The sequence below is a fragment of the Myodes glareolus genome, chromosome 6 (genome assembly GCF_982192425.1).
Source record: "Myodes glareolus chromosome 6, mMyoGla1.1, whole genome shotgun sequence".
Taxonomy (NCBI): Eukaryota; Metazoa; Chordata; class Mammalia; order Rodentia; family Cricetidae; genus Myodes; species Myodes glareolus.
In genome coordinates, this window is record NC_142031.1 from 103,095,722 (window position 1) to 103,239,900 (window position 144,179).

The 144,179-nt window shown below is 41.5% G+C and overlaps 3 protein-coding genes across 3 annotated transcripts in view; 1 reads left to right on the forward strand and 2 right to left on the reverse strand.

The window, feature by feature from the left end:
- Positions 1-24,411: 24,411 nt before the first annotated feature.
- On the reverse strand, positions 24,412-28,035 carry Pyurf (PIGY upstream open reading frame). Its single transcript, XM_048436684.3, has 2 exons — positions 27,769-28,035; positions 24,412-26,050 (listed from the first exon to the last, which is right to left on the reverse strand). The coding sequence occupies exons 1-2, from the start codon at positions 27,963-27,965 to the stop codon at positions 25,909-25,911; spliced, it is 339 nt and encodes a 112-aa protein (XP_048292641.1). The 5' UTR covers positions 27,966-28,035; the 3' UTR covers positions 24,412-25,908.
- A 9,252-nt stretch (positions 28,036-37,287) lies between these two features.
- Lancl2 (LanC like glutathione S-transferase 2) lies at positions 37,288-88,804 on the forward strand. Its single transcript, XM_085691182.2, has 9 exons — positions 37,288-38,073; positions 56,945-57,062; positions 70,142-70,349; positions 71,346-71,493; positions 72,430-72,576; positions 75,880-76,062; positions 80,883-81,059; positions 84,108-84,180; positions 86,542-88,804. The coding sequence occupies exons 1-9, from the start codon at positions 37,870-37,872 to the stop codon at positions 86,634-86,636; spliced, it is 1,353 nt and encodes a 450-aa protein (XP_085547308.1). The 5' UTR covers positions 37,288-37,869; the 3' UTR covers positions 86,637-88,804.
- A 9,030-nt stretch (positions 88,805-97,834) lies between these two features.
- Positions 97,835-144,179, reverse strand: part of Vopp1 (VOPP1 WW domain binding protein) — a 75,234-nt gene continuing 28,889 nt past the window's right edge. The window contains exons 2-5 of the mRNA XM_048436687.3: positions 138,916-138,974; positions 122,131-122,208; positions 109,480-109,616; positions 97,835-100,266 (exon numbers count right to left, since the gene is read on the reverse strand). Coding sequence (XP_048292644.2) covers positions 100,076-100,266; positions 109,480-109,616; positions 122,131-122,208; positions 138,916-138,974 — 465 coding nt within the window. The 3' untranslated portion in view covers positions 97,835-100,075. The remainder of the gene's footprint in view (positions 100,267-109,479; positions 109,617-122,130; positions 122,209-138,915; positions 138,975-144,179) is intronic.

The following is a 144,179-nucleotide window of genomic DNA, read 5'->3' on the forward strand; positions in this document are numbered from 1 at the left end:
TCATAATTCTTTTTACAAGGTCACAATTATCCTGACACCAGACCCACAGTAACTCACACACACAAAAAGGAAATTATATGTAGATAGAAGTTTCTGTCCCACCTGGTCGCATAGTCATTCAGTCCCAAAGGAACACATAGAGGCTTATATTATTTATAAACTGCTTGGTCTATTAGCTCAGGCTTATTGTTAACTAACTCTTACAACTTAAGTTAACCCATAATTCTTGTCTATGTTTAGCCACATGGCTTGGTACCTTTTATCAGTAAAGTATTCTCATCTTGCTTCCTCTGCATCTGGTTGGTAATGACTCTTTGCCTTTCTTCTTCCCAGAATTCTCTTAGTCTGGTTTTCCTGCCTATATTTCCTGCCTGGCTACTGGCCAATATGAGTGACAAATATTTCCAGTGTACAAAAGCATTATTCCCTAGCAATTATGGGCCTATATTGGTTCTCTAGAGAAACAGAAAATCTCTCACAGGCATGCCCAGTCATTCAGGTTTTAGTAAATACCAGATGTTGTCAAGTTTACAACCAATAATAGCTTTATGAATACCATGCTTTATGAATATCCATGGAAAGTTTCTTAACAAAATACTTGTAAACCAAATCCAAGAACACATCAAAAAGATCATCAACCACAATCAAGTAGGCTTCATGTAAGAGATTCAGGGATGGTTCAACAACTCAAATAAATAAACTAACGCATCACATATAAGGACTGAAAGATAAAAACCCACATGGTTATTTTGTTAGATGGAAAAAAGACTTTAGATGAAATTCTATCTTTTATCCTTTCATGATAAATGTTTTGGAGAGACTAGGGATATGAAGAACATACTTCAACATAATAAAGGCAATTTACAGCAATTCCACACCAACCTATAAGAGAAGAAACTCAAAGCATTTTCACTAAACTCAAGAACAAAACAAGAATGCCCAATCTCTCCATATCTAACCAATATAATACTTGAAGTCTTTTAGAACAATTGTTGGGGTCCAGCACACTGGTTCATATGTTCCAGGGTAGGTCCATGTGGATTAGAACATTAGACAGAACAGAGATACAAAGGAAATAGACAGAGGTTCAGAGAGTCAGGAGGGCAGCACAATGGATACTGAATTTGCACAAACTTATTTTTTATATGCTTATATAGCACAATCCAAAAGGGGGAAAGAAGGTAAAAGATTGATTTACTATGATACAAAGAACACACAGAACAATTATCTCTTCAATATCTGAAACATCAAGTAACTATATCCTGCGTTAACTATTCTGATGTTTAGTCAGGATGTGCAGTAACCACACATTTGGTGGAGCATCTTGTAATCAGTCACACCCTGGGTCAAACCTCTAGTCAACACTTGAAAGAGCAAGAATGGGCCTGAATTCTCCAATCTTTGGTCAAGATGGAATGGATCCACATCCATGGGACCTGAAAAAATAATAAAACAAATGAATGACATTGAGGAGATACAAATAGGGAAGGAAGAAGTCAAAGTATCTTTATTTACAAATGATATAATTTTATACATAAAAGACCCTAAAACCTCCATCAGGAAACTTGTATGGTTGATAAACACTTTTAACAAAGTAGTAGGATACAAAAATCAACACACAAAAATCAGTAACCTATCTATATACAAATGACAAATTCACAAAGAAATCAGGGAAACAATACATTTCGCTATGGCATCAAAATAAAATAAAATATCTTGGAATGACTCTTACAAAGAAAATAAAAGACACATATAATAAAAACATTAAGATCCCAGCTTCTATCCAGAGGGCCTTCGGAGTGGTGAGTTGATTCGGGTCCCCGCGGGCCCAGCGAGGGGGAGCTAGGACTCTCCCCGACCCCATAGACTCCCAGGTCAGCCTGCTCTGCTGGCTCCACCCTGCTAGCTTCCCCGCCAGCCATCCCAGCTTCCATCCAGAGGGCCTTCGGAGTGGTGAGTTGATTCGGGCCCACGACAGGGGCCCGGCGAGGGGGAGCTAGGACTCTCCCCGACCCCATAGACTCCCAGGTCAGCCTGCAGTGCTGTTTCCACCCTGCTAGGCTCTCCCACCTGCCATCCCAGCTTCCATCCAGGTACAAATTTCTATATTTCTCCCCTCCCACTGAGCCCATAAAATTTCCCCAGCTCAGCTGCCTTGCACACTGGGCCTGCTCTATAGGGGCATCCTGGAAAGAGGCAGTGCCTGTGGTTCAATACCCTGCTTGGGGAAAGGTAGGCATTCTATCAGTGAACTCCCTGCCCAACAAGGGAACCTGACCCGATACCAGAAGTTCCAATAGAGAGCATTTGATCGAAGAGATGGGCAGACGCCAAGGCAAGACCTCCTCCAACAATCTGAAAAACAACATGAAAATATCAGATCCCAATGACCCTACAACAGAAGGATTTGAACACTCTAACCCAGATGAAGTGGGAAAAAGTGCCATTATGAAAGCAATAGAGTCCCTTAAACAGGATATGAATAACTCCCTTAAGGAACTGGTCGAGAAGTATAACAAAAAGTTTGAAGAAATGAGTATAGAAATGGATGAGAAATATAACAAAAAGTTTGAAGAAATAAGTAAATCCATGAGTGATACCCTGAGAAACCAAGAAAAAACAATCAAACAAGTAAAGGAAACAGTCCAAGAATTGAAAACTGAATTGGAGGCAATGAAGAAAACACAAAACGAGAACCGGCTGGATATGCAAAACCTAGGTAAACGAGCGGAGACTACAGAATCAAGCATAACCAATAGAATACAAGAGATAGAAGAACGAATCTCAGATTCTGAAGATACCATAGAGAAAATAAATGCTCTGGTCAGAGAAAACGGCAAATCCAACAAATTCTCTTCACAAAACATTCAGGAAATCTGGGACACAATAAAAAAACCAAATCTAAGAATAATAGGGATTGAAGAAGGAGAAGAACTGCAGATCGAAGGCCCAGAAAATATATTCAACAAAATTATAGAAGAAAACTTTCCCAACCTAAAGAACGATATTCCTATGAAGGTTCAAGAAGCATACAGAACACCGAATAGATTGGATCAGAAAAAAACATCCCCGCGCCATATAATAATCAAAACACAAAACATAAATATTAAAGAAAAAATTTTAAGAGCTGCAAAGGAAAAAGGTCAAGTAACTTATAAAGGTAAACCTATCAGGCTTACACCGGATTTCTCTATGGAAACCATGAAAGCCAGAAGATCCTGGATAGAGGTACTGCAGAAACTAAGAGACCATGGATGCAAACCCAGACTACTATACCCAGCCAAGCTATTGTTCACTATCAACGGAGAAAACAAAATATTCCAGGATAAAAACAAATTTAAACAATACGTAGCTACTAATCCAGCCTTACAGAGAATATTAGAAGGAAAATCACTACCGAAGGAATCCAACATTCCCAACACGATCTACAATAACTCGAACATCTAGCGACCATTCACAAGCACAAATCAAAGAAGAAAAACACATACACTCTACTACTTAAAAAAAAAATGACCGGAGTCAACAACCACTGGTCATTAATATCACTTAATATCAATGGACTCAATTCACCTATAAAGAGGCACAGACTTAGAGATTGGATACGAAAACAGGATCCAACATTCTGCTGTTTACAAGAAACACACCTCAACCACAAAGACAGACACTTACTCAGAGTAAAGGGTTGGGAAAAGGTTTTCCAAGCAAATGGACCTAAGAAACAAGCGGGCGTGGCCATTCTAATATCTAACAAAATCGACTTCAAACTAAAATCAATCAGAAGAAATGGAGATGGACATTTCATACTCATAACTGGAACAATTCATCAGGAGGAAGTCTCAATCCTGAATATCTATGCTCCTAATATAAAGGCACCCACATATGTAAAAGAAACTCTTCTAGAACTCAAGGCGGTCATCAAACCACACACACTAATAGTAGGAGACTTCAACACTCCTCTCTCACCAATGGACAGGTCAATCAGACAGAAACCAAACAGAGAATTGAGAGACCTATTGGAGGTATTGAATCAAATGGACTTAACAGACATCTATAGAACACTCCACCCAAATAGGAAAGAATATACCTTTTTCTCTGCAGCTCATGGAACCTTCTCGAAAATTGACCACATACTCGGTAACAAAGCAAACTTCCACAGATACAGAAAAATATTAGTAACTACCTGTGTCTTGTCAGATCACCATGGACTAAAATTAGAATTCAACAACAATGCTCCCCCCAGGAAGCCAACAAACTCATGGAAACTGAACAGTCAACTACTAAATCACCCCTGGGTCAAGGAAGAAATAAAGAAAGAAATTAATCTCTTCCTTGAATTTAATGAAAACAAAGACACAACATACTCAAACCTATGGGACACTATGAAAGCAGTGCTAAGAGGAAAGTTCATAGCACTAAGTGCCCAATTAAAGAAAACGGAGAAAGCACACATTGGAGACTTAACAGCACACTTGAAAGATCTAGAAAAAAAAGAAGCTGATTCACCCAGGAGGTCTAGAAGACTGGAAATAATCAAACTGAGGGCTGAAATCAACAAAATAGAAACAGAGAAAACAATCCAAAGAATCAATGAATCAAAAAGCTGGTTCTTGGAGAAAATCAACAAGATTGACAAACCTCTATCCAAGTTAATCAAACGGCAGAGAGAGAACATGCAAATTAATAAGATCAGAAATGAAAAGGGGGACATAACCACAGACACAGAGGAAATTCAGAGAATCATTAGATCTTACTATGAAAGTTTATATGCCACAAAGTTGGAAAATGTAAAAGAAATGGACATTTTTTTAGATAAATACCATATACCAAAGTTGAACCAAGAACAGGTGAACAATCTAAATAGACCTGTTAGTCGCGAAGAGTTAGAAGCTGTTATCAAAAATCTCCCTACCAAAAAAAGCCCAGGACCAGATGGTTTCAATGCAGAATTCTACCAGAACTTCCAGGAAGAGCTAATACCTATACTCCTTAACGTATTCCACAATATAGAAACAGAAGAGTCACTGCCTAACTCCTTTTATGAAGCTACAGTTACCCTAATACCAAAACCACACAAAGACACAACCAAGAAAGAGAATTACAGGCCAATCTCACTCATGAACATCGACGCGAAAATTCTCAATAAAATACTGGCAAACCGAATCCAAGAGCACATTAGAAAAATTATCCATTATGATCAAGTCGGCTTCATTCCAGAGATGCAGGGCTGGTTCAACATACGCAAATCTATCAATGTAATCCATCATATAAATAAACTGAAAGAAAAAAACCATATGATCATCTCACTAGATGCTGAAAAAGCATTTGACAAAATTCAACACCCATTTATGATAAAGGTGTTGGAGAGACTGGGGATACAAGGATCATACCTAAATATAATAAAAGCAATATACACCAAGCCGACAGCTAACATCAAACTGAATGGAGAGAAACTCAAAGCCTTTCCACTAAAATCAGGAACGCGACAAGGCTGTCCACTCTCTCCATACCTCTTCAATATAGTGCTTGAAGTTCTAGCAATAGCAATAAGACAACATAAGGGGATCACGGGGATTCGAATTGGAAAGGATGAAGTTAAACTTTCGTTATTTGCTGACGATAGTGTACATAAGCGACCCCAAAAACTCTACCAAAGAACTCCTACAGCTGATAAACACCTTTAGTAACGTGGCAGGATACAAGATCAACTCCAAAAAATCAGTGGCCCTCCTATACACAAAGGATAAAGAAGCAGAGAGGGAAATCAGAGAAGCATCACCTTTCATGATAGCCACAAATAGCATAAAATATCTTGGGGTTACTCTAACCAAGGAAGTGAAAGACCTATTTGACAAAACTTTAAGTCTTTGAAGAAAGAAATTGAGGAGGATACCAGAAAATGGAAAGACCTCCCCTGCTCTTGGATTGGGAGAATCAACATAGTAAAAATGGCAATTCTACCAAAAGCAATCTATAGATTCAATGCAATTCCCATCAAAATCCCATCAAACTTCTTCACAGACCTTGAGAGAACAATAATCAAGTTTATATGGCAAAACAAAAAACCCAGGATAGCCAAAACAATCTTATACAATAAAAGAACTTCTGGAGGCATTACCATCCCTGACTTCAAACTCTATTATAGAGCTACAGTATTGAAAACAGCTTGGTATTGGCATAAGAACAGAGAAGTCGACCTATGGAATCGAATAGAAGACCCAGATATTAACCCACAAACTTATGAACACCTAATTTTCGACAAGGGAGCTAAAGGTATACAATGGAAGAAGGAAAGCATCTTTAACAAATGGTGCTGGCATAACTGGATGTCAACCTGTAAAAAAATGAAAGTAGATCCATATCTATCACCATGCACAAAAATCAAGTCCAAATGGATTAAAGACATCCACATTAATCCGTCCACTTTGAACCTGATAGAAGAGAAAGTGGGAAGTAGTCTACAAGATTTAGGCACAGGAGGCCTCTTCCTAAGTAGGACCCCAGCAGCACAGACAATAAGAGAAACAATGAATAAATGGGATCTACTGAAACTGGGAAGCTTCTGTAAAGCAAAGGACACTGTCAGTAAGACAAAAAGGCTGCCTTCTGACTGGGAGAAGATCTTCACCAACCCCTCATCAGACAAAGGTCTGATCTCCAAAATATACAAAGAACTCAAGAAACTAGACACTAAAACTCTAATTAACCCAATTAAAAAATGGGGTACTGAACTTAACAGAGAATTCACAACAGATGAACTTCGAATGGCCAGAAGACACTTAAGGTCATGCTCAACCTCCTTAGCGATCAGGGAAATGCAAATCAAAACCACTTTGAGATACCATCTTACACCTGTCAGAATAGCTAAAGTCAAAAACACCAACGATAGCCTATGCTGGAGAGGATGTGGGGTGAGGGGAACACTCATCCATTGTTGGTGGGAATGCAAACTCGTGCAGCCACTGTGGAAATCAGTGTGGCGGTTTCTCAGGAAACTGGGAGTCAACCTCCCTCAGGACCCAGCAATACCACTCTTGGGAATATACCCTAAAGATTCCCTAACATACTACAAAAGCATTTGTTCAACTATGTTCATAGCTGCACTATTTGTAATAGCCAGAACATGGAAACAACCTAGGTGCCCCTCAATAGAAGAATGGTTAAAAAAGGTGTGGAACATATATACATTAGAGTTTTACTCGGCGGTTAAAAACAATGACATCTTGAATTTTGCATGCAAATGGATGGAAATAGAAAACGTTTTACTGAGTGAGATAAGCCAGACCCAAAAAGAGGAACACGGTATGTATTCACTCATAAGTGGATTCTAACCTTAATTAAAGGTCTTTGAGCCTATTATTCGTGATCCTAGAGAAGCTAAATAAGAAGATGAACCTGATGAAGATTATTTAGCTATCCACCAGGAGGTAGGAAATAGACAAGAGACCCAGGTAACCTCGGGTGCATGGGGGGGTGGGAGGGTCGATGGAGGGGGAGAGGGCTAGAGAGAAGGGAGTAGGGGAGGAATGGGGAAAGCTTGGTGGCCGGGGATGGGGGGGGGGAGGGAGGTAGGATGAATATGGGATCAGGGAACAATATATTTCAACTAAGGGAGCCATTTTAGGGTTTACAGGAGACTTGATTATATATGGGATCCCAGGTCCAAGGAGAAATCCCCCAGATTGCTCTCTGGACAGAGGAGAGGGTGCCTGAATCGGCCGTGGCCCATGACCATACTGATGTATATTTTGCTTATCACCATAGATCCTTCGTCTGGCGAAGGACGGCTATGCAGTCGGAGGCCCACATTGGAGCAACGGATTGAGCCCCCCGAGGTCCGGAGGGGGAGCGGAAGGAGGAGGAACATGAAAGACGAAATCAGTACTGCGAGGGATGCTATCACCCACTGATACAAGGGAACGGATCTGATGAGAATTTACCAGGGCCAGTCGGACTGGGACTGAACAAGGACGTGATCTAGCCAGATTCTCGGAATTTGGCCGGATTCTCTGACTGTGGCTGACCCGGGGTCTTTCTGAAAAGCCATTGACTATGACACTGGGACCTGTTTCCTCTGCATATGCTGGATTTTGGGGATCCAGTCTGTTTGGATGCTCGCCTTCCTGGACCTGGAGGGAGGGGGAGGGAGCTGGAGCTTCCCACAGGGCAGGAAACCCTGACTGCCCTGGGGGACGGAGGGGAAGGAGGGGGGGGAGTGGGGGGAGTGGGAGGGTGTTGGGAGGGGGGGCGGAAATGGAAACTTTTATAATTTAATAAAATTTACTAAAAAAAAAAAGAAAAAAAAGAATAAACGCGGGTAGATCTTTAGGAATCCTGAGATGTCCTTCCAAAAAAAAAAAAAAAAAAAACATTAAGACATTGAAGAAAGAATGGTGTGTATTGACTCAGGCATTTAATGTAAGTACTCTGGAGGCAGAGGCAAGTGGGTATCTGTGAACTTAAGGCCATTCTTCTCTATATGGTAAGTTCCAGAACAACCAGAGCTATATAGTGAGACCTTGTCTCAAAGTAAAGAAAAGACACTGAAGAAAGAAATGGAAGGCAATAATACAACAAATTGGTGTGCCAACACAGCCAACTAAATCCACTTAAAACCTGAGAGAACTTGAAAAGGAGTTCTAGACACACAAAAACCAGAGTTTAACACAGTTTTTTGCTGTTTGCTGGTGGCATGCCACACCTCCTTTAAGAGAGGTCTTCCTTATTCAGTGATAGCAGGAAAAAAAATGTATATTTTTGAAACTGCGGCTTCCTGGGTTGTGCTGCTAGCACAAACTCTGACTCTTTTCAGAGACCCGTCTATGGAACATTTAAATGGGTTTCATGAGCATAGTGCTAAAATTTGTTAATGGTAACACAGACCTATTGCAACCTGTCTCTGGATCTGGGGTGAATAGAATGGCTCTCAGGGGCAACTCATGGACCTCCTTCAACATGTTGAACTGGGCAGAGTCAAAAGGCAAAGCATCCTTAGTCATAGTAATGTTCCTTAGCATTTTAAGAAGTCATCCTGGCCTGAAAAGAATTACAGATGCACAATAAGGACATATTCAGACATAAAAGACTTCTAAATGAGATACAATGCATTTTAAAAATTTATGTAGGCTTGGGAGAGAGAAGAATAATAATGAGACAATAAATGTAATATAAAAGAGTACAGAGAGTCATAGATTAAAGGAGTAAAGATAATAATTTAAAATAAATATTAAACTTGTAGGAAAAGTAATAGAGTAAAAAAATAAAACCTGTAAAGATGGAAAATACATAGAGAGTCTGGATTATGTATATTATTGTGTTTTCTTCGAATTTTTTCACTGTGAAGGAGCTAAATACAGAGAGACATTTCATTGTACTCGCTGATAAAATAAACCAACATAAAGGTCTTTTGACTTTAAAATTTGAGTCTAAGGATATGTTGCTTTGAAAAAGAGGTTCTTTTGTTTCAACAGAAGATGAGAACCTATGGATTTCTTCCAGAATAATGTGGTTTGATGGACCAAGACTCCTTGAAAGATCTTTGTGAACACCCCAAAAATTACTTCACCCAAAGTACAGTTTAGAAGAGTTTAGAGAGAACTACACCCAAATTCCCAAATATTGTCTATAAGTGTTTGCTTATATTTAAAGGGGGATATGATATAGAGATGAATACTTTGCATTGGTTTATTGATACAAATTTAAGGTCAATTTTTGTTATATGTCTATTTTGGCTCTCGATAAGGTATTGTATCTCATTTAAAATGCAATGTATAATTAAGAAATATAGGTTAATAGATAGTCATCTATAGTAGTCAAGCTTGTAGTCATGTTAGTTAGGTTTTCTAGATATATAGAGATATATTTCAGTTAGATAATTTCAAACCTTTCAAAGACCTATGGAATATAGCATTTAAAATGTTTTACGAACTTAGGACTTTTCATGACATGAGACACATATGCTCCTGGCAGCACCAATTACTTCAAGAGGAAGAAGGACATCAAAGAGGCTCCGTATGGAGTTCGTTAACCATTTGCACAAGAAACTGCCCTTGCCTGGACTTCTTGATGGTATGCTGTATGAACTGGGCATAAAGAACCCACAGAACCCATACAGAACTTGCCTAAAGGTGAGATGGTCCTTTGGTGTTTCTGTTTCATGAAAGAGTCTGCCAGATATTCTGCAGGACACAGAAAAAAGTTATTGACAAACAGCCAATATAGGTGGAACTGTCTTTGAAATTTCTTGCTTTGTGGAAAAGTCTGCTAGATACTACGGGCATATATGCTGAAGATGAACTCTCCAATGATACAGAAGAACTTTGGGTGACTGTTCAGGTAGCTAGATATCTCAGTAATTTCTAGAGCTTTTTTGCAGTTGCTTACAATGCACTTCCTGTTTACTTAGGTACTATTGTATCCTTCTGGATTCTTTGATGGAGTTGAAGAATATAAAGTTATAATTATAGCTTTCCTTAGATATGATAAAAGATAGAGTAGATATAAATATTTTAACTGTAATTATTGCTTGATACCTATTTTGTTACATGCAATTTTACTATGTTAAAGTTAAAACCTTCCTTTTTATTTAAATAGAAAAGGGGAAGTGATGTGGGATTCCCCTCTGTATTCTGTGAATACCATTGGTTAATAATGAAACCTGCCTTGACCTGTGATAGGGTAGAGTAGAGCTAGGTGGGGAAAACCAAGCATGAATGCTGGGAGAAGGAAGGTGGAGTAAGAGAGAAGCCTTGTAGCCCCACTGGAGACAGATGCTCAGTAAGCCACAGTCTCATAGAGATACACAGATTAATAGAAATAGGTTAAATTAAGATGTAAGATTTAGCCAATGGAAACTAGAGCTAGTGGGCCAAGCAGTGATTTAATTAATCTAGTTTCTGTGGTTATTTCAGGAATCTGAGCAGCCAGGAAAAAAAATCAGCCTCCTATAACATCCTACCAGAAGCAATCGACTAATTCAGTGTAATCCCCATAAAAATCCCAAAATAATTCTTCACAGAAATTGGAAACACAATTTTCAACTTCATATATAAATACAAAAACTCTATGATAACCCAAACAATCCTTAATAATGAAAGAATTGCTGGAAATATTACTCAGTTATACTAAAGAACTGGAATAATAAAAAAACACTATGGTATTGGCATAAAAATAGACACATTGATCAATGGAATCTATTTGAAGACACAGACATAAATCTACACATCTATTGATACTTTAACTTTGACAACAAAGTCAAAAATACACATTGGAGTAAAGACAGAATCAAATGGGCTGTCAAACTGGATATCTGTATATAGAAGAATTTAATTAGATACATATTTATCACACACACATAATTCAACTCCAAATGGATCAATGACCTCAGCATAAGACCAAATACCCTAAATCTGATAGAGGAGAAGTGGTAGATAGTGTTGAACTCATTGGAACAGGAAAGGAGTCTGAACAAAATACCAATAGAACAGCCACCAAGAACAACAATTAATAAATGGGACCTCATGAAACTGCAAAGTTCTTGACAAAGGACAGCGTCAGTCAGGCAAAATGGGAGCCTATAGACTGAGGAAAGATTGTTTATCTAATAGAGGGTTAGTTTTCAAAACATATAAAATATGTAAAGAACTCAAAATTCTGAACATCAAGGAAACAATCTAATTTCAAAAAATGGTACAGAACTAAGCTGAGTATAAAAAAAGAAACACAGAGGCTGAAAAACACTTAAAGAAACATTCAAAATTCTTATCCATCAGGAAATGAAAGTTAAAAACTATTTTGAGATTGTATCTGTCAGAATGACCAAATCAATAAGACAAATGATAGCACATACTTGTGAGAATTTTGGATAAGGGGAATATTTATTCATTGTTGGTGACAGTGTGAACTTGTATGGCCACTATGGAAATCAGTGTGGTGGTTACTCAGGAACCGGGAAATAGGTCTGGCTAAAGATCCAGTTATGCCACTCTTAGGCATATACCCAAAGGACTCTATATCCTGCTACAGAGACACTTGCTCTCTGTTCATTGCTTCTCTATTCATAAGAGCCAGAAATTGAAAACAGCCTAGATAGTCATCAACTGTTGAATAATTAATGAAAATGTGGTATGTTTACACAATGGAATTTTTAAAAATTCAAATCATGTAAAAAAGAAAAGAAACAACAGATCCTGAAATTTTTAGGTAAATGTATGGAGCTAGAAAAAAATTATACTTAGTGAGATAACTCAGATCCAAAAGATAAATGTTGTATGTTTTCTCTTATACATGGGTGTTAGCTTTTAAGCTTTCAATATATGTGCTACAATTTGAATACCCATAGAGGTTAGGAACCATGTAAGGGATTAGGGGGAAGGAGATGATCTTCTAAAGGAGAGTAAGTAGAATATATTGTTATGGAGAGAGAAAAAAGGGAAACAGAAATAGCAGGATTAAATTGGTAGAGAGATGGGAAAGATGCATAAAAGAGGGAATATGGGGAGGGACAACTAACACTAAAGGCCAATTTAAAAACCATATGGAAACCTGTTCCTAGAGAAGCATCGTAAAGTATATACATATTAGAAATATAAACGGAGTCACCAAATAATAGGAAGACAATGCCACAATTAAACATCTTATGGCACCAAGTAAAATCTCCAGTGCCAGGAATAGGTTATATCTTGCTGAGTCATTGGTTAAAACAAACATATTTGGAACCACTCCACACGGTAGTTTGAGTGAGAACAGCCCCCATAGACTCACATATTTGAATACTGAGGTCCTATTTAGTGGAACTCCCCATTCTTTGGGAAGGATTAGGAAGTATGGCCTTGTTAGAGATGGTATGGCCTTATTGGATTGTGTCCCTGGAAGTAGGCTTTGAGGTTTCAAAATTTGTGCCAGATCCAGTCTCACTCTCACTCTGTTGGTATGGGAGAATTGTCTGTATTCTGTCAATCATGTTTTAAATAAATGCTGATTGGCCAGGCAGGAAGTATAGGTGGGAAAACCAGTCAGGAAGTAGAGGTGGAGCAAAGAGAACAGGAGTATTCTGGGAAGCAAGAAGCTTCCTCCACCAGTCCTGCCCAAATCACTGAAGAAGCAACATGTGACCTGCCCCGCTGTGAAAGGTCATGTGGCTAACATAGATAAGAATAATGGGTTAATATAAGTTATAAGAGCTAATAAGTAGCCTGAGCTAATAGGCCAATCAGTTTATAATCTATGGAGATCTCTGTGTGATTTTCTTTAGGGTTTGCCAGCTGTGGGGCACTGGGCGGGACATAAACCCCAACAAGCCGGCCCTCATGTTACATTCTTCCTTCAACTTATAGATCAGATGTGAGCTCCTGGCTACTGCCCCAGTGCCATGCCTGCCTGTCACCACACTCCCCACCATGATGATCATGGACTTACCTCTGAAACTATAAACAAGTCCCCAATTAAATGGTTCCTTTAATAAGTTGCTTTGGTCATAGTCTCTCCTCACAGCAACAGAACAGTAACCAAGACACCCTCATACATCACAGGCTCTTGGTTGCTGTCTATAATTGATGGTAAGGTCCTGTTTATGAAAATACATCACTAAACACAGAGACGTTGAGCTGGTATCTAACTAGAAGCTTCATCCTTAGTGACTAATGTTTATGACATTGGAAGGTACTCTGTGCACCTGGAATAATCGTGGACAGCTCTCCACTACAACCCCTGTAATCTACAACTACCTGCCTGCAAGATATGCTGGTGCAATAGTGGCACAAATGTCATGGGAGAGACCAACTGCTTTCTGATTAGATTTAGGACCCACTCCATAAGTTGGAATCCATACCTGACACTACTACAATGGCTGAAAACCTGAGACTAGACAGGACATGGGCTTATGGGAAAGCTTAATACTATTATTCTGCTAAAGGAACATAGCCATTAAAAAAACTCCTAATGACATACTGCTATACCCATAGATCAGTGCCTCATTCTGGTCACATCAGAGAAGCTTCTTCTTTCAGAAGATAAGAACTAATATAGAAACTCTAGTCTGGACAGTGTGCAGTGAGTCAGATACTTTGGAGTACTTGGTCCTAAATGGGATACCTTCATCAAAGTACTCCTTCAGGGCTCAGGGATCTATGTAGAAAATGAGAGAATTGATTTATACAAACCAGTGGTGATGAACGACTCCAAGGAAACAGTGACTTTCAGGTGCGACAGGTCTAATACACATATGAACTCACAGAGACTGTGGCAACACACATAGTACCTGCACAAGTTCATGCCAGAAAGGGTCCCAGCGCTGACTGGAAAGTGGGCACAGGCTGCTTCCACAACCCAGAAGCTATCTGTATTGATACCAGTAGCAAAGGACAAGTCAGGCTTTCTTTCCAAGCAAGTCTCACTGGGTATATTAACCAAACTTTAGGGCAAGCCCCATACCCAGCAGTAGACAGTCAGCACAAAATTAATTCAGTGGTATTTTTGTAGAGTTTTTGTTTTGCCTTCTTTGTACATTTATCTATCTATCTATCTATCTATCTATCTATCTATCTATCTATCTATCATCTATCTTTCTATTGATTTGTTTGTTTGTTTATTTTCTTATCGTTCCTTTGCTTGTTTGTTTAGATTTACCCTTTGGTGTTTTTTAATTTTTTTTAAAATCAAGTGTGTTTATAGAATTGAATACATTAATGCTATGGTTTCAATTCTCTTCTGCGCCACTGTGTACACAAGTTACCATCTGTTATCATTTGCTTGATCTAATTACAGCTTTATTCACACCTACTTCCCACATGGTTAATAGCAGGACTGCTATGTTATAGCCTCCCAAAAGAGTTATGTATAATTTTCATAAATTTATTTATTTATTTTACATCTCAACTGCAGTCCCCCCACTCCTTTCAGCACCCTCCCCTCCCCCACTCTGTTCCCACTCCCTAATCCATTCCTCTGTTTCTGTTAAGGAGAGGGCAGGTATCCCATGGATGACAACAAAACATGGCATATCAAGTTGCAGGAAGACTAAGCACCTCCCTCTATAATAAGGCTGGGCAAGGTGCCCTGTAAAGAGGAGTAGGGTCCCAAAAACAGTAAAAGAGCTGGAGACAGCCCCTGCTCCCACTGTTAGGAGTTCCACTTGAGGACCAAGCTGCACAACTGTAACATATATGCAGAGTGCCTGGGTCAGTCCCTTACAGACTCCCTCGTTGTCAGTTTAGTCTCTGTGAGCCCCTATGAGCTCAGACTAGATACAATCCTTCCTCCCTCTCTTCTGCAGGATTTGCCAAGCTCCCCCTAATGTCTGACTGTGAGACTCTGCATCTGTTTCCATCAGTTGCTAGATGAAGCCTCTCTGATGATAATTGGGCTAGGCACCAATCTATGAGTACAGCAGAATATTGTTAGGCATCATTACATTGGTTTGGTTCTATAGTAGTTCTCTGGGTCATTCAGCCTGTGGGCATTGGTGATCCAGGCACTGTGTATATGTGGCGGGGAGTACTATTCTCCTGGCATAGGTTTTAGGTTAGACCAATCTGGCCAATCCCTCAATCTCTAGGCATCTCTTATCCCAGCATATTCCATAGGCAGGACAGACTGTAAGTTGAAGGTGATGTGGCTGGCTTGGTTTCCCAATTCCTTCACTTAAAGTCTTGCTTAGTCAGAGGAGATGGCCAGTTCAGGCTACGTACCCACTATTGTTAGGGGTCTTATCTGGGGTCGTCCTTGCAGATTCCTGGGAGGTTTCCTTGCACCAGGTTTTTCCCTGACGCCAAAATGCCCTCCCCACTTTCCAGTAGTCTTTTAGTACTCTACTTCTTCATCCCCCCCTACAACTTGATCCCTCATATTCCTATACTCATCCTCCCCCAGTCCACTCAGGAAATCTCTTCTATTTCCCCTTCCCAGGGCAATCCGGTGTCCCTCTTGAGCCCTTTTTGTTACCTAGTCTCTCTGGGTCTGTGGATTGCAGCACAGTCATCCCGTATTTTACAGCTAATATCCACTTATGCGTGAGTACATAGGACGTTTGTCTGTCTGGGTCTGGGTTGTCTCCCTCACTTTCTAATTCCATCCATTTGCCTTCATATTTTTTGATGTCATTGTTTTTAAAAGCCCAGTGATACTCCATTGTGCAAATGAATCACAGTTTCTTTATCCATTCTTTGGTTGGGGCAACTTTCACATATGAATCTCAAGCTGTTCTTCAGAATTTTTAAGAATTTTTTTTGGTGTATGTCATGTACGTATTTGTGTGTGGACACCCAGGTGTGCTTGGGTACATCTACATGGAGGCTGACGCCAGTATATGGCCTATTCTATCACTGTCTCAGTCCATCGAGACAGTCTCCTCCGAATCTGGAGTTAGGTTACCAGGCAGTAAGGGCCAGCTAATCTCCTGCCTCTGCACTCTGAAGTGCTGGCGCTATAGAGGGGTAGGTAACTATACCCGGGTTTTAAATGTGGACTTTAAGTATTTGAAATAAGGTCCTCATGCTTGAGAAAGTACTTTACCCACAATTCACCCCCCAACCCCATAACTTTATATAAGCAGAAGGTTTTCTAGCTCTTAAAGTGAGCGTGAAATGTTAGCTGGGCTGAAACGATAAGACACGCTGGTAAGTTCCCCATGCTTTTTCATCAGTAGTAATTGAATTCAGTGGATTGTTAAAAAAGGATGTGAAGATAGGAGGGCCCTGCATTGGGGAGAAAAAGGGGGTGAATATGATTGAGGTAATATATATATATGTATATATATATGTGTGTGTGTGTGTGTGTGTGTATGAAATTGTCTAAGAATAAATAAAAACACTAAAAATTAGTAAGACTTGTCTGAGTCACGTACTTGCTCAGGAAGTAACTGCCTGCTTTATACTAAGTTATTTTAGCAATGTCGTGACAGCCAGGCGTGATGGCTCATGTCTTCAATCCCAGCACCCAGGAGGCAGGAGAAGTTAGAGGAGCTTCAGCCTGAGCTTCTACACCCTGCCTTAAGCAAACAAGAGGGTAGGAGAGATGTCTCAGGAGTTAAGAGCACTTACGGCACTGTCTTTGATCAGAGATCACAATATCCACACATTTGGTGGTTCACACATACTTGAAACTCCAGGTCCAAGAGATCCATTGTACCTTTAGAGCCTCCATGTCACCTGTACATACATACATGTGAGTACATACACACAGACACACATAAATCTTTAAAAAATAAACAAATAAAAATGCTGTAATGATAATCTACCATACACAAGGCACTGGAGTTCATTTGAAACACTCAAAGGAAAGCAAAATTTTGGAACCAGAGTTTACTGTCTAGACCAGTAGTTCTCAATCTGTGGGTCACGACCCCTTTGGGAGATAGGACAACCCTTTAACAGGGGTCACCTAAGACCTTCGGAAAACCCAGATGGTTATATTATGATTCATAATAGTAGTAAAATTACTGTCACAGAGTAGGAACAAAAATAATTTTATGGTTGGGGGGTCACCACAACATGAGAAACTTATATTCAAAGGTCACAACATTAGGAGTGTTGAGAATCACTGGTCTAGACTAAAAACAGAAAACAGGCAATCATAATACAACGTACAATACTAAAATACAGAGTGCCTTTTAAATTGACACGAAATTACACATACTTATGGGCATGATTATGTATACACTGTGTGACGATCAAATAAGGAAACTAATTTCTCTCTCCGTGAACATTTTGTTGTTAGAAATATTCCTTGTACTTTATAAAATGCCACGAAGTTTAGTCACCTTATTGTGTTACAGAACATTATTATTTATAGATCATAACTGAACATATGGTACTTCAAAGAGTAAGAACTCTCATCCTAAGGAATTAGAATTTTATGCATTTTGGTTCCTGCTTTTTGTTTGTTTTGTAAACAGATATTTGGTCAAAATGAAGAGGCATGTTAGACATTAATAAAGGAAACTAAGGCCAACTTTCTGGATTGCTGCGTTTTAGTCTAATGAGTAGATGCTATTAAATTATTTTATTTCCAATTAAAAAAATTTAGTGGTACAAAAAATAGTATCTTTAACTATGGCTAGAATCCACTTATGCCCTAGAGAAGCTAAATAAGAAGGTGAACCTGAAGAAAATCATATAGTTATCCTTTTGGATATTGGAAGTAGACAAGATTGCCAGGCAAACTTGGGTGCACGGGGGGTGGGGGTGGAAGTAAGGGGAGATGGTTAGAGAGAAGGGAGAAGGGGAGGATGGAGGATAGCTTGGGGAAATGGGATGGGGGAGGGAGGAAAGATGGATATGGGAGCAGGGAAGTATATAACTCAACTAAGGGAGCCATTTTAGGGTTTGCAAGAGACTTGATTCTAGAGGGATTCCCAGGTCCAAGGAGAGGTCCCCAGATTGTTCCCTGGGCAGCAGAGGAGTGGGTGCCTGAACTGGCCTTGGCCCATAACCATACTGATGAATATTTTGCATGTCACCATAGAACCTTCATCTGGCGATGGATGGGGACAGAGACAGAGACCCACATTGGAACACAGGACTTAACTCCCTAGGTCCAAATGAGAAGCAGAAGGAGGGAGAACGTGAGCAAGGAAGTCAGGATCAGAGGGAACCTTCATCCGACGATAGATGGAGATTGAGACAGAGACCCACATTGAAGCACTGGACTGAGCCCTCAAGGTCCAAATGAGGAGCAGAAGGAGGGAGAACATGAACAAGAAAGGCAGGACCGCGAGGAGGGCAATCACCCTCTGATACAAGGGGACTGATCTAATGAGAGCTCACCAAGGCCAACTGGACTGGGACTGAACGAGCATGTGATCAAGCCGGATTCTCTGAATGTGGCTGACATGGGGACTGTCTGAGAAGCCATTGATAATGGCACTGGGACTGCTTTCATCTGCACGTAGTGACTTTTTGGGATCCCAGTCTGATTGGATGCTCACCTTCCTAGACCTGGAGGGAGGGGGGAGGAACTTGAACTTCCCACAGGGCAGGAAACCCTGACTGCTCTTAGGACTGGAGAGGGAGGAGGAGAGGGAGTGGGGGGGAGAGGGAGGGTATTGGGAGGAGGGGAGGAAGTGGAAATTTTTATAAATTATTAATAAAAAAATTAAAAAAATAGTATCTTGATACAAGGAAAGAAGGCAAGCAATATTTTTTGGATATCCAGTTTTAGTCATGTATCCATGCTATTTGAAATCATTCACGTTTCTTCCCTTGAGAGCAAGCCGTAGAAACACCCAGAAACCTGAGTGAAGCACCTTCGTGTGCTCCTTGTCATGAAATGTAAGAGGGATCCTGAACTTTGAACCAGACTGGAAGGTAGAAAAGACAGGACAAATTAGAGTTCCATGTTAATGTTGATACCAACCTCCTGGTATTTACAGATAAGAACAGTGGTTCCCAGCCTTCCTAATGCTGCAACCCTTTAATACAGTGCTTCAGGCTGTGGTGACCCCAAGCGTAAAACTACTTCATTGCTACTTTATAACTGTTATTGTTGGTGCTAATATGAATCGTAATGTAAATATCTGATATGGAGGATATCTGATCTTCGATCCCCAAAAGGTTGAGGCCCACAGGAAAAGAATGAACAGTGAGCATATTAGCTTCCATATGGCAACACGGGCACTTAAGCAGACACAACCCTGTGCTGTCCTGATGACTGTCATTCTGCAAAAGGTTATTTTCCCACACTAAATCCCCTGCGGATATATGCAGAATGTTTGTGAGAATGTAAATATATCTCTTACACTGAGAATTGTGAAGCAGTAAGACTTTCATTAAACACACAAGAATGACCATTAACGAGACAGCAGCCACACTTTCTAGAGTTAACTTGGAGAATGTTCTCCCCAATGTATGCATGTAGAACTCCAAGTACTTTTGAAGGCTGTGAGGGCAGAAATCCATCTCCCCTGTTTATCACTTCATCATGTCTTTTGTTCTACAGGGGGCTCATTATTTGAGATTATCCGCAAAGACTCTCACATCCCGCCCAGAGCAACGACGAGAAATGCCCTCTCCCTTTCCAGTGGGTGTGTGTACTTGCATTAGATTTTAATTCTAGTGATACTTTTGTTTTAGCAATACTTCTAAAGTATTGTCTAAAATGGTGAAAAATAAAACCTTTCATGACCATCAAGAAACAAAATCACATGCTCACACATGGCATATGTTTGATGTATTCTTTAGCCTACTATTGTTGCTCCTTTATAACTTCTGAGCCAGGAGTCATTGATGTCATGTCAAACAACGACCTTGGGCGGGTACCCTAGGTTTCCAACAATCCTAGATGTCTCCCTATAGAGGAGCTTGAATATTGTTGATGAGAAGAGCTAGTTTCAGTTTGGAGATTTGGTTAGGAAGCCCCAACTATCTCCTTGTAGATTCAGAGAACATGAAAGAAGAGAATACTCAGGATTTCTAGTTCATTGGTTACATTGTTTATCACTTACCTCTTCTTAGTCATCTTTTACAACTTTTGAATAGAATATTAAAAATAATTTTAAACCACTTACAGTAGGGGCAATAAAACCATTTAAAAATCATCTTAGTATTATTTAGGAAATTTATTGAGTTGAATCCTGATGTCAACGGTGTAAAATATTTTTGTCACTTGAACATTAAAGATAACATGCTACTCTGTGGCTATTAATGGCCTAGTCATTACCTTAATTAGGTTAGCTTGAATTTTTTTTTTCTTGGAGAAGAGTCTTGCTTTCTTATGAGTGTAACATGAAGGGGCCTGCTTGTTGGGGTTTCTGTCCTGCCCGGCACCCCACAACCGGCATACCCCAAAGAAAATCACACAAAGGACTCCATAAGATTATAAACTGATTGACCCATTAGGTCAGGATTCTTATTAGTCCTTGTAACTTATATTAATCCATTATTATTATCTATGTTAGCCATATGGCTTGGTACCTTTTTCAGCTGTCAGCTCACATGTTGCTTCTTCGGTGATCTGGGCAGGAAGGGAGGAGGGAGCTTCCTGTTTCCTGGAATACTCCTGTTCTCATCGCCCCGCCTCTACTTCCTGTCTGGTTGACCAGCCTATACTTCCTGCCTGGCCAATCAGCGTTTTATTACAATACATGATTGACAGAATACAGATAATTCTCCCGCACCATATGAGTTTAATCAGATACACAGAAAACAATAAAAGGTAGGTAGATTTCTATGTCTGGTATTACCCTGTGCTTGATAGTTTTGTTAACTTGACACAAACTAAAGTTATCTGAGAGGAGGGAACTTCAATTAAGAAAATGTCTATATAAGATTGGGCTGTAGGCAAGTCCATAAGACATTTTCTTCATTAGTGATTGATGGGGGAGGGCTCAGCCCATTGTGACTAATTCCATCCCTGGACTGGTGGTCCTGGTTCTGTAAGAAAGCAAGCTGAAGAAGCCATAAGAACAACCCAGTAGCATGGAGTCAACACCCCTCCATGACCTCTGCATCAGCTCCTGCCTTCAGATTCCTACCCTGTTAGAGTTCCTGTCCTGGCTTCCTTTGATGATAAACAGTGATACGGAAGTGCAAGTTAGATAACCCCTTTCCTCCCCATCTTAGTCAATGTTCTGTCACAGTGACAAGACACCATGTCTGCGACAACACTTATGAAAGAGCACATTTAAGAGAGGCTTGCTTACAGTTTCAGAGTTTAATCCACTATCCTCACGGCAGATAAGCATGATGGCATGTAGGCAGACACGGGAGCTGACAATTCGACGTCTGGATAGAAGGCAGAGGAGCCTGGGACTGGCTTGGCCTTTTGACACCTTAAAGCCCACCCCCAGCGACACACTTCCTCCAACAAGGCCATACCTCCCAATCCTTTCAAATAGTGACACTTTCTGGTGACCAAGAATTCAAATCTATGAGCCAAAGGGGCCATTCTTACCCAAACCACCACACTCCCAACTTGCTTTTTGGTCAGGGTATTTCATCATAGCAATAGAGCCCTAATTTGGAACCAGAATTGTGGGGTACTACTGTAACAGATGTGACTATGTTGTTTTGGGGCATGGGGGGATTGTAGAAAGACTCTGGGACTTGGCTAAGAAGAGCCATTGAGTATTTATTCAACACTTAGTGAGCTATTTTGTAGCTTGGAAGATAAAAATGTTGAGGGCAATGCAGATGATAGAGGCTTGACTTACAAAGTTTCAGGGGGAAGTCTAAAGACCCTATCAGGGCCATTTGTTATTTTGAATTAAGGTCCTGTGGTTCTGGTTAGCTGGGGCTGAAGAATCAGTTGTGATTAACAAGAAACCAGAACTACTGAAGTGAAATCTTTGCTTTGCTGGGATGCTTGATGCTGGTTGGTTGGAGCTAAGAAATTAGCAGTGATTAGGAAGAGACCAGCATGACTGAGGCAAAATCTTTGGGGAAGTGTTTCCTGAGAGAGTCAGCACACAGAAGCTGTTCCAGAGGTAGCAAAGACTGTACCTCACAGTGGCAGCTGAAATTAGTACTGTGAGAATCACCCAGGTGGTACTGGTCCTGAAGGTATGAAGGAGTCATGGGAAGTAACTGAGGTTTGGCACTCCGAAAGGCCAGGAGAGGTCACTGGTGAAGGTGTAGCTTCAGTTGAAGGTCTAGGATTGAAAGGACGATGCAGTGAAACTGAGGCTTGGTACTATGAAGACAACTTATGAGAGGCTATTGGTGAGACAGCAGCCCAGTTGCAGCAGAAGACCCCAGAGTTTTGGAGATGCAAGTACCATGGGACAACCACCAAGAACAGCAACAGTTGTGGAGTGGAGCCAACTGGAGCCTAGAAGACAAGCTATGGGTGGTGCAGAGTAGAGTCAGAGGTGACCCAAGACCTCTGGAGGGGTCCAAGACTGTGCATGAATCCTAGACACTGAACACTGGGTTTTCACTTTGATTTGATTGTAACTGTGTCCTGGCTCTTCCCTCTTGAAGAAAGCATTTACTTTATATTTTACAGCAGTCCGCAGCTGAGACTTTGAATTTTAAAAGATGTTGGTTTTAAGAGACTGACCATTTTAAAGAGGCTGAACTTTTAAATGTTTAAACTTGAAAAGAGTGGGGATTTTTAGTTGTTTATATTTTTAATGTGAGATTTTGTCGATGAATGAGAAAAGAAGGGTTGTGGCTTAACTGTGATGTGTTTGCGAGTCAAGTTGGCAAGGGGTCAATTGTACTGGATAGTTTTATGTCACTTGACACAAGCTGAAGTCATCTGGAAGGCTGGAGCCTCAATAGAGAAAATGCCTCCATAAGATTGTGCTGTAGGGAAGTATGAAGGACGTTTTCTTAATTAGTGATTGATGAAGGGCCCAGCCTGTGGTGGATGGTGCTAGCCCTTGCTGGTCCTAGGTTCTACATGCAGGCTGAGCAAGTCTTGAAAGCAAGCCAGTAATTAGCACCCCTCCAGGGCCTCTGCATCTGCTCCTGCCTCCAGGTTCCTGCCTTGCTTGAGTTCCTATTCTGATTTACTCTGCTAATGAACAGTGATACGGAAGTGTAAGCCAAATAAACCCCTTCTTCCCCAAATTGCTTTTGGTCATGGTGTTTCATGGCAGCAATAGAAACCCCAACCTAGACACACCTACCAATTATTTTCTGAGTACTTAGTAGTACATATTAGTTATGCAAAATGAATTTATTTTCATCCATGTATAAAACGTATTTTGATCACGGTTATGCCAGTGCCCTCTTAATCCCCTCCCACTGACCCACTTCCTCTTCCCCATTCTCTTCTAGTTACTTGTCTTCTTTGGTGTCCCATGAGCTTAATTAGGGTTTTGATAAAGCGTGTTCTAGTTCAAGTTGTTGTTGATTGAATTCCTGACCCTACCTGCACTTCTCAAGTGCTGGGTTTCAAAAGGACTCCCTGACTCGGGTCAGTATTGATATTCTTGTTGGCACATCCGTAAAATGGTGCTATTAACACCTCTCTAGGTTCTGAGATGAAAGACTGTGTACTATGCCAATAATCACACCTGGTGATTTGTACAAGCAGATTCTATAGTGAGAGATAGGAGGTAAACACTAGCTCCCTCAGAGACAACTTGTCAGCTTCCTAACATGATTAAGTCCAACAGCTGCACCTGACTTGTGAGATTAACATTAGCTTCACCAGCAAAACTGTTCATTGGCCAGTTTCCAGTTGGTTAAATGTGAAACTCAGGGTTAAAAACTCCACTTCAGGGACTGAGAAGCTATACAGCCTTCTAGTTCAGTTCTGTGTTGCCACTGGATAATTTAAGAATGTGACTTATAAACCAGATGGTAATGGCCCACACCTTTAATACTAATACTTGGGAGGCAGAGGCAGACAGATCTCTGCGAGTTCGAGACTAGCCTGGTCTACAAGAGCTAGTTCCAGGACAGGCTCTAAAGCTACAGTGAAACCCTGTCTCAAAAAACAAAAACAAACAAAAAAACCCAACCAAAAAAGTAATATAACTTCTACGTCATTATATTGACAATACAATAGGAAACAAATTCGACAGTTTGAAATTTTCTCTTGACAGGCAGAATCATTGTAAATCTTTTATCACACTACTTCAGGATGCTGGTTCATAAGAACCAATTTCGGGGCCAGTGAAATGATTCAGATAAAAGTATCCTCCAAGCTTGACTACCTGAGTTGAAGCCCCAGCATCCACATGGTGCAAGGAAAGAATCAACTCCACAAAGCTGTCCTGTGACTACCCCCATTCTATGCCTCTACCCCACATAAACAGAAAGTAGATTCATAAGTTAGGCGTGGACTATTTCTGTGGCTGCACCCTTGCCTAGCATGCACAGGGCCCTGGGCTGGGGTGTGTGTGTAACTAATTACATTTATAAGCAATTCTTAAGTTTCCTTAAAGTAAGGATCGAAGCATCCTATACTTCTCAAGCAGATACTGCCTTGCTTGCCTCAATTCTGTTGTAATTCTAAAAAACCAAAGCTCAAGCCTTTAGGGCTTACCAAATTTCCCAGGGTAGAAATAACTGAGTGTACCTTGAAAGGTATCTCTAAACTTAAACAGACATCATTGGCTTCCCATTCCTGACCTTACTTACTTGCTTCTCTGAGAAATTCAACTACTTTGAATATCAAGTGCCTCCAAAAATAAAATGTAGTTACATAAGATATTTCAACATTTTCTCTTACGACCAGACTCTTGAGACAAAAACATTCATTCAGACAGACACCCTCCCACCCCAGCAAACTGAGTTTTGTGGTAAACTGGCAACATCTTACTTTATTATTGATGTAAGCATGTGATGTCAAAGTAATGGAGGCAATTTTACACACTCAGAATTTTCTAAGTACTTAAGCTGACCACTGACCTTGAAATAAACAAACATTTCGAATGACTAATCTTTAAATGAATGGGATGAGAAGCAGGCCTCAATTGATGACTGCGGTTGTTAATCTACTGAGATATTTTGCTGAAATTCTGATACAGCAGTTATAAATGTGAATCCAAAACACTGAGGACAGTACATGCATGAAAAGCTTCCCCAGCTTGTCTCATGGACCTAGCCTGACAGAAACAAGCCAAGTCCTTTTATAAACTACATGTAAACATGTAGATGGGTTTACATGTACTTTCCAGAGATGCTGCCCTAGACCTCTTACTAATATATACATCATCCTGACTCTGGTTGCATGTACTGTGCTTTAGAGCCGGCAAGGTCCGCAGGTGGAAGAACACACGCACACATACTGGCACGGCAGTTGGAAAGAGCAGACTGTAAAAGCAAAGCCCGGCTGTGCTGGTGCAGCCCTGTGGGAAATTCTCCTCCAGAAAGCAGATCAGAAAAGACCTGCTAAGGAGAGCAGTGGAAGAAGAGTCAAGCAGGCAGAAATGAACCACTGTTCTTCCCCGGCTGCCCTTCCTTGTTTTAAAGGTATACAGTATTACGAGAACTCAGTAGTCACGCTTTTAACAACAATGGTCTAATGTTGCTCAGCTTCTTCTTGCTTCTTATTTTGACGTATTGTCCTTGCTGCCTGTGGTATCATGTTAGGGATCCCATCAATGATTGGATATGCTATTCCCAACTCTTCATTAATCAATTCATTTGTCGATGCTTCATATCTGAGGGAGAAAAAGAACACAATGAACTGTGAGAAATCAAAGGTCAGAAGAGCTTGAAAGTCAATAAATAGACCATCTGTCCAGTTCTTGATAGCTACTCCTCCAGGAGTTTTCGTCTTACATGCACTAAGCCAACCATTTCTCTTAGAAAACCATGTTACAATCTGTAGTTATTACCACTAGAATCAGTATTTCTCCTATTATCTTTTATAAACTTCATTCCCAAGTTATGCCTTAACATTTTCATACTACTTAGAAAAGATGTCTACATTTTATGCCAGTATTCCTTCCTTGCTCTGGTCAACCCCAAATCACTCCAAAAGCGAAGAAACAAAACTTCCTCTATTGATGTAAATACTTGAGAGACTTTTAAGAGACAACAGAAGGAAGTCACTGAGAATCAATACATGCAAATAAAAACCTGGACAACGACGAGAGGGCACACAAGAAGAAAGTCTGGAAAGCAGCAAGTCCGCGGTGAGCTAGCTACACAGGTAGACAGTAAATCAAATGGAGATTTCAAGATTTAAGGAAACCGAACAAGTTCTTCACTACAGAGGGACCAATCTAGAAGGTGAAAATGATGACAAAAATCTCTAGTAACATGCAACCTGAAGATAACCACGTTTTATCATCTATGCATTTTGTTAATGTTGTCCATTATTCTGTTTCTGGAGTCTGGAACTGTGGGTGTATTTTCTCCCCAAACCAGCTGGAGGTTAAACTTTAATGAAAACTAGCTAGGCCACAACTAAAACCATGGGTCAATGCACAGTCAGATCAAGAGAGCCAGGCATCAGGTGTACAGGTACAGCACTTCACAAGACTCTAGAAGCTACTATAATTCTTTTTTGTATTAAATAGTGAATAGTTCTGGATTTGTCCCGAGTCTCTATGGTTCATATGCGAGGCAGAACACTGGAAACAAGAGATGGGGAGGGGCGTTCACTCCTGTAGTCTCCTGCTCTCCAGGGAGCTGAGGCAGGAGGAGTACCACATCTTGCTAGCCTGGGCTACATAAAGAGTTTCAGGAAGGGACAGACAAAATATCCAAACCTGTCTCAAAACAAACAAACAAAACAAACAACAACAAAAAGCAAAGATGAAGAAAAAGGCTGGGAAGATGTAGGTAAGTCAATAAAGTATTTGCCCTGTAAACGCAAGGAACTAAGTTCTGATCCTCAGTAAGTATGTAAGCTTATTCCTGCGCGGTGATGTGAAGCCCCAGCTCAATTCGCCGCAGGTTCTGAGATTCCTTCCTAAAATAAATTGGGGAGAGACTGAAGACAACGAATGCACGGTGACCTTTGGCTTCTGATGCAGTGCGTGAACTCTCACACACAGCAAAAAAGGAGACAGAAGGAAGGGAGAGAGACGCGGCGGGGACGGGGGGGGGGGGAGAAAAGGAGAGAAGAGAGTGAGAGAGAAAGAAAGGAAGAAAGGTCCAGACGCTGGCCCTGATACTCTGCTTCAACAGGCTCTGAAGACGCCAGTCTGAGAAACCCTGTCTTCCTTGAAGACCCTGTGGGTCCAGGACTGACGGTAAGGAGCAGCCACAGCAGAACCCGAGAAACGCCCGGCTCCCGTCATGGGCGGGACTGACCCCAGCAAAAGGGGCAGCCCGGCGACCCGCATCCAGGGAGTGGGCTCTGGACCTGCTGGCTGTGGCCGCTGGGCCACCATCCTTCCCCGGGGGACAGGCGGCCGGCGACTCTCACCTAAGCGGCTTCTTGGAGAGCGGACACACGAGGAACTGCAGCAGTGCGGGGTGGAAGGTGCGGGGCTCCTCCGCTTTGTCGCTCCGGTCAGCGAAGGACCTGACCCCAGGCGCCAGCAGATACCTCCCGGCGACCACAGACGGTGCGCGTGGCCCCCGCAGCGCCGGGGTGAGCCTGCAGCACGCAGTGATCAGCATGACCGCGCAGAACGCCTACGCCGCTCGCTTGCCCCGCACCGACCCTCGGGGTCACCCTGGCCAGGCCCCGCCCGCTCTGCGCTCTGCCGAAAGCAGTCCCAGCACAGCCAACGCTGCCGCTATGGTTCCGGAAGCAGGACTGACGTTCCGGGGTCAGTGGCTGAGCCTTCGCTTTTACTAAACTATGAACCAAACCACTGCTCATTCGGGTGTCCAACTTTTCTGTAAGGCTAATCACAGATGCCAAGGGCCCGACTCCGGTCACAGAGTACTAGGCTTCGACTCGCGTGGTTATCTTCAGAGTCTTCAAGCACAGGCGTACTGTGTTAGAAGCAACAGCTTGTTTAATGTTTATCCTTTTTCGGTTTGCGTCCCCATTCAAAAATTTAAGAACCTGAAAAGAATGGCTTTGTTCTCTTACTGTGTAAGCCGTGAAGGCTTTCAAAACCTAGGTTTGTTAACCGTGATAAAGCACAACTAATTCATTCTTGTAAGCCGACTAGCTGTTCTCAACTTGTGAGTGGAGACCCTGTGGTCCAGGGACTTTTTCTCAGGGGTTGCCCAAGACCGTCGGAAAATACATATTTACATGACGATTCATAGAAAAGTTACAGTTTTGAAATATAAATGAAAATAATTTAATGGTTACGGGGGGGGGGGCGTTCACCACAACATAAAGAACTGTGTTAAAAGGTCACAGCATTAGGAAAATTGAGACCCACTGCTGCAAGAAGGCTGTCTAGGAAAGGAAGCAGACATACGTTCTTAGTCAAAGGGTCCACTAGCTTGGGTTTTGACTCCAACTTTGCATGGGCGAGATGCCTGTTTGATTTTCCTTATACAGTTGTGAGGCTGGCAAGAACTTGGGTCCAGACAGTTCCACATTTCTAAGCCAGACAACTCAATTTCCTTATTGGTATAATAAAATAATTCAGTTTCCTTATAGATATAGTAAGATCAATAACTGTCCTGACTATGAACTGAAGTTGGAGTGAGTATGGGGGGAAACCTTCTCTATTTAAGATTCTATAAGCCTGCTGCGGTGGTACACACATTTAATCCCAGAACTCAGGAAGCAGAGGCTGGCAGGTCTCTGAGTTTGAGAGTGTGAGGCTAGCCTAAGCAGCACAGAGAAACCCCATCTCCAAAGAAAAGAAAAAGATTCTACAAAGCTGGTGGACAGATTAGAACCCTCCATGATTGTGGAGAATTGGAATGTTCCAGGCCCTGAGCCAGATTCTCTTCAGCTGTCTTTAGATGCCTTATTAGCCACTCACTGCCTACCTCTGCGTCTGACCTAACATCCCTTTGGGAATGTCTACCAGCTTACTGTCAGCTAATGTGAAAGAGAATCCCCGGAGGGAAGCAGTGCCTGCACAGACTGGCTGACTGGTTAGAGCTTCCGTGATGGGAAGAAGCTGGAAGGCCTCAAGTCCAGAGCCAGTGTATATTGGAAGCATCTTTAACCCTCCTTAGGAGCCACTTATTACTCTCTGTACATGACCTGACACCTTTGTGGCCAAAAGAATACATGAACAGAGCCCTAGTTTCCACCCATCAGAAGGATCTGTCAGACAACAGCTAGGGTCTATCACAGTTTTCCTTACTTGACTGTAGCCCACCTGCTGGATGCATCCACTAATATATTTTATGTGTTATTTTATGACCTTTTAAAAAACTAATAATAAAAGTTCATAAAATTGCTACTGAGAGAGAATTAGAGGGACATAGGTAGGCAGGAAAAGTGAAAATGGCTTCCTAAGATGGCAGCTTCTTCCCAGACAAAAGTGGACCAGGCGGAAGTGGCACACATCTTTAATACCAGCACTTGGGAGGCAGAGCCAGGTGGATCTCTGTGAGTTTGAAGCTGGTCTGGTCTACAAGAGCTAGTTCCAGGACAGGCTCCAAAAACTACAGAGAAATACTGTCTCAAAAAAATCAAAAAAGGACAGCATAAAGGTATGTATTTAAACAGGACCAGTAGAGGAAAGGGGAGAACCCAAGGGCCTTATAAAATACCCAACTGAGGGTTTAGCACATTCCCAGCTTCCAGGCTTCTCCATCCCAAAGGGAGCTCTTTGGTCACTTTTGCTTTCTCCACAGCTCTGTCTTGTCTTTCCTTGACATTCAACTCCTTGTCATCCCATAGAATGAACTCAGAGACTGCCTAAATGACTACCAGCACCCCATTACATCTCTTGGAGGTTCGTCTGTGATTTGAGAAGACCTCTACTCAAGATAACTATACCTTACTAAAAATTACAATGAACTCAAAAGTGGTCATGATCTTCTGGCACTCCAAGGGCCTCTTTGGAGTGAGGGAACCCTGTGGCCATGATTGACATGGTTTGAACCCCAGGTCAACCCCCACCTCTACTGGGAGTAAGGAGAGTAGGGGGATCTGGCTCTGATACAACAGCATGCTTTGATCTCAGGTGACTAAATGGAGTCTTCTCCTTCAAAAACTAGGGTGGGACTTTCAGAACTCAAGAGACATTGCAAACTGGACCCCGAGAAACAAACATGTTTCCAGAGAGGGAAGAGGGCAGATTTCTCACTTGATACACCTGGAAAGGTCCATGGGGAAAGTCATTTCTCGATTGATCCCCTGGCTTTTGAGCCCCCGAGAATGAATGGACGAGTGTAGGCCCCTGGGGATAGGCTGTCTGGGGGAAGGAGCGACTCACTCAGTTCTCTGTTTCTCGAGCCGCTCTAGCACATAAGCGAGTCCTGAAGATTTCTGATGTACTGAAAAGAAAGTGATGGCAAGCATGCCTTGGAGGTGGGTTGTGCTTGGAATCCAAGTGGGGGCGGCTAAGAGTGAGCTACTGTGTAGGAAATCTTTTCTGGCTGCTGGCACTCCTGAGGGACCTTAGCTGCTGTGGCGAACCCATATGGCTACTGAAAACTTGTCTTTGCTCTTCCTTAGATCTCTCAAAAAGTACAAATGTTTCCACTTAAAGCTTTGTTACTATATGTGACACATGAAGGAAAGGACATGGGTGTCAGGACGAGGGTCTCCCTTAGCTGGACTGTCTGGCAAATGACAACTTTGACCTTACAAATAGCCCCCCCCCCCCCCGCGCACACACCCTTTCTTCAGCCCGGACTCCCCTGTGTCCCTGAGTGTGTGCAAAACTCTCTGCTGTCTTTGCAAAAGACACTGGGCTCTGGAGGTCCCCCAGCTGATGTGGGAATGCGGAAGAAAATGGGAAGGAGTGTTAACAGTAAGGCTGTGGGTGGGATGCAGCAGAAGGCTTGCTCAACGTGTGCTAAGGCCTGAGTTCTAGTCCCAGCACTGAATAAAACAAGTTGCAGCTAAAGTCTTCACAGTCTGGGTGTAGACTATGTGCCAGCTGAACTGACTTCTTGCTCGGTTAAGTTTGCATGGATGCTGCGGGTCCCTATGTTTCCTAACCATTGTCAATAAGGGAAGCAATTTCAGAGCATCCTCCAGAAGCAATGGGCACGGGGTGCACAAGTTGTAGCAGAAACCACTCATTGGGGTTAGGCTGGATGTGGTGGCATGTACCTTTAATCGCACCACTTGGGAGGCAGACACAGACAGATTTCTGTAAATTTGAGGCCAATCTAGACTACAGAGCAAGTTCTAGGACAGCAAGGGCTATACAGAGAAACCCAGTCTTGAAAAACTAATACCCCAAACCCCAAAACAAAACAAAAGCACCGGGGTAAGCAGTCTAATGTCAGATTTCTGGGTTCAGAGCATTTGGGGTGGTTCTCCTTGCACATGCTCACTTTCCATGGCTAATGAGGGGGTTGGTGGTATCCAGTTTCACTAACTAAATTCACTACTCTGCCCCCAGTGCAACCTTCCCATCACAAACCCCACTCCTTAGTCTTTCCAGCCTGGTTGCTATGGCAAGGAGAAGTTGGAGGATACTGTTATCCTAGTGGCCAAGAGTGCCCTTGCAGTTACCCACTGGCTGAACCATGGGCCCTTCTATTCTGATGATCCTTAAGACTCTGGCCACTGTCCTCCCAATTAGATACTCCCTACTTTACAGGTCTTTCCCTGTTGAGGATCCAACCTCTCTGTGACTGATATGCTTCTTACAAGAAATTAAATGTCAAATCAAGAGCTTTGAGGGTTGGTAGCATCAAAATTATCTTGGATGTAGAGGTATAGGGGACCTAAACTTGAATCAGGGACAAGAGAGTAATATGCCCTGAAGAAAAACAAAAGAAAAGAAAAAAGAAAACTGGGATGCGACAGGAGACTGAGCCATGAGTCGTTGTGGAAATCCCACTACCTGCTCTGGCCTCTACCCTGGACAGGCTACATTGCACCCATTGTCCCCTGTTAGCAGGTGCTCTAGGTAGAGAAAGAGCAACCTTGAACCAAGACCTTTCTATGTTTCCTCCTCCATCTCCTTGCAGATGGGACAGACTGGTTCCAAGATTCCTCCAGTGTCTCCACTCAGCACCCTTGTCCAACAAAACTCAGAATTAGACCCTCAAACCAAAATCTCTGTCTTTCCTCTGTCAGAAGACATTGCTCCTAGCTGATGACAAATAAATAAATAGATAAATAAATAAAATGGTCACCTCAATGGACCCTCAGTTATAATACTATCCTTCAAATGGATCAATAATGCAAGAGAGAGAGAAAGAAAATAGGCCCAGATCCCCTTTGTTCAACTTTTCTTTTCTCTTCAAGACTATCCAAAGGTGGGTCACAATTATCAGCTAGATTCCACTATTTTTATGGTCTATGTGTCTACTTCTCTACCTGAAATAAGACGATCACATTCATACCCATATCTCTGCCACCTGAGTCCTCTCTCCCTGGCTCCTACAAAAGTCATATATGACCATCTGACCCACCCTGCCTCTCCTGGAGTCCTATCCACCTTACACTGACGGTCCTAGAAGAGTTCAACCCAAAGATACCAAACCTCACTTCCAAAGGTCCCTGGAATGCTTCCTTTGAAGGAATTGATGGGAAAATTCACATCCTCTTTAGCAGAGCTTAAATAACAAAAGAATGCACTTACCAAGCCCCCCCTCTCTGATTTTCCCTCTACATCACCAAGAGAAAGGAACTTCCCTGAGAATTCTGATCTAGCTGATAGGACTCATGCCACAAGCAGTGAGATACCTTAGCAAGAATGTGAACTAGCGGCTAAGGGATAACCCGGATGCCTAATGGAAATCAAAGTCACAGTGTTCCTGGCCCCTGGAGCACATAAATTAACCCTAGGAAGTCAACTCATTGCATATACCCCCCCCCCCAACATTGGGAAAATACTTAAAAGAACAGCAGAATAGTGAAATAACAAACTTGTGTACCGGAAGCACCAGAGATGCCATTTAAGGTCTCTCCCTCCCTCTATCCTGCTATTTACCTTCCTGATGGGGAAAATTTTGAGCATGTAAGTCAGGAGGTCTTGCCATAAATCAGTTCTAGACATGACCTTAAAGACGAATCTATAGAAAACTCCATCCTCTCACTGTTTGCTGATAAATCACCATAATTTATGGGAGGGGAATTTTGTGGGGCTTACAGTTCCAGGGGGATAAGGTTCCTTATGGCAGGGCAGCAAGCTAATAAGCAGTTTTCCTCTGTGGTTTCTGTTTCTGCGCTCTGATTTCCCTTTATGGTGGACTGTGATCAGGATGTGTAGCCAAATGAACCCTTTCCTCTCCAGGTTGGTTTTGGTCGTGATGTTTATCACAGAAATGGTAAACAAACTGATATGTACTGATATGTATGCTTATCTGGAACTGTACACTCATACAACTATCTGAAAGGAAACAGATATTATTAACAATCCTTACAAACCCCATAAAATATTCCACGAAAATCCTAAATCTAATACAAGCAGCTCTGCTGCAGGCTTCTAGCCAAAAATATGGGCCCCCCAAGACTTCTCTTACCAGAAAGCAGTTTATGATGTTGTCAGACTTCTAGCAGATTATTATCCAGATGCCAGAGCTGGGATAATTACAGGCATGAGGTTTTCACACATTTTTACTTCTCTGTCTTCTGTGGATGGCTGCATACATTCTTACTGAACATTTTATAATCCTTGGCAGTAATGGCTAGAGTGATGGTGAAAAGGAAGAGAACCACAGGAATGCTGTGACCAGTTCACTTAGAGAAACTGACCAACCTGAGCATGGACACTGACCAGCTTACAGGGCTGTCTCCTGTTTCCACTTAGTCCTCAACATCCTCTGTTCCCCCTACCACATTCCCCCTCTTTTGATGTTTAATCTTCGTATCAATAGCATCACTTTAGTTTGAATTTTAATAGCATCATAATAGGTGACCACCCTCCCGCCATGACCTCTATAAGGCTGGAGGGAAATCTGTGTCTAAGGAGACAATGTAAGGTAAAACCAAGCATCCTTCCAGAATTGAAAGCATCACAGAAAGATCTTAAATCCCTCAAAAGTTGAAAATCATTTTCTAAATAAACTGTATGGGTTTTAGCCATTTTAGCTTTGGACTGCTATGTGGACCACTCTCCCTTAGCTTGTGATCTCTTCTATGATCTTTTAATCATTTATTTGGACAAGTAGTTGTTTAGATGTTATTTATAGCTCTGCATCCATCAAAAGATAATATCGGTTGTCTTAATTAACAATTTGAGTTGAGGGTATGACCTTCCTTCTTCCTATGTGCCCTCTAGACTGTTTGATATTTATTTGAGGAGGTATTGTGGGTCAAAACATATGCACTTTTATCCTTTGGTGTTGATACAGAATACATGATTTTATTATGCCTACTAATTTTAGAACTCTTTCCTCATAAGACAAAAGAGTACGGTAATATCCTGTCCTGGCAGAGTGATGGAATGTGTGAATAATAGAATTACAGAAGGAAAACTTGTTGTCTACAAGCCACCATTGCTGGATAAGTTACCTCCTCCTTTCCCCATACTTTCCAGCTCACAGCCAATAGCATACTCACAAGCCTAGCTACAGCCCCCAGGCCTTAGAGCCTTCTTGGATCATGAGTCACCTTTTCCGGGCAAATCACTTCTTCTCTCTCCTATAGTCGCTATCATGTGGCTATTTCCACACCCACAGGCTCAACTCCAGGCCCACAGCCCACAAACCACGTTTGTTCACAAGCTGCCTTTGCTTGGCAAGTCGTTTCTTCCCTTCTTCCTCCATCACTTCACCTGCTGCCATCTCCAGACCCACAAACTTAGTTCAAGATTATTGTATCACCTCATTAAAACAGACAATTATATTCCTTTGGGGGAATGGTATGTCCCGCGAGGCTTCGGTGTTCTGGAACACAAAACAATGACTTATCTTTATGCTTCCAGTCTTTGAGTGGGGTGAGCTAGGCTAGACAGGGGCAACAGCAGGATACCTGAGAGGATTTTTGGTGAGGGTCCAGTGATGATGGTGCACCAGAGGCCTTGTATCAGACCAGCGAATCACTGCAATGAGAACTTTGTGGGTGGAACTTATTGGACAAAAGGGTACACTGTGTGACACACTGCCGCCCCCGGTGCCACTAGGATGAATGAATAGGTGTTGGAAAGACGGACAGGTGAGGTGGTTTTGGTGTTTGTTTTGAACTGAATTTTTTTGTGGTGTGGTTTCTTTTGGGGGCATGCTTTGGAGGATATAAACGGACAGGGAGGTGAGTGGGACTGGGGCGCATGTTGTGAAATTCCCAAGGAATCAATAAAGAATTATGTTGTAAAAAAAAAGGAAAAAATATAAAACAACAACAACAACAACAAAAACTCCACATGAATTAAGGAGGGAAAGTTGTAGGGGAGGGACTAGAGAAGAGAAAGGGGGGATATGCTACCTTCATGCTGAAGGACAAACTATCCATTTGTGAGACTCCCACGGGGATAGTCTAATGATGACATATTTAATCCTGTTCTCCCAAATTAATCAAATTGTGATTCTTTAATCATATCCTATATACATGTTATAAGTAATGATAAAAATTAAACATAATTAACAGTAAAGCATGAAAACCGGGAGTAGGCAATAACAAGGAAAAAGACCCCATGCCACACCTGTAAGCTCTGGGGTGTGACATGGTCATCAGATACCCAGACAGTGGTAGACAAAATAATGACAATTAGGGATATTTATATCTAAAGGGCAACCACAAAAGCTAATGGGATCTTTTAAACATTGAAACAAAGCCAAGCTTTACTTCAATATTATTTGGAAAACAAACCCCAGATGTAATCACCGTGTAAACTACATGCAGCCTGAAGGCTTTCCCCATGAGTCACAAAATAGAAGGCCAAAACCTGGTGCCAGGCAGAAGAACTGTCTCCCAGTGATTCCATAGTTGCGAGGACTTGCCAGACCACCTCTGAAGACAGAGAAATAGGCACTATGGTGGGCCGGACCACACCCGGACCTGGGCTGCTTACCGAAGTATACAAATTTCTAGTCTACCTCTTAAACCTAAGCCTGGGTCAGGATCTGAATAGTTGGGTGTGTGTGCGCGCGCGTGCGTGCACGCGCCTGTTTGAATTTGTCACTGGTTCTCTTTGCCCCTCTTTCCCACTTTTCACTGTTGTCTCTTAATTGGATATTGAGGCTGGTGGCAGAGCCTAGCTAGTTGGGGCTGCCGGGGTACAGGGGCTAACTCCTACAACTCTGATCTAAACTTTCACGACAATAGAGGGGAGGATCACATATATGACAAAGGACGGACATGAAAACCTAAACCCTTCACTTTACTCCATTCTGAGGCCAAAGGTGCGAGTGACTGAAAGTGACTGAAATCTTTGCTCTTCGTAGTTTTCCATCATGTCACCTTGGCATTACATTAATATGTACCTTGCTTGGACTCGGGGAATTACACAATTAGGCTGCTCAATGATTCTTGTGTGTGTGTGTGTGTGTGTGTGTATGTTTTTTGTCTACTATCTTGATTTCGCCAGGGGGCAGAAACATTTTGACACCAAGTACTAATGTTTATTACATGAAAGAAATCTGAAATAAGATATTTCCTTAAACAGATTTGGTTCTAGGTAAACAGTGCAAAAAAACACAGAACCAATAAAGGCTGTGGTTCTGTATTATACATTGTGATTATAGAAATGCAAAGATCTATTTGCTTGGGACCTCTTTGACACCCATGTTATTCTGTGGTCAATTATGTTAATTACGTGATCACGGAATTCTCTGGTCTATAAAATATTTAGATGATTAATAAGCATTCTTCCATATTAATTCTCATTACCAAAGATGTGTATTTACTCAAAACAAAGAGCATGAAAATAAAACATAACAAAACAAAACCAAGGCCTGTGGCTCCTCCTCCAAGCAACCCCCCTCCCGGTGGTGATGAATGGGAGGGACTGTATGCCCCCTCCCTCGGGAGGCTATCCTTTCACTGTTTTAGGCCGTTTTGAAATTCTTTCTTTAGAAGAGATATTTTTTAAAAATTAAACTAAGCAGCTGCTGTTCCTGTGAGTGGCACACCACAAGGAGCCGAGGACACGGACGGGCGGCAAGGCTGGGCTGGTGAAAATGCAGTCCGTTTGATGGAGTGTCTGAAGATGCGCTTTTCCCCGGTCAGAGAACCGCTCACATTTTGAATGAACCCATCCATCTTTACAGGCTTTCCCTACCGGAACGGGAGCTTCGCGGGAGAGCGCTTTTTCTCTACAACCTCTCGGAAGGACATAGCCACCGGAGAGCCGACGGTAACTGGGAGACTTTGCGGGTCTGCGGGGCGGTCGGGCAGGCTGCGAGCGGCTGCTGGGAGGGCGTGACGGGCGAAGGCTGGAGGTTCGCGCCGGCTGCCCGCATCCAGATGTGCAAGCCCGCCGCTGCCAGGGAGGCTTCGCCGCGCAGCCCCGGCCTAAACGCCTTGCAGGAGGTTTGTCCCTGCTTGCGCGCCGTGCCCTGAGCTCTTAAGCAGGGAAAGCGCGCGGACATGGGCGAGACCATGTCAAAGAGACTCAAGTTGCACCTCGGAGAGGCGGAGATGGAGGAGCGGGCGTTCCCTAATCCCTTCCCAGACTATGAAGCCGCCGTCTCCGCAGCGGGGCTCGCCGCTGGAGCTGCGGAGGAAACGGGCCGTGCTTGCCCTCTCCCCACCACAGACGACCCGGGCCTGCCTTTCCACCCCAACGGGAAGGTGAGTTTGTTGCCAGGGCCCTCACCAGCGGTTGGGAGGGTGAGACCACCTCTGTCAATGGTAGCGTCCGGCGGCCACGCCCTGGGGTGCGATGACGTCATCGGCGTGCGTCCCGTCTGGTGTCTGTCCAGCAGAAGAGGCTGGGAAAAGGCGGCTGGGCAGTGGGTTCGAGATCTGATAGACATTACTTGGGTCTTTTTGCCACTGAAACACTCTGATGGAGCACTTTGTTGTTCCTTGGGACTAAAAAGTGAATTTATTGTTGGTGTTAGTAGATTTTAATCACACCTGTCTGTGGTCACACCCTTACTTGGAGAAGGGCTAAAGTCACACCTTATTCAATCTTTCTAATTAATTTTTTCTTTTTTTTGGTTTTTCGAGACAGGGTTACTCTGTAACAGCCCAATCTGTCTTGCAACTAGTTCTTGTAGACCACGCTCGCCTCGAACTCACAGAGATTCGCCTGTCTCTGCCTCCCGAGTGCTGGGATTAAAGGCGTGCGCCACCACCTTCCAGCCTTAATTTTGTTCTTTTAACAATTTCATACATGTACGTAATCCATTCTGGTTGCCCCACCCCACTTTCGGCTCCTTACCCTCTCTAAAGCTACCTCCCCTACTAATCACTTCCTTCATGTTTACATATTGTTTATTTGTTTGAGTCTCCAGTCAGCCTGGGCTTGACCATCTGTGTGAATTATCCGTTGGAACCCGGTGGATTCTCTAGGGTACACAACTGAAGACAATGGCTACTCCTCTTCCAGAGTCAGCCTGATAGTTCAACATTATGGGTTAGGGTCCCATGAGCTCCTTCCCATCCATGACTGGTTGTTGGGCGGGCCCTTCTTGTGCACATCCAGTGCAAATAATTAGCAATTCAGAGCTCACGGTTACATTGATTGTGTCCTGTCTTAGAGGCTAGCATTTTCCGCTTCTTCCCTATCTTCTGGCTCTTGCATTTTTTTCTGACCATTCTTCTCCAATGTTTCCACATCTTAGAGGGTGTAGTACAAATGGCTTGTTTAGGGCCAAATTTTCATCTGTTACTTGTAGTACCCAAAACTGCTATGACTATCTTAAAGCATTATTTATTTATTTTTTTATTTTTGAAACAGAATCTCTCTGTGTAGCTCCTGGGTGGCCTGGAACTCTCAGATATCCACTGCCTCTGCCTCCCGAGTGCTGGGATTAAAGATGGGCTCCATCGTGCTCAGCACATTAGGTTGTTTTTTTATTTCTAACTTTTGAGGAATCTCTAGGTTGGTTTCCAAATTTGTTGCACCAGATTACACTCTCCCCAACATTGTAAAAGGATTCCCCATTTCTCCACAACCATGCTAGCACTTGTTATTTGTATTGGTGATAGGCATTCTGACTGGGGTAAAATGGAATTCTAAGGTAATTTTAATCTGCATGTCACTCTGCATTGCTGAGGCTGTTGAACCCTTTTTAAAATGTTTGCTATTTGTAGTACTTGTTTTGAGACTCTTTTTTTAGAAGTTGCATAGGCACCTCTACCTTTTAAAAGAGTCAGTTTGTGGAAGTGTTTTTCCTGCATGTGTACCATGTGCAAGCCTAGTACTGAGGAGGTCAGATGAGGGCGCCAGTTCCTCTGCAAATGCAGTTTTTGACACTTGTGAGCAAATATGTGGGTGCTTGGACCAAACCTGGATCCTCTGCAAGAGCAGCACATGCTCTTCCAATCCTACGTAGCCCTTAAAAATTTTTTTTTTGTTGTTGTGTGTTTTCTTGGCACTTAGGGTAATTTTTTTTTTAGTTTGTTTTACTTTTTAGGTCTTTGTATGTTCCAAACACTAGACACTAATCTTTTTGAATGTATAGCTGGAAAAGATTTTCTCCTATCCCATGGGCTGTCATTGAGATCCATCCCGTTTGTTGATTGTGATCATAATGCCTGTGTTGCTGGAGTCCTATTTGAAAAGTCCTTACCCATGCCTGCACATTGAAATATACTCCCTACGTTTTCCTCTGATAGTTTTAGAGTGTCAAGCATTATGTTGAGGTGGTTTTGTGCAGGAGACAGGTAAAGATCTAGTTTCTTTCTTTTGAAATTTGATACCCAAGATTCCCAGCACTGCCATGACCTGCACAGCTTTGGGACTGATTTTGTGGAGCAATGGGGGAATGAAGAAACAGCAGACATATTACAGAAAAGGTGAGACCTGGAGAACTGATCTCATCAGCCCAGACTTGGTTCATGTATTATGTAGAGCTTAGTGTGGAGGTGATGTTAGGTCTCAAACCTGGGACAAAGGCTGAGATGCCTGTTTAACATATCAAAGTGGACACTGGCCACCAGATTCTCCCTGTAGCGCTCAGTCCTTATCTGTTACAGGGCCATCCTGTAACATATCCTGGCTGGCATACTCCACCCTCTACCGCAAACTTCTCTAGCCCAGGGACTGGGCTGCCCTTCCTTATATAATCCAACCATTTTGGTTACCCAGCCTTTTTCAGCTACTCCCTTTTGGACCTCCTGGCTGCTGCACCTGGCTCCCCCCTCTCCCCTCTCTATTCCCCTCCCCTTCAACCCATATGGTCCAGTTTAGGGTCATGGCCACTCTGGGACTCTCCCAGGTGTCCCTGGCTCTGACTATGCTCTCCCATGTATCTGTAATAAAAATTTCCCTCCACCATACCTAGGAGCAGTCATGGCCTTTCCTTTCTTTCTTTAGTGGGTTTGTTATATAGAGCTGAGTGAGGAGGTGGGTTTAGTATATGCCTCTGGATGAGGAGGTGGCTGGCTAGTCTTTGTTGGGATTCCCTGCAAGGAATGGCTTTGAGGTTACAGCCATTCAGGGAGGAAGATGTTGATCTTTGCAAATGCTGTCAACATCCATTCTTGGAACTGGGAAAGCTTTGCCAGTTCCCTGATTCTGTTGTGGGGAAGGGTATGGAGTCCTTGATATGGCCCTGGTCATGTCAATACTACATACCCCCTGTGAACTTAATCTGCTTCCCACATGACCCCATTTGTTTAAGACGCCCCTTTTTCCAGTGAGATTTTGGCATTTTTTTTTTGTCAAAAAAAAAAAAAAAGAATCCTAAAACTAAAAAACCCAAACAACAATAAGAAGCCCAGGTAGAGGAAGTAGCATGGTTTTCTCCCTGAGTTCTCTGTTACACTCCACTGGTCTACATGTCTGTTTTGTCCCAGCACCATGACATCTCTATTAATATGGCTCTGCAGTAAAATTGAAATCAAGTGTGGTGTTGCCTCCAGTAGGCCTCTTTTTGTTCAGTATCGGGTTGACTGTCCTGTCTTGTTTGTTTCTATATGTGCTTTAGCATTATGTTTTTTTTTTATTACTGTAAAGTATTGCTTGACATTTTGATGAGGATTGCATTGAATCTGTAGATTGCTTTTGGTAAGATGGGCATTTTCACAATGTTTATTTTCCCAATCCATATGCATGGGGCGGGTAGTCCCATTTTCTAGTATCTTCTTTAGTTTCTTTCTTTGGGACCTTATTAAAATACTGTAGAGGTATTTAGTGTGCTTGTCTAGATTTATTCCTGGGTACATGCATGCCTGGCCTGTGTGTTTATGCGTGTGTGTGTGTGTGTGTGTGTGTGTGTGTGTTTTGTGACTGGGTTTAATTACTTGGTTTCCTTTTCAGTATGTTTGTCGTTGGTATATAGGGAGGCTACTGATTTTGTGTGATAGATTTGTATACTGCTACTTTGCTGGAAGTGCTTATCAGCTCAAGAGTTTTTTGGTGGAGTCTCTATCGGTCTCTTTTGTATAGGGTTTCATCATCTGCTAACAGAGGCACATTTGGCTTTTCTTATTGGTGTCCCTTTATTTCCTTCTCTGTCATATTAATCCTAACTAAGAATTTAAGCACTGTGTTGAAGAGGACTGTAGGGCACAGGGGTCTTTGTCTTGTTCATGGTTTTTGTGGGAATGCTTTGAGCTTTTCTCATTTAGTTAGATGTTGGATATATATAGCTTTGAGGCTTCAAAAGCCCAGGTCAGACACAGTCTCCTTGTTTTTCTACCTTCTGCCTGTGGATAGAGTGTGAGGTCTCAGCTACTGCTCCAGCACCATGCCTGCCTGCCAAGATCTCTGCTGTAATGAAAAACATACTAACCTTTCAAAGTGTCACCAACCCCCAGTTAAATGCTCTTGTAACTAGCCTTAGTCATGATGTCTTTTCGCAGCAGTAGAACAATAATGAAGACAGTGTCATACTAGCGTTGTGATTGATTATGAGCTAGAGAAGAAGCGAAACAGAAGTTATGTTGCCCTTGAAAATGAAAAGGAGACATTAGAAGGGGAAGGGTCAGATACTGTGAAAACAGTGCCTGGCGTAGTAGTTTCTCTCTGTAACACTTTTAGTACTTGACAGCTCTTTACCTGAAATCACTGTGTCCATCTGGTTCAGAGCTACTGAGCTCCAGGAACTGGTTATGGTAAGTAATCCAGTAGCTGTGAAGTGTAGATGGCTTTCTAGCTAGCAGCGTCAGTTTTATGTGATATTTTGTGGTATCAGGGGAGGAAGACTGCACCAAGTTTGATGGAGGAAATTAATGTAAAGGATTGCTATTAACTATAATGAGATTGGTGTAATGAGAAATGTCTCATAAGGAGTAAAGAGAACTCTGGAGAATATAGGAATAGCAGACATGAGGAACAGCCTGTACTGCAAGGACTGGGAGAGCACATAAGGCTTTGGGTAGCAGTTATCTGATGCTGGACTATAAATTACCCTGAATTTAGCAACTTTTAAAACACTTATCTCACACAGTGTCTGAAGGTGAGGAATCCAGATGCTCATAATATTGCAATTAGCTGTGTGGTTCTGACTCAGGGCTTGTCACGAAAGTGCAGTCATTCCAGAGCTCAGTAAGGTAAAGATAATCTTACCTCCTTCAAATAGTTGTTGGAAGGTCTTACTAGCTACTGGCTGATGGCTTCAGTTAACTACGTTTTTTCCCCCTTTTATATATTTCTCTGTCTCTGTCTCTGTCTCTCTCTCTCTCTGTCTGTCTGTCTGTGTGTGTGTGTGCACACTTACACACACACACATACACGCCGTGGTTCTTTCCTTCCACCATGTGGTTTCTGGGAATTAAATTCAGGTTGCTGGGCTTGGCAGCAAGTGCCTGTACCAACTTACCCCTCTCACCATCCCCAAGGGCTCAGTTTCTCACCACACAGGTCTTGCTAAGAGCTGCCTTCATGACAGAGCAGCTAGCCTCTCCTGACAGCGAGTGGTCAAGGGGAAACAAAACGCTGAAGCATGTTCTCACAGAATGTGAGACTGAAGAGTAAATAGGGCCGTTTTTGAAAGACTGGATTAATCTGAAGAAAAGAATGAAATTAGAGAAACTTTTACTTTGTATTTGTAATTTGATTGTCTTGAACTATTGGAAATGATTTATTTATGGCTACTTAATTTTCCATACCTTAAAAAATTAATGAATTCTCTTCCATTTTAAAATGTATTTGATGTCTTAATTATAAAAATATAAGAAAGCTGGTCAGTGGTGGTGCAGGCCTTTAATCCTAGCACTCGGGTGTCAGAGGCGGGCGGATCTCTGTAAGTTCAAGGCCAACCTGGTCTACAAGAGCTAGTTCCAGGACAGGCTCCAAAGCTACAGAGAAACCCTGTGTCGAAAAAAACCAAACCAAACCAAACCAAAATATAAGGAAATCAGTACTTCTCAATTGCCAAGAGAATGTAATTTAGCCCAAATGAACAGTTGGATATGTGAGCCTCTAGCTACCCAAGTGGCTGAAAGCAGAAAGATGGCTTGAGCTCAGGAGTTAGAATCCAAGCATGAGAAACTTAAATGAGATTCTATATCTTAAAGCCAGAGAAATTGAAGTACAGAGTGAACAAGAGTAGTGTGTGGGTGCGGGGTTGTGGATGGAAGGGTATTATCTATAATCCTTGACAGAGTGCGGGTTGTGTCAAGTGCATCAGCACTAACTGGATATTTGTTAGGAATGCAGCTCTCACCCCAAACCTAAGAAACTATAATCTCCTTATTCTTGTGAGGCACATAGGAAAAAATATTTATCTTGAATATTTTTCAAGACCATGACTGGGGTGACTTGTATGCTTAAGAACCACCCAAGTCTATATGCCCTTCCCACCTCTGTCCTTTTGATACCATCGTTGTGTTGTTGAATAGGGTTGCAACTGATTCAGCCACAATATGACTGACACTTCCGGGTTCCAGGGCCATGCACCTGCCGACAAGTCCTCAGGCAGAAGTGCCTAGGCTGCCCTTAAAAGCTAGAGGCACCATCTTCAGCACCCCCCATCTCTCTCTCATCTGTCTCATTTCTAACCATGTGCCCCTCATACGGTCCTTTGCCCCGAGACACTGAGTTGGGGAACCTGTGCCCTCTGAATGCAGATCCACAGCTCTGCACTTGACACCATGGTGTGAAGCTTCCAGAAGGGGAAAAAAGGAAAAGAAATGTGTATTTGGTGCTGGAGGGGGCAAACTAACTGCACCAATGTTAAAGATTCTATCAGACCGAATGAAATGATTGAATTTCAAGATTTTGAAGAATTAAGATGGTGCAGACAGGAGACAAATTGTCTTGGCCTATTTTCACTCCCTGTGAAAACTACTTACAGTTCCCATCTGTATCTGACCTAATAATAACCAGTGACTATCAAAACCTTACAATAATTTTCACCAGTTCAAAAGCTGAGAATGTCAACAGCATCTGAACTTGATTTGGTTTTCCCTGTTTTTGCCCTAACCTGCCCACCTATGGCTCCCACTAATGCATTTGTAACTGCTTTGATTTATAACTTCCTTCATTGTATACCCAATAAAATTCTCATGTAACTATTTTCACAGTGGGACATGGTGTTTGGGGGGACCTGAATCCATGTTCCTGGTCACTCACATTTGGCAGCAGAATAAATGCTCTCCTATTCCCTTTGAGGTGAGAACTTTGGTTTTGAATCAGTAGTTATGATTCCCAAATGTGGGATCCCAAGGACAATCTATTTTCAGTGGGGGATTTACTGGGCTTGGTATCAGGGACCAATATCTGGCATGCCTCCTCAGTTGAGTACTGGTGAGTTCTGCATGGGGCTCAGCACTCCCTTGTTTGGTTGGTGGTCCATGTGCTAATTGTGAGGTAACATAGGATCTCATTGGTTCGCCTTCAAAATGTTCCATTGAAGGAATTCATTTTGTTTGCTTTCTTTGAAAGCCTTTTAGTGTCTGACCATTCCATTTTCTCCTCCAGCCTTCTGAAATCATTCTTGTTTGATAATTTGCTAGCAGTCTATTTTTTTCCTCTGGACACGCCTCCCATATCTAATCTGAAGAAAGGGGAGACAGGTCCTGAAAAACAGATTGTTATACTAGTTGAATTTGATAAATGCTTTAATTCAACTCACAATTATTTTTAAAGGGAAAATCTAATTAAAGATAACTTGAATTTGTGTTTCCCTTAATGAGTATTTACTATTGACTTATTTTGCTCATTTTAACATGCTGTTCTAGGCAATACAATTTTTAGAAATATCATAAATGGGAAGACTGATTTAATTGGAATTTAAAATCATCTAAAGTAATTAAACTTGGTCATTTACAAAAATTAATAGGACTTATGTAAGTACATCTAAGTTAAAAGATGTTAAATACAGAAGTAATTAAAAATTTTAGAGGTTACGTCAGAATTAAAACATTCTAAGAAATCTGTTGTCAGATTCCACTTCTACCCTTCTCTGATCTTGTCCCTTGCTTGTTTATCTCTAAACAAGAAAATTCTGTGTCAAAGAGAAGGGTTTTTCTGGCTTGTTCTTGATAAAACCTAGAAGGAATCCCTTTCTACGTGAAAACATTCCCGTTTGTAATGACAACGCAGGTGATTAACTATTAAACAGGGATGATGATCTAATTTAAATAGCAGGTGTTCTGGTTTGCTTTCATGATAAAACACTCTGATTAAAACAGTTTGGGGAGGAAAGAGTTTGTTTAGCCGGCATTTGCAGGTCACAGTCCATCATTGAAAGAGTTAAGGCTCCAGCAGGAACTTGAAGCAGTAACTATAATGAACAAGCTGCTTGCTAGCTTGTTCCCAGGCTCATGTTTGGCCAACTTTAATACCTGCCCAGGGAATGGTGCTGCTCACAATAGGCTAGGCACTTCTGCATCTGTTAACTGTCAAGATAACCCTCTGCAGACATGATCTGAGTACTCTTTCAAGTGAGAGACTCCCTTCTCTGCTGATGCTAGACTGGGTCAAGTGGCCAGTTAAAGCTAAGTATGACAACACGCTTCAGCTCTGATCCCTTTTCCCCTACAAGCTTTCTTATGTTTTAGAAATAAGATAATATGAAATTTCTACTTTGTTTTACTTTATTCTGATGAGAAGGTCTCACTGTGTAGTCTTGACTGACCTGGAACTCACAGAACTCTACTTGCCCCCTGAATATTGTTAGCGCTATGATTAAAGGCATGTGCCACCACATCCAGATGCTTTGTTTTATTAAAAAGTACATTCTAGGGCTGGAGAGATGGCTCAGTGGTGAAGAGCACTGACTGTTCTTCCAAAGGTCCTGAGTTCAATTCCCAGCAACCACATGGTGGCTCACATGTAATTACAGCCATCTGTAATGAGATCTGGCACCCTCCTCTGGCATGTGCGCATACATGGAGGCAGAATGTTGTATACATAATAAACAAATAAATCTTTAAAAAAAATTAAAAAAAAATAAAAAGTACATTCTAAGTGTGTTGAGAGTCCCATGCACTACCAATTGAGCTAGCTGGGTACCTTCATGGTAATTGTCTTTGTCATCTTGTATCCTAAGAAAGAACCGAGTAACAAAATCATTTTTTGATAATTACAAATTTTAAAGGCTCTTGAGCACTATGCATTAAGGTATGTATATATATGTCTATATATTTGTGTTTTCATATGTATGTGAATTATAAACATTTTAGTGAAATTTTTACTGTTGCTTCCTCTTTTGAAGAATAAGTTTTATAAGATCCTTGTATTTGGCAAGCTGCACTAGATACAATTCTAAAACATTAAAGAGAAAAAGGTGATTTTACACCTGTTTGAAATCTTATAAAGCTCGTCCTAATGTGCTTCATTACATAAAAATATTACTTTTCTATTGCATATATTTGGGATGGCAGCTTACATAAACAGAAAACCCAAAAGTAAGTAAGATACACATATGCATGACTTTGGTTCTGCTTTTTAGTCAAAATATGGACTCAAATAAAAGGCAATTGTGTTGGCGGAGGCTGCTCGTTCATTCCCTGCCGCCCAGATCTGAAATGATCGCACAGGAAACTGTATAAACTAAAACACTGTTTGACCTATTAGCTTAGGCTTCTTATGAACTAACTCTTACATCTTAAATTAGCCCATTCCTATTACTTTTTATTTTATCACAAGGCTCATGGTTTACCGATAAGGTTCTGACTGGCTGCCAGTGTTTTTCCCTTTTGGCAGCTACATGGTGTCTCCTTGTCTCTGCCTACTCTCTCTCTCTCTCTATATATATATCTATTTGGATTTCCCACCTGCTTTACTCTGTTAAGTCATTGGCCAGAAGCAGTTTCTTTATTAACCAGTGGCAATAAAGCATATTCACAGCATGCATCACCTTCCACATCATCATTGAATTTGAAAACAAGAACAATTTCTAATTGGCTATTATAATATGACTTAACTCTTTAGCATATAATTTAAATTTACTTTAAAAAATCCACACCTCTGCCAACAAATTGTATCTACATTTTAAAACTGTTGGATATTTAAGAGGTTATTATAAACTTCCTTAGTTTTTGTTTAAATATAATTATTAAGAAAAATGTTTTATAACGGTTCTAAAGAACAATAATGAAGAAAAGGAATCATCAAGTAAGAAAAAGATAAAAAAAAAGTTCTAAAAATATTTTTGGTAAAGTCCTGGAGAGACTATGGATACAAGGGATATACCCTTGTATAATAAAGACAATTTACAGAAGGCACACATCTATAGCCAACATTAAAATAAATGGAGAGAAATTCTAAGCATTTCCATTAAAATCAGGAACAAGACTAGGCTGTCCACTCTCTCCATCTCTATTCAGTGTAGTACTTGATGTCTTGGCTAGAGCAATAAAACAACTGAAGGAGATAAAGGGGATACAGATAGGGAAGGAGTCAAAGTATCTGTTTTGCAGATGGTACGTTAGTATACATAGTGACCCTAAATCTTCCACCAGGAAACTTCGGCAGCTGATAAACACATTCAGCAAAGTAGCAGGATAGAAAATTAATACACAAAAATCAGTAGCCTTCCTCTATACCAAGGACAAATGAACTAATAAGGAAATCAGGGAAGCCACCTTTTACAAAAGCTTCAAAAATGTGTTTCTTGGGGTAACTCTAACAAAACAAGTGAAAAACTGGTATTTATAAACCTTAAGACATTGAATACAGAAATTGAAGAAAATATCAGAAGATGGAAAGATCTCTCACGCCTATAGAATGATAGGATTAATATAGTAAAAATGGTCATACTACTGTGTACTCAGTGCAGTCCCCAGCAAAATTCCAACACAATTCTTCACAGAACTTGAAAGGATAATTTTCAGCTTCATATGTAAATATAGAAACAAAACAACAAAAAAACCCTCAAAATCAACAACAGCAAACAAATAGGGCAGCTTGAACAATCCCGAATAATAAAAGAACTGCTGGAGGTGTTGTCATCTCTGATCTCAAGTTGTACTGTGGAGCTGTTGTAAAAACAACAGCAGCAACAACAACAACAACAACAACAACCAACCAACCAACCAGCACAGTATTGCCATAAAAACAGACAATGTAGATCACTGGAATTAAAGTCCACATACCCATGGACACCTGAGGTCTAATAAAAGAGCCAGAATACACACTAGAAAAAACACAGACTATTCAGCAAATGGTGCTTGTCAAACTGGATGGCAGCATGTAGAAGAATACAGATAGATCCACACTTATCACCCCGTACAGAACTCAAGTCCAGATAGATCAAAGATCTCAACATAAAGCCTACTATACTGAATCTGATAAAAGAGAAAGTAGTGAATAGTCTTGAACTCACTGGCACAGGAAAGGACTTTCTGAACAGAAGGACATCAATAGTACAGACACTAAGAATAGCAATTAATAGACAGCATCTCATGAAATTGAAAAGCTACTTTATAATAAAGGACATCATATTTTAGACAAAGCAGCAAGCTACAAAATGGGAAAAGATTTTCTAAATACACATTAAATAGTATGTGCTAAGTATCTAAAAATGTATAAAGAGATTTAAAAAATGGACATCAAGAAGACAAATAATGACATTCTGCCATACTCATAGATCTGTTTCTTGCTTAGCCATTAGAGAATCCTCCTCCTGCAGCAGATGGAACAAATACAGAAACCCACAGACAGACAACATGCAGAGAGTGAGAGATGTTTTAGGGCTCTCCCCCATCAAATCCCACCCCTTGGGACTCATGGGAATGTCACGGAAGAGGAAATGGAAAGAGTGTAAGAGCCAGAAGGGTTGGAGGACACCAGGAAATCAAGGCCTTTTAGATACGTGGGTAGCACACATGTAAACTCATGGAAGCTGAGGCAGCATGAACAGCCCCCTTGGGTCTGCACCATATAGGGTCCTAGAAATGAAAGGAGAAGTGGACACACGTAGTTGGTTGTTTTATTCTTTTTACTTTTTACTCTTTTCTCTTTTCTCTTTACTCTCGGGGCCTGCCACCAAGCTCCCAAATGAATCACACATAGTCTTATTCTTTCTTATGAATGTCTGGCCTTAGCTTGGCTTGTTTCTAGCCAGCTTTTCTTAATATATCCCATCGTTGCTCTGGGCTTTTTCCTTTTCTTCTGTATATCTTATTCTCTCTCTTACTCTGTGACTGGCTGGGTGGTGGCCCCTGATGCGCCCTCCCCTTGTTCTCTTGTTTCTCCTTCTTCCAGATTTCTCCTATTTATACTCTATACCTGCCAGCCCCACCTATCCTTTCTTCTGCTTCACTACTGGCCCCTCAGTGCTTTATTAGACCATCAGGTGTTTTAGACAGGTAGAGAGTCATAGCTTCACAGAGTTAAACAAATAAAGCATAAAAAAAGCAACACACCTTAAAATAATACTCTACAGCATTTCACCTTTTTATCTAAATAAAAATAAAATGAAAGGTTTTAACTTTAACATAGTAAAACTATTTACAACAAAGCAGTTATGTAAGAATTAATTTATAATAGTCAGTGTGTTTGCATTTAGCAAATTTAGAGAAAAGACTACATTACCTATCTTATCCTAGTGAACCCAAAGTTTTACACCTTTCTTTTATAATTAAAAAATTGCAAATATAACTATCTAGTCTTCGACTCCATCCAATACCCCAGAAGAAATTAATATTACCTAAGTAAACAGGAAGTGCATTGCAAGCAACTTCCAAGACTCCTGAAATGACAGAGATATCTGACTGCCTGGACAGCCACCCAAAATTTCTCTGCAACGTTGGGGTATCAATCTTCAGCCTACAGACTGAGAGTATCTGGCAGACTTTTCAGTGAAGCAGGAAATTTGAAGGCCTACTTTGCCTTGAATTGGCAAAGTTCAGCTGCCCCTTTCCTGTGTGTTATGCAGATTATCTGGCACACTTCTCTGTGAAGCAGAAATTTTGAAAGACTGTCCTGCCTAGCTTTTGGAAAAGTTCAGTAGTCTTTTTTCCCATGTGTCCTGCATGTCCAGTCTGCACAGCACATTGTCAGCAGTTAACGACAAGAGCAGTTTCTTTGCCAAATGGCTAATCTTGCTACAATGAAAGCAAACTCATAATGGAGTTTCTTCAATGCCCATTATTCTTTTATAAAGTAAATTTGTTCTGCCAGGAGCAGATGTGTCTCATTGTCATGGAAAACCATAGTGAGGTTAACAAAACAAAACATTTTAAATGCCATATTCCGTAGGTCTTTGAAGTATTTGTAAACCTTTTATCTTTCTAAAATATACCTATTTAACCATGAAAACATACCAAATATGACTACAAGCACAATACCCCAAACAAGAGTAGAAACATATACAGTGTAACAAAATTAACTTTAAATTTATATCAATATATCAAAATCCATGCTAATGCAAAATATCTGAGATTAATAGTTGTCTTTTGCTGGATGGTGGTGGTGCACACTTTTAACTCCAGCAGAGGCAGGTGGATCTCAGTGAGTTTGAGTTTGAGGCTAGCTTGGTCTACCAAGCGAGTTCCAGGACAACCAGGACTGTTACACAGAGAAACCCTGTCTCAAAAAATAAAGAAAGAGAGAAAGAAAGAAAGTTATCTTTTTATTTTATTTCCCTATAGTTCCCTAAATATAACAAACATTCATGACCCATCAAATAACTAAAGGCCATTCATACCTCCCCCCAACTCTTGGGAATGTGGACATAATTTTTTCTACACTGGTGCGGGAGAATTGTCTGTAATCTGTCAATCATGTTTTAAATAAATGCTGATTTGCCAGGCAGGAGGTGTAGGTGGGAAAACCAGACAGGAAGTGGAAATGATGCAAGGAGAGCAGGAGAATTCTGGGGAGGAGGAAGTTGATTGCTCCCACTCCTGCCCAGATCACCGAAGCAGCAGGATGTGAGCTGCCCCACTGAAAAAGGTACTGAGCCACATGGCTAATATAGATGAGAAAAATGGGTTAATCAAGATGTGAGAGTTAGCCAGTAAGAAGCCTGACCTAATGGGCCAATCATCTTTATAACTTATAGAGATCTGTGTGGTTGATTTTCTCTGGGGCCTGCCGGTTGTGGGGTACCAGGCAGGGATAGAAACACAAACAAGCAGGCCAGGCCTTTTCATGTTACACCACACTGCTTCTTTCTGTCTGTGGGTAAAGTTATCTTTAGGGTTCCTGATAACATTTGAGATAATGACCACATCATGGGAAGAACAGTGGTTACCTTTGTTGATAGATATCACCTGTCAAATTTCTGTGGTCTCCTTTGATTAAATCAGATCCATTTCAACCTGGAATAATTCCACAGCCTCTTCTTTCCTATGGAAACAAAATTCCAAAGCAATTTTGATTTCCATTTGAGAAATACATTTTTTTTGACTTTTTAAAATTTAAGATAGTCCTAAAGTATCTAGGTTGCTTCAATTTTGCAGTCCTGTTCACAATTCCACATCTTCCAGTATATATCTTTTGCTCATCATCATTCAAAAAATTCAAAATAAATACAGTAACATACAGGATCCAGAATTTCTATGTATTTCTCATCTTTATGTGGCTTTTTCTTTTATATTACTTTTATTGTCCCTTAGAAAACGTTATTTTTAAAAATTCTGTCTCTCTCTCTCAATCTCTCTCTCTCTCTAACTGCCTATACCCATCTCCTTTCTTTCTTAAGCCTACGTACTTTGTAAAACACACAGGAACCTGTTTAGAGTTTTTCCAGTCGGGGCCTCTTATTGTGCCTCTTCCAGCCTTTTGGACCACAGGTGCAAACTTTAGTTGTTAAGCTACACCTGGGTCCTCTGTGCCCTCTAGGAGCTGCCTCTGCCTGCTTCTCAGTTCATGAGCGCAAAGCCTAAAGCTTGTAGCCTGGTTGAGAAGATGGATTATTAGTTGAGAAAATTCCTCAATAAGATTTACCTATACATAAGATTATGTTGCCTTTTCATATGGGAGGACTCAGCCCCAGTTCATGGTGCCATCCCTGAGTAGCTAGCTGTTCATGGAGTTATTAGAATGAGCAAGCCCTGAGGAACAAGGCACTAAGCTGCACTCCTCCATAGTCTCTGTGTCAGTTCCTGCCTATAGTTTCCTGCCCTGCTCGGGCTCCTGCTCTGATTTCCTCCTGTGATGGACTCTGATGTGGGAGTGTTTCTGATGGTCACACTGTTTTATTACCCCAATAGAAACCCTGACTTAGACAATACATCTAAATATTTGGAGCTGGGATCCAAAGATGAGAAAGAACATGCAATATTTATCCATGTAGATCTCAGTTAGCTCACTAAATTTAATATTTTCTGGTTCAGCCACCTATCTGCAAATGTCACAGGGCCATTTTTATTTATAGCTGAATGGTAGTCCATTCTGTTTATAGATCATTTTTTATTGTCCATTCATTAGTTTAAGGACATTTAGTTTCTTTTCATTCCTTAGCTATTTTAAGTATAGTGGCAATGAACATGGCTAAGCACAGTGTTTATAGAATAGGGTGCTGAGGCCTCGGGGCATATGCCAAGAAGTGGCATAACTGGGTCATACGGGAGATTTATTTTTAGCTTTCTGAGATTTTTCCACACTTTTTCCAGACTGGCTGCACCAGTTTGCACTCCCACCAGCTATGGCTGAGGGTTCCTGTTTCCTTGCACCCTCTCCAGCTTTTGTTGTAGGTGGTTTTGTTGATGTTAACCATACTGCCTAGGGTAAGATGAAATCTCTTAAGTTGTTTTGATATACATTTCCATAATTGTTAAGAACAATGAACATGTTAAAGATATTTCTTAGCAGTTTTTATTTATCCTTCTGAGAACCCTGTTCAGATCCATAGCCCATTTTTCAATTGTTTATTTTTCTCTTTGTATTTAGAGTTCTTTGTACATTCCTGATTTTAATCATTTGTCAAATGTGTAGCTGGCAAAAAGTCTCGCACACTTTGTAAGCTTATTTTTTGTTTGATTTCTTGTTTCCTAAAGAGCCCAGAAACTTTTTAGTTATATGAGGTTCCTCTTGTCAGTTGTCAGCCTTGATTCCTTGGCAGGTGGAGTCCTATTCACAAGTCCTCTCCTACACCTCTGGCTTGTAAGGTGCTGCCTACGGCGTGTTTCTGTGTATATGCTTGTGTGTTTGTTTCTTGCCTAGAGGTTAAGTCTAGGTTTCACAGTGAAGTCTTTGATCCATTTGGAGTTTGGTTTGTGCATGGTGCATAGGTTTGTGCATAGGGCCTAATTTCATTTTCTACTTGTGGACATACAGTCTTCCCAGACCCAGTTTTGGCAGATGCTATTTTTTCTCCAGTGTATGCTTTTAGCGTGTTTGTCAACTATCAGATGACTGTAGTTATGTGTACACAAGTACTATTTTGTTCTATTGGTCTACATGTCGATTTTTCTGCAATATCATGGTATTTTTACTACTATAGTTCCGTAATTCTGTATCTGGAATGATAATCCCTCCAGCATTGTTCTTCTTGCTCAGGATTGTTTTGAATAAGTGTTATGTTTTCCTTGCATTCTCATTGGCATGTGCTATCATTTGCTTATTGATTTTGGCCATTCTGACTAGTGTAACATGTAATTTTGGTTTGCATTTCCCTAGTGGTTAAGGATGTTGAACATTTAAGTGTTTCTAAGTCATTTGTGTTTCTTTTTGGAGAACTCTCTGGTTAGTTGTGTATCTCATTTTTAAATTCAGTTGTTTCCTTGATGTTCACTTTTTCTCTGTATAGTTTAGATACTAACTTATTAAATGAATAATTGCTAAAGTTATTTTCCCATTCTGTAAGCTGCTGCATTGTCCAAATGCTGTGTAGAAGCTTTTCAACTTTATGAAGTACCATTTATTAGTTGTTATTATTAGTGCCAGTGATGTTGGTGTCCTGTTCAGAAAGCCCTTTCCTGTGCTAATGAGTTCAAGACTTTTCCCCACTTTCTCTTCTATCAGGTTCAGTGTATCTGGCCTTATGTTGAGATCTCTGCTTCATCTGAAGTTGAGTTTTGTGCAGGGTGATCAGTAGAAATTCATTTGCATATTTGTGCATGTAGGCATCCTATTTGACAAGCAACATTTATTGAAGATACTGTCTTCTTTTTCCCCAGTGTGTACTTCTGCCTTCTTTATCAAACCTCATGTCCGTTTTTATGCCAATACCATGCTGTTTTTATTACTGTATCTCCACAGTAACATTTGAGGTCAAGGATGGCAATACTTCCAGCAGTTCCTTTATTATTCAGGATTGATTTAGCTGACCTACATTTTTATGTTTTCATATGAAGTTGAAAATTATTTTTTAAAGTTTCCGTGAAAAAATACCTTGAAATTTTTATGGAGACTGGATTGAAGTTGTAGATTGCTTTTGGTAGGGTAGCTGTTTTTACTAGATTAATTCTACCTATCCCTGAGCACAGGGGATCTATCCATCCTCTGGTGTCTTTTTAGTGGCTGTCTTTTTGCACTCATTTTGCACTTTTTCGTCCTCAGGAATTAGTTAGTTGGTTGCTATTTGTTAGGTCTCATTTCCTCTTTTAGGTGGGTATGTTTGTGATGAAGATTAGGCTGCAGTATAGTTGAGCTGTCATTTTCCATGTTCAGACTGTGTTCAAGGTACCACACTGTATTACTAGACCTTCCCCTAGGGTAACTTACTGACTCCAGCAGTAGGACCCCTGAATGCATGACATCCAGCACGTTCTTTTTCTACTTCCTAGAAGTATTTACTCACTGCCAGGAGTTCCTCTGGGATTGACAATCCCATACTTATATTCTCCTTTTCTAAGAACTGTTCCGGACCAGTGTCCATGTGTTGCTCCATTTCTGGTCTTTACTCCTGATTTGGTTTTGGCTCTGCTCTGTCTCTGGGGTTCAAACTTTTTCTGGGAGGTGCTTCTATTGGAATTGCATGTGAATTCGTCTTACCTTTCTGAATGAGTCCCTGGCACTTCTATAGTCAGTATGGAAATTATGTTGTAGAGAAATTGTTGGGTGTTTACTTGTAGATAGGTGGCAATGGTATAGTCTCAAACATCAAAGAAACCTTTGTTCAAGGGGCACTGGTCAGTGTGAGCCAGGGGACAGGTTTTCTTCTCATGGGGCTGTTTCAATGGTGTATGGACTGGGGAAACTCAGGCTGCAGGAAAGCATTTCTGGTCTCATGGGCTTGATCTGATGATATGTGGAAATTAATAGGTGAGTGGGTACACTGTCTCTGGTCTCACTGGGATGTCCCAAGTGCATGCGTGAGCTCGTAGCATATGTCCTAGACCTTGCTGAGGTTCTCGAATGGCATATGGGTTGAAAGAACCTTGAAGGTGTGTGGATGTGCAGTCCCTGACCAAAAGGGGATAGTCTGAGAGCGGGCGGGACAGTAGGAAGCCTTTATTTGTTTTTTGTTTTCAGTGTGAGGTGGGGCCTGGCAGAGCCCAGGACAGCCTTGAAATTATGCAACTAAAACTGACATTGAACTCTGTCTTTTTGTCTCCACCTCCCCAACACCAGGATGACAGGGAAGTGCTACCATGTCTGCAGCTTTGGCTGCTGTATTTCTTTAAGAATCATGGCAGGAAGGCATGCTCTGGGCGAGTGAGAGTTTGAGGTGGCTTGTCACATTGAGAATGCACTCACAAACAGGGAGAAGAGTGTTGGCATTAAGCTGATTCCCTTTTTAACTTAGTTACGGAACCTAGTTCTTGGGCTGGTGCCCCCCCCCCCACATAGGGTAGGTTTCCTCAGTTAAACCTGTTTAGAATTGCCCTCACAGGCACACTCTTTGGCATCTCTCTTAGGTGATTCTAAATCAGTCAAGTTGACAGTGTGAATTAACTATCACCCAGATTTTCCAATGTTTTTCAAATGACCGAAAATGTTTGTGTAGTCAGATAATCTTCTGTTTTTGCTTTCTTTTATTCTCTGTCTTTGATTTCTGTGAATTATTCTTTGTGATACTGTTTATGAGTGGTAACTGATATAAGGCATTGTTTCATTAAAACATTAATTCCGAAAAGCCAGAATAGCCTCTGGCCACCTGAGAACCAAATAAGGTCATTTTTGCTATTGTGTCCAGTGCAACTTTCCACTGCTTTAATGATGTTCTCTTCTTGTGCAATTAAATTTATTTCTTCCTTTGATTTTTAGATTGTTCCTAACTTCATAAAGCGTATCCAGACCAAAATCAAAGATCTTCTACAGCAAATGGAGGAGGGACTGAAGACAGCGGACCCTCACGATTGCTCTGCGTATACTGGTTGGACAGGTGGAGTAGTAGCCTCTGTGTTCTGTTCCAAAACTGTGGTATATAAGCCGCGACTTTGACATTTTGTCTATTTTAAAATGATGACATTTATACCCTTGAAGCTTAGTTTTATTATGAGCTGTTTTGTAGGGTTTTTTTTTCTGAAGAAATACTGTCTGAAGGTTTGATCTTTAATATGTAGTATTTTTTTACAACATATCTCATGTACAGCTACGCAAATGTGTGGCAATAAAAGGCCTACCTATGATTTACTTTGTTGGTTTTGGTTTGTTGTTACATTTTCTGTTCTGACAAGTTGTGAAGAAATGGTGTCTCCAGTCTCTTTCATAAATGACTACCTTGTTCGTTATGTTTAATTTGATCCAAATAATTTAAAGTAGTTTTATATATATATATATATATATATATAATTTTAAAGATTTATTTATTTGTTTGTTTATTACATCATTTAAATAAAAATTTGTATAATTCAGGACTAAAAAGGTGTGGTCTCAAAATTAACTTGCCTTAACTAATTTTATGTTTTTGTTGTCCTAGCACAGGGATTTTTTTTCTTCCTGGTTCTCATGATCTATGATGAAGGAGCTAAGATGAGATACACAGAGTATAGTTTAAGGAATAGCAAATGTTTATGGCAGATTAGAGTTGACCGCGTTGTGAAGGGGGTGAATGTGGGTAGTGGCACAGAGACCGCTCTGTACTGTAACCATTAGTAAAGGGTCTGAGGGCACAGTGAACCAAGTGGACGGTGTGAGGCCTGTTTTAGGTCAGATTTTTACTATTTTCAGAACAGATGGCTTTTCCTGTTCAGGGTATTGCCAGTCTATTTGGACAGACTATTGGAGATGGGGACGTGGAGCTATTTTTGTCCTTTCTGAGGCTGTCCGCTAGTAATCCTACTAGGTGTGGGGCTCCTGGAACAAGGTTTAGATAGCTGTCTGTGCATGGCATGACTCAAGTCTCATTCTTTTGACGGATAATTAGTTTTAGACCTTGATTGTACAAGTTCTAGGTTAGGAAGTGGTCAGCTCCAATGTGCTCCAGACCTACCCTATCTAACTGGCTACTTAACACTACCAGATAGAACATTTTCGTAGCTGTATGAGTTTTGTAAAAGAAGATAGACCTTGTTCTCTGGAATTACAGTGAAGTTTGATTTACATGCTCATAATTCACATACAAATTTAGAGACTTTTCTTCTTAGCTTTTTTTTTTAAGTAATTTTATAAAATTATAAAAGTTTCCATTTACACCCCTCTTCCCAACACCCTCCCACTCCCCCCACTCCCTCTCCTCCTCCCTCTTTGTCCCTAAGGGCAGTCAGGGTTTCCTGCCCTGTGGGAAGTTCAAGTTCCTCCCCCCTCCCTCCAGGTCCAGGAAGGTGAGTATCCAAACAGACTGGATCCCCAAAATCCAGTATATGCAGAGGAAACAAGTCCCAGTGTCATTGTCAATGGCTTTTCAGAAAGACTCCGGGCCAGCCACATTCAGAGAATCCGGCCACATTCAGAAAATCTGGTTGGATCACTTCCTCATTCAGTTGCAGTCCAACTGGCCTTGGTAAACTCTCATTAGATCCGTCCCCTTGTATCAGTGGGTGATAGCATCCCTCGCAGTCCTTATTTCCTTTTTCATTTTCTTCGTCCTTCTGCTCCTCATTTGGACCTTGGGGGGCTCAGTCCGGTGCTCCAATGTGGGTCTCCGTCTGTATCGTCATCCATCGCCAGATGAAGGATCTATGGTGATAAGCAAAATATTCATCAGTATGGTTATGGGCCAAGGCCGGTTCAGGCACCCTCTCCTCTGTCCAGAGAACAATCTGGGGATCTCACCTTGGACCTGGGATCCCATATATAGTCAAGTCTCCTGTAAACCCTAAAATGACTCCCTTAGTTGAAATATATTCTTCCCTGATCCCATATTCATTCTTCCTCCACCCCCCCCCCCCGTCCCGGTCAACCGAGCTTTCCCCATTCCTCCCCTACTCCCTTCTCTCTAACCCTCTCCCCTTCCAACAACCCTCCCACCCCCCCCCCCCCCCCATGCACCCGAGGTTACCTGGGACTCTTGACTATTTCCTACCTCCTGGCGGATAGCTAAATAATCTTCATCAGGTTCAGCTTCTTATTTAGCTTCTCTAGGATCACGAATAATAGGCTCAAAGACCTTTAATTATGGTTAGAATCCACTTATGAGTGAATACATACCGTGTTCCTCTTTTTGGGTCTGGCTTACCTCACTCAGTAAAGCGTTTTCTATTTCCATCCATTTGCATGCAAAAGTCAAGATGTCACTGTTTTTTACCGCTGAGTAAAACTCTAATGTGTTTATGTTCCACACCTTTTTTAACCATTCTTCTATTGAGGGGCACCTAGGCTGTTTCCAGGTTCTGGCTATTACAAATAGTGCTGCTATGAACATAGTAGAACAAATGCTTTTGTAGTATGTTAGGGAATCTCTAGGGTATATTCCCAAGAGTGGAATTGCTGGGTCCTGAGGGAGGTTGACTCCCAGTTTCCTGAGAAACCGCCACACTGATTTCCACAGTGGCTGCACAAGTTTGCATTCCCACCAACAATGGATGAGAGTTCCCCTCTCTCCACATCCCCTCCAGCATAGGCTATCATTGGTGTTTTTGACTTTAGCTATTCTGACAGGTGAAAGATGGTATCTCAATGTTGTTTTGATTTGCATTTCCCTGATCGCTAAGGAGGTTGAGCACGACCTTAAGTGTCTTCTGGCCATTCAAAGTTCATCTGTTGTGAATTCTCTGTTCAGTTCAGTACCCCATTTTTTAATTGGGTTAATTAGAGTTTTAGTGTCTAGTTTCTTGAGTTCTTTGTATATTTTGGAGATCAGACCTTTGTCTGATGAGGGGTTGGTGAAGATCTTCTCCCAGTCAGAAGGCAGCCTTTTTGTCTTACTGACAGTGTCCTTTGCTTTACAGAAGCTTCTCAGTTTCAGTAGATCCCATTTATTCATTGTTTCTCTTATTGTCTGTGCTACTGGGGTCCTACTTAGGAAGAGGCCTCCTGTGCCTATATTTTGTAGACTACTTCCCACTTTCTCTTCTATCAGGTTCAAAGTGGATGGATTAATGTTGATGTCTTTAAATGGATCTACTTTCATCCTTCTACAGGTTGACATCCAGTTATGCCAGCACCATTTGTTAAAGATGCTTTCCTTCTTCCATTGTATACCTTTAGCACCCTTGTCAAAAATTAGGTGCTCATAGGTTTGTGGGTTAATATCCGGGTCTTCTATTCGATTCCAAAGGTCGATTTCTCTGTTCTTATGCCAATACCAAGCTGTTTTCAATACTGTAGCTCTGTAATAGAGTTTGAAGTCAGGGATGGTAATGCCTCCTGAAGTTCCTTTATTGTATAAGATTGTTTTGGCTATCCTGGGTTTTTTGTTTTGCCATATAAACTTGATTATTGTTCTCTCAAGGTCTGTGAAGAAGTTTGATGGGATTTTGATGGGGATTGCATTGAATCTATAGATTGCTTTTGGTAGAATTGCCATTTTTACTATGTTGATTCTCCCAATCCAAGAGCAGGGGAGGTCTTTCCATTTTCTGGTATCCTCCTCAGTTTCTTTCTTCAAAGACTTAAAGTTCTTGTCAAATAGGTCTTTCACTTCCTTGGTTAGAGTAACCCCAAGATATTTTATGCTATTTGTGGCTATCGTGAAAGGTGATGTTTCTCTGATTTCCCTCTCTGCTTCTTTATCCTTTGTGTATAGGAGGGCCACTGATTTTTTTGGAGTTGATCTTGTATCCTGCCACGGTACTAAAGGTGTTTATCAGCTGTAGGAGTTCTTTGGTAGAGTTTTTGGGGTCACTTATGTACACTATCATATCGTCAGCAAATAACGAAAGTTTAACTTCATCCTTTCCAATTCGAATCCCCTTGATCTCCTTATGTTGTCTTATTGCTATTGCTAGAACTTCAAGCACTATATTGAAGAGATATGGAGAGAGTGGACAGCCTTGTCATGTTCCTGATTTTAGTGGAAAGGCTTTGAGTTTCTCTCCATTCAATTTGATGTTAGCTGTCGGCTTGCTGTATATTGCTTTTATTATATTTAGGTATGATCCTTGTATCCCCAGTCTCTCCAACACCTTTATCATAAATGGGTGTTGAATTTTGTCAAATGCTTTTTCAGCATCCAATGAAATGATCATATGGTTTTTTTCTTTCAGTTTATTTATATGATGGATTACATTGATAGATTTGCGTATGTTGAACCAGCCCTGCATCTCTGGGATGAAACCTACTTGATCATAATGGATAATTTTTCTAATGTGTTCCTGGATTCGGTTTGCCAGGATTTTATTGAGAATTTTCGCGTCGATGTTCATGAGTGAGATTGGCCTGTAATTCTCTTTCTTGGATGTGTCTTTGTGTGGTTTTGGTATTAGGGTAACTGTAGCTTCATAAAAGGAGTTTGGCAATGACTCTTCTGTTTCTATATTGTGGAATACATTAAGGAGTATAGGTATTAGCTCTTCCTGGAAGTTCTGGTAGAATTCTGCATTAAAACCATCTGGTCCTGGGCTTTTTTTGGTAGGGAGATTTCTGATAACAGCTTCTAATTCTTCACGACTAACAGGTCTATTTAGATTGTTCACCTGGTCTTGGTTCAACTTTGGTAAATGGTACTTATCTAAAAAAATGTCCATTTCTTTTACATTTTCCAACTTTGTGGCATATAAACTTTCGTAGTAAGATCTAATGATTCTCTGAATTTCCTCTGTGTCTGTGGTTATGTCCCCCTTTTCATTTCTGATCCTATTAATTTGCATGTTCTCTCTCTGCCGTTTGATTAGTTTGGATAGGGGTTTGTCAATCTTGTTGATTTTCTCCAAGAACCAGCTTTTTGACTCATTGATTCTTTGGATTGTTTTCTGTGTTTCTATTTTGTTGATTTCAGCCCTCAGTTTGATTATTTCCAGTCTTCTACTCCTCCTGGGTGAATCAGCTTCTTTTTTTTCTAGAGCTGTCAAGTGTGCTGTTAAGTCTACCATGTGTGCTTTCTCTGTTTTCTTTATTTGGGCACCTATTGCTATGAACTTTCCTCTTAGCACTACTTTCATAGTGTCCCATAGGTTTGAGTATGTTGTGTCTTTGTTTTCATTAAATTCGAGGAAGACTTTAATTTCTTTCTTAATTTCTTCTTTGACCCAGGGGTGATTTAGTAGTTAACTGTTCAACTTCCATGAGTTTGTTGACTTCCTGGGGGTAGCATTGTTGTTGAATTCTAATTTTAATCCATGGTGATCTGACAAGACACAGGTGGTAACTAATATATTTTTGTATCTGTGGAAGTTTGCTTTGTTACCGAGTATGTGGTCAATCTTCGAGAAGGTTCCATGAACTGCAGAGAAGAAGGTGTATTCTTTCCTATTTGGGTGGAGTGTTCTATAGATGTCTGTTAAGTCCATTTGATTCAATACCTCCAATAAATCTCTTAATTCTCTGTTTGGTTTCTGTCTGATTGACCTGTCCATTGGTGAGAGAGGAGTGTTGAAGTCTCCTACTATTAGCGTGTGTGGTTTGATGACTGCCTTGAGTTCTAGAAGAGTTTCTTTTACATATGTGGGTGCCTTTATATTAGGGGCATAGATATTCAGGATTGAGACTTCTTCCTGATGAGTTGTTCCTGTTATGAGTATGAAATGTCCATCTCCATCTCTTCTGATTGATTTTAGTTTGAAGTCAATTTTGTTAGATATTAGAATGGCCACACCCGCTTGTTTCTTAGGTCCATTTGCTTGGAAAACCTTTTCCCAACCCTTTACTCTGAGTAGGTGTCTGTCTTTGTGGTTGAGGTGTGTTTCTTGTAAACAGCAGAATGTTGGATCCTGTTTTTGTATCCAATCTCTAAGTCTGTGCCTCTTTATAGGTGAATTGAGTCCATTGATATTAAGAGATATTAATGACCAGTGGTTGTTGACTCCGGTCATTTTCTTTTTTGGGTAGTAGAGTGTATGCGTTTTCCTTCTTTGGGTTGTGCTAGTGAAGGGTCGCTAGATGTCTGAGTTATTGTAGGCAGTGTTGAAAATGTTGGATTCCTTGGGTTGTGATTTTCCTTCTAATATTCTCTGTAAGGCTGTATTAGTAGTTACGTATTGTTTAAATTTGTTTTTATCCTGGAATATTTTGTTTTCTCCGTTGATAGTGAATGAAAGTTTGGCTGGGTATAGTAGTCTGGGCTTGCATCCATGGTCCCTTAGTTTCTGTAGTACCTCTATCCAGGACCTTCTTGCTTTCATGGTTTCCATAGAGAAGTCCGGTGTAAGTCTGATAGGTTTACCTTTATAGGTTACTTGACCTTTTTCCTTTGTAGCTCTTAATATCCTTTCTTTAATCTGAATGCTTTGTGTTTTGATTATTATATGGTGAGGGTATGTTTTTTTCTGATCCAGTCTATTCGGTGTCCTGTATGCTTCTTGCACCTTCATAGGAATATCACTCTTTAGGATGGGAAAGTTTTCTTTTATTATTTTGTTGAGTATATTTTCTGGACCTTTGATCTGCAATTCTTCTCCTTCTTCTACTCCTATTATTCTTAGATTTGGTTTTTTGATTATGTCCCATATTTCCTGAATGTTTTGTGATGAGAATTTGTTGGATTTGCTGTTTTCTTTGGTCAGAGCGTTTATTTTCTCTATGGTGTCTTCATAATCTGAGATTCGTTCTTCTATCTCTTGTATTCTATTGGTTATGCTTGTTCCTGAAGTCTCTGTTTGTTTACCTAGATTTTCCATATCCAGCCGGCCCTCAGTTTGTGTTCTCTTCACTGCCTCCATTTCAGTTTTCAATTCTTGAACTGATTCCATTACCTGTTTTATTGTTTTTACTTGGTTTCCCAGGGTATCATTTACGAATTTACTCATTTCTTCAAACTTTTTGTTATATTTTTCTTCCATTTCTTTACTCATTTTTTTCCTTCTTTTTGTTATATTTGTCTTCTATTTCTTTAAGTGAGTTATTCATACCCTGTTTAAGAGACTCTATTGCTTTCATAATGACACTGTTTTCCACTTCTTCCGGAATAGGGTGCTCAAGTCCTTCTGTCGTAAGATCGCTGGGATCTGGTGTTTTCATGTTGTTTTTCAGATTATTGGAGGAATTCTTGCCTTGGCGCCTGCCCATCTCTTCCTTCGGATGCTCTCCAATGGCTCTTCTCTCCGCTGGGTCTTCTTCTACAGGATTAGTGCCCCTTGCTATCCAGGAATCACTTTGCCTGCAGCCTTAGCTTGCTGCAGGCAGGCTATTAGAACAAAGGGACTTCCTTCCCTTTGCACTCACCGCCTGTCCAGCCTGCGGTGCCCACCCCGGCTGAGATGGAGGAATTTAAGCCCCGAAAAAGGGAGAGGGGAAGGGTAGAGGTTCCAGGCAGAAAGCTGGGATGACGTAGCAGGAGAGAGGGTTTAGCTGGGGGAAGCTGCCCCTTTGGAGTAGCCAGGGAGATAACGATGGCGGGAATATTGTGTGTTCCCTAACCGAACTTGTGTGGCGGTCAGGAACAACACACTTATCCCTCCATTGTATCTTCTGGTACAGGATCAGAGCCCCTCGCTGGTCAGAAGTCTCCCTGCCTGCAATCTTAGCTTGCTGCAGGCCAGCTATCAGAACAAAGGGACTACCTTCCCTTTGCACTCACCGCCTGTCCCGGCCCGCGGCGCCCACCCCGGCTGAGATGGAGGAATTTAAGCCCCGAAAAAGGGAGAGGGGAAGGGTAGAGGTTCCAGGCAGAAAGCTGGGATGGCGTAGCAGGAGAGAGGGTTTAGCTGGGGGAAGCTACCCCTTTGGAGTAGCCAGGGAGATAAGGATGGCGGGAATATTGTGTGTTCCCTAACCGGACTTGTATGGCGGTCAGGAACAACACACTTACCCCTCCGTTGTATCTTCTGGTACAGGATAAGAGCCCCTCGTTGGTCAGAAGTCTCCCTGCCTGCCTCTTCTTAGCTTTAAAAAATATTTTTACTTACTCTTTGAGAATTTAATACATTCATACAATGCGTTTTGATCATATCTACCCCTACTACCTCCCTCCAACCCTCCAGGACCCCAAACCCATCTTCCTCTCAACATTGTGTATTCTTTTATATTATTATTAATAATGATAACCCCCTGAGTCAAATTCATGCTGAGTATGTGTGTGGGGGTTTGGAGTCATCCTCTAGGGCAAGGACAATCTTACCAGAAGCCATCACATCTGCCAAGTGACCCAGGGTGACCCTTCCGGAACATCTATGCTGGAGTTTTGGCTGCTTTAATCTTACACAGGTCTTGTGCAGGCAACCACGGCTGTTGTGAGTTGCTGTATGAAACAGCCCACATCCAGCATTTCCCAACCCTTCTCCCCATCCTCTCCTTAGCCCTTACATTCTTCCAGCCTCATTCTCTGTGATGTTTCCTCAGATGTGGAAGGGAGGAGTTTGCTCTAGATAACCTATCTCAAGCTGAACACTGGCAATTACTTATTCTTGGCACTTTGATCAGTTAGGAGTCTCTGCATTCACCACTATGGTGCAAACGAAATTAGGCCCATATCTATCATCTTGCACGAAAACCAACTTTGAAGGATCAAAGGCCTTAATGTAGAGCTGAAACATTGAAACTGCTAGAAGAAAACATAGCCAGTACACCACTGAAAACTTGGTCAAAATGGGAAGTCATAGGCCCTAGGAAGAATTATATTTTATATTTATATTTTTTCACTAAATGGAAATATTTTCAAAGTACCCTATGTATTTTGTTTTGTTTGTACAAACAGGTCTGTGCTGATGTTAACCCAGATCGAGAAGCTTTTTATTTTGTCTGGTCTACATGTCTGCTTGTGGACCATATCATCATGTTCTGTAATCCCTCCAGCATTATTATTTTTCTCCAGGATTGTTTTGGCTGTCTGTGGTCTTTTGTGGTTTCAGTTGAATTTTAGGATCATTTTTTTTATTTCCATGGTGAATGAACTAGGAACTGTATTGAATCTGTAAATAGTTTTTTGGAAATGATCATTTTCACGATACTAATCCTACAAATCTATGAGCATGTCTCTCTCAGCAGTTTGAAGTTTTCTTTCTTTTTTTTAACTTTTTATTCGTTCTTTGTGTTTTTCATATCATGCATCTCAATTTCATTCATTCCCCTGTTTCTTCATATCCACCCTTTGCCAGTGATACTATACCACAACTCTTCTGGAAAATTTTTAGGACAAGGTAAAAAAGCAGCCACATTTTCCCCCAAAAAATCCCAAGCATGGTCTCTAGCCAGGTTGCTATTATTCCCCTCTGAACTCTTGAGCTGAGCCTCCATAGCTCACATTGCTCTCAGCTCCTGCTAGGATCGCCCATTAAGGCCTACTTACAGCATTCAACTGCTTTCCTAATTCAAAGTCCCAATGTCTTCCACATTCCTCTCAACCATTAGTTCTCAGGCTTCCTAATGCTGCAACTCTTTAATACAATTCCCCATGTTGTGGTGACTCCCAACCATAAATTTATTATTGTTCCTACATCATCACTGTAATTTTGCCATTATAAATCATAATGTAAATATCTGATATTTAAACCCTCTGGAAGGGTTCTTTGATACCCCAAACTGGTCATGACGCATAGGTTGAGAACTGCTGCTCCAAACAATAGCAGGGTCACTATTGTCACAGCAATGTTCCAGTCCCTAGTACCAACCTCTTTCCTAGTTGTTCTATTGTCAGGATGCACCATGACCAAGGCAGCTTATAGAAAGAAGTATTTAATTGGAGGCTTGCTTATAGTTTCATAGGGTTAGTTCATGGTTATCCTCACAGGGAGCATGGTGGCAGGCAGCCAGGTATGGCACTAGAGTAGAAGTTGAAAACTTCCATCTTGATCCATAGGCAGGTAGGAGAGAGACAGTGGGATTGGGCCTGGTGTGGACTTTTGAAACCTCCAAGTACACCCCAGTGACACCTCAACAAGACTACATGTTCTAATCCTTCCCTAACAATTCTCCTAACTGGGGTCCAAGTATTCAACACATTAGCCTATGGAAGCCATTCTCATTAAACTCACCACACAGAACTTCTGTCAGCTTACAGATTCTCTCTGGTGATTCATAGAAATCTGTAGCAGGCTCACTGTGCAGATGTTCTATAGGGGTTAGGCACAAGTGGAGGTGGCTGTGATACAGGTCAGATTTGGTGACCCATTGGGGTCAAAGACTCGGAATGCTTAGTGGTGCTAGGAATTCTTGGTAACTGGGTTTGCTGGGATTTTCTACCTGGAATTCCAGGTCATATTCACACAGTTCCTAGTACTGTGGTGAGTAGGGTGGTTGAGCAGAATGTGTCTGGAGGTCCTATTTGGAATTCTGATTTGGAATTCATACAAGACCAGTGCCAAGTCATGCTGTGGATGTGTGACTAGGAAGCAGGTAAAGAAATGGGTCTTTGGTAGCTGCCTGGATTTCAGACTCCAGGAGGTGCCAGAGCTAGGTAGATTGGTGAACGTTATAGGAGGGGTTTCTCTATGTCCCGGCAGTTGATCCCAGATAACCACACAGAGACTTAATGCTTATTAATTATAAATGCTTGGCCAATAGTTTAGTCTTGTCTCCAGCCAGCTCTTATAACTTAAATTAACCCATTTCTATTCATCTGTGTGCTGCCCCGAGGCTTGTTCACCTCATCCATGAACTTCCCATGTTGCTTCTTCCGTGTCTGGCTCAAGATTACTCCAACTCCACCTTCCTTCTTGCCAGCATTCTCTCTGACCTGAAAATCCTCCCTAGCTGTCAGCCAATCAGCTTTTTATTAACAATGAGAGCAACCCATTTTCACAGTGCTCAGAAGGATTGTTCCACAGCAGGCAGGCAGGGGAATGTGTCTGGGGGCCTATCTCTCAAATTATTTTTATGTAGGCAGTTATCACTATAAGCTTTCCTCTTAGGACTGCCTTCACCTTGCCCCAGAGAATTTGGTGTGCTTTTTTTTCATTTTTATTCTGTTTTAGAAAAATTTTCTAATTCTTGCTTTCTTCAGTGATCCATTTATCATTCAGTATGAGACTGTACTTTGAGTGGTTTCTGTTGATGCTGGTGTCGATCTTTACCTCCTTGTAGTCTGTTTGAGTCCAGAATGTTATTTCAGTTTTACTGTATTTATAGGGAATTGATTGTGTTCAAATACAGGGCCGCTTTTGGAAAACATTCCATGGCCTGATGCTGAGAATATATATTCTTCAGTGTTTGGGTGAAATGTCCTGTAGATTTCTGTTAGATCCATTTGATTTGTTATTCTATTTAATTCCAGTGTTTCTCTGTTTTTTTTTTTTTTTTCTGGATGGCTTTTGTATTGGTGAGAATGGGGTATTGAAATCATCTACTGTCACTATGTTGGGTTTATAATTATTAATCTATGGTTTTACATCTAGTCGAAAATATTTTATGATATTGTATGCGCCCGGTTTTGATTGTGTGTGTTTATAAATTTTTTATCACCCGGGGCTATTTCTTTATTGAGAATTTGAAAACCTTCCTTATCCTTTCAGGCTATGTTTGAAGTCTGTGTTGTCATGTTAGGATAGCTATGCTTGCCTGTTTTCTAATTATACTTGCTTGTGATATCCTTTCCTATCAAGTGGTGTCTGTCATCAGCAGTGAGATATTTTCATGGAGGCAAAAAAAGATAGATTGTGTTTCCTAGTCCCTTCCGAAGTAAGGAGGCATTCCTAGAAGGAGTGGTATACCCTGAGAAGGAACTTTTATAAGTGAGAAGTTGACAAAATATTGCTGGGATAGGCAGAGAAGAAAAGGCAAGAAAATGTGAATATAGATCCCTTTAAACAGCATTACTAAATAGGGGAGGTTGACCTGCAAGAATTGGTATTATAAGCCCACCACCTTAGAGTCCATGCTTTCCATAGGAATTAGGTCATAGAAAACGGTAAAGTAAAATGGAATCATTTACTGTTTGGGCAAGGTGAGTGCTCTAATTTTTTCCCTGTTACCTTTTCTGTGGCCATCTTACAATTTATAGAAAGCTGTGAGACAAAGGTAGAACTGTGTCTCTTCGTCTTTAATTAATTCTTTCTTAGGAAAAATGGGGATATAGGCCACAGCTGCCCTCCTTGTCTCTATTTTGATAGAGAGTTATCCCCTAGTTTTTTAATTGGCATATATTCATTGTAATTTTAAAATATGTTTAAGATCAACTTGAACATGTGAAGTACCCTGAATTAGCTACTAAAGAAATAAGCAGCTATATAGCTATAGAAATCTAAAAATTAAAATAAAAAGAATAAAAATCAGATTATTAGGTGAATTAGATGAAATTTAGAATACTAAAGAACATCAATTTTAGCTTAAATGAATGTTTTATTTGACCTAGTTGCTGTCACATTTATTTCAGTGTTTTCTCATGCAGTGTGCTTTCTTTATATCGATTCCTTTTTTACTTAGCTGACTTCTTTTATACTAATATATATTAATTGAACATTTTAATGGAGTTTATTGGATCAAATCTAAGCACCTTCTCCCACAATCCCTTAGCTCAGTAGTCAGAGTACCTTTCAAAATAAGTCATTCTCCTAAGGGCTTCTGCAAAGAGCTCTCAGTAGAACTCCTGGCTCTTGTCCTCTGTGAGCAAAGACTTGGGCGAAGAATCTGGGTGTTGCTCAGTGTAGAAGGAAATGATTTGAGGGGAAGCAGAAAGGAGTTCCATCAGCCTGAGGTTAAGAGGGGCTGAGGCTAAGCCAGGCGTGAGTCAGAACCGGGCGTGGCTGGAGCAGTAGTGTGCCTTCTGCCTTCTTTCCTGAGTGTAGAGTGCTGCCTCACCGTGTTGGACCAGTTAACAGAATGATAACTTTCCACCCGTTTTATGGCCTTTTCCACCCTGATTTTTGTATCTTTTGTTTTCAGCATTTTTTAATTTTATGAAATAAATTATATTTTTGTTGTTGCTATTGTTTATGTTGTCTATTTCAAAATACACAGTCTTTGTAGAAAATGTTTTGTTGAACTGTAAAATTACTCCCTGAAGGTAAAAGGAAGATGGTAATGCTTTCCTTTTGGGGGTGGGACTCATTCCAGGCATAGCACTTCTGTACCTGCAGCTGTACCGGGTCACTGGCGACCAGACCTACCTGCTGCGATCCCTGGATTACGTGAAGAGAACACTCCGAAATCTGAGTGGTCGCAGAGTCACTTTCCTGTGTGGAGATGCTGGGCCCCTTGCTGTGGGAGCTGTCATCTATCATAAACTCAAAAGTGAATGTGAGTCCCAGGAATGCATCACAAAGTGAGTCTGAAAAGTTGGAAATGTCTCCAAATGTTTTGCTGCAGAATTACTGAGCAAAGATGGTCACCAATTAGCTGATTTTCTAATCGACAGTTGCAAACAGATCTCTCTGAAAAGCGAAATTTGTTAGTTTTACTGGTGGGATCATGTGTTCTTTTTATATACATCCATGAGTGTCTCTTAATATCAGTGGGACTTTAATAATCATTCTAAACAATTTTGATTGCCTTCAGTATAGGAAAGTAAGTTTGTATTTATGAGAATAGTTGGAGGTCAATTTTTAGCTCTTAGTTATGGTGATGAGGGAATGATGGTGGAGTGTGAAGGGTTTTGCAACGGTCAGTTTATATTCTTCCTGAACAAACAGAAAGCAGGTCCCTTTTTCGGATCTAGTAGCGTATCTGGCATGTGAGGACGTCTGATGTTGAAAGATGGAGCGACTTAGTCTTACCTAAGCAGTAAACTACATCTCAGCTTTATCTTACTCAGATTTTACATCACTTTCTTCTAATACTGGTTCCTAAAGAGTGAACTCTGTTTGTACTGTATGATTTAGAGTAGTAGAGAGGTGGACATTTGGGGCTGAAAGAATTTTTCTCAGAGTTGGAGACTGAATCCAGGACCTCATATACTTTTAATACTGGCCTACATCTCCAACCCAGATACTTTTGGTCTTAATTTTGTTATTTGAATATATATTTATTTATTGTGTATATAGTGTTCTGTCTGCATGTATGCCTGCATGCCAGAAGAGGGCACCAGATCTTATTACAGATGGTTATGAGCCACCATGTGATTGCTGGGAATTGAACTCAGGACCTCTGGGAGAACAGTCAGTGCTATTAACCTCTGAGCCATCTCTCCAGCCCCTAATTTTGTTATTTGAAACAGGAATTAGTAGAGAGGTTTTGATTGTCTTATGAACTTGTTATTTTTCGGTCATAATTGAGAGGTTTTTAGGCATTTTCTGGAATAACCCTTTGTCTTGTTGGTTAGACTTCTACAGATGCATAGAACCGTTGTCTGTCAAGAATCAGAGCTTCCTGATGAGCTGCTGTATGGACGGGCAGGTTACCTATATGCCTTACTGTACCTGAACACAGAGATTGGCCCCGGCACTGTTGGTGAGACAGCTATTAAAGAGGTATTGTGGGCCTGCTGGACCTACCAAAGTTCAAAGCTAACTGATAGCATACAGTTGTTTTAATACCCAGCCTCTGTTTCTAGGTAGGATTAGTTTTTTAAAAAAGTATCTCATAAAATATCTTTCAGAAACGGCTACTCTTCTTCTCAAACATCTTTTAAAAGTCAGTGAGCTGTGTTAGTTAGGTTGTGTTTCATTAGAACTACATAGTTTAACTTCTAAAGGTTAGAGGGAGGTGATCATATTTTGTGTATCTGTATTTTTTTCATACTGTTCTGCTGTCCTCTACATATACCCATCCACATAACCAAATGTAGTTTGGGCACCCGTAGCCTGCTTGGAAAGGGAAAAGAAACAGCTTCCTTTGTCAGGGTTCCACTTCCAAGGTGCCCACCTCATATCTGCTCACGTCTCATTCCCACAACTTAGGTGGCTGGCTGGAAGGCTGGATAGATGCCCATCTAAAACTCGCAGCACTTTACAAAGTGGGTCTTTGCCATACAGTCATTCCAGACATTAGACCATAACACAGAAAACCCCATTCCTTAGCAACCCCTCCCCAACTTCATCAATGAAACTAGTGTGTGTACCGTCTTAGAAATGTACTTGCTACCTTTCAGAGAAAACATAACAGCTATGAAGCAAGCCAGAAGTTTGGGGTAGTTTTTTTAATAGGAAGATTTTATAAAATTTAGTCAACTTTTTATACTAAGAACTTCAGTTCCCTAAGTAGACTTTTTAATGTTTTCCCCTCAAGCATTACTTTCTGATTTCTCTCTGACTGAATTTATTAAATAAAAGTAATTGTTAGATAATGGCTGCTTAATTTTTTTAATTAAATATCTTCTCTGCCTTCTCTCACACATTAGTGTTAATTAGAGTAGATGAAGATGCTTGTAAGTTGTTTTGATTTCTAATGTCTCCTTGTCTCCACAGGTAGTCACTGCTATTATTGAGTCAGGAAAGACTTTGTCCAGGGAAGAAAGGAAGACTGAGCGCTGCCCCCTGCTGTATCAGTGGCACAGGAAGCAGTATGTCGGAGCAGCCCACGGCATGGCTGGAATCTACTACATGTTAATGCAGGTATGTAAGAGTTCTCTGGGATAATAAACATAGTGACCATAATACATTAGACCAATATGAACGGGGTTTTAAATTCTTCATAGAGACCAAGTAGATTGAATTGAGGGTTCTACTTTGACTCACAGATAATTAACTTGGCTTTACAGCAGTAAATTCCTAAAAGTGCATTCTGTGTCTAGTTCGTCCCAGAATAGTCGCTTGTGACCCACTGCTCCCTTCTGCTCTCCTCCTCATCATCAAGTAGGAACTCTTTAATGCAGGTGTGCTTCCGATTCAGATGCTTGGGTTGATGTTGCTCTTTAAGAGAAATACAAATTATGAAAACTTTACTTATTTGCTTTTAAGGTGAGGAACACAGAAGTACTCTTTAGTAACTGCTGTTTAGAAACATGGGCCAGCTTCTACAGACACCGTTAAGGAGTGTGATGGAGCTGGCCTGCTACAGAAGTGGCTACATGTGTTACATGCATATCCTCAGCACCATACCGCCTATCCTGTGGTCACTCCATCTCTCGTTGTCATTTAGAAGACTGGTAGTATAGTCTATATGAAAACTTTTCCAATGCATTTGAAAAATGAAAGTCCACTTTTGCAGTGGTAGGATAAAGATAAAGTTCTCTTTCAAATCCTTTCTAAATAACAGGAACAATGAACACAAAAATTCCAACTCTTCGATGAAACTGGGAACATGTAGGACCCCCAAAGGAAAAGGTATAAACTGAAAATAAGTTAAAAAGTGACAAATGACCTAACGGGGCAGAGGATCACACAGAAATGCCCAAGGAAGCTGTCAGCAAGAAACCAGTTGGTTTTTCCTGCAGAACCGTAGAACTGGGGAACTTAAATAGAAGCTGCACCAGGTCCATGTCTGTGTTGAGATGAAGCCAGTGTAGTGGAGGAAGGGGCTTCTTCAGACATCTCTAGGGGGCTTTTGGATCTGTTGGACCCTTCTTTCCAGTAATTTCTGTAAGCAACGAAAGGAGTTGGGGCTTGAATAAGAAACCATCTGTTTTGATCAGAAAAGGCCAGGAAGAAAAGAGCAAAGGGAGCTGAACTCCCATGGCACATGGGAGCACCGTTTGTACTGCTGGCCTCAGACACCTCTCAAACAGTGGCCAGTGCATCCTCTGCCCCAGGGGAGAGACTAAAATCTTCTTTTGGAGACTCTAATTTTATAATTTTGCTGTTGTTGTTGCTGTGACTATATTTAGACTTTATACTATTTCTAAAGTCTTTGGGACAAGCAACTTCCCCTGGCGGCTTTTGTCTTATTCAAGTACTTAGGCATTATAGAAGGGGGCAAAGCTATAGTTTCATTATTTATCGAGAAGCTTTCTGTTAAACAGTAAACATAACAAGGTTTAGGGTCTAGGTCTAGGTAGTTATCAATCAGTGAACTCAAGGACTGTTCAGGATGCCATGTCTCTTCTCAGAGCTCATTCCTCTGACCAGTTACCAGAGTCCTGAGGTTCCAGTTCTTAGCTTTACAAGCTGTTAATTATGAGGAAGAAGTCCAGCCCTGATGTCCTGATACTGTTTATATTTAACTAGAAGCTGTGTTAAAATCCCTGCAAACAGCTTAAGGGACAAAGGACTTATTTGACTCCTGGTTCAAGAAGACACAATTCACTGCAGTTGAGGAAAGCATGGTGTTGGGAACATGAGGCATCAGCAGCCAGAGCTCAGGCTGGAAACAAAGCCTACCAGCTTCCTTCAGCTAGGGCACACCTCCGAAAGGTCCCAGGACTTCCTAAAACAGTGCCACCAGCTGAGGAGGAGGGGTACTTCAGATTCAAAATATGATACCTATCTCAGGTAGAAGATGTATAAACAACAGGCATTTTCAAGCCCCCTGTCCTGGTCTCGCTGCCAGTGGCTCCACAGACTGCCCCAGCCACACAACTGTCACCCACATCCAGAGGGCCTAGTTTGGGCCTATGCTGGTTCCCCTGCTGTCAGTCTGGAGTCAGTGAACTTCCACTAACATTGGTCACATGTTTCTGTGGGTATCCACATCATGGTCTTGACCCCTTTGCTCATATCGTTGCTCCTCCCTCTTTTTGACTAGACTCTAGGAGCTCGGCCTAGTGCTAGCTTGGCTCTCTGCCTCTGTTTCCGTCAATTGCTGAATGAAGTTTCTATGATAACAGTTAAAGTATTCATCAATCTGATTACAGAGGAAGGCCAGTTCAGGTACCCTCTCCACTATTGCATAGGGTCTTAGCTGGGGTCATCCTTGTGGATTCCTAGGAATTTCCCTAGTGCCAGGTTTTTTGCTAGCCCTGTAATGGCTCCCTCAATCAAGATATCTCTTTCTTTGCTCCCCCTCTCTGTCCTTCCTCCATCTAGTTCCCTCATGTTCTCCTCCCCACTTCCCTTCTCCTGCCTCCTCTCCCCTTCCACCCTTCCTTCTCCTCTCCCCACGCTCCCAGTTTTCTCAGGAGTTCTTGTCTATTTCCCCTTCCCACAGAGATCCATGTATGTTGACAGAGACTTCTTTATCCCAGACTTTATCAATAACCCAGATTTGTGAGGGCTTGGTAATACGTCACACTAAAAGACATTTAATTAGCCTTACTTTCAATTTGTTGCCACCATTTTTTGATGAGAATCTGTATAGTATTGTGAAACCCTTTGAATATTTTATATTTTACTACTTTTATTAAAAAAGAACGAATTGAAAGAGTTCCTTAAAATAGTATTTTCCAACTGTTTGTAGTCCTAGTTCCATAATGCAAACTTGATTCATTTTCCAAGGTAACAGCTAATGAATGTTTTCAGCGAGTAATAACCATTATTATACAAACTCCTGAATGAAGGAGATAGGCATATACTTTTCAATAGGAGCTAATTATTTTGATTACCTTATAAAGAAATTGAGGTGAAATAATTTGACCAGAATGAAAAAGCCAGTTGATAGATTTGAGAGGTGTGTTGTACTTGGCCTTTGGGAGGAGGCAAATGCCACGTGGAAGGAAATGAGAGATTAGACAACACACATAAAACTCTCATAATTCAGGGTTCATTAGAGTCCTCTGCTCTTCTCACCACTCTGGATGATGGCTTGATTTCAAGTGGTAGCCTCAGTTCATCAAAGAATAGAAAGTTCAATACATTTGAACACTAATACATTCAAGATTTCCGAGATTTGAAACAAACAAAAAAGCTATGTCTGAAAAAAACCAAAAGATTCTATCTAATTTTGTATCTTCTTTAGTGTTATAATTAATGCTTTATTAGATTAGCCATGTTATAGTAGTTAAAAAACAGAAAGATGAATTGTTTTCTTTTGTGCCTTTAAAGCCAGAAGCAAAAGTGGACCAAGAAACCTTAACAGAAATGGTGAAACCTAGTATTGATTATGTGCGCCACAAAAAATTCCGATCTGGAAATTACCCATCTTCATTAAGCAATGAAACAGACCGACTGGTCCACTGGTGCCATGGTGCTCCAGGCGTCATCCACATGCTCTTGCAGGCCTATCAGGTTAGTGCTTCTGCATCGTTCAGGTTGGTCCTTCAAAGCCCGTTATTCAGTTGTACACTGAATACTAATTTAAATTTTGAATTCTGTGCTGGTGTGAGTATACATGTGCCAGGCCATTTGTATAGAGCTCAGAGGGCAACCTTGGGTGCAATCTCCATGTTCATGTGAGCACACATGTGCCAAGTCAGGGGGTAACCTGGGGTGTTGGTCTTTGCCTTCCATCATGTTTGAGCAGGGACTGTTGTCATTTTGCTGCTGTGCATGCTAGGCTGGCTGTCCTGTGCGCTTCTGAGGATTTCCTTTCCTTGCTTCCTTTCTCCTGATAGGAGCACTGAGATTATAAATGTGTGTTATCACAGCCACCTTCACACGGATTCTGGGGATCTGAATCCAAGGCCGCATGCTGTGCAAGTGCTTTAACTTCTGAACCATCTCTCCCACCTCTCTTCCTTTTAACTTAATTATTTTTGTATTTGTGTACATTGTGCGATCATTTGTTAGCTTGTAATCCTGGTGCTGGGGAGATGGAGAAATGCTGATCCCTAGAGCTCACTGGCCAGCCAGTCTAGCCCACTCAATGTGTTCTAGGGCAGTGAGAAAGTCAGAAAAAAATAAGATAAATGGTACTGGAGAAACCATATCCTTGGCTAACCACTGGCCCTTAAATACATGGACACCCTTAAATACATGAACACACATATGTATATCATATATATTGTATATACATGTATATGGCGTTGTGTTATATGTATGTATTACATATATGTATATGCACACAGATTATACACATTACACACACACATGTTATATCTATTCCCTAATATACAAATACAGTATATTCATTCTATGTGACATGACTTGTAAATGTGTTTGGGGCTGACCATTTGCACTGGACAACCAAGTTCTGTGGTCTTTTCCTGAAGAAGACTGTTTCTTTACCTCAGCGTCCTTTAGTTTAGTATCTGGGACAAGGCTGGGCAGGGAGTACTCCCTGTAACCCAGTACATGGGGAGCATAGGGCAGCAGGTCTTTGTGAGTTCAAAGACAGTCTGGTCTATATAACAAATTCCAGGATAGCCATGGCTCCTTAGAGAGATCTGTCTTTAAATAATATAAATAAATAAAATCAGGACAGAGACAGGGCTGTTCACTGTCTCCACTCATTTTCAATATAGTGTTTGAATCACTAGCTAAAGCAGCAAGATAAAGAGAGTAAAGGGACACAAGTCAGAAAAGAAGTCACACTATCCCTGTTTACAGATGACATGATCTTATACAGAAGAGATCCTAAAGATTCCATTAGAAAACTTCCAGAAATGATCAACACTTTTAGCAAAATGGCAGGATATCAAATCAACTTGCTATAGACACATTGAGAAAGAGATCATGAAAGTGATACCATTCACAATGGCCAAAAAACCAAAAAAAAAAAAAAAAAAGAAAAAGAAAAGGGAAACAAAGACAAGAAAAAGTAGTAATAAAACTAAGGAGGTAAAAGACCCCTATAGTGAATCCTTTAAATCTTCAAATAAAGAGATTGAGGAGACATTAGAAGATAGAAAGACCTCTTATACTCAGAGATTGGCAGAGTAAATATTTAAATATTGTGAAAAGAACCATCCTACCCAAACCAGTATACTAGGAAACATTTATGGCTGGATGGCTGGATGGGTGGATGGTTGATAGGTAGATGATAGATAGATAGATAGATAGATAGATAGATAGATAGATAGATAGATGATACTAGATATACTAGTATATTTAAAGTTGTTCTTGCTTCCCTCTTGAGCCCTACTGCTACAGTCTGCTTTTCTCTCCATGGTCTTTCAGATCCTTCTAGGGTGGCCCGTTAAGCCCTGCTTATAGATTGAACCACTTTTCTAGTCCAAAGTCCCAGAGATTTTACCATTCATTGAAAAAAAAAAAAAAAACAAACCCAATATGGTCAGGTCCTTCACAGCAATTCCCCCACAATTCTGGTACCAGTATCTTCTATGTTAGTTTACTTTTCTGTTGTTGTATAAAACACCATGAGCAAGGCAGTTGATAGAAGTGATGGTTTATTTGGCTCACAGTGCATCATGGCAAGGGAACATGGCAACAAGCAGCAGTCATGGTGTTGGAGCAGAAGCTGGAGACTCACATCTTAAACTGCAAGTAGAAAGCAGAGAGTGAAGTAGGAAAGGCATATGGATTTAGAACCCTCAAAGGCCACCCCCAGTGATGTATTTCCTACAGCAATGCCACTTCTCCCAAGCCTTACAGGACAGCACCACCACCTGAGACCAAATATTCAAATTCCAGGGAATGTATTATTCTTATTCAAATTACCACAGGAAGGAATTCGTGTATGACATGGTAAAACTAGTCTGCTCTCCAGGACTGGTATTACCCTGGAACCCTAGGGAGAACCTATTGTCACTTCTCTAAACCAGTGTCGTTTGTAACCACATTCTAGATACTTACCATCTACTCACAGAGAAGTGTAGCTCTCATCACATTAAAAAAAAACAAACAAATAAAAAATGAAAACAAAAAACCCTTTTTTTTCAGTAGCCAAAGATCATTAAGACCCAACTGGTCAAAATTCAGAAAACAACTCTCTATGGGGTTTCCAACAGCAACTGATACATCCTCAATACAACCCCTTCATGCACCACTGAGAACACCATGAAGTAGTGGTGGAAAGACGTTAAGAGCCAGAAGACTAGGACATCTGCTCTGCTGCAAGATAATTTCTTGTATATATGATAGGTATTCTGCACCCATGAAATCTCAGCAATATGGATTCCTAAATAAGACCTGAAAAATGACAATACCAATTGACATGCCACTGTGAATGCGGAAATTTCACAAGGCCCTACCCTTAGTGAGGGAGATTCAGTCTTCTCCAGGGACGAGCCGCTAGATAGGTGATATGATCCAAAGCAATCAGTCATCCCTAAACATACACATACAAGCAACACTAAATAATCTCTATGTATGTATATATGTGTGTGTGTGTGTAACAATTTTATATACATATATATATATATATATATATATTATTACACACACACAAACACACACATTGGTTTCTTGAAACAGGGTTTCTCTTTGTAGCCCTGGCTATCCTGGAACTTAATCTGTAGATGAGGCTGGCCTTGAACTCGTTCTGTCTCTGCCTCCCAAGTGCTGGGATTAAAGGCACGTGTTACCATCACCCAGATGTAACAATAATAATTAATAATTTAGAAGCCATGAATTTGGGGGGCATGGAAGGACTGAGAAGGAAGAGAAAAGGAAGAAATTGTGTAAATATAGTACACATACAAGTTTCTCAAAGATATTTTAAAAATTGACATTTCAAAAACCAGCTGGTATTCTGATGGGGAGTCTTTTAAAGTAACTTGATCTTTCTTAGTTTTCAATGTCCTATATTCTATAAATTTAGTGTTTGACTGTTGCATGGCATGGGACTTACTTTCTTTTCTGGTCCTGTCTATTTGGTATTTTGTATGCCTCTTCAACCTTAAAAGGCATCTCTTTCTTTAGATGAGGCAAGTTTTGTATAATTTTGTAGAAAATATTTTCTTGCTTTTGACCTGGATTTCTTCTCCTTTTATACCTATTATTTGTAGGTTCAGGTTTTTTGTTGTGTTTTTTTGTTTGTTTATTTTTGTTTTTTTGAGACAGGATTTCTCTGTAGTTTTTTGGAGCATGTTCTAGAACTAGCTCTGTAGACCAGGCTGGCCTCGAGTTCACAGAGATTTGCCTGCCTCTACCTCCAGAGTGCTGGGGTTAGAGGCATGCGCCACCACTTCCTGGCTTCAGTTTTGTTTTTTAATCAGTGTTCGGCTCCTTCATGTTCTATTCATGGTTTCTTTTTTTCTGTTGGACTTGAGATTTTTCTTTGAATCAGTGATCAAAATCTTCTCCTTTGTCTTCAAAGCCTGATATTCTCTTTTCAGTTTAATCCAATCTATGGATGAGGCTCTCCTGAGTTATTTCATTTTGGCTTTCTTCTGAGAGTCTGTTTTCATATCTTGTTTTCATTATTCCAACCTTCACAGTTTTCAGTCTTCATTCTGGTATTTGTTCGTATCTTCTTTGAGTTCCTTGTTCATATGTATTGTTGCTGTTTTACATCTTTGTTTTCTGTATCATCTGAGTTGCTTTTGTTCAGGAACATCACTAAGAGAGGACTGCGTTTTCAGTGATGATCTATTTATGTGACTTGTGCCATTGCAATGGGACCTAGAAATCTGAAGTTACTTTGTTGGTAGTGTTTCTTGGCATGGAAATCGTGTCTCTACTTTGTTGACTTGATGTTTGAATCTCTCTTTCCACTGACAAGTTCCATTCAACTTGTCAGATTGCCTTCAGTTGAATGGGGTTTAGGGTTCAGTCTTGGAGCAATTTAGTGTTGATGCTCAAATGGGGTAACAGAAGTAGGTGGGGCTCAGCTCAGACTGGAGGATGTTTCTAAGCCCAGTGGAAGTCTGGAGGAGGTACTCAGGACATGTGGAGAGGAGAGGACCAGCTTAGAGTTTAGTCACCATCCAGGCACAGGGTGCCAGACTAGGCCTCAACACTGAATGTGGGACCAGAGCTAGATCTGGTAGATTAAGGAGGATGGGGTGGGGGACTCACTGGTATAGACCCTAGAGGAGAAGGATGAGCAGGACCTGGCTGGGTGGAGAGCTTCTTCTGTTTGCTTAGCCGTAATGCTTGTTCAGTCTTCCTAAGGTTGTATACTTTTCTAATCAGTGGGGGAAATGGTTTTCTAGTTCTTCATTGAAAACATTTTGCTGACACTGTTTTGTTCTCTACCTCTCTAGGTTTTTAAAGAGGAAAAATACTTGAAAGAGGCCATGGACTGCAGCGATGTGATTTGGCAGCGAGGTCTGCTCCGGAAAGGCTATGGAATCTGCCATGGAACCTCCGGAAATGGTTATTCCTTTTTGTCCCTTTACCACCTTACACAGGATAAGAAGTACCTCTATCGAGCCTGCAAGGTGAGGACACCTCTATCCCTGCAGCTCTGGAACTTCCCAGGACAGAGTCCAACAGTGCGACTCCTCTTCCCCCTGTGAGCCTGCCCATCCCAATCTGTGGTTGAATCTGTTTCTTCTGTCACATCATTGTCCTTGGTCCTCTGTCCCCATCTTTGAGATGAGGGCAGCAAACATAAAGGTTACTCTGAAGACCAGAAGTTCAGGGATTATACTGCCTGGTCAGAGTTACTGTACTGCGTATAAGCATCGTTTATGTGTTTGTTTTTGAAGAGTCTGAGCTAGCGCAGATGGGCTTTGGTTTTGCTGTTCCCAAAGATGACCACGAACTCTGATCTTCCTGCTGCTCCCCCTCCCAAGTTCTAGGGTTACAGATCTTTGATGTCATACCCAACTTGTATACAAGCTTTATTGTCCTAAAGTACATTTATTCTTCAAGCCTCTATTTCTTTATTTGAAAAAAATGAAGAGAAAACAACTACCTATCTACCCAGGATGTTTCAAGAATTAAACATGTAGACTATCTACAATTGTTCCTAGTTAAAGCCTTCATTAGTGTCACATTCGGTTACATGACAAACCTACACTCCTCTCCAAGTTTCTGTAGTCCTGCATGCCTTGACCCTTGCGGGTTTCTCTACTTTGTCTCATCTTATGCCCCTTTCAGACATACTGCCTCAATGCACCTCCCTCTCAATGTAATGGACTCTAAACTGTTACTACCTGTTTCCTTCACCAAAAATGTATTTCCCTCTGCAATTTACCACTTTGCCACTCCAGGGCTAGTTTAACTGACATTCTTTGGGATCTTTAAGACTGCCACATGGAAGAATCATCCAGTTATTTATTGAGTGTATTGCTTATTGCTTGGCTCAGACTGGTGAAATGTAAGCTCCGTGATCGTCCTTGTCTAGGTTACTTTTATGTAATATGTACAACAGTAGCACATGGGCCTAAATAGAAACAATTAAATATGCCTTCAGTATATTTTCATGAATGGCAAGAAGCTAGACTTGGTAAATGCTTGTTTGTATTTTTATTACTATGCATGTTTCAGATGGTGCAATTATGTACAGACACTAAATAATAGAAAAAAATACACCAAAATGTTTGCAGTGGCCATTGGCAGATAGAGGCATATGGATAACATATTTGTATACCATCTGGACAGTGAACACCTGCTACCATTATGGGGTGTTTTTGTTAGTTTGTTTTTGTCAACTCAAATAAAATGGCCTCTCTGTTTTTGAATAGCTGTAGGGTGCCCACATTCATGGATTAATCATGGGATGCTGTAGAAGCATGTAAGAGGGCAGAGCCCAGTCTAGTCATGCGAGGTCAGAAAGTGGTGTGTAAGCCAAAAGAGGTAGACAGCTGGAAGTTATGCAGAGGGAATGGGAAACATTGTAGAGAGGAAACTGCCTGCCCAGAGGCTTGGAGCTTGAAGCACCCAAGAGAATGATAAGAATGATATAAAATTCATGATTGCTAGATCATGGGGCCAGAGCAGAACAGGAGCTAGATGAAGGGTAACTTTAATTTTAGATAGTTACATAAATAGGGAGACCTATTTCTTCAACAATAATATTTTGCAAGTGAGTCAGGAAGGGAGTAACCAAGGGGAGTGGGATACTTTAGAGTACCTAGGACAAAGCCAGAGTCAGGAAGCTTCCTAGTGTTTCTTGAAGAGGGAGCACTTCAGTGCTGTGGGATGCCATGGTGGGGACGGTGTGTTAAATATGACTTGGAGTCACATGTGCACAGAGCAGTTCTCAACCTTGATTACACCTGAGGACCAGTGTGACCTTCTCTAGATCATTTAAATAAAGAATCCCTCTTACTAGTGATTTTCGGGACCTACAGGTGATTTTTAAAACTAGGCAGCACTGAACACCAGTTTGGAAAATGGAGGATCCATGTTGAGACTCTTCTTTAGAAACATCACCATGGATCTGGGTGGGAAGGATCAGGAGGAACTTGGGTTCCCACACTGGTGTTTGTCGAGTCCTTAGTGGGGAAGTGATGAGTTAGACACCAAGACAGTGTCTGTGATAGAAGAAGGAAGGCCTTAGCTTATTAGGGATGCAAAGAGCTAAGGGCTGAGGTATTTCCACAATGGAGAATTGTTTCAGCAACAGTTTAAAGACAGTAAAGAGACGTGGGGGAAAAAGCAGCACACTGAGCGTGTTCTCCAGAAGTACCCAGGGCCAGCGGGAACTAGCGGCCAGGTCTGAAGGCAAGTTCAGAGCAGGGATTTTTATTCAGATGGAGCAAGCACTTGAAAGTAATAGGCAGGGTGCTGTTGAATTTTGCTTTTCTCCTCCACGTGTCCCTACAATGTTTGAGGGTAGATGTGACCTGAAATTTTGAAAATGAAATTTATGCCCTGGCAGTGCTGAAGCATGCACGGGCAGCCCATATATTGCAGTTCTGTTGAACTTGTCCATGTTGGATTTCGTGGTCTAAGTTAATGAGGATGACTGAACAGGTCTCTAACTCAAGAGGGCACCAGATCTCATTGCAGATGATCATGAACCACCATGTGGTTGCTAAGACTCAGGACCTTTGGAATGAGCATCCAAAGATGACTCTTAACCACTGAGTCATCTCTCTTACCCTACAAAAGAGGAAACAGGCAAGGAAAGGTCCCTAACTCTCATCCTGTTAGGGGGTTTTGTTCAAACATTACAGTCAAGAGCCCTAGAATCACTACTGTTCAAACTGGCCTCTTCAATTATTTTTTTCAATATTTATTTTTATTATTTTTAATTATGTGTCGGTGTGTGTCTGTGTATAGGAATGTGCATGTAAGTGCAGATGTCTGAAGATGGCAGAGGAGTCAGTTCCCACTAAGGCTGGAGTTTCAGGTGTTTGTGAGCACCTGGCATGGGTGCTTAGAATTGAACCAGGGTCCTCTGGAAGAGTACTGTATGCTCTTAACCACTGAGCCTCTCTTGAGCCCCCTCCTCAGTTCTTATAAATTCATTCAAGTGTCCCATTTGTTGCCTCTTAAGAAATTCTATTCTTAAAAAGGATTGTCTTTCTTGTTAGTTTGCAGAGTGGTGCCTAGATTATGGAGCACATGGGTGTCGCATTCCTGACAGACCGTATTCCCTCTTTGAAGGTAGGAGAATACGAAAAATAAAATCTTAACATTTGGTTATTTGGTTCCTCTGTTCCAAGGACAAGCATTAGTACATGCAGTGTTGCTTGAGTTAACACTTCAGAACTAAAACAAAAGTATAGCAAGCATGTTTTTCTTGCCTACATTTGTTCTGCGAATGTCTCCAAAAACTTTAGAACTTCTGTGAAATACATATGCAGACAAAGCCTGGAAGGCTTATTGGATAGGGGGATAATAAGTTTCCTCTTCTGCATTTTATATATTATTCTATATGTTCTTAGTTATTTAAATACACTTAATTCTTTAAATTATATAAAGAATTACTAGTAACTAATATTAGTGGAAAGTAGTAATTGGATATTAATTATTAGAAAAATGAGTGAATAGTGAAGACAGTTCAGTATTTTTACTGATAGCTATAACAAGGCCATTAGTAAAAATAACAATAATTAAGTAGTCTTAAGTAGTCTACCCAGGTTGAAAAGTATAAAAGAATGTAATATAATTAATAAATACTATAATTATAATTGAAGTCCTAGAAAGACAAAGATCCTTTTTGGTTTATTTGGTTTATTATATTTTCTTTAGCTTTTTTTGTTATTTTAAATTTTTTTTAAAGCAATCTTTTTTTTTTTTAAATTTTATATACTATCCCCAGTTCCCTCTTCCTACCCTCCTCCCACTTATTCCCTCCCCCCCATTTCCTGTCCATTCTTCAGAGAGAGTGAGGCCTCCCATGAAGAGTCAACAAAGTCTGTCACATCACTTGAGGCAGGACCAGGGCCCTCCTCCCTGTATCTGGGATGAGCAAGGTATCCCTCCATAGGGAATGGGCTCCAAAAAGCCAGTTCATGCTCTAAGGATAAATACTAGTTCCATGGCCAGTGGCCCTACAAACTGCCCAAGCCGCACAACTGCCACCCACATTCAGAGGGCCTAGCTCAGTCCTATGCAGGTTCCCCAGCTGTCAGTTCAGAGTCAATGAGTTCCCATTAGCTCAGCTCAGCTGTTTCTGTGGGTTTCCCCATCATGGTCTTGACCCCTTTGCTTCTGTTATCACTCCTTCCTCTCTGTGAATGGACTCTAGGAGCTTGGTCTACTGCTTAGCTTCTCTGCTTCTCTTTGATCAGGTACTGGCTGAAGGTTCTATGATGACAATTAAGGTAGTCATCAATCTGCTTACAGGGGAAGGACAGTTAAGGTATCCTCTCCACTATTGCTTTGATTCTTACCTAGGATCATCCTTATGGGTTCCTGTGATTTTTCCCTAGTGCCAGGTTTCTCACTAATCCTATAATGGTTCCCACTAACAAGATATCTCTCTTTACTCTCCCTCTCTGTCTTCCTCCAACCCCCTTCCCAATCCCTCTTTCCCCTCCCCTTCTCCTCTCCTTACTCCCCTTACACTAATCTACCCTCCCTTAACATTCCCATTTACTCAGTAGATCTTGTCTATTTCTCATGGGGATGTTATAGGGTGACCTTATATAATAACTTCTGCATTATTATATATATATATATGCATGCACTTATTTGAAAATTACTTTCTTAAAAGCTAAAGAAAATGTAAGACTATAAAAGCTTTGATAGGAAAATTTTATTTATTGACATACTGTTGACAACATCCTTAAATTCTTCAATGGCTTTTGTTTGTTTTATCATTGGATTATAGTACTTGACCCTCACGCCTGTTAGATAAGCACTGTAGCTGCATCCTAGTTCTACATCTATATCTCTTTGGTAGATGCTGCAGTATCATCTTAACATTTCAAATGCATGATGAGAATCCAAAAGCTACTTCTTAAAACATAATATAATGGAGTTGAAGAAATAGCACAGTAGGTAAATTTGCTTGTCACACAAGTGTGAGAATCTGAGTTTGAACCCCCAGAATCCAGATGTGTAGATGTATATAGCTCAAGTATATAATTCCATCACTTTGAAGAGTAACTGGGACATGAAGCAGGAGGAACTTCAGAATCTTGCCAATCAGCTACAATGGTGTGTGTGCAATAGAAAATGGAAACCCTGTTTCAGACAAGGCAGGTGGAAGGCAAGAACTGACACTTCAAGTTGTCTGCTGATGTCCATACTCACACTTCATATGCCTGAATTCACATACACACACACACACACACACACACACACACACACACACTCACACTCACATGTGCGCGCACACACACACCTAAGGAATGATAAATTTCCTGTTGGGTGCTGTTTCTAATGATTCCACTTTTAACTGATGATGGTACTTTTCTTTATGTCCTTATAGCCCCTGTAGATGAAGGAAGGGATTAATGTCACTATTTTATTCACTAGCCCATGCAGTTCTTAAGAGATGCTCATTTTACTTTGCAGGTATGGCTGGTGCTGTTCACTTTCTCTCTGACATCTTGGTACCAGAGACATCACGGTTTCCAGCATTTGAACTTGGCTTTTTGCAGAAGGATTAAAACGGTGCAAAAAGACAACTATCATACCCATTGGACCAAAAACCACCTGACTGATTAGTGCCTGACACAGAACCTAATGTAAAGGAAAAGAAGGAGGGGGCAAAACCCTCACAGCCCCTTTTGTTGCAAAGACCCCCAAATTAGAGCATGAGTGATAGGAACCACCCGTCAGCACTTTGTGACAGCGTCCCCTTCACGGTGAAATACGAATTCTCCATATCTAGGCTCCCTGTAGTGTGCATGTTTCTTGGTGCTTGTCTATAGGTGTAAATTGACTAGATAGAAAAGTCACACTCATCACATGACTTGTTAGCTGAGCATGTGGGAGTGTTTAAGGCGACAGCCACACCTTTTTGTACATAGTATCTAAAGTAGGGTGTCATCCCTATCAACAAAGAAACAGTTGTGCGATGTGTCTTAAACACCAGCTAGCAAATCTAGATACCCTGTGAGAAAAGTGCGTTAGCATTTTCCATGGGCAGTCTTCAGAAGAGCATGAGCGGAAGACAGCTTCCTGACCCAGAAGGAAAGTGGGCAACTCAGCACGCACTGTAGAGCTTGAGAAGGCACAGCGACACCGCTTACCTCTTTGTGTCTTATGGTCAACACCATTAGTGACTAATTATTAGCAATTCTCAGACATTCGCCCAGATTAAAACAGCCTCCACCTGTTATCAGCATAGCTTATCCCTGAAAAACAGAGTAGATAATGCCAGCCAGATCCATCTATAGCCCTTCAAAAGTTTATTTCATATGTTGGTAACTTATTAAAGTATGAATTTAAAATTAATACATTCCTTATTTTTCATACAAATTGAGGGGATAAATTCTAGGCTGAATTTATACACACAAGGAACAAACATTCTAACCAAGACAATTATTATCTAGGTAATTTTTAAAATTATTTTTAAGGACATCTTGTTGGATTCACATACGGTTAATAATCCTGTCACATAAATTTCAGAGTTTGGTTGTTGTTCGTGATACAAGTGGGCTAGATTCCTAAGCATGTTTTGTTGTGGAGATAATTCATAAACGACAAGGCAGGATTGTGTAATAGTCTGGACCTCAGTACTTCCTAAATGCTTGCCCTAGTTACTACTCCTTTTATAAAGTAGGAAGAATTGTGAATTCAAGAGAAGGCCTTTTCATGCGTGAACCATTTTGAGTGCTGAACCTTGTTTGTGGGACTGGTACTCTAAACATCTGGCCTTCATTTTCCAAGTGATGCCTCCTAAGTCTCTTCATTCTAAGTCGTGACTATTCTTGTTCACCTTGGGTTGATTACTTCTGTGTGTATAACTCCCCAAGATTATCCTCTAATCTCCCTGAGCCTGATAATAGGCTTCTCAGGGCCATCCAGCACCCTCTTACATGAAGGTAGGGCAAACCATCCCAGACAGGCTGAGGGGAAGCCGTTCTGCAGAAGACCTCAGGTGCTGCCTAGTCTCATCCGAACTATACAGCTTTCTTCCTCTTACCCATTTCAACACAAATAATACATGGCAGAGCTAATCTCTGAGATCCGGATTGTTTAGTTCATGAAGGAAGCCCCTGGGGCTGTGTAGTAAGCCCTTTTCTGAACCAAGGTGGCAGTTTGCAGGGCTCTGGCTTTGACCAAGGGCCCTCAAGGCAACAGTAGCAGTGGTGACTCTCCTCTTTATAAACTCCTAACTGTTTGACAAATAACTAGTATCTTCCTGGCCAGCCTGCCAAGGGAAAGACAGAATACCCCCAGGATGAATGGGGGTTTTGTTTGTTCCTTTAAGACGGGTGGGCTGACACCTTTCCACTCACCACTGGTATCAACAGTTGTGCATCTCAGTCGCTCTACATTGATTCCTTCCTCGCACCCACAACACGTGCTGCTGTCCTACAAAAGCTGCAGCCCCCATCCCATAAGGCCAAGGAGAAATGGCATGCGAACTAGGACCGAGGGCTCAAATATAACCATTTGATAGTTATAAATGTATGAAATCTAATTTAAGAAAATCTCACTTTTGTTTCTTAGGCTTGTTTTATGTCAACAACTGTATTCTAAATGTGTTGAAAATTTAAAAATATGTACACACAGAATACCATTTTGAAATCTTGAGGGAAAAAGGTAATGTCCACAAAAAGTGTTTGGGGTTCTTTGGTTTTGTTAATAAAAGACAGTTTTGTGGTGAGGATTTGTGGAGCCTTCCTATTTTCTCCTTTCTGTCTCGGTTCAACAGTGTGAACGTGGGTAATGCTGTGACTGTACTGGTCTTTCCCTCCTGGTCGCAGTCCAGCTTTGGTAGTTATAATGATCAAAGGGATGTGGCTAGGTATGTGACAATGCCAGCGATTTCAGTCCTGTTCATGAGAAAGACAAACCCTTCCCCAAATCCCTGAGTGTTTCATGAATGTTTCATAGCCAGAATTGGTCACATCACCTTCTCCCACCATAAGGACGGGGACAATTACTATATAATTATTATATATAATTACCCGATTATTTGAAAGGCAAGACTGGGGTGAGAAGTGAGGGGCTGGATATACCAAGTGACTGAAGTGTTTCTCCGTGATTCAGAAAGGAAGCATTTAAGAATAGAAGTATATAGCAGGATGCAGTGCTGGTTTAACTAAATTATGAGTGCCTTAGTTACTTCTCTGTTGCTGTGACAAATTACCATGGTCAAGGATAAAATAAAACATTTAATTTGGGGTGCATGGTTTTAGGAGTTAGAGTCTATGACCATTATGGCAAGGAGCATGGCAGCAGGCAGGCAGGCAGGCAGGCAGGCAAGTTAAGCGCTCAAGCAATAGCTAAGATCTTGCACCCTGATCCACAGTCACAAGGACAAGAGCAAGGACTGTGATATTGCTTGGGTCTGGGGTTGGTTCAAACACTTAAAGAACTTGTGGCATCTGCATGTCCTCAAAAACAAGCAGTGAGTGCCATGGGGCTGCCCTGGTCACTGATGTTTCCACCTGAAATGAGGTGACAGCAAGTCAGGAGAAGAGTTCCCTGGAGCTATGCTTGGAAGTGCATACTCTGGAGAACTATTTGGTGTACTCATATGTGTGTACTTAATGTTATATTTCATATATGTATGTATTTCATAAAGTTAATGTTATGTTTAATAGTCTTTCTCTAATCCCTATATGTTAGCCAGTTTTCCATTACTATGGCAAAATACTCAAACTCACACAATTTAAGAGAAACAAAGTTTATTTGGCTCAAAACTTCGGAACTTTCAGTGCATGGTTGGCTAATTCGCCTATGGCAAAGAAGAGCATCATGGCATCAGGAGTGTGTGGCAGAGCAAAGATGGCAGCCAGGAGTTGAGTGGGAAGGACAAGGAAAAGATACTTTTTTACCACTAAGTACTACCATCTATAGTTTTAAAACCAGCATCCAGTAGTTATTAATTATAAACCCATCAGTAGATAGGGTAGGAAATCCACTAATGATGTTGAGGCCCACAGGGTCTAATCACTTCCCCAAAGTCCATTTTCCTCTTATGCTTTTAACATATGGCCTCCAGCGAACATTTTAGATACAGAACAATATACTTCTTTTATGACATCTTCACTGTGCCAGTCTTAGTTTACCAAGCCTTTTCAAGAAGGTGGTGCCTACACGTATTGAGAGACCCATGTAACAAAGGAACAAACATGGGGCTTTACCTCTCACATGGGCAATCATACATGGATTAAATCAATATATCTCATAATTATAGTGATTTTATAATTCATTCAAAATTATTATTCCTCAGTGCTACATTATTATGGCTACAATGGTTTCCATGTATAATCATGCTTAACGCAGAAGCAGTGCCTGCAAGGCCTGATGGGAAAAAAATCAGTATGCTATGCTGACATGGCAAAAGCCCCCAAATAAGTACTTATACTTTGATCTAGCAACTTGTTTCTCTTATTTTATTCCAAAATATAGATGCTCATAAAAGGAATGAGAATTGCACAGCACAATAATCACAATGAAGAAAAAGAGTAATAATGTGAACAAAACAAATTGAAAAATGTACTGATTATAAAGTTCAAAATGAAAAATAGGGCAGAACAAAGCTTAGTAAAATCATCAACTAAAGGAATTATAGTCATGAAATTTGAAATAATGGTGGGCCACAAGGAGGAAGAGATCTGCAGGGGCAATAGTATGTTCATGTTATTTGGTTGGCCTCGCCCACAGTAATGCCAAGAAACTGAGACAGCATGATGAAGGTTCGTGTTTTACTCAAACTTGTGAGTTGGCAAGCGCTTTCTGCTTCATAGACATGGGCTCCTATGGCCTGTAATGCTCAGCAGGACGCTCTGCTTCCAGACCACAGGGAGGGAGAACCTTTAGGTTCCAGTAGGAGACTCTGGAAGGGCCAGCCTGATTCACTGGTTTCGCAAATCTTCAGCCAGTGTGGCCCTGACATTCTTCCTGGGGTCGAGACAGAAGGCACACAGAGTTCAAGAACAGAGGGTTAGCTAGCATTGGCCACACATTATCCAAAAATCACTGCTGTGGAACAATCCTGTACACTGTGAAGATGCGCTGCTCTCACTGTTAATAAAAATAGAATTGGTCGATGACTAGGCAGAATTTTAGGGCAGAGAGAATGCTGGGGAGAAGAAGGGTGGCAACAAGGAGACTCCACAAAACAGAGCAAGCAGGACTGGAAGCACATAGTTGAGATAAATGAGCCTTAGGGTAGCACACAGATTAATAGAAATGGGTTAATTTAAGTTATATGAATGAGCTAGCTAAAAAGGAGACTAAACTATCAGTTGAGCATTTATAATTAATGTTAAGTCTCTGTGTGGTTATTTGGGAAGTGACTGGCAGGACAGAAAAGTTCACCAACAAATCACACTCAAATTTTGCATGTATAAAATATTAATTTCAAGTAGAAAAGTATGTTTAAAGGTCCCTTCCAATGTGACTGGGCTGTGGTTCAGGCATCAGGGTGTTTGAATGCTGCAAAAAGTATTGGAGGAAAATGGGCTACAGAGATTTCTATTCTGATCCTTAGTCCCTCTAGAGAGGGGAAAGGTAGCAGAAATACCTCAAATGCTACACAAACCAGGCTTGCCAGTGCCTTTCATGCCTCTTCACCCTATATTGTATGCATTGAGTGTGCACTATTTTCTGAATAAGAAAAACAAAGTCAGCTTTGTCTGGGATCTTTGGACCTTTAGATTCATGCTTGAGGGACCATCCTCTCACCATTGTGGTGCAGGACAATTGTCTATATTCTGTCAATTATGGTTTAAATAAATGCTGATTGGCCAGTAGCCAGGCAGGAAGTATAGGCGGGACAACCAGACAGGAAGTATAGGCTGGTCAAGGAGAACAGGAGAATTCTGGGAAGGAGGAAGCTCATTCCTCTGCAGTTGTGAGCCCACCACAAAAGAAGCAAGATGTGATCTGCCCGGCTGAAAAAGGTACTGAGCCATGTGGCTAACATAGACAAGAAAAATGGGCTAATGTAAGTTATAAGAGTTAATAAGAAGTCTGACCTAATGGGCCAATCAGTTTATCATTAATATAGACCTTCGTGTGATTTCTTTGGGGGCTAAATCGCTGTGGGACCTGGTGGGAGGACAGAAACCAGGCAGGACAGAAACCCTCCTGACAACACCAGTTTTATCTGCACCTCTTTGGCCTCTGTCCACATGGTAGCCAACACTTGGAGAGCCCTGTGTGGGCTCTGGGCCATGGTAGATTGTGTATGAGGCAGTCTTTACTCTCTTAGCTCTTCTCACCAGTGCCCAGTTTCTTCTACCAGATCATAACACATCCCATAGTCTCCACCACCTCCATCATACATGGTGATGCTGGATTTGAGATCTTCAACCTGCTCCAAGCCCATGTACATCCTCATCCCACTTCTATGCGAGGAAATGGAAGTACCAGGGGTCCAGTGACCTGACCCACTTACCACATTACTAAGTACTGTTGTGCTGATCCAGCACACCAGCAATCAGTGTTCTCATTCTCTCTCTCTCTCTCTGTCTCTCTCTCTCTCTGTCTCTGTCTCTCTCTCTCTCTCTCTCTCTCTCTCTCACACACACACACACACACACACACACAGAGCACTACTTTACAAGTATCTCTCTCGGGCCTTTATATTCACCCTCCAGGGGCCACCCTCAGCAGCTCTCACCACTGTTACCTGCACTGCTTTGGCTCCTCTGTCCACATGGTGGGCAACACTTGGAGAGCTGTCAGGCTTCCTGTGTGCCTTTCTCAGTTCTCCTCACTTCACTGTCTTTAACCCAGACACATTTTAATGCTTTCTAAACCTGGTATTCACTGTAACACCATGCTCCTTCCCACTTTCTGGCTTCTATAGCTGGCACAATGGGCTGGATTTCCACTGACATCTTAATTTCACACACCTCCCCTTTAAAAATGTCTAGAACCCTGAGAGAAATTTTTGTGGTTTATAAGCTGAAAGAACTAAGATTTCAAAATACCAAGGATTGGTTTTGCTGAGAAACACTTCCACAATTAAATATGAGGGCTGGTTTAGTACAGGACAACACTTCAGGGTCAAAAATGGAGCAGACAAGCCTCTGGATTCGGAGTCACAGTCACATGGACTGAAGTCAGGAAGAGACGGCACAGCTGTGTCTTCTCTGGTGCCAGGAAAAGCATCTGCAGGGTGGTGATAAGGAACTGGGGTCCCTCCAGGCCCATGAGTTTTTGCATTGCACATCTCCCCATTCATTTGGATGGCAATTAGTCTAGGCAGCTTTGCATTAATGTAACACATAGCAAAGAAGACCAAACTATAAAAACAGGTTTATTTTGGCTCAGTTTTTCTGGTTTCACCTCACACGGATGGGTTGGTCTTGTTGCTGTGCGCTGATGATGAGGCACTAACTCAGGCAAAGGCACATGGTGGAGCAGAGCCGTTCATCTCATGGCCAAAGAGGAATATATTTTTCAGCCTTAGGAACTGAGGTCCCGATACCCACTTTAAAGATGTGCCCTTAACAATCAGAAGATCTCCCACTTGGTCCTCCCTCTTCAAGTTTCTACCACAAGCCAGGTGTGGATCCAACCTTTAACACATGGGACTTGGGGGCTGAGTATTTTAGATTCAAAGTATAGCAGAGATCTAGAGATTGAGGGACAACCATAAGGGCTACGAAAATGTTTAATAGGAACACTGAGTAACACAAAGTCACATCTTCAAACTGGGTAACAATTTGAGTAGCCCACCTCCCAGAACCATGCAAGAGTCTCACCGTTCAGTGTGCCTCACTCAGGTAAGGGATGAGCTTCTAGCTACCAGTGTGCCTGAAGCATTGCCAGGCAGAGCCCACTAAACTCCCTCAAGGTATTCTTCCTTCACCACCTATGTGTGCCCTTCTCGTCCCACCTCTTTTCTCGTTGACAAATCTCACCAGCCTTTTTTATATTTCAGAGATTATTCCATGTTTTTGCTCTAGCAAAAACATGTTTTTTTTGTCTTTTGTTTGTTTGTTTTGACAGATATTATGGATATTTTGAAGCTCATTGGAATTTGGAAAGAATAGATGAAATTGAGCTCTAGATTCTCCATCTTAAGTTATGACCTTTTTCCTGGGAGAAGTTGGCCAGAAGGGGTATCTTTCCTGCCTAAGGTAGATGCAGTGCAAGTGGGTGAGCCTCTTCTGTAGTGTTTCCTGTTCACCTAAAGGCGTTTGAGTGAGATCACAATTTGCTAAACCTATCCTTGTAATACCCCTAATCAGAACTGGTCAGTCACCAAAACACATTGCCTTAGTCACTGTTCTCTTGCTGTGAAGAGACATCATGGTCACAGAACCATGATAAAGAAAAACATTTAATTGGGGCTGGCTTACAGTTTCAGAGGTTTAGTTCATTATTGTCACAGTGGGAAACAAGGCAGTATGCAGGCAGACATGGTGCTGGAGAGGTAGCCGAGAATTCTTGTTGTAAGGAGAGGGTCCCTTGTTTGTCCCAGCTGCCCGGCTAGCTTACAGCCAAAATAACCACACAGAAACTGTATTCATTGAAACACTGCTTGGCCCGTTAGCTCTAGTTTCTTATTGGCTCATTCTTACATCTTAATTTAACCCATTTCTATTAATCTGTGTATCTCCATGTGACTGTGGCTTACCAGCAAGATTCTAACCAGCATCCACCTCAGGCAGAAGATCCATGGCATCTCTCACTCTTCCCTTCTTCCCAGCATTCAGTTCTGTCTTCTTCACCTACCTAAGTTCTGCCTTATCAGGCCCAAAGCAGTTTCTTTATTCATTAACCAAGGTGAGCAACACAAGAATAGAAGAACCTCCTACACCAAGTTCTACATCCAGTTCAGTAGGTAGCAGGAAGAGAAAGAGTCTCTGGTCCTGGCTTGAGCTCCTAAAACCTCAAGGCCCACCCCCAGTGACACATTTCCTCCAACAAGGCTATACCTACCACAACAGGGCCACACCTCCTAGTCCCACTCAAGGAGTACTGCTCCCTAATGACCAAGCATTCAAATATATGAGCCTATGGTGACCATTCTTTTATTGGGGGGTATTCTCATTAAAACCACCACACAAATTAAGGAGCTTACAAAATGGCTCAGTGGATAAGACACCTGCCACATAAGCCTGACAAGCCCAGTCCCATCATTAGATCCCATGTAAAGGTGGAAGAAAAGGGCTCACTCCACAAGGCTGTCAGCTGACCTCCACATGTATGGCAATACATGGGACTCACACACACAAATTAAAAAAATAATAATACTTTTAAAAACGACTAGTTACTCACTGCAAACTAAAACACTTAAATAAAAGGTCTAAGGGTCATTGGGGTCTAGAACTCTCTCCCAGTACTTGAGAGTGAAGCCACAGTGTAAGGAGGTAGGCACACATGCAGAGTGACAAGAAGTAAGTTCCTGTTGCCAGGGAAGGACGGAGGTAGACCCTTCCCAGATGAGGTGACATGTTTCACATCGAATGATCCATCTAGGAGTACTGCAGACAAAACTTAGAGTGGCTTTAAGAGAAATTGTCCGTATAGGTGGCCAGACCTGGCCTATGAGTTGGAGGATGGCCCTACCACAAACTATCCGGTAGAGCACTGCTACCAGGTCTAAACAGCCCACAGATGGGCAGATACCACAAATGCACAGGGGTGGCAGCAAGGAGATAGTACCAATTCAGAGGACGTTGGTACGCTAAGGAGGGCTGAGACGCCCCAGGGACCCATGGAGGCCTGAGAGGAAGTAAGCAACAGGAGGTATAATACTTTGCATTATGAGTATCCTCACAAGGCCATGTGTTATAAGTTCAGTAACAGCCTATAATGCTATTGGAAGGTAGTAGAACCTCTGGGAGGTCGACTGTAGAGGAAGAAACTTGGGTATCTGAGAGATGCCCATGAAAGGGTATTTGTAACCAGCCCTCTTTACCATTCTTGAGGTAAACAAGGCCTCTTTGATTCCATGCTCTATGATGTGCTGTGGGGCAATAGGCCCAAGAGACCATGGGTTGAAATCTCTAGAACTCTGTTTATAAGTTGATTCTCTCAGGCATTTTATCATAAAGTGTATTAGCAGTGCTCTGAAGAAATAAGACTAGAATTGAGCCCATTAGTAGAAAAAGAAGGGGAGGGCAGGACAGTAAGCATAAACACATTAAAAACGCACTCATAGACTATTTCCTTATTCTGCCAGTGATTGTCAGTGTTTTAAACTGTAGCATAGAAACTGTCATAAAATGCACACTAACTACTAAGAAATTACTTTAAAATACCTAAGAGCTACAGAAAACAAGTGGTAGATTTATGAGTGTTCTCAACTTTTTTTCTCTTTTGTGTATTTTAAATTATTCATAACAAAATATCTCAATACATTTTTCTGTAGTCCATCATTCTAGGAATCCTGGGGTCAGGGTTAGTTGTTTCTAAGCTCAGTCTGTTTAGAAACTGACAATTTGTTTTTGTTGGCTTTCCTAGATATACATTTAGTTATTTATCTGCAATAGAGTCCTAGTGTATTGCTCAAACAAATCCTGTCCTCCTGGGCTCCAGTGTTCCTCAGAGCCTCAGCCTCCCGAGGAGCTGAGAGAGCAACTGTGTATGCCCACACACTCTCTTACACTCACGCACAGTGTCATTCATACAGTGTTTAAGGCCATTTCACATCTGTGCACTGCTTTGAGGCTGCCCCTTTAATCCTGAGTTGATGTTGAACATGAAAGGGGTCACTATGAGTTGTACCTTATTGATGACTATATGTAAGCAGTATAAACAGACCTTTCAAAGTCCCGTGTGCTGCCATGTTTCCAACATAGGTACCTGTCAGAGGAGTTATTTCGTAATAAGCAGTGAAGAAAGCACATTGATAAAAGGCCCAGCCGTAGAATGCAGAACAAAGAGATGGAAAGACAACAGTCTTCCTTAATTCTTCCTCTGGAATCACCTATCCTTAGAGTCTTGAGCAGAAGGGCTGAGATACCTCCAACCTTGCCCTCCCCGTTTCCCCAAGAGGATTATACAATTTACAAATCTGTACAGTAGAAGATAATACAGAAATAAGATGCTTCTCAAAAATGTTCAATGAAAACAACACGGTCAGGCAACAGCTCTGAAACAAAACCCCAAATGTGGGTCTACAAGCAGAAAAGAGATCAGGCTTCTAAGACAAGTATTTGAAGAAGCTGGAATATAAAACTCTAAAAACTTTGTCATTTAGCAATTCATCCAAAATGGAGCTTAGCTCTGGCAGCTAAAATCCTCAGTCATGTCCAAAAAGCACAGTTCTGACAACATGGACCAGGACATCTGTAGGCTTGAGGGAAGAATGTGGCTCTGTGGTCTTGCCTGTCTTGGATTCCTGTACTCATGCAGTCCTTGGGCCTTGGGTCTCTGAGCAGCCAAGACGACACCTGTGGAACCACACCCAGTACTACTTTAGAGAGGGCCAACTTCCTGCAGGAGAGCAGGGCCACATTCCTGTCCCCAAAGAGCATCCCCTGTGAGATAAACACTTCTGTTTCCACTTGCCTCCAGTGACTTTTTCCTGTCTTGATTTTTGAAAGCGTGTATTGAACCAAAAGGCACAGAAATTCCTGGATGACATTTAGCTTCCAGCTATGTAGGTAGGGAGCACCATCTACTCAAGCCCGCTTCCCATATGAATTCATGGTATAATTTCTCATTAGGAACTTTATCTCCATCCCTTTCCCACACCCCAACAAACAACCACAGCACATGACCAAATTCACTTTTATTTTTGTATACATAGGAAACAGGACCCTATCAAAAGAGAACAAAGAAGAAATATGAGCCCAGTGTTGCCGAGAAAGAGCATGCACAAGTCTGCTTCAGGTCAGGCCCCAGTACCGCTCTGTAGGACCTCAGCGCACATAAGTGGAGCTGTTGGAAGGGGCGAACATTACTGAAGACAAGAAAACGAGAATGCGGGGAAGTGTCCCCAGAAGTGCAATTTCCGTAGGCTTTGCCCGTGTTTACGGCTGAAGGAATTCCAAGGCAGGCTCCATGGCAACCAAAATTTACGTGACACAGATACGAGTATAAAATTGCTGGGCCCTATCAGTCGCTCAGTTTCTCAAAAGGATTTGCTATCAAAAAGATAAAATGTAGTCATGGACGCCGAATGCCTTGATTCAGCTATCCCCTGGTGCAGGAGCAGCTCTAACTGTGCTTATTTTTAAAAGGAACAGAGGAAACTAAAATTAAAATCACAAGTGATAGAAGGGAGCAGAAATGGTTGGACCATGTAGTTGTCTTGATTGTAAACAGCAGACATTGTGCTTTGTTGTCTTGTTTAAAACGAGGACCCAAACCTGGAGGGGTACTGGATCCAGGACAGGATGCCAGGGATGCCAGAGACACAAGGGTGCTCAATGATCTGGGCAGCACACTGTGTCCACGAACTGCCTTAAAGGGTGTTCGTTCCTTCCCTGGAATTTCTATGAAACTGTCTACCAAGTCCCCATGCTTTCTGTCCTCAAAACTAAGCCTATGCTGCTACTGTCCTGATTCCTGAACCCCTGCCCCACATAAATACCTCAATAGAGCATGACACCATGCTTCCTGGTCTCGTAGGTGGTCAAGAACACTCCAGGAATATGTTTGGACACCCAATCCAATGAGTAACAATTTATCAAAAGGCTCTGATTGGTTCATTTAAAATGTCAGTCCCCTTACTCCCAGCCCCACTCCCCACGATTCTACACATAAAGTAATCTAGACATCTGAGCTATACTGCCTTGCTCTTAGTACACAAGGTCTAAATCTGGGTTTAAATACACATCAACGTGACTAACTACGCAAGGGAACGGCCCTCCTCACTGTTAAGAACTCCCTCCACTACTTGTAAATCTATGGGTGAGCTCGGATTCTCACCTGGGAAACAGCATCTCTAACTACACCTTCTTTCTCTAATTTGATTATGTGGTCTGTGCAACTAAGTAGATTTCCACTGTATCCAGAAACTTCCTGTCTTCTGAGTCCAGCACATCTATGCTTGGATCAAACACAACCCTAGTTCTTCAGCAATGCTGGCCCTGCTTTGATGAGCTCCTTCAACTCTTCTCTCCCCCTCCAAGGGTCTGTGTAAACTAATCAGTCTGCTGTGTCTCCTGTTCTGAACTGTCCACAAAAGCCATCACCAGAACTACCTAGGGGAAGGGTTTTGAAGCCCTCTGAGCAGTGACCCCAAGGGTTCACTCACCATCTGATCTTGAAGGACAGGACTCTCACTTCAATAAACGCAGAAAAAGAAAAAGGAAACTTTTCTTTTTCCACCTGAAGCCACAGCACGATTCATAAAATTCGATGTCTCACTCGGAGCAGGGAGTAATTTTTCCTAGCTTAAAAGACTTTCCTCTCTTTAATGGTCTTTAGTTAACTGCAGATGTCCAACTGGGGCCTGATTCTGACCCTCATCTTGCACTGGAAGCAGGATACACTTGGGTCTTTATGGTCCCTACAGAGGAAAGCCTATTTTCAAAATGTGAGTGGAGGCCAAGCAGCATCAAGAGGCCTCCCTGGCACATTTCCACATCTTCTGAGGAGAATGGGCTAGGACAGTGGACAGTGGCCATTCAAGCTTCTCTTTCCACTACCACATCATGTGAGTCTTATTGCACCCTGAGCCTTCATCTGCCCCGACACATAGGCTATGCCTTCCTTTCCTCTTAGCCTCTCTCCCGAGGATCTATCTTAGCCACCGCAGGAACGTCAACCTTCGGGGACTGCTGCCACACTCTCTCAGAGAGCACAGACTACATCAGAAACAGAAGCGACAGAGGAGACACAGTATGAAATTCAAATGTCCTCCACAAAAAACTTGAAAGAGAGCTGGCTTCCTTTGAAGATATCAAAGAGCAGTTTGCCCTTGGACCACCCTATTAGCAAGTATCAGTGAGGATGGGGAGGACACACAGAAGGGCCTGTCCAGCCTCTTTGCCTTCTGTGTAGCATCTTGCTACTTGTCCTTCACCACCTGTTCATAGGGAGGTGGGGGCGTGTTGCAGTAGGAAGGAGGCGGTGGGTAGGCTGTGCCTCCGTGAGGTGAATTGGGTTGGACTTGGAAAGCCATTGCCATGGTATTGCCAACAGGATTCATCCCGGGTCCTCCAGGGTCAGTGTAATATGGTGGCCCCATCTGCTGGGTTCCTGAAAGACAAGATATCCATATGTGAGTACAAAAAGAGAAAACCCCATCATTTGGCACATCTCCGTACTACCTGGCCCCTTGTGCCCCTATCAGTCAGTGCACTACTGTCTACTAGGAACCAAACAGTCCTCGAGACAGTAAACACCTAGATTAGGTAACAAGCAAGAGAAACACGTGGTCTTGCCCTCAGGGAGCACAGTTCCTCTGGAGAGGTGTGTTGCTGAAATATCGTCAGTCTCCAGAGAGCAATAAAGTATAGGAGTACGAAAGAATGAGGGAGTGTCCTAGAGAGGCACTGGTGTCCATCACACAAACTCCAAGAGCTGAAAACAAGGCAGCCCGCTTTGCTGGAGCTGGTGAAGTACGTGCTAGAAGTATGGTTTGCAGGAGCGTGCCCAGTCCAAGTGAGGAAGCTGGACCGTGGGCAGCTGTCACTGTGCCCTGGCTGTGAGAAGATCCCCTAAGTAACCTGTTGGCTCCGATTTATCATTGTCCCCTTCACACATTTTTAACACAATTTACCCGAAATTCACTGTATCTGAAGTTAAGGTCTCCATTCCTGTACCATTTTATGAAGATAGAGGGTATCTGTCATCCTGGTGGGCCAAAGGCAACTCCCACAGGCCCATGCTGGGTATAGCTGGCAGTTTCCTGAGATATGCCTCCTCCTTCTTTGACAGAAGGAAGTGCCTATTATGTACAATGAGAGGACCAGAGGAAAAGGGTGGGGGACCCAATTGCCTGTGACAAGTGGGCATAGGGAAGGTTGCTATCTCTGGGCTACAGATATAGTTTGGCCTGTGTTTGTAATGTCCCCACAGTGGGGTTACTCAGATTAACACAGGAGTACCAGCTCATGGATTTTGTAGAGATTGGCAAACTGGATGTATCTTAAATTTTCACAAAATATTTGACATAGAGATACATTTATGGTATTAGAAAAGCAGAACAAACAAAAGGTGGGGAAGATATATCCCACAGAGGGGAATGGAAAGAAGATGGATCCATGTTTGATTGAGCAGAGATGCATACTCGGGGAAGTAAAAGCAGAAAGACAGCGATGCGTGTATGAAACCCATGGAGACAAGGCTGAAAACCTAGGCATGTATCCCCAGACATCAGAGACAGCATTTCAAAGACGTGTTCCCAATGATTCTACGGAAATGAAAAATACTTCAGAACTACAGTCAACTGCATCACAAATGATACAGTAAGAACAAAAGTTCCCAAGGAAACCCATACAGTCAACTGTAATGGACAAATCTGCAAAGCAGGATTACAAATACAGATTATAACTGTGACCACAGAGCAGAACTGGACAGGACTTTCAGGTGAATGAAGGTGTTAACACAAAAACCACAGCTCTCATCTCAAAGGGAGTAAGAGATGGTTTATACTGGAGCCGAATCTGAGAGACCACGGCCCAGGAATATGGAGCTAGGTCACCCAGTTTCTGTGTTCCAGTGTGGAAGTACTTCTAAGGACTTTTTCTATGGGAGCAGAACAAAGAAAGTCATAAATCAAAGTGATTTTAAAATAAATTGGTGGGTACATCAAGGAAGCAGGTTACAGCCAGGCAGACGGACAGTAGCTGACACCATTCTTCATCTTGCCATTGGTGGAGAAAGGAGTTTTGCTAATACATTTCAAAGGTTTGTATCTGTTTACCAGGATGTTGGGTCTGACGCAGAGTTGGACAATGAGTGGCTATGAAGGGAGCCAAAGATGTCACAAAGAAATTGTAGTTGGCTATGATCAGCAGTGGACTCTCCACCGTTGTTTACGTTTCTAACTGGTTATCAGCCCGTGTGAATGGCTTCTTCCCAGGGGTTCTTATTACCAAGGATAAAGATGAAGAACTATTTAGGAAATTGTCTGTCTTTTAGCACAGACTTTGATCAACTCCAAAGAAGAATATAAGAGAAATCAATACCTCAATTGCAAAAATCCACAGTTTGAGAACGAATAACATAGGTTCATCTATTTCAAAATAGTTAATGTTCTGACACAAACCTAGGATCTAAACCCTGTGTCTAAAGCAATAAATTGTTCTTGAAGGAATTGGCTTACTCTTAATAACATTTTGTGATAAACTTAATCTTCACTCTTGTTGACTTGTCAATGTATTGAAAAATCTCAAAGCCTTAATGTACCTTTGGTCAAATATTTTCCCCTATCATATATAAATACATATACATAATTGGCTGAACTTGTTCTTTGACAATTTCCCAGTGTACACAGTGCATTGCTTACTCTCACTCAGGCCTCTCCTAACTCCCTCCTATCACATCTGCTACCCTTCTACCTGCAGGTCCCCATTCTACATTCATACCATTGTTTTGCAATCCACTCATTTTAACTAGGTCTATCTGTGGCCACAGACATTGAATTCTGAATTGGAGACTTTCATACAGGACTGAAGGCAATGATTGTCCCTCCTCCTGGCATCTATCAGTCTCCAAGAGTTCAGCAGGGCAAAGGGCCCTATGAGCTTCTCTCCAACCCATGACTGGCTGCTCACAGGGCTAGTCCTATTTAGGCCCAGCGCAGGCAACAGCAGCTGTTGTGACAGCAAGACTGCTGTTGTGGCTACATCATGCCCTGATACAGCATTTCACAGCTTCTAGGCCTCTGTTATACCTTCCCGCTTCCTCTTCCACAACATTCCCTGAGCCTTAGAGGAAATGTTACATATGCCCTTTTAATAGTTGAGCATTTGACCATCATTTAAATTAAATCTAAGCACACTTGGCTGCCAAGAATCTCCGTATTCACTATTGTTCACTGCAAAGAGACACTTCTCTTTGTAATTAGAGCAACATTTATGTATAGGTATAAAGATAAATATTGAGACCACAGGTTACCTATCTCTCCCAAAAGCCTGCATAGCACCTTCTAACACTGTGAAAGCTAGCCAGCTTCTAGCTCCATTCTTACTTAGTTTGCTCTTGTACCCAAGGGATGTGGTATCTTCAGTGGTAAGGCACTATCATCTAGTACTAATGTGCAAATAGGAAGAGGAACAGTACCATGCATTACTTTAGGGGACTCCTTAACCAACAACTCATGAAGAAGAATTACACACCTGGCACTGGGATTTTTGTTTGATAAATAATGGTTTTAAGAAACTGCATTATGTAGCCATGGCCCCAAAATGGTAAGCATCCATATGGCTGTTTCAGGGAGCCTTTACTTTTGGTTAAGTCTCCTTTGCTGTCCCCTCATCTCCCAGTCTTCTCCTCCCCTTCCCCATTCTTCCTTAAAACTTTCCACCCATAGTGCTTCCTCTCTCTTCTCTTATTTAACCATGTTATACTAAACTAAATCCCCATTCTTAAAGACATCTTCCCTGCAATAGCACTGTTCTAGTTTCTTGGCTTATACAGGTAGGTGCTCTATGCACGGGGGTTTGCTCTGCAATACCTGGGCCATTCAGGCCTGCATCCACAGAGATTGCTTGCTTGGGGCTCCTTCTGCTGAGGTTACTGCCTTGGGTCTGCTCTGGCAGAGGTCCTGCCTCAGGCCTACTCCCTCGGAGGTTTGGGATTCACGCCCTGAACCCACAGAGGTCTCTGGTTCCTGCCTACTTCCTCAGAGGTCCCAGACTCACGCCTGGACCCACAGAAGTTCTGGCTCAGGCCTACTCCTTCAGTGGTTGCTCCCTTGTACCTGCTCCTGTGGAGTTCGCTGTCTCAGGCCTGCTCCAGCCTAGGTTGCTGGCTCAGTCCTGTTTGGACTGGTCTGGATCTGCTCTTGCTGAGTTCTCTGGCTTGAGCTTGGTCCCTGGCTCCTGTCTACTCCCTTGGAGGTCCCAGACTCATGTCTGGACCTGCAGAGGTCTCTGGTTCATGGTAGTTCTAACTTTTTTAAAAAGGAATCTCAACACTGATTTTCACAGTGGCTATACAAGTCTACAGCCTCAAACAGTGAATGAGGGTTCTCCTTCCTCTATTGCCTAGCCAGAATTTTCTATTATTTTTTGTAATAGCCATTCAAACTACGATGAAATAGAATCTGAAAGCAATTTTAATTTGCATTTCCAAAAGCTAATAATTGTGAACACTTTTTGTTCATTGGCCATTAATATTTGTTTTGAGAACTCTGTTATTTCCAAAGTACATTTTGATTAGGTTATTTTCTTAATGTCTAGGGTTTTTTATTTTGTTTTAGTTTGTGTATTCTAGATATGAATCCTCTGTCAGACTTATAAGAGGGAAACATTTTCTCCCATTATGTAGGCTGCTTATTCACCAAACTGACAGTTTTCTTTGCCATGCAGAAAGTTTTTAACTTCATGAAGTTTTATTTTTAGGTTGTTGAACACATTGCCTGAACTGCTGGCTTCATACTTAGAAAATTTTTACTTATGCCTACATTTTATAGGGTGTAACCTACTTTTTGTTCTAGCAGTTTCAGAGTTTTGGGTTTTAAGTTGAGATACATGGTCGATTTGGAGTGATTTTTATGGAGAGAGAGAGAGAGAAAGGATCCAGTTTAATTTTTCTACATGAAGACATCCGGTTTCTCCAGATGAAGAAGCTATATTAGCCAGTGTTCATTTTTGTCCTCTTTGTAAAAAGCATCTGGAGGTTACAGTTGTATCTGTAACATCTGAGCTCTCCGTGACATTGATCTGTATGCTGTTTGAGCTACTACTATGTCATTTTTATTACTATAGTTCTGTTGTATATGTTGAAATCCCGTATGGAAATATTTCCAGTAGTACTCTCATTGCTCAGGATGTCTTTGACTATTGGCAGTCTTTTGTGTTTCCACACAAATTTTGGGGTTGTTTATTAGTCCTGTGAAGAACAGAGTTAGTATTTTTATTAGGACTGTGCTGAATCTGTAGGTTGCTTTTGTTGGATGGCCATATTTACAATATTAAATTGCCCAACCATGAACACAAGAGGTCTTTCCATCTTCTGATGCTGTGCTCTATTTCTTTCTTCAGTGTCTTAAGGTTTACATTGTATCAGTCTTTCAATTTCTTGGTGACATTTACTGTTTTTTTTTTTGTGTGTGTGTGTGTGTGTGTGTGTTTGTTTGCCTAATGTCACTCTCAGTATGTTGTCATTGGTATACAGGAAATCAATGACTTTTATGTGTTAACTCTGTATCCTGCCACTTCACTGAAAGTGTTTGTCATCTACCTAGATATCACCTCAGCTATGACAATGCTAATAGGCCAATCTGATGGAGACAATGCTTCAGTTGAGGGTTGTTCTTCCCAGGTAGGCAAAACAGCCACCGCAGTGATCGGGAACATGCTATGTGTGCATGAAGTTGAAAGAAGAGCATACTATGTCACATAGGGTTGACAGAGGAGCACTCCACGGGCTTGTCCAGGAGAGTGTACCATGTGTAAATGGAGGTTTTAGGTGCAGGACATAAGCTTTTCTAGCAGAATGTTTTTTAGCCAATGCACATAAAGTAGGAAAATAGTGTTCTGGCTGATCTGAAGAAAACAAAAGGCAAGTGTAGTGTAGGCATAGAATTAACCAGAAAAGAAGCCATGACAAAGGTCAGAGTCAACCATACAACTAGAGAGAGGGGAAAGTGAGAGACAGAAGGTTTGTGTGGACATCAGAAAGGATTTCCAGCTGAGGAAAGTGGGAAATATTTAGAAAACCGAGAGCATAAGTTCTCACTTCTGTTTAGGCCAAGGCTGCTTTGTTAGAAATTGACAGAAGCAAAAGGAATTGAATGCCAAAAGACAAGGTGAGTTAGGAAATGCTAGTGCCCTTCTGAACAAAAAATGGGGAAGATGGGAGAGCACCATGCCATTTTATAAAAAAGACGTTAGCATTCCTGAATGCAGGGGCACCCTCAAACCAATCTCCTGTGAGACACAGGATGCCTGTATTCCTCCAGCCCTAACTATCTTCCCCAAAGCAGCCTTGTGTACTTTCGTTTTGACTTGGAGGATAGTTCAACTGTTAAAGCATCACTCCCAGTGTTCATTTTGTAGTGGTTTGTATTAGTTAGCCAGGCACCTAACCACAACTGTGGGATGACAATACTTACAGAACTGAGACTTCAAAATTGTCAGTAAACTATGAATGCAATCACCAGAAATGTATGACTTAAAGGAATGAAATCGTATCTCTCAAAGAGACTAAGTACCATAACTAACTACTTCATTTAAAAAGGTGACATTAGAGGAAATGATTTTTATGTAAATGACAGTAATATCACAGATTATATTAGTGACTATTCTCCTCACCGTTAGTAGCAGAGCCATCCTACAAAAGATTCACACACTTCCTTCTTTACCAAGTGCTTCTTTAGCTTGTTTTCTCATACAATTGTATTATTATTATTATTATTATTATTATATTTGTAGTAGTGGTAATAGTAGTAGTATCAACAGCATCCTGTAAATCTCTAGTCAACCTCAAACTTGCTAAGTAGTCAATAGTGCCCTTAAAACTTCTGACCCTTCTGCCTCCACCTCTTGAGTATTAGAATTAGATCCAGAAGTCCCCATGCCTGGTATTGTGTGCGGCTGGGGACAGAGTCCAGGGCTTTGTGAATATTAGTTAAGTAAGTTAACTGAGACACATGCTTAGCCTTTCCTCATAAACTGTGTGGCGAGCCTTGTTCCTGTGGACTTCAGTGTTGCTAGATAAATCCCACAAAGAACAAGTACAGTTTATCTTTGATTTTTATGACCTAGACTATCTCCCTCACGGTCAGTCACTAGTTCACTAGGCTCTATGGGAACTCTGGTCTTTCTGAACCCAAACTCCTTTTCCCCTTCAGACATATTCCTCAACTGTGGCCCAAGTTTTTATAATTTCTTCTAGTGTCTCTTTATGTTTCTAAGGGCACAAGGCTGCAAGTGGTTGGCTAATGTTTTCTGAGTAAGGAAATGAATGGATGAAGCTGGTCTTTCTTTCCTGCCTTGAGGCCATAAGGATGTGAACCCAGATAGCAACAAGACCATGCGATTTGATGAGGTCAAACTTTCTCTCTCTTCTATGCATAGAGACGAAGACATGGACTTCTTTCCTTCACGTAATTTCATTTTTTAGGCAAGGTACTGACAAGCCAAAAGGATAGTGACTCACCCCATGGCTCATGGACTTCAAGGTTCCATATCCCATTCAGCATCTTTTTTTTTTATTATCAGAACTTCAAATACTCAACTCTCCTCTTTTGTCTTCTGTTGTGTATTTACAATAAACCCCAAACTTTCAAGTAAAAACATTTTGGTTCCCCCAGTTTCAAAAGGAGTTTTGCCTCTGAACTTCCATCTCCACACCTACTTTACCTATATATTCTGATCAGCTCAAAGTCCTGCTCGGCCCATGCAAAAGCCCCAGAACTATAATGCTAAACCATCCTCCTCACTGCCAATCAGCAGCACCTCTTCACTGTGTGCCTCGTCAATGGTGCTGGACATGGATGCTGGCCCTAACAGTACTATAAACTCTCTCTCACACCAGCCTATAGAGTACTTCCCTTTTCTGCCTTTCAGGGAATGAATCTTCCACTGTTTCTTCTTCATTACCAAGCATAGCTTACAAGATGTCTTGGTGTATTCCTGAAATCAAAGCACTGGACAGGCTGGGGCAAGAAGATCTGAAGTTTCAAGATAGCCTGCACCATACACTGTTAAAGGTCAGTCTGGGCTACATGGTGAGACACTGTCTCTAAAAGCCAAGGGCTCGGACTATAGCTCGGAGGGAGAGTACTACTTATGTGAACCATGGTCAAGCATACACATCAGTTCACTAAAATCCAGTTTGTCCTTCAGACTACCAATAAGAGAAAAGTGGAATCCCACAGCAAGTGTACAAGTTGCATACATCTCAGCATTGATTAGACCTCTTCTGTGTGCCACCCGGCTAAACTAAGTTTACGTTCTTGAAAAAGGAATTTGGGACAACTAGCAACTCACTGTAGAGACCTGGGGACCTAAACCAATGTCTTCTGCAGCTGAGATCCTTTAATTCCAGTGGGGTCTGCAACACTGGTGGTCATGGGGTAAATAAGGGCACTTGTGTTTCTGAGTGCTTTCAGGTACCACCGAGACCATGGATGAAACGGTAGCAAACCTCACCACCCACCATGACAACTCTGATCTAGGATGTGCGATACCAGTCCTTAGCCCTTGACATCCTCACACTGGCAGAGTAAGCAATGGTCTTTTTAGTTTTCACAGGCACTTTATTCTTTTTTTTTTTTAAAAAAACTCGGTGTCCCTCCTGATATAGACTGCCATATCTACTGCGGTTAACAGTGGCTATTTGAAACTCTGTGGGCATCTTAAAGAGGCTGATGAAATGTCACTTCCACATAGTGTGCTCCACTAATCTTCTCTCCAACCCATTCATCGACCTGCAGGGTGGGATGAATGGACACACTCTCCCCAAGGCCTCCAAGTAGAAGTCATGTCTGGATCAGGGCAATGTGAACACAATCAAGACAGTGGCCCCAACTTCATCAAACATAAACTCTTTCGTTCAGAGCAAGGATGAACAGTGCCTGTCTACTCCAGCTGCTGGGGCCTTGCAACTCTCCATTTTCAGAAGGTTCCATCCAAGGCAGGGGACCTCAGAGACACTGTCAAAACCCACAGACTAGCTGGTGCCTTAAGGGGAGGCAACACCAACTACCACAGAATGAGGGAGATTTACACATTTAAGGCAAAAGTGTCCTGTAAGAACTAAGAAATAGCTAATTCTCTTTGATCTTGAAATATTACTTGAGGTAATATCCTCTACAAGGCCAGTAGTGACTTCTATAAAAATGTTTACTGCTGCACTACTTATGAATATTCAAATAGCTACACAATGCATACTTACTGAGTAATATTCTAAGACGCAAAACAAAAAAAAACAACAAAATTATAAGCAATCATAAAAACACCAAATTGTCATTTAATATCATACTGACTCCAGATGAATTAAGAATGGTAGGGTCATTATTATTTATATAAAAATGTGAATATATTAAATAGCTTTTTAAAGGAAAAAGGAAAAAGCATCTATGCACATATGAACCATGGATCACTCACACTGGGTACAGCAATAATAATATAAAAACATGAGCTGACAGGCACAGAATATCAACCAATAAGACCAGTCATTAGAATTTAATGACCAAACAGTCTGATTTATGTCTTTAAGCACACTCGGTGGCATTATAAATGGCAGAAGAGGACACACAAATTACGAGGACAGACAAGGATGAGGCAGGCTGACCTGGAGCAGGGTTTGGTGGCTGCCTGGTGTAGGACACATTGAATGTGGGTTCCTCGATGAGCGGTGGTGGATACATGCGCCGGCGGATGAAGAAACCAGCTCCACAACAGAAGAGCACACCCATCATCAACAGGAACCTGCAGAGATCAACACACAAGGCCAGAGTTTAAGACACAGGCCGAGGCCAGGCTCTAGAATGGTAACAAAAATGCCAGATGATTCCCAGTTGTTTTTGGAATACTACTCCAAAGTAGCAAAGCAGAGAGATCCATCAAGCTGTGGGAAGCCTCCAGCCATGATGGCATACGACTAGCCGTGGTCCTCCCCGAGTGTTTAACCTTGGGACAATCCTCCTACGGATGATAGCAGCGAAATACTTGTCCTGCATTTTCTCAAACGAGATTTCCTTCTCTCTGATGACCCTAGCTTGTGTCAAGTTGACATAAACAAGCCAGTCCACTAACTATACTATAATCATCTTTGGGGTGTGCTGGATGGTTTTTGCCAATTCGACACAAACATATCTGGGAAGATGGAATATTAAATGAGAAAATAGCCCCATAAGACTCCCCATAGGCAAGTGTGTGGGGGTATTTTCTTGACTGAAACATTGACTGAAAATGTGGGAGGGCCAAATTCACTGTGAGCACCCTGGTTAGGTGGATCTGGGATACAGAAGAAAGCAGGTTGAGAAAGCCATGAGGAGCAAACCTTTAAGCAGTGCCCCTGGGCAGCTTCTGCTTCAGTTCCGGCTCTGACTTCCCTCAGCGACAATTTGACCCGAGAGTTGTGAGATGCAATACATCCCTTCCTTCCTCCTCGAGTTGCTTTAGGCACGGTGTTTTATCACAGCAGTAGAAATCCTACCAAAGACAGCGGGCGAGTCCCTGACCCACACCTCGATGAACTTAATTTTTAATAGAAGAGAAACTGAAAGGCAAATGCCCAGAACTATTCCTAACAAGTAAGTGATAAGAAAGAAAAATGAAGGCTGGAAGAACAGACCTGTGTGAAATATTCTCTATCAAAACTCATCACTATAGTTTGAGTGTGTAATTCAGTGCACTGGGAGGCTTACACAAAGATATCATTGCACATAAGAAAGGACAAACACTCTCCTCCAGCCACATATGAGCTATGTTCTAAATGAGAAGGTGACGCCTTGAGGAGGAACCGGAAGTCTGGTGAGAAGAGTGACATGTGTGACGAGGCCTAGAGCAGGGAAAGCTCAGCGGAGAGATGCAAGAGTTGGCTCTGGCAGTCGTGGGAAGTAGATTCTGAGGTCTGGAAAAGTAAAGAACCTCATCATCAAGGATGCTGGAATCACACAAGGGACAGCATCTGTGTGTCTGTCTCCTCTGTCCCCTTGCCCCTCCCTGTCTCCAGCTTCCCTTCTCCCTCTCTCTTTCCCCTTTTCTCTTCCCCACTCTCTCTGTCTTTTTCTCCTCTCTCTCCCCTCTCCCACTCTCTTGTTCCTCTCCCACTCTTTCTCGATCTCTATCCCCAGACCCTTGTTTTTTACTACATGTTTCACTCTCAGGTAGGTTCTCATTAAACTGGCTTGAATGTACTCTATAGTCCATGCAGGTTTCGAACACGTAATTTTCCTGCCTTAGCCTCCCAGGCAGCTGCGATTACAGGGCAGTACCACTAAGCCTAGCTAGACTTGCCTCTTTAGGTTTATTATCTTACCTTTAATGTGAAGTCCTACAATACATATCTGAGAACAGTGACTCAAAGCCTAGAGTCTACAGGGATGTACACAACGGATCTGGCTCTCTGGTTTGCAAATAAGTCATTTGAGGTCTTCACTATGATACGAGGTCAAGATGTTGGTTATACTGCCAAATGGAACTTTTTTTTTTCTCCTAGATGAAAAATGACACTGTACCTCACACTTCTGAGGCAAGGACAGCACAGAGTCACTTGACAGACCAGCTGTGTCTTTGGTATTACATGTAATTGATCTGTTCCTTATTGAAATATAAGCCTGAGGGCTTACTTCTAATAGGGGAAGCGGGGCTGACAAAGGCCAGGAAAGTGAACTTCAAGTTAGCTGGGTGAGAGTTGTGGCAATCAATGAGAAAAGTTGTTTTCAAAGGATTGTATCTACAGGCAGGGTACCCACTATAGTCTGTTGTACAGCATAGTTGGGAAGCTTCCTAAGGGGTGGTTAGAAGGTGAAGTTGCTTTCATTTTCTAAAGTCAGAAGTAATCCAGTTTCTTTAATTCAGTTTGCCTTTTTAATTCTTTTAACATGGCAGTTTTCCATCCTGCAATCTCCTGGTGATGGGCACCAATAACACAAGACCCTGTTGCTTAGATCCATTCCAGGAGCGGTATGGGAACCTCCAGTGGCAGGCTCATCCACACAGCTATCCCTGCCCACCTTTCCCATTTTGAAACACGTGCTTTACAATGCTAATGAGGGGGTACAAACAGTCGCCATTCTAAAATTGGACAATTTCATTCAAACCTCAGCTTTGTTTCTACAGCTGGCAGGGCCTCTTAAAAGCATTCTCCTCCCAAACACAGTAAAGAAGCAGAGGCCAAGATCTTGGACAACAAAGAGGACCCTAAAACAGACATACACGGCTCTACATAGGAAGGAGAAAGAGACAAGATCTCCTGAGTAAACTGGGAGCGTGGGTGTCACAGGAAAGGATAGGAGGGGAGAGGGAGTAAGGGAGGTGAGCAGAGAAAAATGTATAGAGCAATAAAAACAATAAAAAAAAGAAGCAAGAAAATAAAAGAAAAGAAGGAAAAGGAGCAGCAGAGGTCAGCTGAGGACACTGAGCTAAATGGTAGCACTGGCTTTTTCTCTCTCAGCCCGAGACCTCTTCTCCACAAAACACTTACCTCATCATGCTGGGAACAACTTCACCAAAAGAGCTGCTCAAAACCTTTGCAGCGTTTCCTCCGAATTCCTGGCATTAGGAGTTTCGTGGAGGTGGGGACAGATGGCTCAGGGGTTAAGAGCACTGATTGCTCTTCCAGAGGACCTGGGTTCAATTCCCAGCACCCACATGACAGCTCACAACTGTCTGTAACTCCAGAATCCACGCTCACACAGACATACATACAGGAAAAAGAACGATGCACATAAAACAAAAATAAATAAAGATTTGCGCACTGTCTGCAGAGTACTCTCATATAATGGCCTACTTGTTGCTGAAGGGTTAATGACCTAAAAGCCTCAGGTAGACGGAGCAAGTCCAGACAGTAAAGCTGACTTGACTGATAACACCTGTGGGCCCTTGGGATCCAATGAGCTCCTGATAAGGAGATCGATGTACCTGTCTCTGCTGCTATCTACCACTGTGAGGCTGCAGATGAACTGACCTGAAGATGTAATATACCACCCTCTTTCCCCAGTGCACACAAAGCCCCTTGTGTATACACACAGTTGGAATATTGCAGGTCTAGAAGCTAAGTACTTTATCTTGGACTAGCTTTAGTCCCTAAATAGCCACTCCTTTCCCACCTCTGTGTCAGGACTAACGCCCTGTGACTAATAGGTGAAAACTGTTTAGAATCTATCAAATTATCAGACTCCTCCTAGCTTCCAGGAACCCAAAAGCTAAGACAGGCATCTAAAAGCTTCTTCTAACCTGCTGTAATGATCTCTCTGATGTACCCACCAATGCATTTTAAAATTGTCAGGACTTGCGACTTTCTTTATTCTGTAAAACTGTAAGACTTCATGAGACTGCTTCCCTTCCCCATCCTGAAATAGGAGAGTCTAAGTCTATTCCAGAGGGCTCGGCCTTCAGCACCAGGGAGTGCCCCCTGCCACTCCCGCTCCAATGATCTCTTACTGAAAGCAGGGCATAACTTTGCTGAAGCTTTGTCTTAAGCTCTATCCCCGATCCTCTGAAACTGTACCCACACTACAGGGAAAGCATCCCCTGACGCGGGCTGAGCCCTTTGGAATGGACTCTAGAGTCTCTCATGTTCTGTTCTGCTAAGTCTCCTTTCTTTCCCTGTTTCTGAAACTAGTATGATTTTATCATCATCCACTTTACAGGATGACGGCTCATCAACAACCCTCAGTTTATGCTGCACGGATTTTAGCAGCCCAGGCATGGGTGTTCTGAAATAGCTTAAGAAATGTCAGGTGGCCCCTTGGAAGTCACATTTGCCTGAAAACAAATGTCTTCTCATCCCTCATCATAAACTTCTTTACAACACTAGAAGGACCCTCCTTCCCCACTGAGAAAGTGTCCTGGTACATAAAAACAGCGTGGTCCCTCTGGAGGAAAGGTCTTGTGTGACATTTTACAACATCAACGGTCACACTGTAAAGACCCCTTAGCCTACATCAGGTGAGATGTGACTATAGCCTTTTGACTTTAAAAAACCCTACCCTCTCTTGTCTCTGCACCAAGTGTCTAAGGCCTGAGTCTACTCCTAGTAGGCTAGAGAACTCACGATTCTCTCAATAGGCTTAATAAAGCATGACGATCTGTAACTTTCTCACACTGATTATTTCATTTGAAGCCTCAGTGAGATCCCCTGTGCCAACACAGGACCCAACCTCACTGGGCCTTCCTGGCTAAGGAGAGGTTGGGCTGAATGTGAGGATTCCTTGACAAACATTCCAGGGCCACTGAAACCAGAAAGGTCTGGAAAGGCTGCTGTGTTCCCAGACAAAATGAATGAGTCCTTCTGACACCCTTAGGAGGTAAATTGGTATACTAGATTCAGTTAAAAAGTTTGTGCCTTGTTTGTATAGGCCTCTTAGAGGAGCCTTATTAGGGAGGAGAAGAATGTGCCTCTGAGGACCCATGGGGCAGGCCTCTTGGGGCGTCATTTTTTGATATTTTGAGGAAGATATGTCCCTTTGAGAAGCGTTAAAGTTTCTGAAGAAAACTTGTACTGAGGATCCAACCCTTGTCGTCCTGTGCTAAGCTGGAATACCAAGAGCAGAGGGCTTGGTTTTCTGATTCCACCTCTCATGAGAGTTCTGGTTTGGTTTCAGTCTGCATGAATGACCAGCCAACTATCTACATGACTCAGTACACACAGGACAAGCTCTGTGGGGAGAGTTATTTTGTTGGTTTGTTATTGGTGTTTCTGTCTTATTTTGTGCCCCCTCTCTTTGGTTCTGAGAGAGAGGTGGACCGCACTCATTTTGGCTTCGTGATGGCTTCTCTGAGCACACTTCATTCTTGCTCTTTGAGTCACAGGGTCACTGCAGCTTGGGTGCCTGGAGCATTCTTTACAGTCTCTGTCCTTATGTTTGCCAGTATTTGTTATTTGTTCTGTGTATCCTCTCTTGCTATCTGTGGTCTTCTTCCCAGTTACATACCCTTTCCTCCAGGACGGGGAATCTCCAATCATACCAAACAGCTTCTGGAGTCACAGACTTGACTGGGAACCTTTCTTACTCCCGAGTCAGGACATGTGATGGGTCTTACATAATAATAAATTTCAACAAGCCACTTACTTTCCTTCTAATGTGGGGACCATCCAATCCAAGATTTCACCCCTTCAATGTATATTGAAGAGATTTGAGGAGGACTGTGGTATTTCACTTTTCAAGGAAAAGCTGCACACTTTTTGTGAAGTCAACTGGCCTTCTATAAGGTAGATAGAACATTAAACCTCCCAAGGGTTTTTGGCATTGGCTGCTGGTACAGACGTTGGGAGACTATGTGACTTTGAGAAAGTCTTCCTGTCCAAACTCTTGGGACCACCAGTTTTTATGCCTTGGACTATTTTCACCAGAGTCTTAAGATTGGGATTCAAGGTGTAGCTCAACCCACTAATTTCGTCCAAAGCAGTGAGGCTATACAGGGGCTGGAGGAGTCTTCCCAGGTGTTCCTCAAGAAATTACATGAATCCTTCAAATTTACATCAATTTTGACCCACTACCTTCAGAAAATGCTAGGTATTAAATATGGCTTTTGGCATTCAATCTGCTCACAAACAAACAAAACTCTAGAAACCAGAGGGTTCTGCTGGTATAAACAGCTCCCAGCTTACTGAGGTGGTTCAAGAAGTCTTCACTAACAAAGATACAGAGAAACAAAAACCTGGGGAGGATGGGGAAGTCGGCTCTGGAAAGGACCAAATAAATATCCAAACTGTCCCAAAGCCAAGCAAGCAATAATCCTCCCTGCCATGAGAGATGTGGACAATGAATAAGAATGAAGGGGGCTGGGTTTCTACCTTCTTAAGCTTCTAAGAGCCTTTGGTTACTCAATCAGTAGGGAAGGCACACAATAAGTTTCTGGTAGACACTGGGGCAGAGGTTTCTGTTCAAACAAACAAACAAATGGGATCATTTACAAATAAAAAAGATGCTAGCTCAGGAGCCACTGTCACAGTTAAGGATGGTCCGCCTGGGTCACAAACTCCCTTGTGGTGGTCTCAGATTGCCCCTTTTGCCTTCTAAGCAGAGATCTTACACTCATCTTACTCCCCAGGACACTAAAACACCCTCTGTGTCTGTCCAGTCTAACTTACTGCCCTTCTGTCTGAAGACCACTTGGTCGTGTCTCCCCAACGATTCTTCCTCTGCTCCTCCCTGGCTCTCTGTCTCAGAGTCCTACCCCATCTCTTCTCATCCTTGTCACGCATTCAGAGCCTGGAACTTAGTCAACTTCCGTCTTCCTTCTCTCAAAGGGCTCCCCCGGTCCATAGGGAGTGAGCCACAGAGGCTTGCGTATGGAACCCTGTAAGATAACCCAGCTGCAACAGGATGGCAAATAGCACAGGGTGAGCGGTGGCTGCAAGAGCAAGGGAGCAGGGGCTGCAATGCAGACAGGAGCAAAGAAGCCCCTCCCATTTCCTTACCCAGCCAAGACCCCTTGCATCCTCGTAGCCTTGCCAGCCTGGGAATCCAGGACCCCACCTCAGAATGACCACAAAGTAGAAGGCAAGTTTCAGTGTGGGGATGCCTCTTAGCTCTGTGGCTCAGGAAAGACTAAAGGTCAGCTCTATATTAGGTCCTAATGCCTGCCATTTCTTCTGTGTCTCTAAGTGTGCTTCTCCTAACTGAGAGAGGATATTCTTCCTGTTCTTGGGGCTCCTTTGCTTTAAGCCTGTGGTCTACCTTTGCTTCTGCCCCAGAGTCTGCATACTCTTGCTTTTCTTTGTACTTTTTAGTTTTAAAGACACAGACATCAAGAGGGAGCTCAGTTGGGGGAACAACCTGATGCCAGAAGTTTTGAGCTCCCTTGTCTAATCTTCACAGTTTCTGTTTACTGCTCTCTAGTTTATCATACCCACATTATTCTGCAACCTGATGTCTTTATAAGAAAAAAGTGCTTATTAAGCTTTACAAGTTGTTTGCCTCCACCTGTAGACACACACACACACACTGGTTAAGGATCTGGGCTAATCCATGATTATCACAGGAAGCAGAGATGCAGGGCAAGGAGCTGAGAGCTTTCCATCCTCACCCACAGGCAGAGAGACACTGAGTCTGGTCAGCGCTTCTGAAACCTCAAATCCCACCGCCAGCGACACACTTCCTCCAACAAGGCCACACCTCCTAGTCCTTTCCAAGTGGTTACAGCAACTAGGGATCCAGCATTTAAATACATGAGCCAATGGGGGGGGGGGTCATTCTTATTCAAGCCACCACAGACACCCCGTGTCTGAAACCCCTCAATAATAGTTCCAGCTGTGGCTGAGTGCCCAGAGCTGGGCTTGTTAAATGTTAGTACTCCTTTAAGAAAGGAGGTGACAGGAGTATCCAGTCAACTCCTCGCTCCTGCCAGTTGGTTAAATGCAATCAGCACTTAACTGTATTTGACACCAAGGTTGGAGAAACTAGGGCATACAGGCTAAAAACTAAGAATGGGAAGAGGGCCCACTGATGCAGCAAGGAAAAAGCTGTTATTTATGTTATGTAAAGACTCCAAGGAAATTAGATATTGCCAAGTAAGCCCCCTTAGGGAAAAGTTCTTACAACAAGTGGTAAATTTACTTATGACTCGTATTTGAAACTGTTAAATCAGAAAGGTTTATATATAAAGGTTATTATGGCTAGCTGTTAATTCCAGATGCCCTTTGAATACATATCCCCTTCTTGGTTCTGATTTAAAAAAATGTTCCCCCATACAAGGTTATGTATATCTTTAAAGCTTTTGCTGAAATTTAAACTTTCTTCCTCTCAGGATCTGTAAGACCATTGTGGGGTGGAGGGGGAGAATTGAAAAAAAAAATATAAAATTCCAATCAGAAAAATAGCTCAAAACTTACAACAGGAAGGTTACTAGTTAGCAGTCTGTATACAGGCAATCTCAATTTGCTATAGTATGCCATGTACATTATCTTAATTCAACCATTGTTTAGAGAAATAAAATTTAAAAGTAGATACAAAAAGTCTTAAAATTATGAAGCTATTTTTTGGTTAAAAAAGGTTAAAATATTGTAGGTAAGGATAGATTTTTTTCGACAAAATAAATTTTGTCAAAAAATGATGGAATTTAAGGATGATGTATGTTTGATGACTGAGATTTACAAAAAAATAGCTAAAGATGTATGCCTAATCATGTATATCTTTGCTAACTTTGTTAAGTTTAACTATTGGAAAGACTGAGAACATCAAAAAACTACAGTAAAAATTAATTATACACCTTTTATTCTTATGTTTCTTTATGAGAGTCGATCTTACTGTTCTTTCCTGTAACATATGTAATTATATATGATAAAACAAGCTACTTAATAGAAAAGATTCTTCAAATTGATTTAGAGTTTATAAAATTGCACTATAGAAGGATCAAATGAGGTCCCCAGTTTCCCCATTAGTTTAAAATGTATTTTGGTACTAAAAGGGCTTCAGTTCAAAACTGTAATTTAAAGGCTAAAAATCTTAACAGATAAAATTACAAAATCTTGCCAGTCAATTGTAAACTGTTCCAACAAAGATAACTAAGACATAAATGTTAATTATTAGCTACCTTATAATTGATCAAATGTCAGCTTTTTATTTTTTGTTTTTATTGAACTATATATTTTTTTCTGATTCCCTCCCTTCCTCCCCACTCCTCTTCTACCTTTGCCCAAGGTCCCCATGCTCCCAATTTACTCAGGAGATCTTTTCCTTTTCTACTTCCCATGTAGATTAGATCCATGTATATCTCTCTTAGGGTCCTCTCTGTTGTCTTGATTCTCTGGGGTTGTGAATTGTAGGCTGGTTTTTCTTTGCTTTATGTATAAAAGCAACTTATGAGTGAGTACCAATGATGTTTGTTTTTCTGGGTCTGGGTTACGTCACTCAGTATGATGTTTTCTAGATCCATCCATTTGCCCACAAATTTCAAGATGTCATTATTTTTTTTTCCCACTGTGTAGTACTCCATTGTGTAAATATACCACATCTTCTTTATCCATTCTTCAGTTGAGGGGCATTTAGGTTGTTTCCGAGTTCTGCTATGACAAACAATGCTGCTCTGAACCTAGTTGAGCACATGTCCTTGTGGAATGAGTGAGCATCCTTTGGGTATGTATCTAAAAGTTGTATTGCTGGGTCTTGAGGTAGGTTCTTTCCTAATTTTCTGAGAAATCTCCATACTGATTTCCAAAGCAGCTGGACAAGTTTGCACTCCCACCAGCAATGCAGAAGTGTTCCCTTTATCTCACATCCTCTCCAGCATAAGTTGTCATCAGTGTTTTTGATCTTGACCATTCTTACAGGCATAAAATGGAATATCAGAATTGTTTTAATTTGCATTTCTCTGATGACTAAAGATGTTGAGCATTTCCTTAAATGTCTTTCAGCCATTTTAGATTCATCTGCTGAGAGTTCTCTATTTAGGTCTGTACTCCACTTTTTATTGGATTATTTGTTCTTTTGATGACCAATTTCTTGAGTTCTTTGTTCATTTTGAAGATCTGTCCGATGTGGGATTGGTGACGATATTTTCCCATGATCAAATGTCTTTAATGTGTCCAAAATTTGTTTGTAGTCATGCTCAGCACAAATCTAACTCACTTACAGAGACAGAACGAGAGGGAGAAACCAATGTACCTCCCACTATACAGTCTTCTGTAAATGCTGTCAAAGTTAAGCCTAATGCAAGTTACTCAAAACAAGTTTAAAATAAAATTTGTTTAATATAAAATAATATTCAAAACCAGGTATATTTTTTAAAAATCTGGTTATAGAAAATTGAATGCTTCAGTAAAGTAGTTAAATTTACAATATACTTATATGACAAGACATGCCCACGTTCAAGTAGTGCCCTTTTCCTTGAATGGACACAGACCCCATCAGAGTAAATTTCATCATTGTAGGATGAGAATGCATGGGAAAACAAAACTTGCACTCTTGGTATGTAGGCCAGAACAAGGAACACCTCCTCCTTAACTACAAGGCAGATGAATTCCTTCTCATATCTTACATGACAGGGAATGAATTCTCTAACTCAGTGGATCTCAGTGTCTGCACCCATATCCTCAATATTTCAAGCAACAGAGAGGCAAATAGCAATTAGTCTGCCCACGATGGCTCCTGAATTGACATATGAGGCTGCTGCAAACGGGGGAGCCTTGTACCCCAGCCTACCACCTGACTCAATGAGACCTGCATACTAGTTCAGTTGGCGATGACCATTACTTTGACTTTGATCATCTTAGTAAAACCTAATCCCCAGGGCTAAGAGGTAATTTCTTAATGCATAGGAAGACCCCCAAGAAAGTTTTAGATAAGGTAAGATAGAGTCTCTGCCACAGGGCCTGCCTGGCTGAACTATGGGCACTCATTTAAACACTAAGTTGCAGGTACCATGCCGGAGGAGAAGACTGGACTATGACAGTCCACCTTGACGCCCGAGTCACCTTCTAGAGACTATAGGGACAGCTTCTCCAGTGCTGCTGCCATTGGAAGCTGACAGGTCCCCATGGGGCAGAAGCTTGAGGAACTCAACAGGGGACATTTGGAGATGGGCATAACTATGACCTATCATCTCTTTGGACTCGTGGTAATATTAGTCACAAAGTTTCCTATAGGACTAGCCATAGAGGTTCCCTAGAAATGGGGTCTGACACAAAAATTTTAAAAACTACTACATTTGTTTGTAGAAAAGGAGAAAAGATCAAATCCATGATTGTCCAATTAAAGCAAGGTGTATTTGGGGGTGAACCTTGAACTGGACAGCTGGTTTTCTCACCCTAAGTTGGGATTTGAGAGAGCTGTCCCTGATGGTCTTTTGAAGTCTCTTTCATAGGAGACTTGCACAGGGGCAAGAGGTGGCTGTTATACATTGTTAGAAAGATACAATGAAAAGGAAGGAATAAGGGTAAAGACATCTTGTGAGTGGGTTGTAAGCAGTTTATATCAGAGCTAAGAAACAGGAACTTATTCTTGACTACAAATAGAAACCTTAATTCACAAGGACTTAACACGGGACAAACAGGAACTTATTCTTAACTACAAACAGAAACCTTAGCTTGCAAGGACTTAACATAAGAGAAACAGAAACTTATTCTTAACATCTTAGCTGCAAACAGAACCTTAACCATCAAGGTATATTGTTCCTGTTTCGGTCTCCCACATGATCATAAGCAAACCAAACAGACGAGTTCAAGAAATGATCAGTGCTTTTTACAGAAATCCCCTTGGCCGCACTGTGCCATCACCCACTTGTGAAATGCCCCTGGGCTACAGAGCAGACTGTCTCTCCAGAGACTTCCGGAGAACTAAGACTCGCTCACGGCTACTGTCTGAATAACACTGTGCCTCCCACCCTTCTCTCAAGGTGCAACTGAGGGATCTTGTACATTACCCAGACCTCTGTGGGGTGCTTGGGGGAAGGGTGAGGATGTAGGGTGCCTGTCTTGAAAGTTAAGACACTGTAGATACAGATGATGGGGGGTTTTCAGGCAATAGAAACTTTGCCACAAGTCTCAGTCTGCTGATTCTGACTCCTGAACACAATCAGCCCTGACACCATTTGATGTGGGAGGTCCTTTTGGGTTGTTTTTTATTGGTTAATGAATAAAGAAGCTGCTTTTGGCCAATGGCTTAGCAGAGTATAGCCAGGTTGGAAGATTATATATAATATAATATTATTATTATATATATAATTATATATAATAATATATAATTATATTATATTAATTATTATATTATTATAATATAATATTATATATAATTATATATATATATAAAAGAGTGGACAGAGTCAGAGATAAGTCATGTAGCCCCGTCAGAGACAGATGCTGGAACTTTACCTGGTAAGTCACAGCCTTGTGGCAATATACAAAGTAATGGAGACAGATTAATTTAAGATATGAGTTAGCCAAAAGTATGCTTAAGCTATTGGTCAAGCGGTCTTACAAATAATATGGTTTCTGTATGACTATTTTGGGGCTCAGCAGCAAACAAACAAGCGGCCTCCTGCAACAGCCATTTCAAAAGCTGGCTAAGGAGCTGTTCAAGGGGGAGATTGTACCTCTCCAAGCCCTTCTTACCCAGACAGCAACAATGGAGACAGAAAAGGTTCTGCAAACTCCTACCCCAGCAGCCCAGGAGAAGGCAAGCGAAATGCCTTTCCTCAGCCCAGACTGTCCCAGAGACCCTGACTATGGTGCTGACATTGGAACTGATGTTATCACTAGACTGCTAGAGGACACTTGAGAACTGGAGGCAAAACTAGGGAAGGGCACTCAGAAGAAGAATGACTTGTAACCTACCAAAAATACCACAGCCTCTGGATGGAGAGGGCCCGCACACAGCACCTGGAGCCGCAGCAGTCTTCATAGGAACGGCATCTGCAGGAGAGAGGGCACAATTCTGGGTAAAAAAGATGTAGTTTTTCTCATTGTGTGGTTCCGTCCAGACTTCCTATAAGCATAAGCACTTAGAAAGAAAAAATCATAATGGATTCCTTCTGGGGAATCTTCAGGACCAGAAACGGCGTTGAGTCTACCAGATCCACGCTCCAAGGAAGCTCTGCAACATAGGAATACTAACGAGGACTTGTCCTATGCTGTGGATAACCTCTGACCTTGGGGAAGGTGGGACTGCCTCCAATGCCCCCACAAACTAAAAGCAAAGGTTACAGAGTCAAGTTAAGAGAAGGGGCTTTGTTCTGGTCGGGCACTTACTAGCTATATGATTTATTAATCATATTAATCTCTTATTAATATTATTAATTATATTATATTAATATATTTATTTAAATATATATTTTTATTTTTATATAAATATTATTATATTTACATATTTATTTATGCATATATTATATATAATATATTAAAATATATTATAATTATAATAATCTCATATTAATCTTATTAATCTCTTATTAAATCTATCAACCTTAGCTTCTTTACTAGCAAAACAGATAGAACGATAGGGACCCTTCAAATGCTGATTTCAGGGCCTCATCTTTATATAGAGACTACATCCTCCCACAAACCTCTACCTACCCAAGGCCTCTGGCAGGACCCTGACTCACAGGACATGTTCAGCGGCTGTCCTAACCCAGAAGAGCCACCCACAGAATCACTTCTTACAGACACCAATCTAAGTGTTTTGCCAAAGTCTAGTAACCATATGCAAGGCGCAAACAACCGCAAAATAGCACATAAGGACTGCTGCACCCCCTCTTTGCTCTGGTTACTGTCTGCTGACAGCAAGATTGAACTGGGACGATGTCTAACCTTGATTGTTAACCTGAGGAGATGTGAATTACCTCGGAGGTAAACATCTAGATGTGTTGTTGAGGCTGGGTCTTAAACTTCCAGAGAGGTTTAACTGAAGCAGGGAGACCTGCCCTGAGTGTAAGTAGGCTTCATGGGCTGTGGTGAAAGCGAACGTGAGCGTAGCAAGTACATTCACACCTTCTGTTTCCTGAATGCAGGTGCAAAGTGAAGGGGCTGTCTCAGGTTCCTACTGCCCCAGCTCCAGCCATGCTCACTGGTATAACTTCTCACCATGATGGATTGCAGAAAGGCAAAATAAATCCTTCCTTACTGAAGTGCTTCTCTCCGGTGTTATTATTTTTTAACAACAAGGAAAGTCAGCCAGCCAGGAGGTTAGTAGCTCCCGGAGCACTATCACTTTGAACACCGCACTAACAATGGGGCCCCTTTTCTGTTCCTACCTCATTTACCTCTTTGTTCTTAGCCCTTCTGCTTGGAAACGGAAAGATAACATGAAAACAGCACAATAACCCTTATGCGAATGGCTGGAGGTCCTGAGCTGAGCCCATCACAGGAAGCAGAAGCCGCTCTTTGATATCAACTGCAGGGGTTCTTTGTACTGTTCTTTGCATCGGAACTTTGTACTGGCTCCAGAGACTCCCAGAGAAGACTCTTGCTATGGTTAGCAGGTAACAATCATTGAAGGCCTGATGTAATATGGTGACAAGTGACACAAGGTACAGGTATGGTGCTGGTTTCGGGGGGACCCACATGTACTGACAATAATTATTTCCAGCTGCTGCAATCTCTGTGCTCTTAACTAATGTTATGAAGGTGAAAATTGATTAGAAAAGGCCAGATGTCTCCTTTTATAAAAAATATTTTCTCAAACAGATTTTTGTCATATACAAATAAATATGCAATAAGCTGTAATATAAATTGCATTTTTCAGAGCAACTTTTGGGAATATCCAAACAAATAGATAAACGAACAAAAACCTAAATACGATTAAAGTGTTATTATATCCAAAGTTGACTTCTGTCATTCCCCCCCCCCCCCCCCCGGGCACATCTGGGCGGGCCCCAAGTCCCTGCCTCTGGGCTCTGAGGTGACTTTATACTGTCAGAAGCCCCAAGCTAAGATCTTCTGGGGTAATACAAAGTTGGCCAAATGGCCACTTTTGCTTCCAATTGTATTACTTGATATCTCGTTAATCAATTTTAGAAGGTGTAATTCTCACAAGGGTACTGTTAATGGGAACACTCTGTTCACCTGCTATGGACAAGCACTGTTTTCTGTCCTGCGGGCACAGGGGCTTGGGGAGCCAGGTGAAGCTCTTCTGAACTACCGCTCTCCTCCTGCAAGAGTGTCTCCGAGTCTCCCTCTCTGGGCTTTACCGCAGCTCTAGCCGGAGCAGATCTCCTCCCCTGCCAACCAGAGAATCTGTGTATGTGGCAACAGTAAACAGAAGGGAAATCTCATTCTGTTGTCACCTGCCTGATGGGGTTTATTCAGTCCACAGTTCTGCATAAAAGATGCCACGCGTGGACACTGATACATTTAATGATCAGAATTTGCTAAAATGTTCCACTTTCACTGTCACCCTTCTAAGGAAACAGCCACTCAACCCAAGCCTTGACATCCTACAGATCTTCTAGGCAGGAAGATAGGCCAGCTTATAAACACAGAGCTATTTGCCTAGTATTCTGGGAGCTCTTGTATATTTAGTATTTAAATATATAGGTAACGATTACCTGCATTTGTTGCTACAACAACAGATGCAGCACTCAATCTGAAAACCCATCTCTCCCAGAATATCATGAGCATAGGGGGTTGTGAGTTCTTCACGCAGACTCTTCTTTTCTCTCTGCAAGTACATACTGACAAATGACTGTTTTCTCCTCTCAAAAGACAAGGCATTCATTATGGCCCCTTCATCTACACACCCATTCACTCTTCAGCATCCTTAAGACTCCTCTGCATCTCTGGCCTGACTCTCAGTGTCAGATGCTGGCAAATGTTTCCCAGCAAAAGGAATACACACTTACGCAAGGTTAATATTCTCACCTCCTCTCCTTCTACTGCTTTCTTTCCAGTAGACTGGAGAATGAGGCACACCCTGCTGCCATTTCAAATATGGGCAGTTATAAACTAAATGTTAACTACAACCTTGAGCTTAGTTCGAAGTAGAAAGTATTACTGGGTGGTATAATGTACTGAATAAGTCCATCCTCTAACACAAACACACTCCAAGTACCCAATGCTTGAAAAAGCATTTATGTTCCAAAGGAAGTCATTAATACTAAACTGGGTGCAGAGCAGATGGTGATAACAGAATGGATTTTCCATCTCGTTCTACTGTGGACCAGATACACCAATTCTCATACTGGCAGTAGAAAATAACACCATTCTTACCCATACGCACTGGTCAGCACTTCTAATTATATGGGCCTGGAGTTTCCGTTTGGAAATTGCTGTCTGTCAGCCAAGGCTTCTCACTGCACGCTGGGATCCAAATGTAGATTGGATCAGAGAACAGGACACATTACCCTGAGCAGGTGTTAATCTGTAATTCAGTATATTCCAAAGATAACGCCAGGGCGTCTATGTTTCTCTCTGGATAAATGATAAGTGATGTAGTCCTTAGGGTACAAGAACAAGTCTGGGTACTTGTGGGTCACGAGTTTGCAGTATGTGCCAGCGTCAGTTAAATAATATAAAAAGTGAGATGGTCCTTCTGCCGAGTTTTTAAGGATGAGAAATAAGCACGTGTCATTATTAGCACTGTCCAGAAGTAAACAGGGTCTGGCCTTTAGACACATTTATCCTATAAATGGAATAGGAGGATATATTAAGTTAGGGAATGTTCAATGTCAATAAAATACAAATACTTCTAGCTTGAAAACAGTAAAATATTGGTATATAAATATTTCCTTTTGGGTTTGGTGTTGTGGTCCAAGCCTTTAACACCAGTACTTGGGAGGAAGAAGCTGGGAGATCCTGTGGTTTGTTAGCCTGGTCTACACAGTGAGTTCTAGACCAGTCAGCACTATACAGTGAGATATCTCAGGAAAACACAGTCCTTTTCCTTTTGGTTACTGTGATGGACTAGATGGCCTTGTCATCCTATCCTGCCTCTTCCACAAGATTCATATTCAGAAATGCTAAAGGTAAGTCTTGGCAAGTCATCAGGTCATTAGGGTGAAGCCCTCAGGAATGAAAGTAGTGCCTTTTATAAGGCCAGGCAGGAGACAACTTGCTTTTTCTCTACAGGGAAGATGGCTGTCTACAAACCACACTGGGTCAGCTGGTACCATCATAGGTTTCTAGCCTCAGGAACAATAGAAATACAAATGTTTGCTGTTTTAAAGCAACCCTTGAAATTGTAATAGTAACCTGCCCAGGCAGGTGCTAAATAGTTATTAGTTAAAATGATACGTAGGAAATTAATTCTGAATGTGGTAGAGCAGCTATAACATGAGTGGAGGGTGCAAAGTATAAGAGATCGTGACAGCTGGAAGCTGCTATCATCATGGGGCAGTGTTGGGCAACAGGTTATGGCTAATAATTAAGCTTTACGCTTTTATACTTTACGTACTATTTGACTTACTATCTACTTGACAGCCAAGGACAGTAGCATCTCTGTGGTGACAGCAAGAAAGGAGCCCAAGGCAGCAGAGGAATGATTTAAGTCTAGGATTTTCAATTCAGTCTTGGCAATACCGTGACTTATTGGAAAAGAAACCCCTCCCCTGAATACAGCCTTAAGTCTCCGCAGACCATTCTCTTTATTTCCGTGTTCGTCAGAATAGTAGGGGTGGTTTCTTATTGTTGTTTTTGCTTCCTTTTGACTTTGTTTCTCTGCAATATTAACTATTTTCATTTGAAGTCTGGACCTGTTTATACAACTCTACCAATTACAATTCTTCCCTCAATGGGAGACTGTGCCCAACTTGGGTACAATCTTGACTTTCCCTCATCAGGAAGAATCCCAATTTGTTCTCATTTCCACACATGCAGCTAACATTTTTACCAACTATAACACATGGTAAAGAACCTCCCACCAACTCAACCCAAAAAAACACAGCTCTCACCTTAAATGGAATGTGAAAGAGTTTATTCTGGAACCATTTTAAATGACATGGCCCGGGAACATAGATTTAACCTTACCCTAACTTCCATGTTCCAACATGGAGGCAGTTTCATGAAGTCTTATAGTTTTACAGAATAAAGAAAATCATAAATCCTGACAATTTTAAAATGCATTGGTGGGTACATCAGAGAGATTGTTACAGCAAGATAGGGGGCATTAGAAGCCTATCTGATGGCATTTTTAGCTTTTGGGTTGGTGAAAGCTAATAGTCTGCTAAGTTAAAAAATTTAAAAGGGTTTTATCTATTAGTGACAGGATTTTAGTTCTGATACAGTGGTGGGTAAGTCTACCATTAACATCCAATTCAGTCTTCCTATAACAAGTTTTTCATGTATAATGAAATTTAATCATTTATGGACTCCTTCCGGCACAATCTGAAGGACTACATCTCAAGCCTTTCTTTTAGGGCATTTTCCTATCCTAGAAAAGTTCTCCCCATCTGAATAAGGCGGCAGGAAGCCCCGCCCATGTAGAACCCTTTTAATCTATTTTAATCACCTACACCTAGCAGGTATGTGTGTTGGGGTGGGAAGTGTGGAGTCCAGGTGGATGGGGAAAGCTGTTTTGCTTTTCTAATCAGTTCAGAAAAATTGTTGGTGTATAGCTGATATACAAAGAGCTGCATTTATATGATTTGATTTATATAATCTGATAAGTTTGGAATGAGTCTGGATGCATGAGATCCTCACTGTAGTTCATGGAACAGACATTCTGAACGTTTTAAAAGCGTACATCTGTGCATATGTAACGTATCTTTTAAAAATAATTTCCATCTCTACAGCATCAGGGCTTTTATCTATCTTGCTATCAGGTCAAAAGCATCACAGATTGAAGATACATCTCTGATTCGCTTTCTATCAACATCAGTTGACTATAGGTCAGAACCTTCTTTCCTGGTCTGTCTTGGTTTCCCTACAAGAAGGGGTGTGCTTGTCTGTTGAGACATACTATGATGGTTATTAAACTCCCATCTGATTAATATATCTAAGATCAAAGCCAATGGGGTGACTTCAAGGAGAAACACCTATCTAAGATCAAAGTCAATAGGGTTGCTTCAAGGAGAGACACCGGCTGCCAGCCCTTTCTTGTAAGATCTATTTATTACCAGCAGAAACCTCCTCGACCTTGAATATGTCCACATTGCTTGCATTTAAGGTGGCTTGTGTCATTTATTGGAAGAAATCATACTTTTATTTCCACTCTGAGGGAAAGTATCATAAATACTGTAAACCCTATAATTAGCAGTCTAGATTGATTAGAAAGAGCTCATTTCCTTATAATTGGTCACTCCTGAATAACCCAGCTACAGCAGGTTTTTCACACTTCTGCTGAATTTAACTCCAGAGTTTTTGTAAGTCTACACTGTGTTCCTAGGATCTAGATGTTTCTTCGTCTTTCATTTTAAAAATTGCTGCACATTTAAAATCAGTTCGATTCAGGTCTGTCTTTGGAAACAGTCTTTCTAATTACTGATTCAGTAAGATTCAGATTAAGATATGGTAAGATTAAGAAATATGCACCCTGCTAGCACAGCAGGGTAACATGGGAAATAAAAAAGTCAAAATCTCCACAGAACCTTGTAATATTTTAATCTGCTAACAAATTGATAACCATTGAAATCACATAGCACACAAAATGCAAATAAAGAAATATGAATTTGGCAATGTGGTACGAAAGAGAGACAATTCTATTCCCCCGATCTGGGAACTGGAGCTTAGTTGATGACTGACATATTTTCTCAGTTTCCTTGCCCTGCTGTCTCAGTCTATGCAGGCAGTCTAAGAGAGCAGCGCAGGGGGTAATTTATAAGCGGTCCATCTCCAGCGCTCCCTTGCCTCCCCAGGCTGGGAGTCAAGGGCTGTGCTCGGCTGTCTCGCTCATCACAGAGAAGAACAGGGCTTTAGAAAGCAAGGGGAGTGGGTGCTGGGGAGCACACTGGAACAAGAGCTTGAATCCATACCCATCTCCTCCTTGCACGTCTCCAGAGTGAGGACAGACCCTGTTTTAGTTACTTTTCTGTGAAGAAAAAAAAAAGCCATGACCAAAGCCAACTTAAAGAAGAAAGGGTTTACTCGGTTTTTTGATCCAGAAGGACAGAGTTCATCATGGTGAGGGAAAGATGACGACAGGCAGGGAGAGATGGAGACAGAGGCAGGAGCTGACTGAAACAAAGCAGACAGTAAGTAGGGCAAGGCTCGAAGCCCTCAAAGCCCAGCCCCAAGGACAGACTTTCTCCAACAAGGTTACACCTCCGAAATTCTATAACACGCACTCAGAGGCCACCAACTGGAACCAAGTGTTCAAGCTCAGGAGCCTCTGAAGGCCATTTCTCGTTCAGATGACATAGACGCTAAGTATCAGTCCCAGTGTCACACTGGAGCCCGGAGAGGTGGATCTCATACTGGTGCCTCCCTCCCACTCGATAAGACAGGTAAAGTGACTACCAGCACTGACTCACAATCCTTCTTCTTGGGCTCATGTCCAGCTGCGCGGCAGCTTCCTAGCTAAGACACTCCCTCTTCCAGGGAGAAGGGAGGCTCAAAAGTCTCAGGGAGCAAACAAAACTTCCAATTCTCTGAAAGCTAATGCCTACAATATTCTCAAGGTTATACACTAGCAAACAATTGCTGGGGAAAGGTGCTTCTACTGGCCAAGCCACCTTCAGCTCACTTAGGGAGCCCCAGAGAAGCAATGAGTCATCCCCCATCTGAGGTAGGCTTTTCCATGGCACCACTGCCTTGGAGTGACTTCAATGCCTCCTGTAAGCAGCCCAAAAGACTCACTAAGCTACACTTGAACAAAACATTTTTTTGGGGGGGTTGGCTGTTAGCATCCTATCTGGGATAAGTTCACATCTCTCCAGGAAAAGCTGTTCAACGCAATATGAAACCCAGAAATGGCAATTTTCTCATTCGACATTGTTCATAACACAAACGGACTAAGTTCCTGATAAGAAGCTTCTGCACAACAGCTGACTTGGGGACTGGGGCCTTTAAAGGACAGCGACACAGAAGAGCAGTGCTAGGGAGAATGGGTCCTGTCGGGTGTAGACAAGCCCCAGACAAGCGCATCTCCTTCATCTTTGATCGGAACACTGCCCGTCCTAGGTTCTCTTCCATCCTTTTCCTCGGTCACTCAGTGTATGGCTTCCCTTCCAGCAGTAAGGACTCATTTTCAAAGAGGCATCTTCACATTCCTTCAAGTACATTTATATCTGAACCAGAACCAAGAGCCCTTCTGTCACTCTGCCCCATCACTATGTCAGAGATGTGACTCAAACATGCAGAAGGCCTCTGGAGATATTCAGGTCCAGCATCCAGTGGTCTGTTACTGCACTGATCTTAAGGTCTCCTCAGCATCCTAACAGAGTCAAGTCAAGCATCGCCTTTGAGGTAAAATCTTCTACCTGCCAGCACTTACGTGACTATGGGATTACTTCCCGTTTTCAGTCACTTGTGTTCAGTCAAAAGACTCAATCACTAGCCAGGTAGAAGGCACTTAAAAGCCTTCTTGGGTGGGCAGTACACAGTGTGTGATCATTTCCCTGCCTGGGCCAGAGGGACAGTCATAAATCATGTGGGTGATCCATTAGTTTAGCTCATGATACCCCAGAGAATTAATCAACTTCAATAGAGATTACATCAGCCCTTCTCCACTTTCTCCCATGGCCATAAAAATTCCTCAGATAATAGAATACAATGGCTTTTTCCTTCCTTTCAAACCTCTCTCATTCTCGGAAATTTCTCTCACATTCCTCAGTTGTGACAATGCAGTAATATGACAATATCTCTCACTTTCTAAGAGACTGGAACTTTTGCTGGACCTCACAGCCAAATTAATAATATACCTTGAAGTCACTTAAGATTTAAGACCTATCTCCTACTGTGTACTCAAACTAATTTGCCTTTAAGAGAACAATGTACCAACCAACCCTGCTTGCCTTGGATTCCCCACGTAACCAACTTTCACAACCTAAGCTAATGCAGGGCTGGAATCTTAAATTATGTACTCTCCCATGCCCCTGACCCAGATAATGCAAGTGTATCATTTACGGAGAGCAACAAATACAGAGGTTGAAAACAACTTCCTAAAATCAACTGAAAAGGTCTAAAGCATCCATTTAAGGTTACGGGTTGATAAACAATGATGTTTGCTTTCTGGGTCAGGTGGGGTCCATTGGAATCAGAAACTTAATCCCGTGTGAAAACACAAAAATTTCCCTAAAGCATCCCTTTCCTTCCCCCCCGGTGATGCTTTATATGCTGTTCAAAAAACACAGAGTGAAGTCTTTTGTTAGGGACAGATACCTGTGCAGACAGAAGACACGTTGGCAAGAACAGATTTAGATTCATACAGCAGACAGACAAAGGATGGAAGACACAAGGAACATGAAGTAAAGAATTCAAATCTGGACTGGCTCTTGGCTAAATCACTCCAAGTGGAAGTGTTTTAATTTCTTTCCTGAATGTGGCAACAAGGGATTATTGGTGACCCAGCGAATCATTAACACATACAATTCATGCATGCATTTTCTCACATTGGAAAAGTTCTTTTTAAATTTTTTAAAATTTTATTTATGCGTACTGATACATCATTTCCCCACTTCTCCCTCCAACTCCTTTCATGGTCCTTGTGTTCTCCCCTAAATTCATGAACTTTTTTTCCTTTAATAATTGTTGTTACACATATATTTATATCTGTGGTAGTTTAAATAAAAATGTCCCCCCAGGCCCATAGGGAGTGGCACTTTTAGGAGGTGTGAACGTGTTATAGCAGGTGAGGCCTTGTTAGAGGAAGTGTGTCACTGGGGTGGGCTTTGAGGTTTCAGATGCTCAAGCTACGCCCAGGGTGCCACTCTCTTCCTACTGCCCAAAGGTTCAGATGTAGAACTCTCAGCTTCCTCTTCAGCAAACAGACTTATCTCTGAACTATAAGCTAGCTCCAATAAAAATGCTTCCTTTATAAAAGTTGGCGTGGCCATGATGTCTCTTAACAGCAACCTCATTTGTTCAGAATCTTTGTTTTTTGAGTTCTTTGTTATATATTCTGACTATTAACCCTCTCTATATATAACTAGTAAAGATTCTCTTCAACTCTGTGGGCTTCTTCACTCTGCTGATGTTTTCTTTGCTGTATAGAAGCTTTTTATCATTACGAGGTTCTACTTCTCATTTGCTAGCCTTAAATCCTTGACAAAGGGAGCCCGACTCAGAAGACCCTTTCCTACACCTAAATCTTACCCAAAATGTGTTCTTCTAGCACTTCCAGGGTTTCAGGATTAACACCGAGGTTTTTGTTCCATCTGGAGTTAATTTCTGTGTAGGCTGGAAGACATGGGTCTAATTTCATTCTTCTATATAGGGACATCCGTTTTTCCCAGCACCATTTGTTGACGATGTTGTCTTTTCTCCAGTGTGTATGTTTCCGGTATTTTTGTCAACTATCAGAAGGTGGTAGTGTGTGGACTTGCTTTTGGTTCCGCTAGTTGTTCTATTGATCTACATGACAGTTTTTGTGCCAGGGCCATGCTTTTTATGACTGTTGCTAAGCAATATACGCCACAAATTTCAAGTGGAAATCCTTCCAGCACTGTTCTTTTCTTGGCTCTGGGTTGCTTTGGCTACCCAAGGACTTTGTGGGTTCATATGAGTTTTAGGATATTTTTGTCTGTCTCTGAAATATGTTGTGGGGGTTTTGACTGGGACTCCATTGAATCTGCAAGTTGTTTCTGTTAGAATGGATTTTTTTTTTTATAATAATTCTAAAGAGCATGGGAGGTCTTCCTATTTTCTCATGCATTCCTCAATTTCTTCAGAGATACAGTTTTAATTGTAGGTCTTTTACCTCCTTGGTTAGATTTATTACTAGATTTTCTTGAGTGGGAGTGTCCCCATGATCTTTCTCAGCATGCCTATGTTGATACATATATAGAAAGGTTACTAGTTTTTGCAATCTGGCTATGAACTCTGCCACTTTGCTGAAATCACTGATGATTTCCAGAAGTTTTCTCTTGTAATTTTGGGTATCACTTACATATAACATCCTCTGCAAACAGGGATGATTTTACTCATTTTTATCCCTTTGATTTACTTTTATCTGGCTGCTTTAGTGCTAGAGCAATTTTACTCAAAAGGAATGGGGATAGTGAACAGTCCTGTCTTGTTCCTGATTTGAATAGGGTTGTTTGAGGTTTTTTTTCCCATTTTGCATAAATATTGGCTGTGTATTTGTCATGGACTACCTTGATTATGCTGAGGTGCATTTCCTCCAGTCTTATACTCTCTAGGACTTTAATTTTGCTAAAATTCAAGTTCTTATTGCGTCTACTTAAACAATCGTGCGGGTTTTGTCTTTTAAATCCATTTATATGATTTATTGCATTTATTAGCTTACATGTGTCAAACCATCCCAGCGTCTCCAGAATAAAGCCAACTTGATGACAGTACCTGCCTGTATTTGGGTTGCAAGTACTTTTCCATCATGTTCATCAGAAATTCTGGCTAGGAGTTCTGAGGTTTTATTGTGTTTTTAACTGGTTTTGGTACTTATAGAAGGAATGTAGAAATGCCCCTTCCATTTCTATGTTTGAATGATTTAAGAAATATTGACTGGAGATTCAGGAAAGTCTGATAGAAATCTCTACCAATTTATTTAGGCCTGGGTGTTTTGTTTGTTTGTTTGTTTTTTTAAGAAGTCTTCTATCACTGTTTCAATCTATGTATTTGTTACAGAGCTGTTTAGGTGGTTGCTCTCTTGTTTTAACTTTGGTGATTTTCATGAATCTAGAATTTTTTCCATTTATTTTAGATTTTGTAACTTAATGGACTCCATGTTTGTAAAGCATTCCTTTGTAATATTCTGAATTTATTTGGTATTTGTTGTAATGTTTCTTTGTTAATTTCTGATTCTGTTCATTTGAGTCTTTCTTCTCCTCCTCCTCTTCCTCTTCTCTTCTTCTTCTCTTTCTTTTTTGTTAGCTAGGCCAACAGTCTGTCAATCCTGTCTAACTTCTCAAAGAAACAGGCCCTAGATTCATTGATTTTCTGTATTATTTTCTTTGGTTTTATTACATTAATTTTCCTGTGGTTTTTACTATTTCTTCTCAAATACTTAATCTGGGATTGGTTTGTTCTTTTTTTGCCCAGACTTTTGATTTGTGTTAAGCCATTTGTTTTTGCGCTCTCTATTTCCTAGTGTGGACGCTTAGAGATGGACCTTCTCTCAGGACTTCTTTCCAATGTGTCCCAGGGGTTTCGCAGTGTTGCATTTTCATTTTCACTTATTTCCAAGAAAACTTTTCTTTCTTGATTTCTTCTTTGACACATTCATTATTCAGTAATGTATTGTTTAGTCTTAATGTGTCTCTGTAATTACTAGAGATTTATCAGCACTTGGTCAAATAGGATACACAGAATTATTTCAGCTTTTCTAAATTTATGATTTGTCTTGTATCCCGGTATTTAATCTATTTTAACAAAGCTCCCACCGGTTGCTGAGTATAATGGGATTCTTCGGTGTTTAGGTGGAGGACTCTGTAGATATCTGTTAGGTTCATGTGTTTGATGCCAATCAATCCTAATGTTTCTGTTACTTTCTATCCAGGCCACCTGTCTTTTATTAGAGACAGTGAGGCACTGAAATCACCTACTACTAAGGAGTTGAAGCTAGTCTGTGTCTTGAAGTCCGACAGTATGTTCTTTCTGAAACTGGTGTCCCGGGTTTGATTCATATAATGTTTAGAACAGCAATGTCTTTTGATTAACTGTTCCTCTGATTAAAACGAAGCGGCTTTTTGCATCTCTTCTGATTAGTTTTAAATGAAAATTTATTTTGTCAGATATTAGGTTCTTGACACTTCCTTGCTTCCTGGACCATTTACTCAGAATAACTTTTTCTAGCCTTTCCCTTGAAGCGGTGCTTATCTTTAAAGCCAAGTTTCTTGTACGCAATGGAAAGGAGAGTTTGTCTTGTGTGCCACTCAACCAACCCTCGTCTTTTTATTGGGAGTTTAGGTCATTAATATCTAAGGTTATTGTGAAGTAGAAAACGGTAAAAAAAAAAAAAGAAGAGCAATTATTAGACTTAATTAAAGCACTGTTTGTATTATTCATTTCCAAGCATGACTTCATTTTGCTACCTGGAACAGAATGATCTGGAGAAATACCTAAAACACAATGGTTTGTTGCCCTTAAAGACCTGACCACAAAAGCTTACACCATTCGATTATGACACATGCCTTTAAAAAAAAAGCTGACTGCCATATATGCTCCTGTAAAATCTCACTTGCTTGCTCATCACACCGTGTGGTTTTAGAGAATAAAATGAGAAGGGAAACTGGGCCTGGGACCAAGGCACTTCAGGAGCACCCTGGCTTCAGGCCACCAGTGAGCACATCTTCTCTCTCCCACTCTCAACGGTGTCCAAGTGCTCATTCCAGAAAGAAACCCACATTAATTATTGAACTGTTTACATTGATTACTGTGATCTTATTGGTGTTTTTGGTGTTGCTGTTGCTGCTTGTGTCCTTAGTTATATTTCTGGTGCCAGTCATTACAGCCTCATGTGATTTCTTTTGGTAAGCCCTTGGCTATTCATTCTTATTCATAGCTTTCATCTGAAGCATTGCTTCTAGTAGTCACTATCAGGCTGGTTTGGTGGACATGAATCATTTTAGCCTGTTTCTATCATGGAAACTTTTTCCCTGATCCCTCAAACATGGCAGGCAGTTTTGTTGGATACAACAGTCTATGTTGTCCATGGTCGTTTAGAACTTAGAATACTTTGTTATCCTGGCTTTTAAAGTTTCCATCGAGAAACTAGCTATTATTTTGATGGGTTTCCTATATATGTGAATTGTTTTATTTCCTCTTGCAGTTTTCAACACTCTTGTTCTGTTCTGTATATTTAGTGTTTTGACTATTATATGACATTTTTTTTTCTGGCCCTTATCAATCTGGTGTCATATGTGCCCCTTCATCTATATGGATTTGTCTTGTCTCAACTTGTGGAAACTTTCTTCTGTGACCTTGTTGAATATCAGATCTATTCCATTAACCTGAAATAATTCTCCATCTCTGTCTATAATTTGAAGACTGAGTCTTCATGTTTTTTTGATTTCCTTTAGATTTTAGTTTTGTTTTCTAAGTTGTTATTTTCTTTGCTTATGTGGTCTAGGTCTTCTACTCTAGCTATGCTTGAGGAATGCATAGTCTCTGGCCACTTCCTGGAAGCATCCAGCAGATATAGAGTACGGTAGGTGGTGTAGCCGGTAAGGACTATTCAAGATGCTGGACCAGAGCTGAACGGAGGAGTGCCACTTCCAAGTTGGTGGGCAGGACAGTGCATCAGAGAAGTCAGAAAATGAGGGTGCCAAGCCGATGCCAAGCAGCGGTCTGTGACACATCGAAAGTTGCCTGTGGGTACTGAGGACTGGAAGGAAGAGGCTGACTCACCCTTCAGGAGACGGCTGGGGAATGGCCCAGAACATGCCAGCATTTAATGGCACTCAGAGTAAAGAGAAAACCACTATTTAAAATTGGCTAAAGTGTTGAACCTTGATTTGGATGTTTTTAAGTAGAAAGGGGACATGAAAAATTAGACAGAGGAGAGAGGAGAACAAGAGAAAAGCCTGAACAAAAAGAGTCTTTGTGGTTTCAACAAGCTCCAGAGGGCCGTTTCCAGGTAGAAGAAGAAAGACAGGACGAACAGAGGCAGAAGGCTGGCAGCTATGGGTTTTCAGGGGTGATTGTGAAACTAAACAGATGACACGATGTGTAAAGGAAAACACCCACCAATCCAACATCCTAGCCATTAGAGTGTCTCGACTTTGAGAACTGAGCAACTGAGGGTTTTAGGACCTTTTTCTACCACTGGAAGAGAATGAAGAGGGAAGGACAAGAGCAGGACATTGCTCCGCAAAAACGTCCTGAAATCATCAGTGAGCATGTCAAGGGATAAAGAAATAAACTAGCAAGTAAATACAACAGTAGCCGCCACTATCAACTTCTGAAAAACCTGACGAACAAAGTAAGGGGGAAAGCATGTTTTCAAAGAACATCATGCTGAAAGAAGCAGCTGTTAACACACATTAACACAAGAAGCTGAATAAAGGAAACAATGTCCAGCAATAGGAAAGTTTTATGCTGAGAAGCACCAAATATTTTATCTCCTCATTTTTTTCCTGTAAGTACTGTTTTCAACATAACAATCTTCAAAGTCCTGATGTTGCTGTTTAATTTTCCCAGCAGGTTCTGTCTTCTAGCTGCAAAGGCTCTCTTTCAGGACCCGCTCCCCAAAGCAGGCAGTTAAGAACCTCCCCCCTTTTTTTCAGTAGAAAATCTGCAAAAGACCCTGGCAACTATCTAGGCTTCACAGCAACACCCCTTGTCCCACTCTATACTCCAAGCAGGACAGGTCAGAAAAGTGTGGCCAGGACAATTAAGAAACAACCTTTGTTATTACAGATGTCCTCAGTTGTCTGCATGACCTCCATGGATGCTGCAATGTAAGGATGCTCAAATTTCTTGTAAAATGAACTAGCATTTGCATGTAGCTATGTCACATCTGCAGTAAATGCAGAATCATCTCTAGATCGCTTATACCTAACACAATATAAGAAGTACTTGGATAATACTTGCATTGGTTAGAAAACAGTGATGAAATTTCAAAGTCTGAACGTTCAACACAGGCATAATTTTGCATTATTAAAATATGTAGAGGATTACAAAACCCATGATAGAGAGAGGTGACTATATTATGTATTTCCTGTTCAATTACTTCACATGCCCCAAAACCTCATAGATACAATGTTTCTGTTATAATAATTTATGTGCACTTCTGAAAATTCTCATATCTGACAAAATTTCACACTACAATAACAAAGCTTTTAGGGAAATTTGTTTGACTTATTTGACCTCAAACCTACGGCACCTCAAAACACAATTAAAGACAGTAGCCAATAACCTGGAGCAACAAGCCACCTACCTTAAAAGGGCACCTGGCTCTCTCTATATATAGTTAGCAACTAACACCAGACAATAGTTAAAAAAAATACTATAAAAGAGAGAAAGAGCTAACAAGTGACTTAATTACAGTGAGCCTTACTGGTGTACAGGATGGAATATCACCCGTTTGAGCCAAGGCCATGACTCTATCTATCTTGGAGGAGGATAATCATTGTAAAATCTCAAACCCACCCTCTTTCTCTCCCTCCCCCTACCACACACACACACACACACACACACACACACACACACACACACAGAGTAACCAAGTTGAGGCCCTTTCTTCTCAAGTTCAAGGCCATGAGTCTACTCCTAATATCTTTATTCTTTTTGTCTAGGAAAGTTATATAAACCAACACCATGTCTGTCTTCTACAGACATCACTACATCACCAATCCTGGAGGAACTAATCTCCTAGCAAAGCAGAACATGTAGCATTTCAGAATCTCAGAGTTACTCATCTTCGGTTGAATGGCTCTGGTGAGGTGACCTGCTGTCCATGAGAAAAAGCAGGCATAAAACCTTGTGAGGGTGGAGGGGGGCGGAGTTGGGGGTATGCAGGCCACACTTGGACTTTCCCTACCCAATAATCTAGTCCTATACCTACTACAGAAACTCCTCCCAGAGGGGGGAAAAATGAGCACAATCAAATGAACAGAAAGGCACAATACTTACATATAGTATGTGGGATAGAGTCCTTCAAAATACCAGCAATGTTTTTTGGCTTCTGTGCACTAGAAATAAAAGCAAAAGAAAAAAATCTCTGTCAGTGGTAAGTAACTTACACACTACTGAGAAGGTCTCAGGAAGTTAACAAGGAGAGAACGGCAATGGCGGGAAGCACAAAAAGCCAGCAGATGAAAAGCAATAAATGGCAGGGAGAATTTCATCCCCTCCCTTCCTCAGAGTCGTTTTACTTCTTCAAAACATTTTTAAAGGAAAGGAAACAAGTAACTATTTTTCTAGCTTTCCATATCTCTAAATACACTAGATACAAACATTTCCTTAAAAGGGTAAATGAGAGACAATCCTTTGGAGATGAGGGTTAGTGCTAGAAACCAAACCTACAGCCCTATGTACTCTAGGCAAGCACTCTAACCACTGGGCTATGCCCCAATCCCACTTAAAAATGTATGACACTTCAGAATAGTAAATAATAAATAAAACAAAGCCCCAGAACTATTATTTTTTTCCCCAAATGTTTGTATTTGGCAGACATCTCCCCTATCCTGTCACCATTTCCAGATCTTTATGCTTCACAAGATCATGGAAGTCACATTCCAACTATCACTCCACAATGGGGACCCTTGTCTGCTGGACAGGGCAAGCCAGGTGTCCTCAGTAGCACACAAGAGTTCCAGCCCAGGTGTTCCCTTAGATGCAAGAAAGGAAAGGGCTGCCACTACGGCCTTCCTGAACCCCTCTTCCTACCCAACTGCATCTCCTTGGGGCTGGACCACCAAGTGGCACTGACACAGGCTCCCCCTTGTTCTTCCTATCTGCTCTTCCCAGCCATTCCTCCCAGGTCAGCTGCATTCCTTTGAGAGTCCCCAATGACCTTACAGGGACTCCATAAACACCACGCTTGGCTGGGACCCAGGTCGGCTGCCCATTCTCTTCCATTCTAGTCTCTCTGGGGTACACCTAATCTGAGCAGTCCGCACACCTCAGCCCATCCTCCCAGCACATCCTATTCCCTTGGGGCTCCCCGCCATCCACGGCCAGACCCAGGGTACACGCACTGCTTCCTCTGCTGCCCACCATAGGACCTACTTAAAAGACATTCAGAATCAGTGCCCTGCCTCCTAATGTCCTTAAGACAGTGGTGGACAGTGCTAAATCTCTGATTATTATTCACCAGTATTGTATGAACTGTTGATTGGGTGTTTTTTTCTATTAGACTCTGAAGGATTCTAAGTATTAGACCCTTTTTTTCCATTTTAAGAAATATTGCTTGTAACAAGCCTCATCCTCTAACTTCTAAAAATAATTGACAAAGTGATGCTGGAAATGAGAGCGTCCTCCAAACCAAGACTGAGCAGTTAGCACTTAGGGAATGGATGGAGAGTCAAACAGAAGAGTTTAAGCACACTGTTCCTCATCACTAATAGCACTTCAGAGACCTTGAGGATTTCTCACAAGCAATATTTCTCCAAGTCAACCACTCTCTTAAAGACTATGGGGACATGTACACTGTAAGATACAAGCTAGTCTCAACTACATATCCCTGAAAAAATTCTGTGATCACTGATCACTTTATGAATACAGTTTCTCTACTTGCTTTGGATTTTAATTAAAGAGATGCATGACGGCAGATGCTGTGAAGACCCGAAGTCAATTAAGATAAAAATCTTTATCTCCTAAGGATGAAATTATTCAATAACCAAAATTAAAAGTCCAACAAAAGGAAATGTCTATACAGTAAGAATAATATCATTAAACAATTGAAAAGTTGGCAGAAAGAAAGATACAAGGAAATGATCAACTTCTACAATAGAAAATTATAAAACAGAAAACTGGTCCCCTAGAAAAATCTAGGGAAGGGAGGGCTCCAAATCTGGAAATCAGAGCAGCCACTGCTCTCTTACAGACTACAGATAGTTGTGGGGAAAGGAAGAAAGGCACAAACCAAAAACTTCCTTTTCTGGCCCAAGAATGGCCACTGCTAGGAGTAAGCAAACGGTGAGTAGCTGAGGTGTTCCACAAATGCAACCATATGGCCAGTCATTATCGGGGTCTCCGCGGGCATTGACAGTGATCTAGGAAAACAAATGTCTTTCTTGCTGATTACTGTGGTTTGGCGAAAGTATCACCATTTAGGAAACTTTCGAAATGACTTCTCCATGATTAACAATAATAAAGACCTTATATTAGTCACTAAGAAAAGATAAGCATTCTAATAAAAATATTAATAGAAAAGAAAGTTCTGATATCCCCTATGTATGAGACTATTTTTAAAAACAGGACAAGACATATAATGCTACAAAAAGAATAAATGTGCCTGAGGATTGCAATTTTCCAACACACATCAAGAACTTTTTTATTTTTTATGTTTGTTTATTTTTCTGTAGCAGGACTAAACCTTGAGCCTTGCCTGTGAGGCATGTGCTCCATCCACACACCCAAGCCCAGCCTCCCCCATAATTTGTTCTCATTCTGAGACAGTTGCCTACACATTGAAACTCTGCCCCAGGGAGGCCCTGAAATTGTCATCCTCTTGCCTCAGTTTCTCAAGTATTTGGGATGAAAAGTCCAACAGTTATATAAAAAGAGTTTAAATGGAGCTACCCTATAATGGGGGCAACAATGCCCTTACTAGATATTGCAGGCTAGCAAATATAAAGTTCATGCCAGGAATGGGTTACCACTGTTAGAGTTGTTAGCCAGTGGGATCCCATAGTGCCCCAAACATTAGAGGCTGTTGCTACTACTTTTGGTTATCCTCCAGAGTGTAATGGTAAGGCTCCTTCATTCCTACTGGCTAACTTTCATAGTGCTCAAAGGCCATGTCCATGCTACCATAAATCGTACCCAGCTGTGAACTCTGAGAGGTTCAATAACACACAGTATGCCAAGATATGCTCTGTGCAACAGTGGTTTGAATGCCATGGGAGTAACCAACCACTTCCGGTTGGATTTAAGGTCCATTCCATATGTTGAACCCTATCTTGTATCATTATCAGGGCCAAGAACCTGTGGTTAGACAGGTCATGGGCCCCAAGGAAGACCTTACTATCATTACTGTGCTAAATGGGCATAGTAGTAACCCACCCCTAATGCCCACATAAATCAGTACCTCTCTCAACCCTCATCTGAGAAGCCTCTTTTTGTTGACTAACATTGTGACCCACAACTGGACAATGTGCAGATAATAAGAGACTTTAGAGTATTCAATCCCAAATGGGACATCTTTATCTCAGCCCCTCCTCCCAAGGCTCAGGCAGGGATCACAGAAGCATGGGGAAGTAAAAGGAGTGTAAGAGCCAAAGGCAATGAACACCTACAAGGAAACAGTATGCTACTGACACAGGACAGTTGAACAAATTAACTCACAGCAGTGGCCGTAACATATACAAAACCTGAGCAAGCTCAAGCCAGATAAAATCCTAGCATGAAGAAGCGATCCAAGGCTTTCTTAGAGGGCCTGAGACAGGGACAAAAGAAAACCAGTCTGTATCGTTGCCCAGGGTCAGACTTGGCAAGCTTCAGTCTTGGGATGGGACTTGCCTCAAAGAAGTTAAGGCTTGGAGCTTTTCTACCTGAAGAGACTGGAGTTATCAGTTCTAAGGTCTCTGTGTGCTGTCTGCAATGCTCTTGAGTTAGCTATGTCCCCCTTGGGCAGTGTTGCTTGGTTAACCTCCTGCTGGCCTCATCCTATCATATGGCAGTTTCTGTAGATGCTGTCCCAAGGCTCCCTGAGAAACAGTATATAAAATGATGTACCTCTTAATAAATCTGATTGGCATAAGACAGAGCTTGTATAAGAATTGCCAATCCAAACTTTTCTATGTTCTTATCCCCTGATCTTCAAGTCCTCTCTCAGGACCTTGTCACTAAAGAACAACCTGCTTGCCTGGATCAATGTACCAATATAGTCAAGAGAAGTGACCTTTTATGTGGTAGCAGAGATGTTTTTCTAATGTATATTTTGATAGTCTCCAAGTTCTTTTATGAAACTCTTAACATTTTGTCTTCAATTATATATTAGAATGTATTAAAGAGCTAGAAAGTACATATGAAGAGATATTTAAGATATAAAAATAGAGCCATTTAATAAAGAAAACCATCCAACAAGGAATTAAATAAAAACTAACATGGGCGAAGACTATGGAAAGTACTATGTAAAGGAAGAAGGATGTGCCAAGCAATACTCACATAGTCAGCAATTGAGGCTATAAAAGGGTTAACATGGAAAATGTTCACCAGTCAAAATATTACTAAGTTGAAACTAGTGAAAATAAATATTCATACATGTAGAGAGTCATTTTTGAATGGCATAATCTTTACGATTACTGCAAAAATATCTCTTGAGAACTGAAGTTCAAGGGGGGGTGGGTGACTGTTTTGCACCCACACTTGTCCCTTAAGTTCTTCAACTAGCCAGAATTTGCTGTGTGGGAGACAGGAGGAGCATAAGAATGCAAGTCCGTGCAAAGGGCAGGAGCCACTGAACGTCCTCAACTACACTCAGGCACTTGGAAGGGCTGCTCACGCCCTTGTGAACAGAGTACTGAAAATCTTTCTAGCAACCTTTAAGACACAGCTGTAAAATATAATTCAGGAGGCAGTTGGGGGAAGCAAGTTCCAGCTTGATTGACTGAGTTTTAATCTGTGGACCACCCACGCTGTCCAAATGCACCGCTGTCTCTTTTTAAGAGTCAATCCAAGGGCTGCAGAGATGGTTCCGTGCTTAAGGGCAACAGCATTAGCTGTCAATTAGTCTGGTGAACTCCAGGAAATGGGTTCAGCGGTACTCTCTTCACCCCATGCCAGTTTCACAAAGCTTTCTGTCCCCAGAGTTCTGCAACCAACTCCATCTCCTATCTCATTTCCAAGAGGTACTTTCTGGCTTTCTATTCTACAGTCTTGCCTTTTCTACAAGGTTCAATAAAGGAATCCATTTCAGCTACATTTTCCTCCTGGATTCTGTCTGTGTTACTGCACTTCATTCATTTTTAGTTCTTTGTCCCACTGTGTGGGAGCCCCATTCACAAGTTGGGAGACATCTGGGTTGTTCCTATGTCAGGCGAATATGCCTGCTGCTGCTACTGATGACAGGTGATAGAAACAGGACAGGCAGCTGAGAGACAAGCCTCAATTCTTGACCTTGGACAGAGACAGGAAATGTCTTAGAATAACACCGGCTGTAGTCCAGAAATGCCAAAAGTGCTTGGGGGATCTACTCCCTGCTCTGATTTCTAAATGGTTTTGGTGTTACT

Bases quoted from the DNA above. Each gene is read 5' to 3' on its own strand.
- Pyurf (XM_048436684.3), bottom strand. From the start codon at position 27,965: ATGCTGATCACTGCGTGCTGCAGGCTCACCCCGGCGCTGCGGGGGCCA. The intron at 26,051-27,768 runs GTGAGAGTCGCC...TTTCTCCCTCAG, and splicing joins CTCTCCAAGAAGCCGCTTAG to ATATGAAGCATCGACAAATG.
- Lancl2 (XM_085691182.2), top strand. From the start codon at position 37,870: ATGGGCGAGACCATGTCAAAGAGACTCAAGTTGCACCTCGGAGAGGCG. The intron at 57,063-70,141 runs GTGGAGTAGTAG...GACTCATTCCAG, and splicing joins TGCGTATACTGGTTGGACAG to GCATAGCACTTCTGTACCTG. The intron at 71,494-72,429 runs GTATTGTGGGCC...TTGTCTCCACAG, and splicing joins GTGAGACAGCTATTAAAGAG to GTAGTCACTGCTATTATTGA.